We start from the raw sequence: 144,179 nt of genomic DNA on the forward strand, positions 1-144,179 counted from the left end.
TTGTTAATCGAATTTATTTTACAAAAAAAATTCAGTTTAGTTGATGCTATTTGAAAATCTTATAAGAAATATAATAATTCGGATCCTTTCTCATTTTCGTAATGCATGGCGTCGCAATTTTCTATTAGAGTTTTATTTTTATCAGTATTATTTCATCATTCATTGTGAATCGCTTTAAAATGGTTTTGTAGTTATGCCTTATTTTAGGATAAGCCAGTGTTGTGTAGTTGTAAAATACAGGTGTCCCCCTTAGAAGTTGAAGATTCCCTTTAACATTGTTGTAAAAGATTAAAATAAATAACTAAAATTTGATTGTTGTACATTTAAGAGAATTACTTTGCAATTAAAACCTAAAGACATAAAAATAATTTAATGCAAATTAAAAATAATATATTAACAGCATAGTAGTAGAAAGAAATTGGTGTTAATTGTTTTTGTTTGGTATTAAAGTATGGAGTTTATGAAATTATTTTATTTTCAGGGTATTGAGCAGTTGAAGAAAGAACAAGCAAGATGGGTTCGTAAATCTAGATGGATGAGCATTCAGGCTGTTTTTGGACGATTTTCAATTCTATGGTTTTCACCATTCACTCAACCTTCGGTCAAGACGAAACTAGAAAGTTACTTATACAGTGTGTAAAGCTTGATAAAACGCAAGTAAATTCACTTAATATATAACCGTGGGTTTCTGAGACCAAAATGTCTGTATAAAACATGTCATCTCTATGATAATTATTGACAAAACAGAGATTACAATGTTTTCCAGAGATTTTGGTCTTAGAAACCCACGGTTAATGTTTTAATTTTATGAAAGTAGTGATGCGTGGATCTCTCACTATTATTATCAAACTAAAGCAATATTTACTCCGTTTTTTAAATGTTAGAAGTCGTGTTTAACGTTATTATAATTAATATACCAAATGTATGCATTTATTCGCAATTTCTCTATTTGTGTTCCGATCGATACATAGAAATAATGTTGTTTAATAATTAGTATATATAAATATATATATATTTATATTTAACAAACATTTGAATTGGGTTTATGTTATTTTTCTAATTACAATAGTGCCTTATTATAAAAAAGAAATAGTACAATCAATATTTTTATTAAAATTTTCCATTATGTGAGAGTATGTTTCATCATCATCAGCTCACTATACGTCCCCACTGAGGGGCTTGGAGCCTACCCCAAGTTAAGGGTGACAAGGCCATAGTCAACAACGCTGGCCAAGTACGGTTTGACTTCACACATATCATATAAAATTAAATTAACAAATCACAATTTTATCAAATTATTCTAACGTTATAACAAATTGACTTTAAATAATAAAATTACTGTTCAATCGCGTTTTGAATAAAGAAAACATTTTTTTTTGTTTAATGATAAAAAAATGACAGAAAAAATCACATAATTGTATATAACTGTTTATTGATATAAAAATTTATACATAATAATGATTATTGGAACATAAATAGAGAAAATATAGTAGTTCACTTCAATATTTAGTTAAATGTTGCTAATATTTATTGTTATACGTTCATACATGCTTATACAAATTGCTTGTAGTGGGTTGTTCCCTATTTTAGTATTAGAAATAGAATAAGAAATGAAAACTGATGAACAATTCCATAATAAATTATTCCAACTATAGTATACACAAACGTATTGGGGCACAAATAATGTAAACGGCTTCAAGGATTATTACAATCGGATTCCGTTGTCATGGTTTTTTATATTGTTGTCTTTGTTTAATCAAAGAAAATGAAAGAGATAACAATATAATACAAAACAGTGGAATTCTACTGTTAGGAAAGCATTGGAAAGTTAGTTTATATGGTTATTTAGTACTGATGTTTAGTGTTGGGGCTTAGTGAATTGCCTTGATTACTACTAGAGACAAATTTACTTATGTTTTATGTTTTTGCTAATAGCTTTTGCTATAATTAATACGAAGTGCAATAGTTAAATAAAGGAAACATTTCGTTAGTACTAATATTTCTAATTGTTAAATATTTACTTATAAAAATTAAAAACTTTACAGTTTTATGTTTGCTATATTCAACAATTTGTTGGTGACATGTCATAAATGTCTCAGCTGAATAACAATAATCAGTTTAAATTACTTTGTATTTTGTAGGAATAAAGAAATTTGGATCGGTTCAATTTAAAAGTGAATTAATTAAAATGCTATGTTACATTAAGAGAAATAGGTTGAGATTATTTATAGGGTGTGACCGTAAATATTGGTTGTGGTAGATATGGATTATTATAATAATTTTAAACTTTAAAATTCAATGCTTAAACGAAGTACTTTCTGACTAAAATAAGTTTAAACAAACTTGTGCAATATTATGTATTATCTTTAAAGAAATTAATATGACAAGTTTCGTATTGTTGTTTTTTCAATGGAAACTCAGTTTTATGTACTTTTTTTGTCATAGAACAAATTCGATTTATTCCGATCAATTTATCATACGATGGAGTTTAGCAAATAATGCAACTATTATTATTTGATTTATTAGTGCGCTGTTTTTAATTATTTTTAAGTTATTCGTTTCGTATTTTAGTATGTATATATAATTGTGAGTGTGTGTGTACATAAATTGTATAAATTTATGTATAATTCGAAAAAAAAATCCATTTGTATATATATTTTATCGACGTAGACATTGAAAAAGTATTATCAATTTTCATTTAAATTTAATTTATTTATTTACTATTTTTTTAAATCAAAATCCGACTTTTTTCATTTTTCTTAGTTTAAAAAAATATTTATTATTTATTTGTTATATGTTTTTCTCATGTTTGATTTTAAAATGAAATAATTGTGTTGTAGAATCGTTGATCAATTGATTTACTTTTGTTGTTTAAAAAAAATGAACTGATTGAAATTTTCTAGGATGAAATTTTATAGTCTATACTATATATATAACTGCCTATTTTTTAATTTCTCATAAAACATAGTCATTCCTTTCTTTCTTCTTCAAATAGAAAGAGATAAAATATACATCAGAGAATCAGAAAATTGACAGATTTCATTCATAATTAATATATTTACTTGAATTTAATGTTATTTTTAGACAAAATTTAATCTTAACGACAAATTTTGATGGTAAATCTATAAGTAAACATGACAATTTTTTGAAAAAAGAATGCTTGAGCAATTGTAATATTGAAAATATGTTTTTTTATCAAAAACTTATTGAACATTTTCGACATTTCAAGGTCAAATGAAATTAATGACATTGGCTTATTTTATTGGGCTTATTTATGTCATATTAACGTGGATTTCCATAGCAGAATTAAATCATAACAAATACCTTTATGTTATTCGCAGCGATTCTCTGCGAATTAAATAAAATGGTTTTGTAAGCATGTTTCCGCAGTGGAAACCCAAGTACGAGTATATAATTGAAGTAAATATATTTATTTATTATATTTTTAATGAATTGGTGCATCAATAGGTAATTTGAGCAAAATGTTATAGTGCAAAGTTTTATATATACTATGCGTTCACTGTAACATGAGATCCAAATCCAAACTATCATCGTAAGAGTTATTCAGCGTAATGTCGTTATATCGAAATATACCGGTCTAATAACCGAAATGTGGTAATAAACGTCTTCGATATACACCTTTGATGGAAAACGTTTTATGACGTCATCGAAAGGATCTCTCATGTTATTATATTCATGTTGTATCAAATTTAAATAATGCTTTTTATGTATATTAATGTAATTTACTAAAAAAATATATATATTTTAAATGAAATTAATCAATAATAATAAGTTTAATATTATATGTAACTCGTGTAATATTATTGTGCAAATTTTTAAATGTTAGTAACTCTTGATATTATTTAATTTTCCTATATAGATATGTATAATATTATTATTTTTTAATTTACAATGTGACCATTGGTTTACGATCTCTATTAGTGATTCTACTCTTTTTTTTATTTATAAAGACACCAAGGCATTTTACATTTAAAGCCATTTAAAAGTTGTTTAGTAAATAAATAGTACAAAAAGAGTCTTAGACAACTAAGTGTAGTTTAGGCTACAGGCTAAGACTCGGTGAATACGTTGTTTTAATCTTTGCTAATGTCTTATATGAGGGTTCATTGATCATATACATATATATATATATAATAATTCAATATTATAAGAGAGTAGATAAAAATTATATTTGTAATTATATATCTGTAACTCGTGTTTGAGATTCATTAGATATAGCTTGTTTATTAGCGTACTAGCGTTATTTATATTAAGCATTAATAATATAATGAACCGTTTAGTATATAACAGACGCTTTATTTATAACAATATATAAGTAATTTTATAACATAAAAATCATTGCTATGCGCAGTTAAATACATAACCTAGTGCCTATATGTTATTCTAAAGCAGTTGCAATAGACATCAAGTTAGTCAAATGAAATATCTATTTAACGTTGGTTTATGAAACCATAATCTCTGTATGAAACATGTCGTGTTTTACATGGATTTTGGTTTCGTAAACCCACGGTTAGTAACACAGTGCCTAATAATTAATGTTTATAAATTATATTTTTATGAATAACTTAGTAACATTGTGCAACATATTAATCAATATATAAAATAGTTTTACTTATTTGTTTAAAATAGTCAAAATGGTGAATATATTAAAAAATAAAATAATTCGATTTCATTATATTTTTGATATGATAATCAGTAGTTGAATTTTGACGAAGTTGGATATTTAATGTAAAAAATAGTACAAATAAGTGTTCTCTGTAACCACTTGGTATACAATATGAATGTTAAATATGACGTTAAAAATACAATGCCCATAAAATACATTTATACACGAAATTATATATGTCTATGATATAAAAAATCGCATCAAAAATGCATTGTTAAAGTTATAAGAATTTGTTCAGATAAAAATCAATAGATCGTTATGGACTGTGGTATTCGTCGTGATATTTGGCTGTATTATAATTTAAAATAGTATAAAGGTACGCGTCCATTAGACCGCGCCGGACGCGCCGCACGCACGGTACGCAACGGATTTTAGTTTGCTTTGTATGATTTTACATAGCTGCGTCCAGCATCCGCGCCTCCCGCGTCGAAAGACAAAGTAAAATCGCTTAATCCGTGCATGCGGTGCGTCCGGCGCTGACCAATGGAAGCGTACCTTAATACAATTTAGTCGTCAGTGGAAATTCATTAATTTTGAACTATGCCTAGTTCATTACACTCGAAAAAGTTAAATATCCAACATCATTAAAATAAAATAGAAAAAATTATTCGTACAATAATGGCTTGGTATACAACTAGTGAATGAAATAAAACATCGTTATATAATAAATATTTTATCGGTACTATTTTAGAATAATATGGCCTTTATTTAATAGATGTAAAAATGTTTTTTTTTTTAAAGTAGATTGTTTAGATTTGCATCTATAAATTAAGATAAAAGGTTGTCATGAAATTAAAATTAAAATGAAACGATGTACCTTATACATTCTTATAATTGAGTATGTTAGTTAAATAACAATCTGATTAGTGGTTTGTGCTAAGTTCACACAGTGCCCCTTAATATTAATGTTGTCATTCGTTATAATACAAATAGTTATACGCTTGCGTAGAAATATAATAAATGTGTTCACATCGCTTATAAAATATAGTACGAATTTTTCTGTATTTCACGTCACTTACACGAACGATATATAGATAATATTTGTTAAAGTTTAGCATAATAGATGTTTGTATATATGCGTTAATTGTATTTGTTTTATAAGGTTGCGTTCATACCAATGTCAAGATGTACAAATTAGACCGTAGTTTTTCCACTTTATGCACTGAACTGTACTTGTTTGAAACTTTTACTTAATGAATCCTTCAAGCATAATTCACATGCTTTTATATTTGTGTGAAGGTGCCTTTAGTCACTGTGATGAGGTCAATATAAGGGTTAATATCATTTATTGGTGTGAACGCGACCTTAGCAAATGTATAGACAACATATAAGACATGCATCCGATGAACGTCTTCGAAACAACACTATGCAATGTTAATGTCACCGTAAAATTGCAAACTTCAAAAGTTTATAATGGAACTAGAGTTTATAAATTGTCACTTTTTGAATTGAACTTATCATTTTTTATTTATTTTTTATACTTTGGAACTTTCATCACATGGTTAAGCAACATAAAGAAAACAAACGAACATTTATTTTTTATCTTCATAATTCTTTGCTTAGTTATTATGTTTTGTTCAAGACTCGTCAGAATATAAATAATTCGTTCACAATTTTACGGTGACTCGTGCAATATAAGAACATAGTTTGTTCAAGTTTTAAATGCATATAATTTTAATAGATATTTGAAATAGAAATCTAATAATTGTTATCGTCATTAAATCAAGTTGTATTATTGGGCATTGTTGAAAATACACCATATGTCTTAAATAATGAATGGCTTAAACTATCAAGGTCCGGGATACTTCGAACCAAAACCTAATTAATCAGTTTTTGTCATTGCATCCTCATAAAAAAAACATTAAGTAGAAAGTTAGATTTTTAAGCTAAAGCTAATAATTTTGTATAGGTGTTACTTTAAAAAAAATCTTTTGTTTCTCTACAGACAAAAATAACTAACAATAAGAAAGAAAAACAAACCCATGTTTATAAATTTTAATTTAAAACGTAATATATGTGCTGTAAATTACTTTAAATTAATGTATCTCGAGGCTTTGCTTTCTAAGATTTTTTTTTATTTGATCGTACTGAAAAAAAAACAATGATATTATTTTAAGGAATAACTTTGTCATATAAATGCATATACACACATAATTCATACAATAATTGTAAACTGTAGAACCTTTTCTATAATATATGTAATAAATTTAAGTATTTTTGCGGGAATTTATTAAAGATGATCTATGGAAATTATATTGCTCTTTCATTTTTTTTCCCAAATTTAATTACCTAAAACTGAATTAGGAATAAGCCTTTTTAACTAAGATCTAAAGTCTGAACCCGAGTAAGTATGTGTTCATGCTCTGTTTAACTGAGAAAATAGTCAGGTATTTTCATAGAAAACGTCGTCAAAGATGGACTTTATTAAATAATAAAGGGCAGTATTAAAAGTCTGGTCTATGTACATTCTTCTCAGCTAAAGCCGTGAGTTGTGTTGTTTAAAGCAAGTATAAGCAACAAATTAGTTTATTAGTTATAACACTTTGTGTCATTTCCGTATACGACTCCTTTACAAACTATAGTGTCAACAAGAATGTCGTAAGTAAAACAATTGCATATTTTTTTGTAGTTTCATAACAATTGTATATTTATATAATTTCGTGCGTGAATAGTGAAATAGGTAAATGGAAAGTATTACACAAGACACGCTCGGTGTTGAGTCGGTTCCACCATGGTCTGGCTATCGTCAAGGCAAACCACTGCCGGGCGCTCGCAGCGCCGCCCGCTCCTACCCGCTACGTTGTCACATTCTTTTACGCAACCATCATTCAGCCACGCTACACCTCACTAAATTTGCATCTGTTACTGCCATTGTACGTTACCAAAACCACATTTTAATTCATTATTCACAAACAAATATCTAACGACGATTCTGTTTCAGATGCGCTGTTTAATCGTTGTACTTTTCATAGCGACGCTGACGCCATCTATGTGTCGGCCGTACGATCCTGAAGATGATGAATTGAAGAGCGTATTATCGACTAATGGTAATTTCGAAGCGTTTTATCCACGACAAGCACATGGCATCCCCAACGGGTCTTCACGGCCGGCTCATGGACATGGAAGTTTTTACAAACACCGCAATCCGGCGCTAGTGGACGTTAAAAATGCTGCAGCTTACGGATTCAGATTCGATGGAATGAGAAGATTTAATTTTGACGATGACGAGTAATTTAATGTAATAAATTTTTATGTTAATTATAATTGTTTACCACAAATAAAGCTTTCTTCAAATTAAATGCACCTTTTATTATGCCTTTAAGAAGTAATAGATTTTTTTGTTTCAAATTTATTCAACGATTTCTTCCCCGAATTTCTTATTCTTCCTATTAAACCAATATAAATACTCACGTCCAAAAACACATTATTTAAGTTAAGATATATCTTAGGATTACTTATTTTCAAACAAAAAACAATAGGCCTTGTACATTTTATTTGTTTGATTTAAAAACACGCCCACTCAATCAGAATATCCGAGTAGAGCTATCCGATACGTATATCCCGCAGCCATTTATTAATACCTCAGTATCGTATATTGATTGAGTGAACTTTTAATCGTTTTTCTATGTTAATTAAATAATAACTGGCTTGTAGGTTGAACCTTTCTCCGACTATTTGGCTTGTAATTACGCTTACAAATGCCTCTATAAGCGATGGGATACGGTGCCCGCTCTAATGGGTACATTCTTTCGGCTCATTCGGGCGGACCATCTCATCCATTACATTTGATAGTAGCAATCGGTGTTTAATGTTTCTCTCTCGGTTTCTTATCGGCGAGAACCGTTCATTGATAGACTGTTATACCGTTGGATTATACAAAGAAATGTACTGTCTACATGAAAACAAATATTAGTTTTATTCAAATTAATCATTAGATTAATTTAATTTATAAATTGTTTCTATTTATTATAATAAAGATTCTTACTATCTTCAGCTTATATAAATGTCTACTGTCAGATTTCCACTGTAGATATAAGTAATACAAACGAAAGACCGTGGAATACAATCCTGATAAATCGCTCTGAGCTTATTTTTAAAACATGTCATCAATACCACGTTAAGATGATTTACGAGTTTTACGATATTAGAAGCTTTATCAAAACATTTAACGTATATAATTCAACATAATAGCTGCCATACACGGACTACTTTAACTTTTATACTGACTGTTTCGCTTGGAAAGATTGCGCTTTTCCTTGTTTTTTTGTTATATATCAAAAGGTGGCAAACGAGCGAGCGGCCACTTGAAATAGCCAAGGGACCGCTGCCCATAGACACACGCAATTGCAGATGCGTTGCCTACCTTCAATTGACGGCGGAGAGGATGTACAGAAAGAAAACATCCTCCTTTCCATGCATCCTCTCATCCGGAAAGTCCACATCCACTTCCCATCCTTTCCTTATAAAGAAAAGGATAGGAAGGGAAAGAGGACTAAATTAGACCTCCGGGACGCACACTCATCAGACGAAACGCGGAATGGTTTCCACTTCACGCCTGTCTTCTGTGTGGTCGTGGTATTTCACCACAATTCGTGTGAACATGTTTAAATTGTTAGGCTATCAGCAAATTATCGTAGTGCATTCGATGATGACGACGCTGCGGGTCTTATCATTCGATTGAATACAGTTAATGCTTAAAGCTCGCTGTGTATGGCCGCCCAAGATTTCTATAGGAGTCATGCCACGTTTTAGCTGATTAAAAATATTTTATCGTAATAAAACAGACTAAATATTATTGGAATTTTTATCTTTTATTGTAACTTTTTTTATCATAATAAGGTATATTTTTATTCGCTATCATATCCTGTACTTGAGTTTTTCATTATATTGTCCGACCCTAATGGTTTCTCACGCTCAAAGTCGTCTTGCAACGATTAACTTAATTTCAGACAAATTTTTATAAGAAAGGCCGTACCTTCGACGATATCAATCACCGGTAATTAGGCCGTCATGGTTCCGTATCAGCTTTTCGAGTTTCCATTGTAAATGTTCACTTGCTTCTATTTAGGATTTTACGCACTGGGAAGCATGTCGAGTCATGGATCCTGTTCGGAAGTTCTAATAGATATGTATTGATTCGATCCGACTGTTTGATACATCCTTCGTTACTGTCTGCTCAGCAACAGCCGTACTCTGCTACAAAAACTGCCTAAACACTCAGGTAAGGATAAAAAGTGTGAAATTATCTTAAGTGGCCAGTGTCTACGAAACTCCCCTTTTAAAGTCAAACGTAACAGTACCTTCTAAGTAAAGATGGAGTGTAGATAAGTTAATAAGATTATTATAAGTTCATGCTGGGGTCGTAGACCGGCTTTTAGGGACGGAATGTTTCTTAAAGCGTGTATAAAAAACGAAGGCTCCCCCGGGAGCGGTCATTCCGCGGTCGGAGTGGGTGAGCGCGTCTTCTCTTACCTTTTTGTGTGGAAGCCTTATTAGTCCTCTCTCAGATTACCAGCGGCTATTGGGGAAACTACGTGATATCTAATCGTTTAAGTTTAAAGCAAGTGCGATGAAGTCGTGTAGAAATCGAACGGTGAGTTATAATTTCATACTTTGGCGACCATCATTTTTATTATATTTTAATTTGTGAACTTTATAATTAATTATCGTAATTTTAATTAAGATTAATCTAAACAATTAATAAGGATATGACAATTCGTTAAAAATTAATCATTAATCGCGTATTAAATAAAAATTAATATAAAATTAAATAATACAAATGCTAAATTATTTGAGCAGTTTTTTTATTTTTCCTGTGACGGAAATATATTCAAAGACCATTGTCAGTGTTTGCCTTTCGTTAATTGTCCATTGATTCTTTCAATTTCTATTGACGGCGAAGCATAAAGGGGCCGTCGGTAGTAAGTCAATCTCGCAAGTCATTACATCCATAGAACCTACAGCTACATATATGGCGCCTTTATTTTGACAGCTGCATTGTAAGGAATCAAATCGATTGATTATAGAAACATGTTTATCACTCGCAATTGAGTTATTTATTCAGTGTGGGAATTTTTATAACATATAGTTGACATTTTTAGTTATACACGTAATTGGAAATTACTTTTTGGTATTAACACATTCACTGCTTAAGATATAATATAGAATAATTAACCAGGAACCAAATTTTTTAAGGCGTATTTTGATTATGTATATATGTATGTTTAAATGTATGGATGAAAGTACATTGTTATTATTATTTTAATAAAAAAATACAACTACAAAATGCACGGGCTGTTCACCGCTATTATGCCCCCTCCCCGCTCGGATCCGAGTGGTGAGCACTAAACGTGCTTATTGAATTTTTTATGTAATTAATTTTCATATTTCTGATATAAATTTATATGACTTGTGATTGTTTTATTATCGGAAAATATTATTATATTATATATTAATATTTAAACGATTTGAAAATTATAAGTAACAAGTAACATAAGCAGTTTTTGGTATGAAATTAAATTGAATTAAAGATAATTTAGGTTATATTACTTTTGTTTTATTTAGTTTAAGAGGAATAATTATTTTAGTCAGCGGATGTAAGAAATCAACTGTAGACCCAAAACTCATGAGCTGTTAAATCAATTCGCCACGGACCGACACAAATTATTTTATAATGTGACTTTGTCTATCGAAACATTGACTCTTCGTGTAGAGGTCAAGCTTTGAAAAGTTGTTGGAAAATAAAAAGAATTACAACATAACATTTAATATAATAAAATTGAAAAGAACATTTTTTATATTTTTAAAATTAAATAAAGCTTCTAATTTTATACCGTAAATTGTTTTTTGTAGGTTTATATAAACAATATAAAACACCATAGTGTAGAAGAGAAAGGAAAATGTTATTATATATACTTATTTTTAAATTTTATTGTTGCGAATGCTTCTTTAACTTATTGCCTTGCGAATGTTTTCAGGTTTTTATTATACAAACATTTTAGCTAAAATAAAAATAAGTAACTCTATAAATTGTCAACAGCGATAACATGAACGTGAATTTACCAACTTTATCATCATTTTAAGTGTTTTTCTACAATTATCGAGAATTATCGTGGGATATTTTTAATATTTTATGTACTTTTTTACATTAATTAAGTTGCTTTTTCCAAGGTAGTCTTCGATGAATCTATGTTGGGTTGGGGCACTTTGTTTTTGACTTCCAAATATATCTATCATTCGTCAGGTCACTTTAGTCATCACCATCTTCATAATGATGTCAACTTTTAGTATTATTTGAATATGACATGGGTTTCTGAGATCAATCACTCTGTACAAAACACATCGTCATTATCTTTGACAAAACAGAGATAACAATATGTATTAAATGGAGATTTCGGTCTCAGAAACCCACGGTACTTAAGTTTATTATTATTGTTTATAAATGCTACTACTATTATTTAAATATGTGCTTATTTTCAGATGTGTGTGCTGTTCAGTTTGGTGTTGTTAGCGTCATCTGAAGCCTTCTTCTTAAAGTGGGGCTCCGATTCAACGTACGTATAAAAATTATAAATAATTCTAATGTCCTTATGTATTATGATGCGTATGATTGCCATTATGTATATTATATTTTTTGTTATATACAATGCATTGCGAAAGAATGATTTCTTTGAATGTTACGCTTTAAGCGAATTATGTATAAATTTATGTACATTTTAATAAATAATTTCCGTAATAATTGTACAACATCTGTTACATTACCTACGCTGTTGCGTTTTATTCCTGAAATAATAAAGAATTTTAAGCATTCTTACGATTTGAATGTGTCAAAGTTCTACCAAAACTGTTATTGTATTGGATTAACAATCATACGTCTTCATACTGTTTTAATAAACATAGCATTAAAGATATTAATGACAGTTCGTTTGTTGCAGACCGCAGTCATCTCAGAAAACTTGGGTACAACCGCTCGGACCGAACATGACGCCAGTGCAGTACCGATACCAGTACTCGTACCCGTATGAATCCCGTAAAGTGTACCAAGTACAAGGACAACAGTACCAACAGCCTGAGATATCGGTACAGCAGAGCATGGCTCCGATACCGATTAGCGTACCAGCAGGTGCCAGTTTGACTCCTGTGTCCCTGCAACATGTACAATTAGTACCCTGCATGTGTCCCGTGGCTCCTGAAGAGGCTGAGAAGCTCCAAGAACAAGTTGGTCCCGGACCATACTTAGCGCAATCGTATTCCCAAAACTCTTATCCTCCCCCGCAACAGATGACCTCAAGTGAGACAAAAACTACTTCAAAACAGTGATTTTTCATTGTTATTTTAGGGCAGCTTTTATTAATATCATTTATTAAATCGCCAATGAGTTTGTACTCTGTAATATGTTTCGTTTATTTATAAGACTGATAGTGTTAAGTTGATCGTATTCAAAATAAATTATTATTAATTGATGCTTTTAATTTTATTTTCCCCATATCATAGACTACTAATCTTCTCCAGGGAATCCTTGCCATATAAATTAAGCTACTTCTACATTCCAGCTACTTGCATCCAAAAATTTGGATAAACATTATTTTTTACAATCTCAATGAAAACGCGTTAAAGTACGTGCGTTCATGTAATTGTTTCACATGCAATGTTTGTGTTTGCATCCTTTTGTTGTTCTGATATCTCTACACGAAAATACCCCTGCACATACGATCGGAAGTACAGGTAAGCATTGCGCAAGCACTTTCATTGTTTCCAACGTAATATCACCGAGATTCTTCTATTCAATGAATGGAAACGTATTTTCTCCATGAGCGAGTTTTCACTTACGTTTATGCGATTAGAGTTATTTTAGTACAATGAGAGCAGAATAACATGGGACTTGTTACTAGCTACCAAACAATAATAAGGAATCGTATAATAAAAATATAATTTCGCATACGCTTCTGTACTTGAAATTGTGACGTCATCCTTATATATATTAAGTTACATCTGAAGTAAAAAATCTTAAGTATAGTCAAACAAGGATATCTGGCCTGATGAGAGAGTTGAGGTTGACGTTACTACTATCAGATTTTTTGTCAAACCATCATGGATATAGAAAATGGGAGAAAAGGAAATACATAACATGACAGCTGCAGAACAAAAAGAGGACATTTTTTTGACATTAACAGGAGGGCGTTAGTGAGCTATTATAAGGTCAGGTAATGTCTTTAAAGCTATGACAATTTTTGGATACGATATCATGGCCTCCCTAAAGGCTTCCTTTTCATTCTTCTCCTTTGAGTTTATAAGATACTTGTGTAGTATCAAGTATTAAGATAAAAGTGTAATAAGCTTGTAACAGTGGGATTCGATTGACTTGTCTTTGTTATGGTTGTATTCAAATGTGTCGGCAGTGGAAACCGAACGTTATGTAGGTGTGAGAAATTTCTGCACCCTAAGTGCGAATGATTCTGTCTGTCGATCATCGTTCAGGCTAAACGCGGGGAATTGTTACCAAGGACCGGATGATAATGTTTGACCCACTCAGCGGGCGTTGACTCTTATCAGAGATGCAATTTTGTGCATACAAAGCTTTAACCGTTGGTTTCTGAGACCCAATCCCTACCATTATTGTTGGCAAACCAGAAATAACCAAATGTTTTAAAGTAGGATTTTGGTCTCTGAAACCCACGATGAGTTGTCATAGCTATGAAAATAAGGAATAGAACAAATAATTCATGCGGTTTAAACCAATGTCTTATATTAGTACTACATTAAAACATAGACAACAATGGGACGAAACTAGAGTTGTGTTCTTTATTCCAACTTTTTTTGGAATTTGGATCTTATTAATGCTTTCATTGTCTATTCTGCGTTCTGCGAAACTGTCCGAAAGCTATGTCAAATTGATGTTACGTAATTAAATTGACATTTCAAGTAAAAGTAATATATGGTACATGTAAAAGTAATGTTTCCAAAAAGAAAGCGAAACTCTCTAGAGGGTGTAATCTTAGATGAGAAAATAAATCAGCTTGGTCAATATTACATGCCAATGGATCTCAATCCACTGTTTAAAAGTCATAAAGTAAAAGCTATAAAGAGAACAAGATATATTTTGTTACATGCCTCAAGATCTAGTTTACAGAATTCCAATTTTCATGAAATACTACGTTGCTCGTTAACTTTAGTATATTATTTTGCTATGAGATTGAAAATTAGGAGACAAAATAGAAGATGCTGGAACTGGTACGGTCGAAGGCTGTTTAAACGAGCTGAGCAATTGTTCCACAAAGCTATGGCAAGTTTGCAACCAGAACGTAGCGAGGACTCTATAAAAGTAACACTCAATTTCTTTACCGAAGTATCTCTATGGCCGTACGAAAGTTTTGTTCAACAAATACTTGAAATTGTTTTATACTATAATCGTGGTAAATCTACATTATTTTATTTAATGCTATCTGATATACATTGCATTTTATTTACCGACGTGATATCAGCAAGACATCGTATGAGAGTCCTTTACGAATTACTACAAAGTGAAAATTGGATTATTGATAAGCAAAAACTACTTCCTTTTATTATAAGATTCTTGAATTTCTTCGCTTATAGTATCGATAAAGGAGAAGATAAAGTACCAGCTTACAGATATCTTAAGAAAGGTTTTGAAGTATGTCTAAGAAGAATATTTGAGAGAGCTGAAAATCGTCACAGATTGACTATCATTGCAACTATGTTAAATTGGTTTTACATTGTTAATATGACTGACGATGATATTTTTGAATTTTCATCTTTATTAGATTATGCAGCGCAATTGTATCACGTCAAAATGTACAGTGAAAGCTTTTGTGAAGGTCTGTTTGATCATGTATTGAAAAATTTGATTGGTTCTCCGAATACTCTTCATAGTCTTGTCGGTATTCGGTTGCTGATAAGATTCCTCGATCGACAATGTAACGCTCAATATCTTGTTGTACCAACAATATATTACAGTTTTTCACAGGTAATAATTAAATTTTATCATAGCTAAACTAGTTAGCTGGTTACGGTTAAAATGTTGGTACTAAATATAGAAAATGTTTGGATGTATGCATGTTAGAAGGTATATCCAGAATTTGGCATAGATGCTAAACCTAGAACGTACCCTGGAATAACACATAGGCTACTAATTCAGTCCTTTTCATTATACGCGAATTAAGTTTTGGGCGACAGCTAGTTTACATTTGATATTATTGAAGGATTATGTTTATTTCAGGTGAATTTAAAAATTGGCGTATACGATAGTGGCGATAAAGCATTCATACGTCAGTATCGAGAGAAATTTCATAACTACTTCCTTAAAGCTGTGAAACAACATTACTACAGTGCTGTTAATTTAAAAACACTGTTTACTGCAATTAGTTGTATTGTGCTTGAAGTTCCTTGCGGGTTAACAGCTGCTGCAGCAGCTTGTATGGTCATGGTTATACAAGATTTTGCGATCAATGCTGAAGATATACCAGTTAGATGTAGATATTGGATGCATGCTATAGTTGTATCAGTGATGTCGTTAGTATGCTGGGTGCATAAAGCGCCAGATCTTTACAGATATGTAAATCAAATAATATCCAGAAGAGCGAAGGAAGCACCACAATTAAATCCTCCGTTAACGAAAATCTACAATATCGAGAATAAACATATTATGTGGAATAAACCGACGTTGTTTTTTGAGGATTGGGAATTACGTTACGGCCTTTGGAAACATTTTCAAGGTACCCCTGTAAGTGATGTTGAACTTTTCTTTTGTTACAGACCAATGAGTACCCAAATTACTTTCTTAGTAGTACTAGTAGTAATGTTAGAGGCTACTGTTTACGCACCAAAGAACCTTAGCAACCTCTTTAAAAGTTCTTTCATACAGATCTTTTCTTTGCTTTAATTTTTTATTGGAATCACAATAGCAGCAATTTTAATAATGATTTATCACAATTTACCTTTATAAAATTTATGCGATGTTGTATTTGGTACTTATTTGTTTTTTTTTGTCCGATTGACAGAGCAGAAGACATCAGAGTATATCCAAATTGAAAACGCCGTACATCAATATTAAAGTGTGAATTTCAATTATATTATAATTAAGTTATATATATTTATATTTATACTTAAGTTCAAATAAAGTGCAAGTTATTAAATTTGTTTTTTTTTACCTTATCTTCAATACGATAATTGAAATCTACCAAAACAATCCAATCTGGATGGATGCATATATGGATGTTTCTAACAAGGTATCTTCAAAACGTCTTAACGGATCACGAAGAAATGAGACATAGATGTAGGGCTTGGTCTGAAAGAACGCATAGGTTACTACTAATTAAGATATTATTAATTCCGCGCGAGCGAAGTCGCGGGCGACAGCTAATATTAGCATAAAGTAATTGTTAACTATGGATTATCATCACCATATAAACTTATCATCTATCTGCGTGAACTGTCAATCGTAAAGCCTTTCAGATCTAATTAAATAAGTATTACTATCATGTTTATACTTCGCGTTTTAATATGCGATTTATCTTTTTAAATAACATAACTAAACGCAGCATTTATGTAGGTGTTGTGATACGTTCGTTTGGTTACGTATTCTTGGTACGTAATGTTCGGAAGTGCAAGGAAACACGCGTTAAATAAGGCAATTAGATAGCACTAACTAGAACAATTAAAATAATTCCGTATAGAGATATTAGAATCAAAGAAAATAATCTTAATTGTTTGGTACAAATTCACAAATAAGAATCCTCTATACCTTTTTTATTAGATTAGGCTTCTCTCAAACGAAGTCTAATATATGTATGATTTTAATCATATTAGTTTGCGCGTATGTGCGTTTTAGTGTAGTGATTTACTGACGAAACACACAAAAATGTATTCAGTTATTTCTCATATTTTGCCTGAAAAGTCTGAACGAGCAATATCTTTTATCATGATTGACTAGGCAGTGAAAACTCACGTCAATAGGTTACTGACAACATCGCTTTTTGTTTTTTACGGGAAGTTAATCTATCACAAAACAAAACACCGGCGACAAGATTTCCGCTTCATTCCTTAATGTGTTAATGATAGGGAAGTTAGTCTTTTTGTAACATTCGCTGAGAGATAAAGACATCAAAGTAATATTTGGTGTAAGAAATCTATTACACAATAAATTAGCGTGATAAAGTCAAAATAGAGTTACTCACCGCTGATTTCTGAGACCTAAATCCCCGTTTAAAACATATTGTTATTTGTTTTGTGAAACAGGAATGACGAGATTTTATAGAGATTTCGGTCTCAGAAACCAACAGTTAGTGCGTTTACATTGTGATAACAGTTATCCATTCTTCTTTTCATTCGTTTATTGTTTATATTTTTCTAAACCACTGGATATATATTGAACGTTTTGTATCGTGCTCTTAGAACGTCAGAAAAAGTTGTTTCCTAAAAATTAAAAATCTTTGCTAACATTATTATTTTGACTTTCGATAATTGGCATTGCAACGCATGTCGGGTCCCGTATAAACATTATTTCTATGACATTGTAAATCTACATAACAAAGCAAATAATGCACAAACCAATTACAGATTGAAAGTCGGCTCCCGTCATTGTTATTGGAATTCACATAAATTATGTATACGTTCATTCTGATCGTTTTATCATCATAATATCAATATGTGTTAAATGAATATAACATAAGTAAGAAAATATGGAATTATTCTGTGAGAGAGGATACAAAAGTATGGAGGAGGACATACTGTGCCGACCCTCCGTTATAGAGCAGGATGACGGCGACGCGGCTCGTCCCCGTCACGTTCCGTATCAACGAAGGGTGACAAGTAGACTGGAAGTTCGTTTGATCATCGCCAAATGGAAGTCTGTCTACCCCTCTGAGTTACATTAATAAATTTTAATGTCATTTCTTTAAATTCACTAATGGTTTATTACTTTACATTTTTTATATTAGTTTGTTAAATTGGCAGTGTTCATAAATTAGATCGGCCAAATGGGAATTCCTATTGCGATGATAGATCACTGGGCTAAACGGCCCAACGGGAAAAACCTGACAGATGGTACACGTTAGCTACGTAAATTATTATTTACCCTGATCTGGAAGCCATTCATCTACTCTTGAAGTCGTGTATTGTTTGGAATTGTTTGTTATTTTCAGTCATACAATTATTCTGTTAGTGTTTTTAGGTCGTGTGATTTCTAACTACAATTGTCGGAGGCTTGATATCAATCCGCTCCCAGGGGCAAAGACCGGATGGAGTAGCAACGATTCAATCTATTCAGGCAGGTCAGGAACGGCTGTGGCTCCATCTAGTGATGAGCTTGGTTGATTTTTTATCGTGAAAACATATCTTTTAATTGATTTATATTATCAATTTTTGCTTGATTTACATAACGAAATGTGTCATACGACATTTAAAGTTAAAAAACAATCCGAGAAACTAAAAAGTAAACAAAAAAGACCGGAATATTAAAAGCCTTATTTCCAGATTTTATTATTTAAGTTTATTAAATATTTCTACAAAGTTATCAGAGCGAAACTTATTTCATCATGACAAATATGGCAAAAACCATGGACCAATTAGATAATCGGTTTTATAAGTTACAAAACGATAGGCCTAATCCGGATTACGATTATATAAGTATACATAAGTTGCAGTTTAAGTAAATAACAGAAGAAAGTTACACTTCAATTGTTTTTTTGCGAAAAGTGATTTACAGGATTTACAAAGGCTTTATAATCTCAGATGAAATTGTCTTTCCTATTGTACTCTTAGCAAATTTTCAACATGTATTGGGCGTAGTGAAAACAACAGCATGTCTTATTGCAGCTACATGATTTATAAGGGATGAAAACTTACACCTACTATTTTTATAAATTATAGAAGAATTAAGTTATTCATTGAATAATTTTGTTATCTGTTCTGTATTGATTCTAAATATGAGCCAATTTTTACGTATTAAGTAGTGAACGGAGTGGTACTATTTAACAGAGACCCAAGAGGGATGGTGGATTGTCAAACTTAACTGACTTACATCTTTGAGTGTGATACCATGGTTCAGAGAATAAGTAAGGATGCTTGCCATGTAGACCTCTTTTAGGAGACCTGCTTCTTTGCTAGCATTATATAAAAATAAAAACGATTTTTTTCATCGACTACAAAAGTTCGATATCACTACCTACGACCCTAGCCAAGGCAATTTGCAACTATTATAGCATTTAAGTATTTTATTTTCTATTAAAATATCCTGTGATTTGTGACCCAAATAAAACAATCCTAGGTGATAGAGATAGTTAAATGCAATTTTTTGCAATCTGAAAGAGAGGAACGATTCGTAATTCTGGATCGCGTGCAAATCATGTGTGGTATATAAGTATTTGTTTTATGCTCCAACTATCATTGTCAGTCTGTGCGTAGAATCGGTCGGTGCTGAAGCTGAAGCTATTCTCACGCATCTAAAGTGCTTTTTGTCAACGTTCAACGAGTTGTGCTTTCGCCTGCATTGTTGTCATGGATTGCCGAACTGTGGTAAATTTTTTTAGTATAAATTTTTGACACGTTGCTTTCGTTTTCAGTTGCTTTGTGATATTTATATTTCTTTTTATTAATTTTAATTGTACGTTAATTTTATATTTATTGTTTTTATCAGCGAATAATAGGGCGTATGTTTGAAATGTTCAGAATCTGGTTCGAATCCGCGACTTTGTTTCGATAGAATTTGCTCTGCGATAAATTAATTTGTATTCTAGAAACCTTTAAACATGTTACCCGTTTTCATTTTCAAATAATAACGAAGCTTAAAATCTATGTAAATATATCTATTTAAAATGTACTCAGGTTTTGTAGTTGTACGAGTATTTATTTACGTCTTCGCTGAGGGATGTATTTTTATGTTTCAGCTGTTTTTAGCTGCGATCTTATTCATGCTGGCTGCGAACATTGAAGGGTATGTATAAAATTGGATTTAAAAATATCTTTATAATGGTCTAAAACGACGACCCTACTTTTGGGTTCATGGGTTCGATTCCCAGATCGTGCAAATGAGTTTTGCGAACATCATTTACCATCTCAGTCTTCTTGTTGGTATTTAAAACTATATTTAAGACGTGCTAAAAGTGATAGCATTTTTTAACACAAAACGTATCATGCGTTGCTATCTTAAAATTGAAGAAAGTGACTATATTAAGTTTGTCATTTTGTTGTCACCATACGGGAAAACTTTACAGATAAATAACAGATAGAGTGATGTTACGGCTTTTCGCATATCTAGAGTTAGAGTTTTATTGACTACACATACAGAATTGATTTTCCGTATAGATTCTTTTTGTAAATAAAATATTGGAAAATATTGTTTTGCTATCCTGAAAAAGTCTTTTAAAAAAGTTTCGTGTGTATTCACGCAATTTCTAAGAGACAAGAAATAAAGGCGTGTTCGAGGTGTCACGGTGTCTGATCATGTTACGATTTTTTAATAATTTAACTTTCCACTCAGAGTCTTTTGTGGGTACTAAGGAGTTGCCTTAGTGCAGAAGTAGTATGAAATATCTATACTAAGATGTTAATGCAACCATTAAACGATTTGAAAACATGACCATAAAGAATTTCTCTATTTAATAAACGATAAAAAAAATATCTCATTGTAATTTTCAACTTTCGATAAATACGAACACAGTTTTTTTTCCAAACAGAAAGATGATGCCAAAATCATCGTACAGGCGTTACGATTGTAAAGTTCCTAATTGGTTACCTACAAGACGTCGCTCATACAGTTGACCTATACTTATCATTATAGCGTTTTTCAATGTGTACGGAACCGTGAAAGTATCTTAGCTAACAAAGCATTACTAGCCCCAACTACAGGAAACATATTCGTGAGACGCACTCGCGCGTAGCAAACAAGAAATTACGGTAATATGACGGAAACTAGCGCTTTACATAAAGCGCACATGTTTGTTTTTATTCGATGAAATTTAGCTTATACTTTTCTAGAACACATGGTAGGGGGGGAATTAATTTGGGAATATCCTAAAAACTACACCATAAAAGTGGACTTAGGTTGTACTCGTATAATTAGCCCTTACAACACTAATGGTTTTAGCTTTATAATCTTTTTCTGGCCAGATTTCTACCGCACCCTTATCATGGCTTTGGAAGATTAACAATGTTTTGTGAACTGGTGTAATTCGCAGAAATGTGCCCCTTTCTATCCAGCGTCCTGGGCGGTCGCTTAATCGCGCCCTACCTTAACGCCGGTACTGCCTATATATCATATAACAAACAATATAGAAGAAAGTAGGCCCGGTGGACCTATATCTATATGTAGTCTAGAGGTCCTGGTTTCATTCAATACGTTTACTAGGCCAACGTGGTCAGCTAAGATCTTGGCACTACTAACATATGGTAGGCTCGATCACTTCAAAGAGCCCTATATGAGTAGAAATAATAAATAATAAAATAAAATTATTATTACATATTGAGGTAAAAGTTCTTTGTTTTTACAGGCGCACTAAGAAGGTTGTGATACATGTTCCTGTGAAGACAAACAAATTGAAGCACACACACACCGTATACAGAACGGTGCATCATCATCACACCCACCATAATTTGCCCGACCACGGTCCCTTCCCTGTCGAAGAGCATGAGCATTTCCATCACTACGACCCACCTGAACCTGAGCCCGCGTTATCTCACAATGAACCTCTCAATACTATCGGATTGGACGGGTTTCTACCCGATGCACCACTTGATGTTCATGATTTTATTAATCTAGATAACAAACCGCTCAAGATTCCATTCAACCCACGATATGTACACCGAGGAGTTCCTTACCGACCGGGTTTTGTAAGTATAAATAACATTATTCCTTCCAAAAAAACTTAATAATAAAAAATATACTTCAAGAGAAGACGACGAATCTAATGACACTTAAGGGCCCATTCAGACTATTTTACCGTTCCAAATGTTATTTACCCTTGCTCTTAATAAAAAAGAGTCTCGACAGACAGACAGACGGACAACAAAGTGATCATATAAGTGTTCCGTTTGTTCCTTTCGAGGTACGGAACCCTAATAAGGACATGCGAAATAAAGTTAAACCTCTCGTGAAGCATATAAAACACGTAATTAGTTAGCTGCTGTCCGCCCCGATCTGTATGTACTGGAACTAAAAGATTCAGTTACTAAGCTATTAGAGGTCGAAATGAAGTTGAACTGCATGCAAGTCCACATTTAGAAAATATTTATCTGGTCATTAGTCATCCTAAAATGAAAAAAGTAGATGTAAGAAGACTGCGTTTAACAATATTTTAAGACGCCAAAAGCACACATAAATAACTCATTTTAACATTGTTCCAGCTTATGGAGATGAATTAAGAATACCGCTGTCGACCATCTTAGATTACCACCTTGAAGTGTTCACGAATCCCACAGCTCAAGTATTCTTGACTCAAAGAATACGTAAAGAAGACACTGCCATGTTGAAGACATTAAGTCGAATTTCCACTGTCGTATTATGTTTGCCAGCAATATTGCTATCTCTTTTAATCTATTTGACTAAAAACAGAGATAGCAATAATGTTCGAATACATGTTATGACAGTTGAAATTCTCCATTAAATTAATTAAGACGAATAATTTTAATTTTAAGATTTTTACTCTTTCACATATTGATACTCTGTTCGATATAGCCTAGCGATAGTTTTAAAATGTTGCTAAAATTATATTTTATTTGTTATAACAGTGCTACCACTACCGAAACAAGTGGATAAAACATATTGTTATCCCTTTCGTTGCCTTTGAAACTATCGAGATGGCAATAATTTGTTCCCGTGTTTCGGCAGTGGATGGTTCAATAACGCTCACTTGTGTTGTTTTACGTTATTTAAATTAATAGTATATAAGTAAAAGTTGTATTATTAATACGTACAAATATAATAAATAATTTAATGAAAACTTTAAATTGCCAAATTCTATGCCAAAGATTAATATTTTTTTTTCAAAATTTCATTTCAAATTCTTTAAATTTAATTTGATGTAGTTTACCATCGGCTATATATTATTTATAATATTAGAAAGTAAGATTTTAAAAATATTGTTAAAATTAAGTGTAAAACCAAATAAACAGAAAATTTTAAACATTATAAAACGAAAATTTCAACAATTGAATTGTAATTAAAGCATTTTGGGGGTGATTAAAAAAAAAACTGTCACTGTTTAAAATATGAGTTAAAAAAGATTTGCTGTGCGCTGAAAGTTTTATACTTTAGTAATATATAACTAAATATTTCTTTGTTCTTTTTTTATTTGTTTGATACATAATATATTTAATGCTGGCATTTTATTGTTAAGAAATAATTAGATATTGTGTAATCATTATAATTTTTAATTAAACTCATTGTACTCCATTTTTTTATTTTATTTAAAAAAATAAGATTTAAAATATTAATTTTATATCCTTTATAGAGCGAATGTTTTCCTTGTCTTATTCGTATGTGTTCCGAGCTTTCCAGTAAGCACATATTGATCCTGCCTCAATTGATGAAGCGTTATTAAAGCAATTGAAACCCTTTTTAATCGAAAAAAGTATTCGAAACATTTTTGATTGTAATCGCATAAAGCATTAACCGTTGGTTTCTGAGACCAAAGTCCCCGTTTAAAATATTGTTAACTCTGTTTTGTCAAAGATAATGACTGTCATTATTGATAACGATATGTTAAATACAGAGATTTTGTCAATCAGCTAACAGTAGAATTCCACTGTTACGATACTTGTAGTAATACATAGTCTCTGTTTTATCAAAGATAATGGAAGAGAGGGAAATTTCTATCAGTACAAGTGCCACGGCAGTGGAATTCTATAATTACGCTAACGCTCTTAATGTACTTTCACTGCAACAAAATCATAGGTTTATAAACAAGGAAAACAGTCGGTTTCTACCTCGAACTATTATAAAAGCTTTGAAAGATATCCTGATTCTACCATTGAACCAACGCAAACACGTTTTATAGATTAAGGAGATATTTATGAATCAGTTCTCTTCCAAGCCAAATTCATTTCCCCTCCCCATCCTTTCTAAATAGAGTTACCTTGGAAAGTGAAAAAAACATCGATACATAGTACTTTATTAAATGAAACATGGAAAAACTTCTTACTAACTTATAAGAGTTTTCACTGATGGAACTACATTGTTAGACAACCAATGATGCTGATGCTGGCATGGAGAGCTGCTCGACGCATCCTTAAAGGCATATCAAGATGAGCCCGACCTACAGTAATGAAGTATGCGAAGAAGAAGAAGATTTTCATTCTATTGTCAATATGTCAAGAATATATTTAATGGATTTCTTGTTTTACCTACTGAGATTTATTCTTTAGGGTTACTGACTTAAGTACATTTTTCTACAGAATTAAGAAGTAAATAAGTAAATTATAAGTTGGAATAAATGTGTAGGTAATAATAAATCTAGATAAAGTACTATGATTAAGTAATAGCGGTGTCGGATTTGTTTTGGGTTTGTTTACGAGCGCTCACAACTTTGGGATATTTATTATAGGATCGTGTGCATTCCGATGGTGAAATAAAATACTTTTATACACATTTTGATGTTACGAGGTTAATCACCTACATGCCATGATGTTCGTTTACTTAAAATTCCTGTTAACATTTTCATTTATGAGGGACTTTGAAAAACCAAAGAAGAATTATTTATAGAATATGTTTATTAGTTGTCGTAATTTATAAAATTCCTAAGTTACTCCCGCATCAGCTACCTTCCACTAAAAGTACCATGCAACCATTTTGGAGATGGACAGACAGACAAAAATATAAAAAATTGGTTTTTCACTCTTAATATCGTAAACAAAATAATATATTGCAGACTTTAAATAGCAAATCAAGTACCTGCTGTACAATGAGGCTATGGGTACAAGTTCACACGCGTAAAGATGCTTCAATAAACTTACTACTTCCAAAGTTAAGGTATCATAAGTGGATAGATTTATTTCTGTCTCAATTAGATACTATTAACCTATAAGCAAATGGTTAATAAGTAAGTAATATTATAAACTGTAGAAGGCTATATAGATAGAGGAAAAACAAAAAAAAACACTTTATGGATTAAAGAGCATAAGTAGGAATTCATATATGACGGCTGACAGAGATGTATGGAATAGTACATAATATGCCCACCCTCTTCAAGAACAAGAGCGGTTTGATGAGTTTACCTATAAGTAAATTTGAAAGTAAAAGATTCAATTTTGATAAACAATCCATTGTTTAGTTTAACGGAACTGTTCTAAATGTAGTGCAATAACACTATTATGTCATCAACCCTAATCGAATACGTTGTTTTGGTGCGACCACGTAACGATTTCAAGCATCGCGAAAAACGTATTTATCTATTCAGACGGACACAGGAAAACCAACTTTATTTATAACACATTTAGGTTCAGTTTTAAAGTATACAAAAGTAACAAGTATGTCGTCGCATGGTCCACTGATAATATCTATTGTCGTTTCTTTGTTGACGTTACAGACTTATTTAAGTAAAATTGGATAAATGGTCATCTCACTATTTTCTTACGTTCAAACCGTCTTGGTTCGGCCACTGTGCGGTTCTTAGTTCGCGATGTTCGACGGGCGGTCGGTGATCTAATAAAAAAGGAAAAACCGGGAAGCAATGAAAGTATAAGTTGTGCAAAACAAAATGTGAAGGCGTCTTGGACGTTTTGTGCTGGCTCTGTTGATATTGTATCGCAGCAAGTGTCGGACCATTGAGGTGTTAGCACGTCTTTAGGAATGGATCTATCCAAGTACTTGGCTATTGTTATTGTGCTATTTGTCGACAGTGGCGAAACTGGCGGTCATGGAGGAAAGCACCAGTAAGTTTTATAAGATTCCATATAACGTAATTAATGCTTGCAAATATTATTTTTTAGGCTTTTGCGAACTGGTATATGTACTAATTATATTGAAATATTTTATTACAGGTTTTTTAAAATTATAATCAATTTCAATAAATTAGGCTGAAATTTTTACGTCGCAATTAACCATAAATATTGCTACTAACCATAACTATAACTATATGCTAACGCGAAATGTTATATTTATTTAGTTAAAATAAGTTTAAGAATTTTCTTACTAAATATTACTTAGTTAATTTTTATTAACGATACTTTTTTTTTCGCAGTGACCATGTCAAACTCCATATGCCAGAGTTTATTCATCACGATCATCATACAAAAGTGATTACAATCCACCATCACCATCACAAACCGAAGAAAGAACATCATCATCATCACCATCATCATCACCAACCGAAGCCGCACATCCCCCATCATCATTATAATCACCATCATCATAAAACAACTCTTAAAACAACTACAGTATCGAAAGGTCACAAGCAAGCTGGTCACGGTCATTCCGGTCACCATGGTCACCACAGCCATCATGGTGGTAGCCACGGTAGCCACGGTGGTCACTATGGTCATCATGGGTCATCACATCATGATACGCCATCATTTAATCACAACATACCATCGGTTAGTCACGACCCAGGTCACGTTTCATTTGAAGATGATTTTAAATCTTTTACTCCATCAATACCAGTTAACATTCCCAATAATCCACACGTTCATGGAGTTGTACATACAGTTAAACAAGTCAAAGTGTTCGATTCGTTACCCGGGTCGATAAAAAGTAACTCAGGTTCTGGATCCAATGGTTACGAAGTAACTGAAGAAGGTGAAGAGGGTGATGAAGATGCGTTTACTTCTATTAATACAATTCCTCAAACATACCAAGGTACATACGGTTTTGTAAGAAATGCTGCACAAGCCGAAAATTACCCTGGAGTAGCACTTCAAAGTGCTGTGCAATTGAATCACGATCCATTCTCAGCGGCGCCTGGACCGAGTGCGTTTTCTGGATTAGAGAACTTCTCCAGTGATGGTCAAGATTCATTCCCGAGTTCGTTTGCTAATCAGGGTACCAATGGGCACACTCTACCTGAATTCTCAGGACAGACTGAGCAGATATCTGGTTTTGATGATCCCGAAAATAGTTTCGTTGGTAATGACATAAGTGGTACTTCGTTACTTTCTGCAGAAGCCAATGATGATATACCGGTGACTTATTCAAGAGAGGCGGGCATACAACAATCAGTTAAAACGGGAGGTCTCCAAACTGTTGTATACTAATACCTATCTTATTCATTATTAAATTAATGTTGTTTTTATTATTAACGTACTTTACTTTACTGTTTTGTATTTTAACTTTGTTATTTTATGTGTAAGATTTTATAATTTTTAAAGCACCAAATACTCATTGTACTGACGATAGGATAGTTCCAAATATAAGTTATTTTACTTTATTATTTAGCTGAATTAATTATATTTAAAATAAGTACAAAACATAAAGCATAGATTAAGTTGTTGTTTGTTAAAGTTTTATCTTAATAAAAAAATTGAAGATAATTTGTCTTTGATTACTTATCCTATATTTAGATATGTGGACGCATCATTTTTACTTACAGCCGTTGTAGATGTAACGTAGACTTTATTCGTACGTATTACATGTTTTTGTAATAATCTTTCATTAAACAACGATTCAACGACAACAATACCAATTGAAATTGAAAGTAAGTAGAGAGTATAGAAAACGGCAACTACAATGAAAAACATTTGACGTGTGATAAGTACGCATTGTCATATAGTAGTTTGTATTCTTAGCGAACCGTAGAACGGGTAATTTTATTGCATACAATAAAAGAATAGAACAAAATCGAACACAATTGGATATGCCCTAGATTTTCGGTTGCGCAATGAAAAAAATAAACTGTTACCAAGTCGACGTAACCACTGCATAATAATCAAAAAGAAATCAAAAGTAAGACATCAATTGCCCAACAGTTGCATTTATTACAACTATTGCTAATTTGAAAATGGAATCATATTTTTTTTTACGTCTTTACTTACCATGGGTTTCTAAAAATCTCCGTTTGAAATATATTCTTACCTCTGTTTCTGTCAAAGATAATGACATCGTTGATAATATGTTTGAGATACAGACATTTGGGTCCCAGAAACCGACGGTTACTACCGAAATTTTAAATCCATTTCGAACGTTTAAAGATCGCAATACCAATTGAAAAATTCCTTACAAAGGTATTATAGTATATTTCGAATCGAATATTGATTTCAGCGGATAATATACGATGAAAGGAAAAAACAAAATGACACCGGAAGGAAAGGGGGCAATGTCGTTTGCGGATATTATTATGTTCTTGCATCATAATGACAGTACAGTTAGATAGTTCTTTGCTTGCCGTTGCTTTTACAACTTGAAGAGCAGTTGCTTATTAATTGTAATCACAAGTCGACATGCAACAAAAGCAAAGCAAATTGCGGGTTTCCACTTCACAGAGACATGTTATAAAACATTGCAGTTGTCACTGTTTAGTGAATGAGTATGAAAGGGATGACAATATGTATTAACTAGCTGTCGCGGGCGACAGCTAGTTAATACATCCCGGACGCCGAATTTAGTCCACTTTCCCTCCTACCCTTTTTCTCATAAGAAACGGATGGGAAGTGGAAGTGGATTTTCCGGATTAGAGGATGCATGGAAAGGGAAAATATTTTTTCTTTCTGTGCATCCTCTCCTCCGTCGATTAAAGGTAGGTAACGCATATGCAATTGCGTATGTCTATGGGCAACGGTCACTTCGCTATTTCAGCGATTTCAGGTGACCGATCGCTCGTTTGCCACCTTATGATATAAAAAAAAACCCTAAGTTCCTTGACGAATGTATTAACGTAACAAAACGAAGTCTAATTGGAAAGTGTTGTTACATTTAGCTATTTACATTATTGCACAATGTTATTCGTTAAACAATTGATTCGCAATCGTAATAAATAAATATTCATATTATTTTTTTAGATGGAACAAGGAAGAAGAATAAATTATTACTCAACGTATATATGATGCTGAAAAGAAAAGTTGTGAAATTATTTTTATTTTTCTCGAAAATATACGCTACTTATAATAACTAATCTAATAATCAATAACGTTTTTATTACTATTATTTAAGTAAATTTTATGTCATTTTATATCAGTAAATTTACTTATAAATTAATTTTTTCATTTATATTATTATTCTCAAAGTTAAAGTTCACGAATTTCGTCTCAAAAACAAAGGAATTTAATCACATGTTAAGCTCAAAGTGATAGAAACTTCCCTAGCAACGCGTAAAAGTTGGCACAGTTGCTATGGCAACCATCATCGGACGGCCCAAACGCGCTATCGTACATGATATACGAGGCATTCTGTTTTAATATTGATGAACTTTTGAAGGATTATTTTTTGCATTAACTCGTTAAATTTGAGTAGACTTTACTTAAATTATAATATTGATATTCCTGGATAAGAGAGTGAAGAGACTCGATCTTCCTTATAAGTTAACTTTAAAATTTTCACAAAAATCTTGTTGTATACTATTTTAGAAGAGTAAAGTTTTAGCCACCTTCTCTTCTCCTCTTCTGTAAAATTTCTATAAAAAACTTCAGACAACAATATGAAATTTCTGAAGTACTTTGGTGAGATAAAACATTTGGATGGATGTTTGTTAGAAAGTATCTCCAGAACAGCTTCAATAATCTCGCCGAATTTTGGCATGTATGTAGAACATCATATAGAAGAATACATAGGTTACTAATTAAGCGTATTTTATCTCCGCGAGGACGAAGTCGAAGGCGACATCTAGTTAATGTATATTTCAGAGTAAAATGAGGTAAAAATAAAAATAAAACTCAAATAACTACAAACAAAACAATAACTTTATTTTTAAAAATATCCAATTTTTCTTGGAATCACACATCACACCAACACAAAACAAACCTCATAAAATATACAACATTATTTCTCTTCTTAAAACATAACAAATACTTAATAGAAATATTAATTATTTATAGGGAATCTAAATCCGGTAAAACACCTTTAGCTTTAACATCACGGTTATAACTGAATAATCGAACAATTCGTTTAATTTTAAAACTTGCGTACACATACCAAACAGAAAACTACAGTTTAACTGTTCCAATGTCCCTAAGCAGTTCGACTGTTCAGTTGAAACTGTACAGTTAAAACTAAACGTGTATAGCTGGCTTTATATTGTTGATACTTATAAAAGCTTGTTAACATAAATAATGATCAAAATGCAATCAGAATATAAATTGTACAAATAAAATATACAAATTGCTTCAACTTTAGTGATTTATAAGTATTAAAAAGTTAGATACTGTCTATAGATAAATTTTAAGTCAGGTAGAGTTTAAATCAAATCAAGCAAAAGTAAACTTAAACCCATTGGAACACAGTGCATAATGTTTTGATTAAAATGTAATATGTATTAGTTACTTTTGAGTTTTTGGTATATAATATCAGCGATGTTATTAGAGGAGAAATTGTTCCTTTACTTGTTGTACATTTATGTTTGTTCTTTATAACAAATAAAGATAATTTGTTTGCATATAAATAATTTCTTCAATTTGCACACACACACACACACACAAGCAAATACAGTCATAGACACGCGACAACATACAAAATCTAGACAGGCTCAATTAAAAGAGCAGGCAGTTGAAAAATATATTTCTTAACAGTAATTAAAGCAGTAACTAATAAAGTCTTTTCTATAGATACTGTATTGTTTACTAATAATCTGTTCTAGAACTTTCTTACAGATAGACAGAACAGTTTTTACTACTTTCACACAACTCTATCAGCCGTCATATATGAATTAACATATCTTTCACACAATACATCCATACTTTCATCTGTTTTCCGAATATATTAACGTATTTGCTTAATATTGTTCTGGCAAGAAGACGGTTATATAAAGAAGTATAATTTAATGCTATTTGTGTATATATTTATGGATATTGTTTAATATCCGTGGCCTGTGTCGTCGCCTGATAGGCCGTAGCTACCGTGGTCTCCACCTTCGAAGCTGACAGGGGAATCCTCATGCCCGTGACCTTCGTCTGCAGCACCCCAACCGTGGCCTGGAAAATTTCAAATAGTACATTTTAACTATACTTTACCACGAGAATTCTTAAAATCGACTAAAAAATAATAAGGTTAAGAACTTTTTTTTCCGATAGGTATATTTGAATCTAAAAATTTACCAAAAAAATTCTGAATGGAAATCGTAATCAGTGTCTACTTTACTGACATCCCATAAAATCAGTATTTATAATAAAACAAGGAAATAAAGTTTTAGCCTCCTGAGCATATATTTGCTAATTAGCTGTCGCAAGCGACTCTGTTAGCGCGGAATTAAAAAAAAAAATAGTAGCGTGTGTGTTCTTCCAGACTATGTTCTACATCTATGCCAAATTTCAGCGATATACATGCAACTGTTCTGGAGATACCTTCTCACAAATGTCACATTTATAATATTAGTAATATTAAATAACATAAAAATAAACTTACCACCGCCGAAATGTGGTGCAGCTTTAGGTTCACCATAAGTATATCCTAGAACCTCGTAATGATCATCACCACCGCCACCACCGCTCTTGTGGTGTACATGTTTCACGATGGTGTGCTTGTGGTGATGATGCTTCACGAACAATGGCACGTGGATGACCACCTTCTTGTGACCACCGCCGTGACCGTCCGCAGCTATCAATGACGCCAACTCGGCAACGCAAACGAGGACCAACTGCAATAAAAAATAAATGTTATGAGATAATTTAATTATAGAGAAACATGATAAAAAAGGACATCATCATCATCATCAGCTCACTATACGTCCCCATGGAGGGTCTCGGAGCCTACCCTAAACTAGGGTGATTAGACCATAGTCAACCATGCTGGCCAAGTGAGCGTTGTTTGACTTCACACATATCTTTTAATTTCTACTCAGATATGTGCAGGTTGCATCACGATGTTTTCATTCACCGTAATAACGTCGGAAAAATGTACATATATAAATCGGAAATCGAAAAACACATTGGTACATGGCGGGATTCGAACCCTGCAGATTGCAAGTCAAGAGCTTGACCCTTGAGCCACAGACGCTCTTAAAAAAGGACACGTGTTTAATATTGCTTTGATTAAAAAGTTATGATTATGCATTAACATTTGCCCGTTATTATAGCTTAAAAATAATGAGTATGTCAAACTACAAAACTCGTTTATGTTTAAAACTAAATTTTCTGACTTAAATCTATAAATTTGCAGTAATAAAGCTAACAAACTACAGTTTAAATGCTTTATCAAGTCATTTTATAATTTCAATTAAAATATTCGCAATGCATATAATACGATAATTTGTAAATAAAATTCACAATAAAATTCGCAGATCAGCATAGAACAAATTAAAAAAAGGAATAGTTCTACTTAAATATCTTGAAGTTAGGTATCGAAAGTTTCATTGTAAACTGCCCCTTATACATCGTAGTTATTTACCGTGTCCAAATTAATAGTTTTGTAACAGCTTACTTTCATGTAAAAAGAAATAAACATCACTTGATATAATCATGTTTTGCCTCTCACTATCCCATTTTATTTGTATTATTTGTTAGAAAAGTGGACGCGGCATTCGCTTCTCGGTTTGCGGGATTGTGTTCAATAAACGCGAGTTTCCACTGCCGAAACAATCTAACATAAATTATTTGGTTTTATAAGGTTTTATTAAAAAAGGGATGACAATATATACTTTCTGTCAGAAGATACGAAAAGCAAAACTTCGAAAGCTATTTGTAAGACTTAAAATATTCAGAAAAACTGAAATCTTAATTATATTTTTAGGTATTTAAGTGTGTTATAAATACTAAATATATTTAAAAAAATCATTAAAGATATAATTAAAAAATATATATTATATCACAGTCAATAAAAATATCTGCAATTTTTAAATAACTTAATTACAATTCCATAACATTATATTAAACACATGCTAACTATGAATATATAAAAATCAATTTTTTTTATACTTTAGCGTAACGAAACACCAATTATTATATTGTTACTGTAAAAAAAGATATCAATTTGCTCTCTAATTTCAAAATAGTAACCACTGAAAGTACATGAAAAAATATATCTGAAGGTCGCTTCAAAAATTTACAACATCGATTGATAAATGCGTACTCACCAAAAAACGTGCTGCCATGTTGGATATTGGAACGTTGGAAGGTTGGTCTAGACGCGATTGCAGTTGGATGTTGTGTGATAAAGAAATTTAAACAAAACTTCCTTTTATATCGCAACGTGATCGTTTCGCGACACTGCCTCTCGGAGGCTTAATGTAATTGCATTTGCCAAATCATATTGAACCTTAACATAAGGATTCAAAGCTCAAAGTAATTATTTAATTTATACTGTTGTGTTCACATAATGCTGAAGAAATTTAAAATCTATTGTAAGTTGGTAAAGCTCATAGTAATTATATGAAAGATTGGTTTGGTACATTGATAATTTGTTTATGGAGGTGCTTCTGAATCAAGTAGGGGGATGATAATTTTTTTTAAATTGTCTATTGATAAGTGGTCACTGATATAAGATTTTTACATAAGTCAGATTTCTGTAGTAGCAATTTTATATTTTCAGAAGGAATTAAGTGAATCCTAACTAGTGGTCTTTACATACATATATGTATTTATTCGTATTATTCTTTTTAATCGAAAAAAATATCTTTAGAAAACTAAAAATATAAATATTTTTAATCTTTAAAAAAGTTTAAAATCTTTAAAAAAAAATTATATATCATACATGGTGTTATTATAAAACGGAGTAATAAGTTTGAACGCCATTAATTTACATCAGAACAGTTATAATAGAATTATCAATAAAGATGGATGGATGGGTGGTATTCCACAACGGTGCGATTCTCGCGCAATTTCTTGCCTCGCACAGCCGCGTTTGGAACGGTCTGTCCTCAGTGGTATTTCCAAACCAATACGACTTAGGGACCTTTAAGAAGCGAGCATACCATTACCTTAAAGGTCGGAAACGCATCTGCAGTTCCTTTTGTGTTGCAGATGTCCACGGGTGTCGTTGATCACTTCGGTGTTCTCGCCGCTCCTTTGCCCCTTTGCCCCTTTCTCTTATAAAAAAAAATAAAGATCAAGATAAATCCAATGGTTATTTCCATATGTATTATACAATATTGTATTGCTTTCAGAACGAAAATGTTCTAAATTTCAGATCAATGTGTCCCAAAAGTAAGAATTTACATATCTACATTCAAACCAAATAAACAAAGTCAAATAAAACTTTTTACTAAAAATACTAATCTCGTCTACATATTTAAAATGTGCGAACGGTATTACATGATGTAAAAAAACATAATCTCTTTTGCAGCATTGCTTTGCGTTACGAACTACATATACGACATAGTCGTTGTATGTTAAATTATTACGACACTAGCTTTCGCCCGCGACTCCGTCCGCGTGGATATATATAAAAACTTAATTAGTGTAGCCCACCCATCCAACCATCAACAACACATCGATCTAAACATTCGCATTTATAATATTAGTAAGTTAAATAAAAGCAACTCTTCAAGGCATAAATTCGAAAAAAATAAATAAAAAAAATGAATAAATAGTACCCAATGTCCGTCTCCTGGCTCTAAGTTACCTCCTCACCAATTTTCAGCCATATCGGTAAAGTCGTTCTTGAGTTATAAATAGTGTAACTCACACAACTTTCTTTTATATATAGATTACTTACCAGTAACGACAATGTATATTGCTTTTAAAATCAAAATAACGATACAATGAAATGTTTCTATGTCTCTATGGTGGTACCTTGTCTCAGAAATAGGAAGAGCTTTTATTTCTACCATGTAGTTCATTCAATTGATTAGTGCGTCATCAAAAGAACAAATGATATGTCAGAAGTTAAGGTAAGGGAGAAGAAAGTTACAACTACGACTATTCCCAAGTTCAAACTAAGAGAAAGCTATATAGTGTAATAAAAAACATGAATAGCCAAATTAGCTGATTTTCTGAGATGCCACTTGACTGGTCGTACTAATGTATAATAAGACGACATAAATGTCCGATATTAATCTGTACTGTTTACACTTGTCCGGTATTTACATAGCAGGTGACACGAAAGTAATTATCATGTCGGAATAAATGTTACAATTGAAGACTCAGTTCCTACAGAGTCATTCAATGTGTACTTTGTACCGTGTGTACATTCAGCTGCATTAATATTGAAGCATTTTCAAACCTTAAGAAACTTATGTACGCCTTTGGTTTTAAAAATATATATGCACTTATCCTTTATGCCGTCAACTATGAATACTTATTGGTGAAGAAACAATTACGTATTTTTGTAACCAAGGTGTTAATAGGAGTCTGATATTTTGTAAATGTTCACATATTTTTGCCACTGACTGTACAGTATTGTAGTCTAATCGTACCTTGCTGCCCTGCTTATAAGATTTTCAATAAAATCAGCCAAACCATTTCGGCTACATGAGATCAGAATTTCAAATATACATCCGCGGATATTTCCTATCCACGAGATAATCAAAACGGGAATAGAGATGCATTAAGTGTTATGCATGTTTTAGAATAGATGAATACAATGTGGTGTCCACAAAAGATATCGTCAGTTGCTTGCATCTGTCCAGTAAAGCGACAGTGAGCGGAAGACTCTCACTTTTGCCGCTATTAGCGCGAGAATGAGACCGATGCGTCTATAATTATGGGCACAGTGCTGCAACTCTTGGTGATAAGCAACTTTGTTGGTAAAGATTTATCTTATATATGCAACTTATATAAAAATACCATACATTGTATTTACAAAGAAATACGTTAAAGTCTTAAAATTGTATGTTTAAGTTACAAAATATATATGTTAAGCTTTAGTTTTGTAAACAATAGTTCAAAGTTGAAACGATGACTAATGCAATCAGAGACGTATAATGAATCATAAAATTAATATGCATAAAACGTCATCATCGTCATCATCATCAGCTCACTATACGTCCCCACTGAGGGGCTCGGAGCCTACCTAAAGCCATGGGTGACTTGGCTATAGTCAACCATGCTGGCCCAGTGCGGGTTGGTTGACTTGATCATTGAATTTCTTCTATGTCATGTGCAGGTTGCATAACGATGTTTTCCTTCACCGTAAGAACGTCAACACACATTGGTACATGGCGGGATTCGAACCCAGGACCTGCAGATTGCAAGTCAAGTGCTTGACCCCTGAGCTACCGACGCATAAAAAGTACAATGTGATAACACCCTAATTTGCCTAAAAGTGTGTATAATTAAATTAAATTATCCAAAAGTCATTATAAATCTTTTAATAAAAAAAAATATACCCAGTATTACAAATATTAAGAACAATTGAACATTAATCAATATTTTTTTTTGTTTGAGTTCTATTATTATTTTACTGTAGCTCCGATAACTGGCACTTCTACCTCATTCTCCCTACGTTCGCGCCGCACCCTCGGCTTTTATCCGCTGCCGGTTGTCATGGCAACGAACCCGACAAATACAAACATGTTTTTGCCGCCGCGTTGCTAAGGACATTTTCATAGTAAAGAGATATGAACTAAGGGAATGGTACCAGTTATTGCCAATTTGTAAATATTGGTTAAAATTAATGAAATAACATTTATTATTAGTATGAAAACTAATAAATTTTTAGACATTGTTGTTGCGTTAGAAACAAACTCTTTACTGGTTTATCTAACACTCGTTATTATTGTTGTAAGTATATTTAATCAATCTGATAAGTAGTTTTCAATTACTTGTCTTAATATTATTTTTTAAATGTTGTTTTCATTGTTTAAATTATTTTAAGAGCCAAACCTAGGTTAAGTAAATATTTTTCCTCAAATTTCTTAATAACGGCGAATTTGTCTTGTATTTTTACATGTTATTAAATATTCTTTCTTTCTATTTAATGGGAAGGTATTCCGTGTATATATTTTCAATGAAATTTTTGTAATTAATCTGTGTATTCTGGAGAATAAATCCTGTTGTAGGCGTATTAGTTTTCTATAAACTAAACTTTCTAGTGGTAGAAACTGAAACAACATCTTTTGACGCCGAATGTGCCAACTCAAAAAGACAGGTGTGTCGCAGACCATTTAGCTTATTGAATAATGAGTGAGGTGTTAGAAGTCTTGTTCTAGTCATCCTTCCTCTTGCCCGCCTTTTCCAGGATGTGAAAGAAGAGAATGGATAGAAGAAGGAAAATATATTTTCTTCTTATCTCTAACTCAAATAACGATGTTGTCAAACATCTAAAACGATTTTTCTTATAGATTGCTAATGACATTGGTCATTTTAGTGATTGTCAATTAACTCGTTTGCCACCTTTTGTTACAAAAAAAATTGTTATGCCGTAATGTGACGTGCCTCAATAGTAATTACCTTTATGAAAGACTTACAACAGATTCATAAATATATTAGCTCATGTTTACACGGAAGTCATGTAATTGATTTTCTTGTAATGTTATGATTTGCATCAACTTCATATGCAAATAAGATAAAAAATGCAAGATTTATTTAATTTAAAAAATTAATCGGATTCTTTTTCGAACGTCGAGTTTTTTCGGTCGGTGGCTAAGGGTCAAGCACTTGCAAGCTGCAGGTCCTGGGCTCGAATCCCGTCATGTACCCATGTGTTTTTCGATTTACATATGTACATTTATCCGACGATTTTAAGGTGAAGGAACATCGTGATGAAACTTGATCATATCTGCGAAGAAATTCAAAGATATATATGAAGTCAACCAACCCGCACTAGGGTCAGCGTGGTTGGCTATGGCCCAGTCACCCGTGATTTTGTGTAGGCTCCGAGGCCAACAATGGGGACGTATAGTGAGCTGATAATTCTTTTTCGAAAGCACTGATATAACTTAATTAAGCGAAAGAAAAAAATTGATAAAAATATTTTAGTATTCATGAAATCGTGAATAATAAGTGTAGGCTATTAACATCGCTTAACACCTCAGTGCACGTGAAACTGCAAGATGTAAGTAGTTTGTTAATAAAGTCTTATAATTTTTAGAATTTCATGTACAACAAAAAGTAATAATTTTCATAAATTTCAACCGATTCAGTTTTGCTTTAAATGAAACCGATTGAGTAAACTAACGTGCAATTTTACATTCTTTCATCGTATATGTATATGTAAATAGCTAGCTATTAAAAGGTGGAACTAATTGCCTAAATGGACTCCTTTTAATAATATATTTTAGTTAATTATTCCTTTATAATATTTTATTTAATTTCATAGATTTAAAACGTATGCAATTATTTTATTACGATACATAATGTCATATGTTATATTGTATGCGGTTTGTAAATGAAATGATTTCTTATCATCTATACTATTATAAAGCGGAATAGTTTGTTTAAACGTGTTAATCTCCGGAACTACGGGTCCGATTTGAAAAAATCTTTTTTTGTTGAATAGTCCATTTATAGGCGAAGGCTTTACGCTATATAACACTACGCTGCGACCAATAGGAGCGAAGCTTCAGTGAGAAATGTTGTAAAAACGGGGAAAATTTATCGTTAGTCTCTCTAAAACTCGAGATTGGCTGAACGATTTTATCTAATTTTTTTTAAATGCTCGTGTAGTTTTAAAAGGTGAGAAAAATTCGAATAATTGTCGGGAACTAATTATGTTTTTTTTTCATTTCACGCGGACGGAGTCGCTGGCGACATCTAGTAATTTATATGTGAAATATAACATAGCAAAATATTTAAATAGCTATAAGATTACATATGATAAGTTCTATTATTATATTCTTCAATCGTTTCACGTATTAATAAGAACAAAGAATCTTCAACTCTCCCTGTGCCAAAGGTAAGAAACATTATAGTTCTAATTACGTTACCTTACGAAACTCCAATTCAAATGAAAGGTAAAAAAAAACCTAAATGAAATGCGCGGACGTACATATAATTGTTCCATCTCAGTATAACGATCAAGGAAGTGTGCGTACCGGACATTGGATAGAAAAAAAAAGAAGAGTATTCTCGTTCTGATCGTTTGTATTATATAAGTGTACAGAAGAACTTTCACGTGTAAACTGTGATGATGCGGTAATATATACCTTAAAAGTATATATACATCTTACTAATATTATAAACGCGAATGTTTAAATGGATGTTTGTTAGAAGATAACTCGGGAATAGTGATATAGATGTCGCTGAAATTTGGCATAGATGTAGAACATTATCTGGAAGAACACATAGGCTATTCTTTAATTATTTTTTTTCGACAGCGACAGCTATTATTTTTATAAATTAGTATTTTGAAGTTTTCGAAAAACCTTTTGTCTTTTGTTTCTAATCATTGTACAAGTTTTGAAGGACAACAAGAAGATTAATATAAATATCATAATATAATTCAAATCTGAATAGATTCAGAGTGAAGCAAGTCGACGAATACGAGTAGTATATACGAGTAGTCAGTGTGAAAAATAAATTACATTATAGCGTGCGACCGCAGCGATTTGGGGTCGATTTTTTATATTATTTAGTTTTATTTTTAGTTTGGTTTAGTTTTAGTATATAGTTTATATTATTATTTTGGTAGTTTAATTAATTAGTCATTTAATTACTTATTTTAATCTAAAGTTCAATGCTCAGATGTATTCTAGGTTTATAATAAATTTAATATTAAATTTAAAAACATTTTAAAAATTACATTATTCACAAGTGGAACGCCGGCAGAGTAACAATATGCCGTAACTAATTGCTATCAAACAATATAGACCTAGTTCAGATCAATTTATTGTTACGTGAAATTTATAAACTGATTGATTTTGAACAGTTGATACATCGTGTTTAGTAATTTGACACTATTATGACGAAATCTAGTTTTAATATTAATATTGATAGTATTAAGTATTCTGAGAAACAAATGAAGCATGTAGGAATAAAAACATTAAATTTTTTAAGACTATAATAAACAATTAAAGCTCTATAAGTTTATATTTACTATGAGTTATTCTAATTTTACTACATAAATTATTTTTTCCATATTTAACAAAACACAGTTTTATCGAAATACGAGTAGAAGTTTCGAATTAGTTATGTTCATATTATAATAATGACTTGCTTTAAAGTATTAGTTATATTCGTTTTAAATAACTATTCCAGTTAGCAACATAACCGCTAAATATCTCGTACAATTATATAATTTTAATCTACAACAAACATCGGATTGTATTACGGAAGATTATTTCCTAAAAGATAAATCAATTATTCCACTTTGTGATTTCTACGGTATGAATATAATCGCCTTTCTGTTAATAAGCGGTAATTACTGATAAAGTTTGTAAATGAAATTATTATTTTAATATAAGACTAAAGAGAAAGTTAGTATCACGTATTCAAGGTAAGCGAGCTTATCCCAAGCCGTATCATGTACATCGAAGGAGGATTAATATCCAAGCATGACATCAATTACGCGTGACTGAACAACGCATCACTAAAAATAAATATAAAATATGTGTGCACGTTATAAAATAAATGGACTATGTCTTCAGGGGGCACGTATTCGACATGTTTCTTTATTAAGGTGTGTTTTCACTGCACGAAAATTAGTAAAAAAATGTTCTTATCTATATGTTTGCAAAGAAGTTATCGGATCAGCTTCTCTAAGGAAGGCAACGCATTTGCGGTTCCTCTGGTATTGTAAATGTTGATGCGCGTCGATGAACACCTCGGTGTTCTCGTTGCTCTTTTGCACGCTTATCTTATAAAAAAGTGAATAAATCGGATAACAATATGTTTTGTAGTCGTGTTTCGGCAGTGTAAACTCACAGTCAGAAATCATGAAGGAATGAATATGTAAGTCGAAAACCTGTGTGAACAATGATTTTTTTTTTCAAAATTCGAACCTAAATGTATTACAAATCTGATGTACCTAAATAAATAGGGCAGTATTATAACCTGTCCATAGATTTGATCGTGATGGGTGGCACATAGTGGTAATACTGAGTTCCCGACCCCCCGCGAGCCTACAAATGGCAGTTTATTTTAAAAATATCACGTTCCATCTCCGACTATTCTAATTAATTAAACCTCGGTTCTTCTTTCCCTTTGACGGTAGCCATTCGTGGGATACTTGTTGTTAATAATATTCATAATACCATGAAGGGATTAATGCTTAGAAATCATAATAACTATTCGTTATTAAATATTTTACATTATAATGTTTTCATTGAATACTTACGTTATATTTCTAGATCCCTCAATTTATTTTTTAAATATGGAATTAGATTATGGGATTACCTTTTCAGTTCATTGTCCCCAATACCAAACTAGTCACATTTCTAAAAGGTTTTTATAAAGTTCTGTAATATGTAAAGAGTTTAAAAACAATAATAATTTTAACGAAGTTAGCATCAATAATAATAATAACTTTTAACCCAAGTTAACTTTGGCTAAATAAGGAAGAACATTTTGCAACTATTTGTTTCGATTGAAGCTAAGGAAATGTTAGAACTAAAGAAAAACAGCACCATCTATAGGGGAAAGTTGCACATAATACGTTGACGTCTTTTCAACGAAACGCTATCACCTTAAGTATTTATCTTGAATTTGCAAGTTGCGTTTGTTAGATGGCGTAGCAAAAATATTTCTGACCAATACATAAATAAGGTACAAATTTTACAAAGAAAAGTTATAAAAAGTGATAAAAATAACTTCTGATAGTTCACATATCTTTATCTGTAACAGATTTATTATAATGTTATTTAGTTTAGAAAAAAAAAACAAATTATTTTAATTTCCCATCTTCATTTCAACATTCACAGTATCACGTGTTAAATATCAAAACGATACCCTTATTACGGACACGTAACTAGATACAAAATTATCAGGAGTACCGTAATAGGGACGTCGTGAGTGTTTAAGGCAGTGGCTACCTCCAGGCGACTTTCCTCCACTCCTCAGATGTAAGGCAAAGATTTACCGTAACACAAAAAAATGTTCAGATAAGCCGACTTTCTAATAAACCCCACTAGACCGTCGAACCTTCTTCCTTGTATATAATAAATCTTAAAAAGTCCTCTGTTTTATACAGCGGTGCTCAAACTGTTCGAACAAATTAATTTTTAGCTTTAGTAAAAGTAATTATTATTGTGTCAGATACTGTAAGAAAATAAATATTATATTTTTGTTATTTATATTTATGTTATTTTACATTAATTAAATATTAATTTTTTACAAAGATTTGCGACGATTTACATTTCCAATGACTATAATCCAGAAGTAAGTTTAAATTGTTTTTTTTATAACTTCATAAAAACTTGATGTCAACGAAAATAAAAAAGATCGTTAAAATTACTTAAAAATTTCTTTATAACGTGTTAATCATTTAATAGAATTTTCAGAAATTATATAATCTGTGGCTTTCCTTTATACAAAGTTTGACATTCGCTGACTGACATTTTAATGTGGCCTAATAATCAGGATGGAAATAAAAAAAGGGTGAAGTGTACCGGTGGCCTTTAGCATGGCTTTAGATTGATGCCCCTCTTGTTGGTGCCGTTGGTCAGCTCACTCTTATCGAGACTCCTTTTTTCTTATTTTTATCTTTACTTTGAATATTGCCCCTCGTAATAAGGGTCTCCGACCGTTATAGTTGGGCCACGAAGTTTAGTTTGTAATTGTAAATTTAAATCATTTTATATAAATTATTTTGTAATGATGTTGTAATTAAATGAAATGTATTAAAATATAATAGTTTAACTGTAGATTCTAGTTATATGTTTACGAGTGTTGGACTATTTAGATATCATAATGATAATAATTCTGATTTTGGAATTTTATATCTTTTAGGTAACATAGTGACAAATATATCTTTAACCCTTATTGTGGCAAGATTTTATTTTGAAGAAAAGCAAAAAATACGCAAAAGCAAAAATAAGTTTAATAAAACTAAGTTAAAAATTATTTTATAGTGATCGTATATTTCTATAGAGTTGTGTGTATAGTATATTATATTATACAAAATGATCGTAATGGTTACCTTTTGTACAATTTTTGTCCACGATTACAATATTTCTACTAAATTAAAAGCGGTTTATAAATCTCTATAGCAGTATAAATGTAAAAAAAATTAAAATAAGTTGATGTTGTTTACACCTTAGTTTCGTGGCCTCAATTTATGGTGCGGCGAATGCTCGACCAGTGAATGAACTCCCACATGCCCGCTTCGATGATGGGTCCGCTTTTTAAACATTTATTTGTTTGTTATACTCACACTACCTTTCACCCGCGGCTCCGTTTGTAACCAATATTGTTCATAACATAATTGATTCTGTTACCCTATGAATTGCTTTGAGCTGCCCAATAATGTATACGAATGTTCTTACAAACTGTTTATTACAATCATGATGGCATCATTCATATAAATGGATTTTAATTTTCACAGCCAGTACTCTTTAGTCTGTGTTATAGTTTAAAAAAAATAAAGCGGAATATATAGATTAATTGAGCGTCGGTGGCTCAGGGGTTTCTTGACTTGTAATCTACAAGTCCTGGGTTCAAACCCCGCCATGTACCAATGTGTTTTTCAATTTCCGATTTACATATATACATTTATCCAACGTTCTTACGGTCAAGGAAAAGATCGTGTATGTCAAACGACCCGCACTGGGCCAGCGTCGTTGACTAAGTCCAAGTCACCTTTGTCTTAGGGTAGATGCCGAGCCCCTCAGTGGAGACGTATAGTGAGCTGATAGATTAATATTAGTAGATTTGATTAGCCTTAGTAGGTTGGTGAAGGAATTTTTAGTTGTTTTAGAGAGAAGATAAAAGTAGACATTCACAAATCAATAATCGATTTTAGGTCAAACTAAAATGCTCTTCGAAGATCTTTTCCGACTTTTTTTGCAACCTTTAGATATGCTTTTGAATCAAATATACGACAAATGTTTTAATTAAATATACTGATGATAAGCAATATATTTTTTCTTCTGCCATTCATCAAAAATACTAAATTAAATTGCTGTGATTTAGTATGGAATTTATTCGAATCAAATTTAAGTCAAATTAAGTATGAATAATAGCGAGCATAGTTGATGTAAGTAATTAGACATGACTTCATTATTTATATCGCGTACATACTCACCCACTTCTAATTTACACCTACCAAGTATACATTATTATAATCTAAACCTATGTATACACTATAAAAATACGCGAATTATTTATTTTAAACGAAGGTCTGGAATTAATGTAAATAAAATCGATTCAACGAATTGACAAATATGGTTCTACTTATTACTAATATTATATATGCGAAAGTTTAGATGTATGGATGGATGTTAGAAGGTATCTCCGGAACGGATTTTAATGATATTGGCATATATGTAGAACATAGTCTGGAAGAACACATAGGTTACTCATCATGTTTTCTTTTAATTCTCCGCGAACGGAGTCGACATCTAATATTGCAATAATTTAGTAAGGTTTTCCATTTACAAACAGACAAAAACATAGTCATCCCTTTCACTCATTTTAAAAATAACGGTGATAACACAATTTTTTTGCACTGACATTTTAATAATGAAAACCCGCGGTAATTGTCAATTTACTTTTAATTCTGCAGTGTATTCATGCCTTTATTTTAGGTGTCAAGGAGTTGCGTGATCGCGACTATCATTTCCTGCACTTACGCCAGCGGCGGTGAAACTCATGAAAATGCGCCGATGTTCAGGGAAATGATATAGCGAAAGTGATTTATTTAATCATCTAAAAATATATTCTATGTCAAGAAAAGGTGTTAATAATAATTGTTTTTTTTTTAAATACAAGTAGCTGAGAGTTACCAATGAATTTATTTTTAATGATTGTAACATTCATAAAGCTTTAATGGAAGTATGTATTTAATAAATAACGATTTAAAATTAAAATTAATTTATTTGACTGTATTTATTTGGTCAAATTTTGCCTCCAATAATTTAGGCCTTAGTCAACTATACCCACCTTTGACTACATGCACCATTGAATTACGTCAAACATAGAGATGAGAAACGTATGAGAGTTTACAGTAAAACTATTGCGTCAGCATCATTATTCCCTAATCTGAAATTAAAAACAATAATAATAAAACTTTATTGTATATTTAACAAATCTGGTTCATTATAACCTTGATTTCTTAACTAGGTTTCCCTGTATTAAAGGAGCCAATGACTTCCTATAAGTTAAATTATGTTCAATTTCGTGATCTGATAGAAAAAGTAAATTATTTCAATACATAAGCCGTTTTAACTCGATAATATAAATGAAATAGTAAGTAGTAACTGTTTCAACTTCGAAATTGAAATACGATACGAGCGTTTTAAGGCATCAAAAGCCCCTGATCTACTATATTTTAAGTTGACGCAGCGTTGTGGTCGGTGTATAAAAACTACGTCGTCGGTCCGTCTTCAATGTCCGGGACTTTGTAATGTGACCAAGTTTATATATTTTTTCAATACATGAATATGTTTTTTTTTCATGCATTTGTTATAATAAAGGATGGGAAAATAATTAGATGAATTTGATCTTGAAACACGAATAGCCTAATTCTTGAGGCAATTTAATAGTCGTGTGTTCGGATCTTGAAACTTATTTGGGGTAGTTAGTAATATTAGTAAGGTTCTATAATCTGCTATCATTTATATAAAAATTGCTAATATTTTACTGATTTCTGATCGACTGATTTATCTAAAATAGTTTAGCGGTAGCAGAGGCCGTCAGAGAAGAGTACATACAGAAAAAGGATATTTACCCTTTCTCAACGTCTCCTCCTCCGCTAAATTCTTCTTCTTCTAATGCCTCTCCTTTGCTGGAGGTTGTCCGTCAACTCAGCTAACCTTTTCCTGTCCTGTGCCAAGCGAAAAAGTTGTTCAACGCTAGCAATATTGGTCCATTCCCGGATTTTTCTCAGCCACGACTTTCTCCTCCGCTAAATTAGAAGAAGAAAAAATATTCTTAATGTTTAAATCAAAGTTTTATCCCATGTTAAATGTCAGCATTGTCACCGGGATTTTCATCGAAGCGTGGCACCTCTCCCTGCCGGGTTCAGATAACGATTTAATAGTTGCATGGGTAATAAAAAGGTTCAGAAATTGGTCACAATTACATTGGTTACAGGCTCGTAACATTTTAATAGCGCCCTCACATTCCGTGTGGGAAACAAAACTATCTTCGAGACGTGGGACGGGACGGTACACGAGTAATTTTAAACCTTCATAGATAAAAATCTTGTCCTAAAGTAACGGTAAGACTTTGGTTTATTTCAAATACATTTTTTTAAAGATGCACAATATACTTCAACACTGAATGGTCTATGTCAGTATTTAGCTTCGTTTATTTTTTTAAAACAATTGCATAAAGTACTATTGATAATTATTTAAGCACATTATTTAGATGTCCTTCTAATTCTTCCTTCAATAACTACTTCAGTAACTACCAAGATATTTATCAAATCAAAATATTAAGAACAAGGCAATACAGTCTTCTGCGCTTATTCATCTTTAATTTTGTAAGATTTTACAAACAAAAAGTAGTGTCCAAGAAATCGTACAATATATGGGAGGCAACTGATACGAACAATATTTCATAAAGTTAATTAAAAAAGTACTATAGACAAATATAAACAAGAGCGACGTAAGACCGGAAATTAAAAAGAGTTTTTATAGCTGCTACAGATAATAGTCGGACGATGCACCGGATTTCTAGAAAGCGGCAAAGCGTGCCTTACGCAACTCCTTTGAGCGTATTAGTTTATAATGCGCTTTCGTAGTTTATTAAACTTTCTTTCTCAATTGCAACCATTACGCGAACACATCAATCTTTACGCCTTTGTTCTAACTTGAACAAATTGGATATATCACCGGCCGATTGCGATCTACATGTTTATAGTACCAAAGCAACTAACTTTTCAAAGATATACTAAAAAATCCGCTACGACTTAGGGTCCTTCAAGAAGCGAGCTTATCACCACCTAAAAGGCCGGCAACGCATCTGCGGTTCCTTTGGTATTGCTGATGTCCATGGGCGTCGTTGAACACCTCGGTGTTCCCGCTGCTCGTTTGTCCCCTGCTACTTGGGATTACAAATAACAGCAAGACAACCAGACGGAGACAAATTAACGAAGCAAATAAAACGGATATATTTTTCACGTATGTCTTATTGTATCGAGGCGTTTTCCTCTATTTGGTAATGTGAGCACGCAAGTGCAAGGCTCTTCGCTCACGGTCATGCACAGCTGATGAGACTAATTGACCGAGCGATGTAATCACTTTCTGCGTCCGTTTCATATCCATACACTTACGTTTTTCACACGTTACAACATTTAAATTGTTGCACAATACATAAGTGTAAACATATGTTGGCTCTATTATTTTAAAGAAAATGTGAGAGATTGGAAAAATATTTGAAAAAGTGGAGTATTATTAGCTTACTTCCCCACTGAGTGACTCGGAGCTTACCCTAAGTTGGGATGATTAGACCATATTCCACCATGATGGCCAAGTGTGGGTTGACTTCACACATATCTTTTAATTTCATCGCAGATATGTGCAGGTTGCATCACGATGTTTTCCTTCACTGTAAGAACATCGCATAAATAGACATATGAAAATCAAAATACACATTGGTACATGGCGGGATTCGAACCCAGGACGTACAAAGTCAAGTGCTTTAACCCCTGAGCCAACGGCGCAACAAGACGACGCAAAGTGTAGTAATTATTTTAATTTCCATAGTGAATAATATACAGGGCGTTCATTGCTTTCGTTTGAAACGCCCTCTATTCAAAGCCTTGACTACTTGCTATAATAGTCTCACCTTATTGCAAGTTATGAAAACACGAGATTAAGAAAAAATATTATCATTGATACAGTTAGCACAGAATGTATCTTATAAACAAGCAAGTGTAATCGATGTAGTCTGCCTTCGTTCGTAGCGCGCCCTCGGCCATTCGCCGCTCCGTTGCCATGGTAACCGACGGAAAAAGTTAAATTATTGTTATTATTATTGCGGTACGAATTGCATTTTTGAAATAAATAAATTGTTAAAAAAATGACCGATTAGTTGGCATAATTTCAGACACATTATTACTAAAGAACACGGTAAAATTAATATTTTTATTTCGTTAATTAAAAAAGTTATTTTTTTAATGTAAAAACCCACTCAGATTAATATTATACATATTATTATACATTTCTTGTAGAATTAGATAATATAAGCCAGGATTTGCCAACTATTTTTAAGACCACACGTCTTATACCTCGTTTTCTGCCGGTTGCCATGGCAACAGCGCAGCATTTACACTGATTTTACCAGATTTGAAGAAATTTTAAGTTTCTAAACCACTTCATGCGGTACACAATGTTTAGAGGGATAAATATTTATGTTTTATATTTAATATTTAAAAAAATATTTGAAATTCTGAGAAATTACGCGCGGAACATCTTTTAAAGTACATAATTCACTCTGGCACTGCGGAGGGACGTTAGTTCCCTCTGCATTTTCTACCGCATATACCACGGGGAGTGCTCTGAAGAATTGTTTGGAACGATTCCTGCCGCCGAGTTCCGTCATCGGACGACACGACAGACCGCCAGGTTCCATCCACACCATCTCGATGGCTGGCAATCCACAACCGTGCGGTTTGCGCGAAACTTCCTGCCTCGCACAGCAGCGTTGTGGAATGGTCTGTCCTCGGCGGTATTTCCAAACCGCTACGACTTAGGGTCCTTCAAGAAGCGAGCTTATCACCACCTCAAAGGCCGGCAACGCATCTGCGGTTCCTCTGGTATTGCTGATGTCCATGGGCGTCGTTGAACACCTCGGTGTTCCCGCTGCTCGTTTGCCCCCTTCTGTTATAAAAAAAAAAACATAATTCAAAGGGAAAAGGGACGAAAAAGCTTAATTTATGATAATAATTATTAAAAACGTTGTTGAAATTCATTTACCAAACAGACAAATCTTATTATTATGTTTAACCTCTATTTGTAGACCTTTTGATGCGTCGGTTGCCATGGCAACGGAAGGAATATATCGTCTATTTTATACCAGCGTGTTACTGAAGAAAATATTCTTGGTATATTATCATTACTAGATAATCTATATATATATATAAGAAAGTCGTATTAGTTACACTATTTATAACTCAAGAACTGCTTTACCGATATGGTTGAAAATTGGTGAGGAGGTAGCTTAGAGCCCGGAGACGGACATACGGTATTATAAATCTTTTTATTTTTATTTTTTCGAGTTTATGCCTTGAAAAGCTTTTATTTAACTTCCTAATATTATAAATGCGAATGTTTAGATGGATGTGAAGTGGATGAATGGATAGGTGTTTGAAGATATCTCTAGAACGGCTGAACGGATCTCGATTAAATTTGGCATACGTATACAACATAGTCTGAAAAAACACATAGGCTACACTAATTAAGTTTTTTTTATATATCCAGGCGGACGGAGTCTCGCGCGACAGTTAGTACCTTCTAAAACAAATCTAAGGCTTTGTCCCTATCTATACATAGCAGGTTCCAGGTTCTCCCATGGAATACAGATGGTGATCTGTGATTTCCAAACTGTCCCAAATGGACACTCGGAGATCAACAGGAGATACTTAGATGTACAATGGGTCATAAATATGAATTTAGGGCACTTAGTAGAAGTTTAAAACTAGTAAAACATTGAAAGGGCTCTACTGTAAAAAGAATGGGGATGTTTGGACGAAAGAAGGTGAGAGAAGGTTTATTTAGTCATGTTTAGTCATGTGATGTAGTACATATTTACTGGTATATACTGTATTTACACACATGCGTAGACTTTTATCAATGTTAGTATATCTTGGCGTAGTATATAAGTGCATTGTGAATGCATTTTTACGCTGCACACACGGACTGATCGCTGTATTCTTTCAGGCGTAAAAATGAATGTTATAAATGAACAAGCGCATCACCGACGATTACCATACGAACCTCAAATCCAGTGAAGTTTTGACTGGTGTTATTATAAAAAAAATTGTGTTAACTCTGTCTTCGCCACAGTAAAGGCTGACGGCCATGGATTGGTGGAAATTGGTCGGTATTTTTTTTAAACGAGATTTTTTATCTGTGGTATTTGTGATGGTGTGCTAGTGATTTTTCTTGTGTAAATAGTGGTTATCGATATAATTATAGGACTGTGGTAAAGGTAACATTAAAAGGAATATTAAAAGATATGTTTTTAATTTATGATAACTTATCATGAATAATTTTGTTAATAACTATGATTGCATGCAATTTTATAGAAGTTAGTAACATAATTAGTAATAAATAAATTAAATAATTGAAATTAAAGAAATATTCATGATAAAAATTACTTCATATATTTTAAAAACAGATTTTAAACGTTTCAAAGCATTGTGAAGAGCTTTATAATTCGTTTTTTTGATTCATACGATTAAGTACAAAGGTGTTTTTCTTTAACTCTAAGTTTTAGTTCTAAGATTTTACTTATGATTTTTTTTATTATTGTTATTGAAACTTTGCAAGTTATTATACTTTTTTTCTCTTAGGATTATTACAATTTGGTTCCGCTTAAACTTCGATGTATTAAAACGTTAAAACATTTTCCAATTTTAACGTTTTAATACATCGAAGAAATCACAGCCAAATATCCTTAGCATTTACATGTATTTAAAATATCGATGGGACGGCAATTACTTTTTGTATACACGGTGAAAATTCATGACAATTAACAGTGATATTTTAATTTATATGCAAGTATTCACGTTTTAAAAGTAAACAAACAAGAACTTTATAATGAAAGTAAAGTGTATTTCATGGGGATGGAAGAATGGAATGTTTGATGAATTTGAGCCGATATTTTGCTTGGTGTCGGTGTGAGGAAGATTGTGATTACTGAAAACATGAAGTGGCTGCTAATAAGATGTTTGATAAAGTGATAAGAGTCTTGAAAGATGAATATGTCCTCATCTAAGGTGTAAACTAATAGTGAATTTCCACTGTCGGAATGTTGTACAAAACTCAATATTCTTAACTTAACTTTTTTTTCCAAATATAATCTGGGCAATGAAAATACTTTTATACAAGTAATTCGAGACTGAAAATTTACTGTGATATCACCAAAATGGGGGATGTCACCGAAGATTAACCGTGGGATTCTGAGACCAAAATTACTTATTTAAAACATATTTTTTTCTTAATTTTGTCAAATATAATGACAGTGATGACGATATATTTATACAGAGATTTTGTTATCATGCTCAAAAACTTATTAGGCTCTTCGTACACATGTATATATTCGAAACCTATTCTAGTAGCTAAGCAACTAAGGTAATACCACCTTAAAGCCCCATACGCCGGCAAGCGTGATCGACATTTCTGTCATCGCCAAAGCCAGATTTAGCAACCAATTTGTCTAGATAGTCGTGAGAGTTTTGTCTGTAATTTTGAAGATGGCGGAGCAAATCTATGCAGTTGACATTTTATAAAAACACATCAGCCGTGTACTCGTAATGCCAACGATTAGTAGTTGTGTGTACAGTGCGCACGAAACGAGATACTCGCGACGCAAGTATTCAATGTTAGTTTCCAAGATTTACGTCGTCTTATGTACGATTGGCCTTACTATCTACTTTAGGGATTATAATGTATAAAATGTTACATTCATTTAAATGTTTTGTTACAGTTGGCTCTTCTTGTTGCTGCCGCTTCCGTTCAAGTTCAGGCTGATGGGTCTAAGTAAGTATTGTTATATTTAAATTCTTCTAATACAAATATTAAAATCATAAGCGAAAATTAGCTGGCGTTAATTTAAACGTAATTCGACAATCTTATTAATTGTTAAGGTAAAGGCGAAATAATGTTAAAGCGAAGCGATATTAACCTCCAATAGTTTGCTAGCGAATGAATTTCCGTGCACTAACTTAAGAGCTTAGTTACGCTAAAATAAATCAGTTAATCAACTGCAACATAACGCACTCAATAGAAAGCGTTAGTCAATTCTTCCTAATATGATGCTTTGTATTGAAAAAAAATAAACAAACGCCTTCTCTAGGAATTTTGATATAAGTCATGAATCAAACGATATTTATTAATTATTCGAGGTGGAGAAAGCAACTACCGCGTCACGCGTTGTGCCAATGACTTTATACGGAACCGCATAAAAAGTAAACAACGAGCTTGCGTGCGATTAGCTACTACCTATCGCAACACACCTCCTCATTTCGCTGAAATTAACTCATTAACATTTAACCTGTTCTACAAATCACGCAAAAACTCATTAACTAGTTTACGATATAAACTTAAGTCAGTAAAGTCCCTTTGTTACAGGAAGAAAATTCGCATACATCTTCCGCAAACGGTGAAGCACATACATCACCACAAGAAGATATACATAACAAATCACCCTGCATCCTCACAGTATGCGCCGGCGTTTATGCCCAACGCAGAGGGTGCGGTTGCTGTGCCCACCAACATTGCGCTGCCGACTGTGGCCAATATCGTGCCGCTGAACTCAGTAGACATACTCGAAGACTCAGTAAGAACACCAGGTCTGACTGCATCCTCTTCCAAGCTTATACCACTTTATCATGCCCGCGGTTACTATGGACCCACACACGCGGAGATAGACGAACAAGAATTCGATTTAGCGTCTATCCCAGAACCTGCTGATAGCTATGTTGTTCCGTCATCTATAATAGCATCTCCACCAGACACAAATCATCATACATCTAAGCGAATCAAGGTAGTAAAGGTCAGTGAACCTCCGCGGAAAAAGATCATCAGAAAAGCCAAACCCAAGAGAATCCCAGTTCGTAAGCCGGTTACTTCGGTACAGCAAGAAAATGAACTTCCCGTGTCAATGTTCCATGAACAGTTTTATTCGGACGTGCAAGATGCAGGTACTATTAGAAAATTCAAAAAACCACCGCGTTTTGAAAAAATCGTAGATGGCAATACCGAGCATATTCATACTTATAGCGAAGAACATATACACAAAGTGGTGTTCGATGAGGAACCAAAATATACTGGGGTTGTCGGTTTAGAACAAATAAGTAGCATACCGGCTTACACCCATTCTTTAATTCCTCTTAAACAAGGTCAAATACTCGCTATGCCTTCGGATCCCTATAGAACTGTAGCCATACCCGGCTCTATGGGAACGCCGGCTCAGTATGAATATGCCGCATACAATCCCCGCGAAGTCACACATGACCACTTCTTTCATGACCATGGTGAAATACCTGAGGAAGTAGACATGTCAAGAGATATTTATAATATCCCTCCAAAAGTGACCTACAATAGTCAAGGTATTCGAATCGATTCTGGTTTACCAAAAAGACTTAAAAACAAGTACACACATAGACCAACGAAAACTTCTTCCGGAGATTATACTTATTATGAAAATATGTATTCATCTAGTCGTGTTAAGCCAACTAAAGCGGTAGCCCCCGCGCCATTGTATGTATCACAAAACGACAATGGAAATCAATTTAAGCCCGTATCAACATATAGATACAAAGACGGCGTAAGTAATAAAGCACGTAACAAAATACCCACATACTTTGGTAAACCAACCCCAGATTATCGTATAAAGAAACCTTCTAATGTCCCATTTTCGGTGTCATCGAAAATTGTGCATGACTATAAACCAACACCACAAACATACTCTGGTACTGCACCAGGTTCAAATGGCTTATTAGCTTATGAAGATCAATTTGCAAATTTTAAAGACAGTTTTGTAAATAACTATGAATACGACAATTACGCCTCTTCATCAAATATACATCAAGCTGAAGATAAAAATCACCATAATACGTACGGTCATCATGTAAGGAAAGGCAAAAAGAAGTCAATTTCAACGCAAAATATCAGATTTGGAAATCAAAATGTAAAATATTCAGAAAATTTAGCAAATGAAAATATTTTTACTGGTGATAATGATGGTGCTCCATCCGCTCTTGATGGTGAAAGTTATGATGAATCAGTTATCTATGACAGCGCGACATCATCAGTGACTGGAAAGGAATCGTCCCCATATCAATATTACACAGTAATGGCAGTAAAAGCGTTAGCTGATGATCAACTAACACTGCCGGAAGCATCGAATAATAATTATCAATACGCGGAAGCACCAACGCCTGCTATTACACCAAATCCGACAATTACAACCACTACCACTTCAACTCCAGAATACCAAACTAACGAGAATACTTTTGAATTAACAACACGACCAAATGAAATCATTCAAGAATACAGATATAGTAAAAAATATCCAGAGAACAACGCAATTACGGTCACTAACGCACCACCACTCGAAAGACATCGAGGTTTGAAAGAAATGAAAAATAGTGATAACTTTCATAAGATCAGGTTACGTTCAAGCGAAAAGTACACAAACAATGTAATATCTAGAACAACGACAGAAAGAAGTCAAGTAAAGTATGGTGATAAAATTTAGTTGAGTGAAAGACTATTTATCGTAGGTATAAGAATCTAGTGTACATATTGGTGATCTTAGTTCTATGTTCGTTACTATGGAGAACCAGTAAGAATGTTTTTTTTATTATCTTACTGTTTTCAAAGAAATATTTATTTGATTTTGAATTGTACGTGTATAAACTTAACGCGAATATAAGTGGACCGAAACGACATAAAAGCATTTTTTTACGAATAAATTTAATTTATCAAAATAGAGAAATTAATTAAAAATGTATTTAACACAATTAAATTATTTTCGTTTAAAGTTATCATCACGAATAAGACTTCATTTAATAACATTTTAATTTTAAGTTTATTAATCCACAGCGCCTATTAAATTAAAATAGCATTAGTGCAAGGAAAAAATTAAAAGTATGAAACAACTGAAGGAGAGATTTAACACAGAAATTATTTTAATTTTGTGTATAAATAAATCACAACATCGCAATCGCCGCAAATTTGTGCACATTGTGTTCGTTTATTTTATATTTTTTTAAAATAACACTTCTTGAAATTATTATCAGACGGTCCATGGTATTTGCCTACCCCTCTTTGTTACCGGCGTGAGTTATGTCATTGTTGTTGTTCAACATATTATCTATAACAATTTAATATTAACTTTTTATTTTTTGTAAATAAACATAGGAAGTACTTAATTTATTTTAAAATTATTAAATCCATCAAAAAATTGGTAGAAATTGAATGTCAACATAACAAAAAAATAAGGAAATGTATAATAATAATAAAAGAAGTTAATAAAAAATGAATTTTTATATTAATTTATAGAAAAATAAAATATAAGTAATATAAAAATAATTCGCACTTTCTTTTGTACTATACTATTGAAGTAGTTATTTTACTTTTGTATATCGAAAATTAGAAATTTTGAAGGTTAATTTTAAAAGAATCTTTGAATAATAGCAACATGCAAATAAAATGCTTCGGAACCTTGCCAACTGGATACATTGTGTTTTACGATCAACCGCATAAATACTAAATTAAGTGTATGTTAGAGATAGAAATTGATTAAAGGAAGCAATTTTCCTTGTCCGATGTTCGTACGTTAGTGAATGGAGCTTTCAAGGTGTGTCAAGATTTACGTAATGATAGTTAAAAGCCCTCTCGTAACTCTACAACTTAACTATAAGATTCTCATATTCTATTACGTAACTTAAAAAGGAGAGCACTCTTTATAGATTACGACATACCTAACTATTTGAATACCTTAATATTTCTCTTTTATAGCAAAATGTGGCAAAAAATCAAGCGGCCAGTTGAAGCCATCATTGTAATTGTAAACATGTTTCCTACCTATAATCGACAGAGCAGGATATTTCCCCTTTCTATTCGTCCCCTCGTCTGACAAGATAAGGGTGCAAAGAGAAAGAGGGTTAAAATTAGGCGTCTGGCATGCACACTCGTCAGACGAAATGCGGAATTGCTTCCACGTCAAAACTCGGTTGTCTTGTTTTGGTAAAATTTTAAGATTATTTAAGGATTACTTTGTTGTTTAAAATTGTAAATGTTTTGTTTGTTTAAAATTACATTCTGCTAATCATCAGTATTTAGTTAAGTAAAGGTAATCTCAGAAAGAAGTGACTAATATGTTTTTGAGTAAAATTACAAGTGTTAAATATTTACCCGATACTCAAATGATAACATATCATATAAGATAATATGTATTCTTATTTATATTATAAACGCTAAAGTTTAGATGAATGGATGTTTGTTATTGTATCTCTAGCACGTCAGTATGGATCACTATAAATTATGGTATAGAACACAATCTAGAAGAACACAATGGCCACCTATAATATTGGAAATGTGTACAGTACCCGTGTCATACGTTTGATTTTCATATTTACACAATAACTCCGTAACCATTCAACGCATCTTATTGAAATTTGTTAAAGACATAGAACATGGCGTCGAGTAACAAATGACATACGTTTCGTACTTTTTCACTTCTGCGCAGATGAAAGGGCGGGCACAAGCTAGTATAAGTATATATACTACGTACTTATATGTATACAAACAGTCGGGTGAACTGTTTTACCGACGCGACCCAAAATCAATACTACACCAGTGAGCGACTCGTCGCTTCTTCGGTGCGCGCTCTATCAGTGAACGAGTAAATAATACAGTTGACGCCGTTCATTCAATCAGCACCCTATAAAGCCGGCGACGCGACGAGATTTACGGCAGGCGAACAACTTGTGTGCGCCGCTGAGGACGTACACAAGTTCTTTGCCTTCATATAATACTATAAAGGGTACATAATATTATGTACTAAAAAAATTACTTCAAGTAATTTTTTTTTTAAGAATAGGTAAATGTTATATATTATTTTACACTTTTGACATTTTATAATTTTTTTTTATATTTTTTTTTCTTTTTTTTTTACTTTTTCTAGTTTTTTTTTATTTTTTATCCAGTGTAAACGTATATGGTGGTATCATCAGTCTATAAAGTGGTGTTTCCCAGTCAGTGACTATCATCAATACAGTACTCAAACCAATGTGGGTATGAATTTTGTCAGTTTGTCTGTGCGTTTGTGGCTGCTCATCTCAGAAACGGCTCAACTGTTTCAGTTATAAATTTCACTGATGTAATTTAGTTAGCTCCATTTAATATTTGGTGTTAATTGAACTTGAAAAAGTCATAAAAAATGATGTTCGATTTAGACAGTTTCAGAGATTTTTATTTCCAATTTAATTATAACAGTGAGATCTATTTTATCAAATAGATGTAAGTTCATTTTGATTTTTTTTTGTATTTTGTGGCAATATTTCGATGGGTATACCTTGAAGGCGCGAGAGAAGCTGTGCGCGAACGCATACTTCGCTTTCGCCTTCATCCGCCTCTCGCTGTCACTAATATTTATTATTTGTATTCAAACTCATCTGCCTTATAAATGTCTGCTAAATACTAATAATTGTAATCTGACTATGAATTGATTGATTATTATTTTTTGTATAACGCGAGACATCATCATGATCATATCAGCCACATATCGCCCATTACTAAGCATAGGCCTCCCCCGATGATCTGCGCGTCGATTTGTTCTCGGTTGCCCTTATTTATTATACTCCCGCAATCTTGAACATGTTATTTAAGAACCACTTATTCGAATGCTACATTGAACCCGTCCGTCAATTGAACGTGGCTCCGTCATCCACAGGCGTTGTTAAATTGGTTCAAGGCCTAACTAATATTGTCCAGACTGACGTCCGAGATATCCCCTTTGTAGTGTCAATATTACTATGTTTTTGTTAAATTTTATTTTATTATTTATATATATTTATTTATTAATTTAGGAATACCAACAAAATATGTTACATACAATTTTACTTAGTACATAGATTACATGATAAAGAGTAAGCTAAAACATATTTAAATTACAGGCAAACACAACATTCGTGTAAATAAAGAAAGTACTAGAGAAAAAAAAACAAACCACCATCATATGTAAATCGGCATATGTAGTGCTTTATGCTCTTCGAAACCTGTCTATTTAGAAGCACATACTCATTCCGCATTATTGAAGAGGGTAGCGTCGTGTTGCACGTTTACCCCATGAACCGAAGAGTGTAGTCTGAGAGTTCCTTACAGCTTCTACCTATCCTCGCTGAGCTGGATGCAGTTAAACAACGATCATAAAAATTAGAAAGAAGACGAATCGAATGATATCTCACTAAAAAAATTCGGTAAAGTTGTTTAGGCTCTAGGCCGCCGCAAAAGAACTTACACACGTAAATCATCATACATAAAATAAATTTACATACGGGCATAAAACTTTTGTCAGTTGGGTAATAAGATGACCCGTATACGCTTAAGACGTAAGAGCTCGTGAAGTTAATGGAAAATTTGCTTGTTTTAATTAAAGGTTGTATGAGTGCTGTTACATAATCAGTTCCGCCCTCAGTGAACAACTTTCAAAGCCAAGAGTTATATAAAAACTATTAACTCTTATACGATATTAATATTATAAGCGGCTTTATGAATTTGTACTTTATGAAATATTATAAAGAACTTTATATCTGTATATTTTTTTTACAATCCCAATAAATGTGACCAATTTTCATAAATTAAATCGATATATAGCTGGTTATATTTGTTTTTCTTTTGTTTTCCTTTTTTTGTTTCTCCTACTTTCTTTCTGTGGGAATAAATGAATAACGAAATTCTTTATTCAGAAGCATGTATTAATGCATTGTGTTATCTCTATTTTATCAAAGATAATGAAAAGGACAACAGATAATAATACCAGTGTCACGCCAGTGGTGTTCTACGGTAAGATAATCATTATAATGAGAGGTCAAGTAGCCTATCTAATTGGCCCTGACCACCAATCTTGTGTGGCATCAGGGACGTGAGAAACAAAGCCTTTAAATAAACTGCAGTCACAATGAAAAGGATACTCTGTCACTTTAAGGTTAAATACACACGGTACGTTTTCTTACCGTGACCGGATGCGGCCGCAGGGACCTAATTTCCAAAACGCGACGGGTGATTTGTCGAATCTACGACTACGGTTCTTACACGCAAGCAGAAAGTCATATGTAATTATGTACTTATTAAGCATCAATGGAAAGTTTGTTTTGCTCTTAACAGAAGCTTTCAATACTCTGTGTTGCCTCTTATGGACAACACAGAGTATTGAGTAAGATTGACATTATAATCACAATGTCTGTTGTGTGTTCTGACACATAGGGATAGACGTGTGATCCTATGGCCATCAAAGAATATATGTCAAATACTGTTTAGCATCTAAGATTTTTTATTAAATAATAATCACACTTCTGTTAGGTTACATATAAAGAAAATGTGGTAGCGCGTTGTGACGACTTTTACTCTATTTTGGCTAATTTTGATTGATCATAAAGCTACACGACGTTAAATATATGGGCGACACTGGATATATACTTTAAGACATTATTAGTTAGAATCCTTTGGCGCGAATGGCTCGCGTTCATTACCAAGTCAAGTGAAAGAAATGATTAGTGAGGGGACATACACGTCGACATTTTAGTAAGGCTAGTTTTGCGCCAGTACACCGGCACAGTGTCGGATTTTTTTCTAACAATACCTATAACAATTATGATCTTATTCGCTACAGTACATCAGATTTTAACATTGTCAATGTAAATAATTAGCGATATTCCCAAGAGCCAGATACATGGATTAGTATTAAATAATACTTATTTATGTATTTCAAAATTGTGTATATTAATAGAACATGTTTAATGTTATTAAAGTTTTAAAAATTAAATGTTAGTAAAGTTTAGGATAGGCTTCTTTTCTCGTCTATATATGCACATATTTGTCCTCCAGTGAATTGGTGACTAATCATAGTAGAGAACATAAATAATAATACTTGTTTAAATGCACAGTTTTTAAAAGCATTCGCTCAGTAGATCATATAAATTTAAGAAAATAGCTTTAAAAATGTAAGTAAAAACTTGTATTACTAAAATAAAACGCATATTTTTTAAATTAAATAATATTTTACTACAAAACAACATAACAATAACTTAAACTAACCTATGTACAAACAAGAATATAGTACAAATGTAATACTGGATTAATATATAACATCGTTGTATATGCATGCACATCAGAATCTATGACTTAGTTGATTTTATTTTTAACAGTGTAGGCAACATGTGTATTTATTTCCGTTTGTGGTAAGGACCACCGCCATGACCTGCGCCAAGGGCATTTGTGTAACTGTCGCCACCAAATTCATCGCCACCGTGACCACCTCCATGGCCACCAATATCTGTTAAACTTATATCAGCAATGCCGTGGCCACCGCCTGACCCGTGACCATGTCCTAAACTGTAACTGTCACCACCGTGACTACCGCCAAAACTATGGCCACCACTACTGTAACTACCTCCGCCATGACCACCGTGGCCGCCACTGCCAAATGAATCGTAACTGCTGGTTAATGAGTAGCTGTCATGACCGCCTCCTCCACCATGTCCGCCGATGCTATAAGAGTCATGGCCACCTCCGAAATCGCCAAGGCCTCCTGATCCATGACTACTATGTCCGCCAAACGAAAATCCACCTCCACCGCCGCCTCCACTGTAACTATCATGGCCACCAGATGAAAATCCACCGCTTAATCCTCCTGATATTCCACCTCCGCTATGATGATCATGTCCTCCGTGGCCGCCTCCAAATCCACCGCCAAAATCATGACCACCGATATGGCTGCCTCCAAATCCGCCTCCTAAGCCTCCACCTAAATCACCTCCATGCCCGCTTCCATATCCACTGCCGATTCCGCCACTTCCATGTCCATCGCTAATTCCGTGGCCGCCATCATGTCCACCTCCTAAATCGTATCCACCATGCCCACCTCCGATGTCTAGGCCACCCCCATGACCACCTCCAAAGTCATGACTGCCAAAATCACTACCACCATGGCCACCGCCTAAGTCATGTCCCCCAGAACCACCGCCGATTCCGTGGCCACCTCCAAATCCGCTATCTCCATGTCCTCCTCCGTATCCACCACCTTCGTGACCACCGCCAAATCCACCTCCGAATCCACCTCCGTGACCACCTCCGAAATCATGTCCTCCGTGGCCCCCGCCTCCAATGCTGCCACCGATATCATGACTTTCGTATCCACCACCTCCGTGGCCACCTCCAAGTCCTATGTCCCCGTGACCGCCAAAGTCATGTCCACCACCACCGCCGTATCCTCCTCCGATGGAACCACCGTGACCACCGCCGAACCCGCCTCCATAGCCTCCGTGATCTCCGTGATCATGGCCTTTCAAATGGTCTATGAAGCCTCCGTGTAGGTGATCTGCGAAACTGCCGCTGTGGCCACCTCCGTATCCCCCTCCCCCGCCGCCGCCGCCGTGGCCGTGGTCATGATGCTCATGCACTACAACCTCTTTGGACGAGTGATGTTGTTCCGGTATGTGAATTCGTATATGAACGCTGCAACAAGACAATTAATACAATCGTAAACTAAATCAACCAGATATTTTAATATGTTCGCTTGCAAATTCTGTTTAAACAATAAATTGTTTACAATCAAAGAAAAGAATAACGAGAAATCATAGATCGCATCGCCAGCCTCTCAGATAAGGCATAAGTGAAAACTATGTACTATGTATGTATAGGTAAATGAAAACACAATGGCTCGATTTTCACCATTTACCGCACTGAATAGATAGTACGTGAGAAACAGAGATCAAGACAAAATTACTGCATTTTTTGTTACCTCTTGTATTTACGCTAATGCACATAAAAATATTAAGGGAAGCTACAAACGCAAAAAACATAAATATACTAACTGTTCATGGCCAAAAGTCGCGGAGCAGATGCCAACGCTAGCCAGTAGGACACAGGTCAGCTGGAACAACAATCAAAATAAAATCAAATTTCATGAAGAACACTTAAAAAAAATGTAAAAGATCCAACTTTTACCATAATTTACATTAATTAACAATCATTCCGAACGTGCAATCAACATCATAATATAAATGGGCGGAATATAATCGAGTGGGCAACGTAAATTATGTTCCGAGTCCCATAAAACGGTCAATTGCCCGTACGAAATGGAAAGCGGACACTGTAACTTGTCTGATGCTATCACCACTGCAGCCCAATTGTTTTACATTACGTAATCAAAGTATGACAAACACGTGTAACGACTAAACGGATTTGCTACACAGACTCATTATGTTCCTAAGGAGTCCCTTACAGCTTTAAGTGACCATAACAAGACTCTGGAAGCAGTTAAACTGTGAATCTTGCGAAACCGACTGCGGTAGTAATCGTAGCATAATTACTATGTATGTAAATACACTTTTTTTTTATTGTCATCTTTTTGTCATCATCTTTAAAGGAGATGATTTTCGTAATATAAAGTTTTGATTATTCTAAAATTGCTAAGATCAAGGTGCACTTAATAGCAAATAAGTCAAAGTTTGTTAGTTCTAAATTATTAAGCTTTTAGAAATCAATGAAAAAATCTAAGGATAAATTACAAATAGAATCTATAAGGCAAAGTAAATATTTAATACGGCCTATACAAATCACTAATAGCTACGGACTACTAATATAGTTTAGTGGGTTTAATTTTCCGCGAGATTTTCTTGAACTATCCTATCACAAGCTTCGAGCTTTCTTGCTAACAAGAAATACTAGTACTAAAATAAATAAAAATCTTGGTTCTAATATATAAAAAAATCCTCAAAAGTACAATCGTGTGAACTTTCGTTAAGTTCAGACGCGTCTGTCTCACATATTCCGGAACTAATTTACAATCACGTAACATTACTCACAGCCAAGCGAGAAGCCATTATGTGTGGCTGCGACCGGCTCCAAAGAAACACAACCACTGATGAGAACGCAAGTGCTTTGACGACGACGCTGACTTGCTCTTTTATATATCAGTGAATGTAACAACCCCTACTCGACGCGCTAAACCAACCGAAAAATGTAAATTCGTGTAATTAAATAGAATATTCAATACGAGAAGATTCAATCTTTAACGTAACACCTATTTACATTTTTAACTTTAAAAATCTAATATTAACTGCGACTAAAAAGACACTTTAATGTTGATTTAATAAGACATTTACACTAAGGGACTTGATAATATCGCAAGAATCATAAGCAAACTTACAGATAATAGTTAACTTCATTAAAAATTAAAAAAAAAAAAATATTATGTGTGTTTTAGGGACTGAGACGACCTTAGTAAAATAACAAGGTTATAACTGACTAGTAAACACAATTATTCGAAATTAGTAAACATTAACATTTATATTATTTAGTTTTATTTTTAGTTTGGTTTAGTTATAGTATATAGTTTATTTGATATTATGCGGTTCGTATCGGTGCATAATATATTCCATGTTTTTTTAGTTTCGTGGGTAATTGAAAATAATATTCTATTACCTACAACATTTCCTTTTAGGCCGTAGGATAGTTTTTCTCTTTAAGGAGGACATTTAAATTATATTATTTTTAATTTTGTATTTATTTTTACAAAGTACATTGCCATGAACTACAAGTTCAAATTTGTACAATGGCTATTGTCAAAGGTTTAAACAATAATAAAACGCAATCACTAGAGTATTAAGATTTCCGTAACACAATCCTCTTTACAGATAATTATTTGTTCATGGACAGCCCTGACATTTTTAATTACGAACATCTAAGTATATAAAAATTATAGATTAATGTAGTAGTAAATAAGGTTTATATATTTATAATAGTGCTATATTATAAGTAATTTCAGATGTTATTAAATTACCTTCTTAGTAGTAGGCTTATAATTTTTTTTTAATTTTTAAAAAATTAAAGTTCTTGGCATGAAAAAGCAGGCAGCTTTATACCTATAGAACATATTAAATTTTATTCAGAACCTCATATTTTTATCTAGTTTTCATCCAAGCTATTATATTTAAGCTATTTTCATTGTAAATTACTTTTTTTTCTAATGCTAAAGTAAGCCAAGCAATTTTATAATGTTACTAATCTTTTATTTAAACTATAGCACTAAGACGAAAGAGTCCTGGCTCCTATAATACGGGTCTAGAACCTAGTTTAGGAATCAGGCGTACTATTTACTTTGTAATTAAATCATATTTTTGTTACCTAAATAAACGATTTATTATTATTATCTTATATATAAAATTCTCGTGTCACAATTTTCGTTCCCATACTCCTCCGAAACGGCTTGACCGATTCTCATGAAATTTTGTGAGCATATTGAGTAGGTCTGAGAATCGGCCAACATCTATTTTTAATCCCACGCGGACGGAGTCGCGGGCGACAGCTAGTATAATAATATTTAATTACATTACAATTTTACATTATGTATGTTTGTATAGAAAGTCAGTTTAGCAAGTTGTCTTACTCTAGTATTGTTTTAGTAATCAAATAATATCCTTAGTTGTATAAAAATCATGGTGACTCGTAAATTCTTATAAGCACGGACCGTCGTCCGAGGCTCAGTGTACTAGCGATAAACGAAAGCTTCTGAATGGGTGTACATTGTGCGAAGTGTACTTCCTGTTGTACGATACATAGTCGTGTTATGCCTTTGCATAACTGTCGTTTACAGGTCGCGTATGTTTTGATAATAACTTCCCAGGTTGAGATTATTACGGACTTCGTAAGTATTACGCTGTCCATTATGCGCTTATAAAGTTTGTTAAGATGATATTAACTTAAGTCTTCATCGCCTTGTCATTATCTTTGATAAAACAGATATATGTACCAAACGTAGATTTTAGTCTCGGAAATCCACGGTTAATGTAGGAATTTGATCGTAGTCACAAAATATCTTTATATGGCCTTATAAGTTGTTTTCTAAATAAAATCTGAATCATTCTCAGTTCTCGGAGTCCAAAAAATTAGATAAAACAAACTTTTGCAAGAGGAATGGTCCCTTAAAGTTGATCCAAGTCATCTGTAATTTTGTCAATTTTCATAGAATTGGCTAGCGTTTCTAACTACATTAAGTTATATAATTGCTTATTTGCTTGCCAAATACTACATATATTTCCATTCTGAAAAAAACCCTGCAGTACTTGTTCTTTGCGCTAACCCACCAAGGGTGGGCCCTATCTGTTTTCACCTTTCACCATTCTTGTTAATTACGTAAGGTCTTAATCTCTGACGCGGAAGTCCTGGTACTATGATGTATAAGCTCCGTGTTTCATATAATGCTATTAGAGATATGAAATTATATGTTCTCAGGGAGAAGTTCCGTAAACATCGACTACTTTAACCACTGCTTATATACGGCAATATTCTATTCATACATATTATCATCATTTTCATTCTTTTTAACAAAATAGAAACTATAATACGTAAGTTCAAGGGTCGCGGCAGTGGAATTGTACGGTTAATATTAACTATACGATAACAAGGAAAAATTATAAAAATACTTGTTTAATAGAGAGAATCTGTACGCATTGTGCTACGTGATTTGGAACGAAAGATAATTTTAATTATAATTTGAGTTATATAATATACAGTTGTCACCATCAATAAAGGTAGTCCGCGTGTTTGTTATTTGACTAGACAAACTATCGTGCTACATTTAAATTATATTTCGGTATTTTGTAGTTGTGAAACTTTATTAGTTGTCATTTTCTGTACCACCAATGAGACGCACTGGTCCGCGCAAATAGTATATAAGAACAATTAATGAAATGTTACTAGGCGAATTACAAATTGGCGGCATACACAATTTGCCGGTGACAGTTATATTCACGCCTTCACTATATTTTACACGGTTCGGTTTTAGAGATTCACAAGTCAGATTTTAATGTCAAAGCCTAATTATTTTACATAACATGTAAACGGAGATGTTACGTAGTGTGATTCAATGCAATTGATTTTTTTACCATTTTAAGCATCGATGTCAAGTGGTTAAAGTTCGTGTATAGGCCGATAAAGGTATGTGACCCGGTGGGCATAAGTCACGCTAAATTTATTATCGCTCATCTATCTATATCAATATGAAATTAAAAAAATGTCACAATACTCTTGTCATACTGTAGTTGTCTTTTGTCATTTTCTATACCTACGTAATTTTTATATATTTAGTGACAGAAATAATCGCAATAGCAGCGCCTCTCACCGGGTCTGATAAGCTCGTCGGACTATACCGTCATAAGTGACATAAAATCATTTCTTATGTAAGTTATAATCCTAAAGCAACGTATCGGTTAGCCTTAATATTTGTATTATTTAACAAACATAAAAAAGGGGAAAGTTTTATTGCTGAACGATTTGATGTGATTTAGAGGTATTTAAACATTTGCACTATGTCCGGTCTGTGAGTTCTATGCTTTATCCATACTAAACAGTTCTTCGTGAGTCTACTCTAACCACTGATTTTTATAGATGAATAAGTTATGGCCTGGAAATGAAATCTTCCTTCTTTTTAGTTTGAATCCTCACCACCGTTATACAATGCTGCCGTCAGCGACAAAATGTCCAAAATTAAACAGGCACAAATTACCATGGCTTATAGCCGGTCCATGTATAGAAGTCAGTGACTCTAGCCATTTTCCTCTGTAAGCAACGCTACTATAGTTCTTTTAACTTTTGAACGTGGAGCGTTTTGATGGTCATTAAGAGAGACGCTATTAGTCTACTTAAATTATCAATAAACTAACCTAAGTTCGACAGTAAAACTACAGTTATCGTTAATTGTTGGAATTGAACCTCTGCCATTTCGTATACGCTTAGCAACTGAGCTATAACGGTGTTAATGTTTAATATCCGGCCATTTATTCAAATCACAATAAAAATTTCCCAGACGTTAGACGTTTTTATCTAAGCATCGCCAACTTAATTCATATTCATGAAAACTTAGGAAGTTACATCAATATTAGATAACATATTCGACCAAGATTATCAACTATTGTTTGATTTAATAGATTTTCCGTAGACCTACTTAAGTTACTTAAGTTTTAAGAATTAACTTTCTTTACAACTAATTAACAACTTACTTAATGTTGTACCATTTTTGTATTGTGTACTTTGTCATCATCATCATCATCAACCTGCCCTTATCCCTATCGAGGGTCAGCACAGTATGTACTACTCCTCCATATATCTCTATCAGCCTTCATATAGTGTACTTTCTATTCTACATATATTTTCGGACAAAAAGTGACCTTTGGTAGTGTGTTACTATCAAAATATGTCAAATAGCAGTCGACCGCAAGTCCGTCCGCGCGGCAATAAAAAAAAATTAATAAGTAGCTTTCTTCCAGACTATATCCGTGCCAAATTTCATCAAGATTCGTTGAGCGGTTCTCAAGATACATATACATATATCCATCCAACCTGTTTTTAAATCCCTTTATAATATTAATGAGATTGACTGTCAGTTTTCACTACCGAGACGCTTGTTCATAAAGATATTGCAATGAGTATTTAGTTAAAAATGACATCTTTTTCTTTTTAGTTAAGGACATAAAAATAACAGATGTTATCGAAGTGTAAACTCATGCTTATTGTAACACACAATCTGACAGAACGATAACTTTTTATATTTATGTGTAACTTACAGAAGGTACGAGTCAGAGCGTAAAATCTTTAACACAAATATTTTGTATATAACAAAGTTCATTTTATCTTTAAACTAGCAGAATAAAACTTGATGAGCGTGACCCGTCATCGCAACACTAAATGTGCAAGCAACTTTCGATCTAACGGTCAAATCATTGTTGATGAATATCATTCATCTTCCGAAAATCATAACGGCGAAAATTCCTTGCGTCAAGTGTAAATATCATGGCATTTATTACGTGTTACGCTTTTACATACGTTCACTTTTATTTTTAGAGAGGATGCTAGTAATAAGTTACGTAATAAAACCCTTGGACATTATGTATCGTCCTCATAGATTGTATAAGAAACTATTCTGATGCACTAAGCATGATACTAAGAGTTAAATTAATCAAATCAATAAATATTTTATTTATTACCTTGTTATTTCTATCGCTGCCAAAAACAATACATTAATTTTTGAAATTAATTACTAATTAAAATCGAAACTAAAAACAAAACCTTTTTTTAAATGTCACAAATTAATCTGATACAACTGAAAGTGAAAAAATAAAATGTTATATAAATTGTTTACATTCGTAACAATTATTGCATAAGATTACTCTACAAAATAAATAAAAAAAAACAAGGTTACTGCTCATTTAAATACTAATTAAAATAAATATTTAGACCACCATTTTTAATTAGCAAAGAAAATTCAAAGTCAAATATTACGTAGGTGAAAAAAGTAATACACAATTTACAGTTTCAATTGCATACTTTTCGAGTTCATTAACATATCCTGAATTACCATTAAAACTTAAGCGAAACTAATGTTCCCACGAATCCCTTTCCAAGTTCCTAGTTATTGGAATTTAAAGCTTGCGAGATTCGTTCAAAGTTATTCGCTGCTCGAAATATTGTAGAATAATAACGCGCTTTCGTAGAAAGCGGCATACCTGGGACAGGAAGCACGAAAGAACATAAAACCTGTTTTGACCTACCCATTGCAACTGGTCTCATACTTTAGACGCTTACGGAAGTTCTGTATTTATGTATTTACAGTACATAAAGTTACCAAAGGTATATAATACCTGTAACAATAAGTTTTACCTGTTTTTAAGTTATTTGCGTGTACCGATGAACGTGATATCTTACTAATATTTTAAATGAGAATGTTTGGATGTATAAATGTTTGTTTAGAAGGCCAGAACAGCTGCATGGATCTCGTTAAAATTTGCTACATATGTAAAAAATAGCTTGGAAGAACATTTAGGCTTTTTTTTAAATCAGTCAAGTTTAACATAATGTTACTGAGGAGAAAAAGTGCATAAAGGATAGGTACATAATTAAAAATATTAATCTAAATTTTAAAAAAATGTTTTAAACGAATTTTTGTCGAATTACGAACAATGGACGACTATTAGTAGTCAATACAGAAACATACTCATTCAATAGGCTATTTAAAAAAGGCATTAAATTAATTTTTTGTGGATGAAATACCGAAACATATTTCCAAGTGTTAGCGCAACAGATTCTCATAGGAATTAAAACAAGATGACATTCAATATACGTATATTATATTCAAGATATACACATAATAATGTTATATTTAATACAACCGAACGCAATATCATCGATTGGCAAATTTTAATTTCGACAATAAAATAAATGCAAATTACACAGCATTGTATAAAATAATTAAAAATACATAAAAATTAAATTATATTTTATTTAGCCTAAGTCGAGTCTAATCATTTAATTATGCGACAGTCTTACATACACTAGTTTCAAAACTAGTTATTGGTAACTAAACTTTACAAAAAAAAAACATTTCAACAAGATTTTATATACAAAAAAATTGACTAACAGAGTTGCGACGTACAAGGATATATCCTGTACATCTCAATGTTAATAAAATCATAAAATACTGACAATTTTATACCTACAATTAAAGGATACATTGTCAGTCTTTATGTAGGAGACATGATTATGTTAAAAAGAGACAAAGACAGTAAAGTAAAGAGAAACATAAAAAAACACAAGATGGGAAAATTCTTTTGCGTATAATAAAACCTTTAAGTAACTGCTGTGGCATCTAAGTAGTATTTAAGTCTCTTTTCCACCAGAGCGACTACATCCACTCGTCGGCTGTAGTCGAACTGTAATGATTAGTATATTACTCACAAACCAGCAAACAGGAGTTTCCCTGCTTGAGGTTTTTATTTTGTGACGCTTAGGTTCATACAATAATAGCTACCGCTTTCTTGCCACGAGTATTTGATTGTAATAAAATTTGTTTTAAGATAAGGAGAAAAAATTATGTTAATAATTTCATATTTGAAACCCATGGTAAGACATTATTACGAGTTTACATTGAATTTGATTCCCAAGGCCATATTTTGTATAGCAACATCAAATTCATATTATTATTGGCAAAATTATGGATGGAGATTTTCAATTATTATATGTCTAATTACTAAAAATACTTACAATACACAATGGAAAATAGTATAAAGTAGGAACAAGCTTATCTTAAATGGAATTATTGTGTTAATTAAAATTTTTTGTATTAAAGTTGTCGCCTTTTGTGCTTTTAACTTTTCACCATAGAAAAGTCCTCATGATTTAACTTTGACAATTTTGGTGTACACATTGTACACAATATTGCCACAGTTTACTGAATTTGAAAATTCACATTACACAGAATTGTAATAAATTAATATTCACAATTTATAAATGCGTATAATGCGATGCAAAAAAATGTTAAATTTAATAAAAAAAAAAGCAAATAAACATTACGAAATAATTAATTTAAATGCCACAAATCAATGTCCCACATCTTATAATTCAAACAACTTGCTTCACTATTGACTACTGAGTAATATTTCGTTCGGTTAACGCGACACACTGATATTTCAATTGATTGTTTCCAATAATTATTCATACTACATAGAATTAAAATTGTTTTCCTCTATAGACACCAAGATATTCTTAAATTCGGTATACACAACATCCAGATTTTCAAAAAAACTATTTCTTACTAAGATTAATTGATTATTTTTCTATTAATCGGCATACATTGTTCATTATTAATTTTACTAATAAACTTGTAGCCAGATTTTCTACATAGACATCGATACACGGAATTGCAAAGCTATTTCTATATTGAGACATCTTGACTGTTCAAAAACATTCTACTACACATAATTGCAATACTTCCATTTTCCATCAAGACAATTGCGTAATATCATTTTTATTCAGATATATGATTAATTAAATTGATATTAACAATTACACAGAATTGCAACATGATATGAACATTGAAATTTTGTGTAAAAGTATATTACACAGAAATGTAATATTTTACTGTCGACATCTATACATCTGTTAGGAAAGGAAGTATGCACATAAAATATAATTGAAACAGATCAATGACCTATAAAGAAAACTACACGCTAATCTGAAACTGTATTCAATAATTGCAAATCCATTAAATGTGTAATCGGAATTACACAGAATTGCCATATTTTTAATCACACAAATTGATACTTTTCAAATGTTACACTAAAATTGCAACATAATGTACTAATAAAACTATATACTAATTATATTTCACTGTCCATAGTAATATTGCATTATAACGCAAGAAAATTAATAATTATTATCAAATTATTTCAATATTTAAATCTTTACAACCAAAAACAATTTGATATGCACTTTAATATTTCTTAAAACAATCTGCTATAAAAAAAAACAATTTTTTTAATAAAAATAAATATAACAACCGATCTTGTCTTGTCAAAATATTTTACCTAAAATTGTAAAAGGTAAAAAATAAAAATATTTTTTTTTAGCTAAAATAAAAATTACTATGAGATTTTTTATCAATTTACGCCCTAAAGTCTCATCATGATTGGGCATTTTTTTTTTACAATATAAATTTAAAATAATTCGGCTTCATCTTTTAAATATGACAGAAGACGTAAAACTACAGATATTCATCGAAAAGTTCAGATACCTTTATTTCATTGGTATAATTCTCACTTTTTTTATATTTATTTTTATATAATGCGTAACTTTGGACGTCTAGAATTAACTTGTATGTATGGGCAACGGATGTGCCTCAGAATTGATGACATATTTATTTAAATCTATGAGATATCTATCCTCACTAAAGAGTAAATACAGATATTTAAGCGTTTCCGAGAGAAAGAATGACTCCATCATATCCCTGTGGGCGGGCTTGTCAGTTTTCACGCTGGCCAAAGATGAATAGCCGTAAGTAACTCGCGCATACTTCTCGAAACCCTGAAAAGTAAAGAATTTTCATTAATTAAATTAATCGTAAATAGTAATAAAAGTTAAAATTATAGTTTCATTCGTTCTATTAAAATTTTGTACAGCGCCATCTCGTAGAAACGTCAGATAAGTTTGCCAGCATCAATTTTAGATATATCCTAATAGATGGCGATTCTTCATCTAATTTTTAACAAAAATAATCTTCCAACTTGTTTTTTACACATATTTAATATAATCTCAGAATTAAATCAATAAACCACTAAACCAATCATGATGAAATTCCTAAATGCGATCTTTAGTGCACATTTAGCAACTTAGACTGAAGGATTGCTTAATTCATTATTACCTGATATATCTGCCAGCCCCAATCTTGATAAGTGGTGTTGCCAGTCAATTGATACATATACCACAGACTTTCCACAAACTCGGGACGCAGGAGACTGTGTGCATCAGCTGATTTCGTGTACATATCAGCAGATGCACTTGCCTGTGAAATATGTGAATATTTCAATCCTAACGTCAAAATGAAGTAAACGACAGAACGTCAATCCATACATATAGTGTGTATATTTAAGATAGATTAGTTTGACAACTGACGCCTATTAAATATCGAATTAATTTTGTATGACGGTTAATATTGTACTTATTAGACGGTTGTCATAGTTTCGGACTGTACACGTATTGCGAACTATAAACTATCGAGAATCGGGGTCCTAATAATATTAATTAATATAAATAAATAATATAACGTATGCATTTTATTACTTTTTGAATTTACTACAGATATTTAGCTATGTCTGGCGCAATAAACTAAAAAAGCATTAAAAACAGTTTAACTATCTTAAATAGACACACTATAGCAGCAATGATTTCTCTTCTTTTCAGTATTTCATGAAGTATTATTGTAAAATATATATAAGTGTAAATAATAAGAAATATGTTATAATAGTTGTGTATCAAACTTGACGTTTTTGTCTTTACTTAATTTAGTCATATTATTACTTACCATATTAAAATGTGTGATTTCTGGTGCTAAGAATGTAGGATGAGCAGCATATGTCAGATAGCATGTATATAGAAGATCTTCGGCCATAGACATGTGCCAATCTGGCAGACCATTAGCATGTCCTAGCGCCAATGTTCCCGGCAAGAAACACGTTAAATGATCCATCTTTGGATTGAAGGACTGAAAAAAAACATCAGGGGTAAAAATTTCTTCTATTCATTTCTCATATTTAATCAAAAAATAGATATATATATATACACACATATGTTTTTACCTCTGATCCGGCTGATAGTTCTCCGATAAACAATCGCCTATTCGGTGTTGAATGTCTCGCTAAGAATTGACGAATACCCTCTATAGCTGTCATATAGTCATCCAGTAAACTGAAAAAAATAAAAAATTAGTCAATATCTTTAAGAGGAATATAATTTTTGTTTATTTTTAAACCTAATCACGGTTTCATTTCTGTTTTTTATATCTAATATAAAACAAGGCATCGGTGGCTCAGGTGTCAAGCACTTGACTTGCAATCTGCAGGTCCTGGGTTCGAATCCCGCCATGTACTAATGTGTTTTTCGATTTCCGATTTACATATGCACATTTATCCGACGTTCTTACGGTGAAGGAAAACATCGTGATGCAACCTGCACATATCTGAGAAGTAATTCAAAGATATATGTGAAGTCAAACCGCACTTGGCCAGCATGGTTAACTATGACCTAGTCACCCTTAACTTAGGGAAGGCTCCGAACTCCTCGGTGGGGACGTATAGTGAACTGACGATGATGATGAATATAAAACAATAATTTTGTATAATAACATAACTATTTTGTATTATTTATCTGATCAGGTTGGCTTAAGTCAAACTAAATATTAAAAGCTCACTAACGCCCCCCTGTCAGTGTCAAAAATAACAAAATTCTTCTCTCTTAACACTTAACGACTCCATTAAAGTAGGTAGATAAAAATACTTACTAGTTAATAGTCTTGCCAGTCTGCAACCATTGTTTTAGTAGATATTCATAGTAACTATCGCCTCTAGCACCCAGAGTTATTGTAGCGTGAGGTAAGAAGTGGCCGGTATTCGGATTTATAAAGATCGGGACAAGACCGTGTTTCTTCGGCAATAGATGAATCTTCTCAGATACAGCCGATACAGCGTCCTGTAAGCGCTCATTTTTTAAGAAAACAACTCAATTTGTATACATCAAAACTTATAAAAAAATTGCAAGAAAAAACATTTTTTTACGCAGGGTCAAATGTTATAGACTAAATTTTCCTAACTAAATAAGCTTCAGTTATTTAATAATTAATAATTCGCGATGGCTATCGCTAGCAAAAGGTCAAAATTACAAAAAATATATTAAACATTCGTAAGGCAGCAGAGAAATCTATGCGTTATCGTGCGCCGACATTTATAAATAGAGTTACGTTATTTATAGTTTATTTGAAGTTAACGATGTTATTGAAACAATAAAATATCGCTTCCGATAAAATACTTCGCATTGTTAATGTTCGTTTCCACTAGAACACGAAAACATTTTATCATCTCTCTTATTATTTTTATACATCAGTTATATTTTTTTGTGCAGATGCGACTAGTGGAAACTCAGTTAAATTTTAATATTATAAATAAATTGCTTTGCCGTTTTATTCTAAGATCATTGTCACTAAACTCATTTTACATCGCAAATATATTTCTTATCTCATTTAAAATTTAGAGATTATTCACTTAGAAATATAGATTTCGTAATCAGCTTAGATAAATATATAACCAAATAGGTTATATATCTGTTAATTGAAAGCAATAAAATATCAAACATTTTAAAGTATGCGCGACAATATGTTTTCAATATTAACAGCTTTATTTTTACATTGTAAACTATAATATTCATACCTCGTAAGCAGGATTATTGGTGGCTCTAGAAAGTTCTCTGAACTCCAACTGCACAGTGGTTACTTCTGCGGTAGTACTATAATGAGACCATTCCGGAGCATGAGCCGTCCTTGTGCCCAGGTTCACATCGGAATAAGGTATGCCAGAGGGTGACGAGAAAGCTGACATCAGACGATCACCTAAGTCTTTCTGTAAAGGTATAAGATATTTTTGATTAATTATAAATATCAAAATAGTGTCACCCCGGAACTGCACTACAGTGACATTTTTGTGATACAATTTGTCATCCCTTTCATTTTCTCTAAAAATACAGAGACAAGAATAGATATAGAATAAGAAGTTATACTGACAATTGAAATAAACTGTTGGTATAATTATAATTAAAAAAAAAAACTATGATCTTGTCTTTTATGGCTTATTTATTATAGCGCGCAGACAAATCTTTTATCTTTTTATAGCTAAGTTATATCGCCTAATAGAATACCAAATTTAGTCCATAGCACATGACAATTTCTAGTTATAGTTTTAAAAAGTCAACTACAGAGTAAAAAGGGTTAGTCTATGATATGGTATAAATTGTTTATGGTTTTAAGAGTATAGATGTTTTAAAATACTGACCGCTTTATCAAGGAACATTTCATCTTGAGAGAAATGATAATTGGTCAGCAAAGCGCCAAGCACACGTATTGTGACTTCGAAGAAATTAACATCCTTGTTCTTTGTGAATATTAATTCAGTCTTTATCCAGTTCTTGCCTTCTTCATACTCTGAAATAATTATAAATATTAACCACTGAAACCTTATGAAAGAAAATGTAATTCAAATCCAAAGATATTCATTTAATTCAGTTATAGAACGGACATTGGAATTATTGTCAAATTAGACTTGCTACCTAGTTATAATAAGTTTAAAATTAGGTTAAAAATGTCCTGTCTAATTAATATTAAAGAAGGAACAAAAATTATTTATTTCTATAAAATTATTTGCTTTTTAAACTATACCATCAGTCAGTCCCATTATGAATGCAGTATCCAATCCATCGACAATAGTAAGGCCCAGTGAGAACCAGTCGTAAGCCATTCCAGTCACAGGTTTCAAGTTGTCATGACCCCAAGCACGCTCCTTGTATCCTTTCCAAGCATGCTTGAAGCTCTCCACCACTGCATACTGTCGGGCATTAGCTGGGCCTGGAATAATTATTATTCAAGATTAACAATTTTAAAAATGAATATAAATCAAAATAGTAAAGATTATGAAATAAATCAAAATATACTTATTAAAAAAAAACAACCAACTGACAGTACTCCAAAGAAATCATAACAAAATAGAAATTACTGTAAAAAATTACAAATACAAAATTATGGCTGCATAGATCTAGTTAAAATTTGGCACAGATGTAGAACACATAGGCTACTATTTTTTTTTCAATTTCGCGAGGACGGAGTCGCAGGCAACAGCTAGTTTATTTATAAATGATACCATCAAACTAAAGACAATTTAAAAACTTTACTTTTGTAATAAAAAATAATTATGTTGTATATGGAGTCTGTACCTGTAAAAGTGGGACGTTCCATAGTATCAATGGCAGACTTATGATGAATTTGCAATATTCCCGATGCATTGACTAGAGTCGCATTTTGATCCTAAAACAAGTAAATATAATTAATAAAAATCCAATATTAAATATAAATCCCATATTATTCATATCTCGTTATCTTCTTGTAAAGTGATAAGAAACAAATTGCTCAAGAATAAATTTTACCCGTCCAAAAACATATTGTCATCACTCTAGTTCTCTTTGAAATTAAAAGAGATAGATATTATCTAACATGTTTAAAGTAATTTGACAGAACTAATATATTTAAAGGCTCACATATCTGTCTGTTGTCACAGCAACTAGTTTCGAGCCTATTGTCGTCCCTTCATCCGGGTGACTGTCATTACTTCACTTCAATCCAGTGAGAGACGGGCCGTAAGCGCAAAATAATATCAGTCCCAATCACCCTGATCAAGGGTCCCCATTAGGTTCAAAACTAATTGGTGTCACCATCAAACAAAGTGGATGAAAGTTTAAATAATTTAATATATGTTATCTGTACAATTTTAGCAACTGTAAGAGCCATGTTTTATCATTATGAAATTTAGTATTGGATGTAAATAAAATAGGGAAATTCAATACTAATAGTGCAGATAAGGTTATCTATAATGTTCAATTCATTAACAACACGAATGGTGAATGTGATTGCTCGTTATCAGGCAAAATGCTACTGTCCCGTTACTTCTGACTACAATTAACATAATTATTTATATACCATTTCTTGTGAACTTAGATTATTGCATTTGAAATTCTAATTATAATAACTAAATAAAAATGTACTTACCAGTATTAGATTTACATTATCATTCTCCGTATTCCTCATTTTTGATGCAATGTATACAACTATTAATGTTATAAGCAACACTAGTATGACGTATACAATAGATCTTTGCAGTCGTGAGAGACGATTCCATCGCTGTAAGGAATTGTGCAAATTATTCAATGATCGTTGCATACTGGCTGTATATTGGCTTACTGTTTTATTGAGTTAATGAAAGTATAAAAGAGCAAAAAAAACTACTTAATATGTTTGATGACAGTGTTGTTCTGTTATATAAAATGATATCGCCCAGTGAAGTTGACAGTAAGCCTACAATAAGTTTGTGATGCATAATTATAAATATGTATATTATTGCTGAATCATGTATTATAGTTAAAGCTCAAAATGTACTAACAACTAGATAACCACTAAATCTTTTGCGCCTCAATCTTTTACTTACTAGGGTTGACAAAAATGCCAAGTATTTAGTTTGCAATAATATACTCAATTTATTATTGGATGAAGTAAGTTCTTATAAACAAAATGTGGACTCAGCTTGGTAGGGTGTAAAACTATGTGGCCACAATATAAAGAATCTCAAAGTAATTTAAAATATAACACACAAGATTGGGCAACAAAAGTTGCTATACCACTAACCATGGGTTTCTAAGATCAATATCCCTGTTTAAAACATATTGTCATCTCTATTTTGTCAAAGATAATGACAGGGATCACAATATGTTAGATACCGAGACTTTTATCTTAGGAGTGAAAGGTAAGTCAGTGGACAAACATATTGAGGTTATATATTTATATTTTTACTTGTTTACGGACTGGGACAAAAAGCGTAGGTCACTTCTGTTTTGTGCTTTTTGATATTATTAAACAGCATCAACAGATATATCTTGTAACCCAATTATAATATGAAAAATTGATGAAACCACAGGCCATGCAGATTACAAGTTCAACAATGGTATAATCCAAATATGAATGGATAATCAATATAATGCACACTGAAACTGATTATCGAATTTGATCTATGAAAAAGGTGAATGTAATATTGAGATAATCTTACTCTTTTAATTTTTCTATGGGATAAAGCCGGATCAATGAAGTCTAGAGTATTCCATGTATCAACAGTTGTAATGTGAGGAGCTGTGGTTAGAAGACCCTCTTCGAAATATATATGCGTGTCTACAGGTAGGCCTTTCATTGTGAATTCTTTTAATTCCCAATTTTCAAATTAAAATGCTTTCATTTTAAATCTGCAAAGGATTTATCGCTGAATTTGTAAGAAATATTTAAAAGCGAAAAAACTTAGGTTATAACTTACAGACACAGTATTATTTTGACTGGCATAAATATTGTATAGATTACACTTATACAGTTGATATAGTCGCCATGTTTTCTTAATTTATTTATTAAAAATAATAGTTTCCAAAAATGGATTGAACATAAGACAGAATGTTACCCTATTGTCTATGATAGTTCACGCCATTTATGGTACAAGAGTTCACAACAGAACGGACATACTATCATTAGTACCAACTGATAAACAAAATCATATCTCTAACAAATAGCGATAAAGTATAAAACTATTTAACAATAGATGAAAGGTTCAATCACAGCTTGCAGTGTCAAACTAGATAACTGAAACTGATTTGGTGATACATTTTGAGTATAAGGTTTTGTTCTCATGTTTCGTCTATTTGTGTAGATGTAAAATGTCTGCTCCCAACCTATTAGAAAAATACCGATATGGTAGAATCATGCTAATTTTACAACAAATTATGTTAATTACATTCTTCTTTACCATTAGATTCATGCTAAAGCTTGTGTTAGATGTCTAATGACAGTTACCATTAATAATACAACTTTTTACTCAATCCATATATCATGGGTTGCTCCCCAATAATTTGAACTTTGTATCTTATAAACGCATTTTCTTTGAAGATTCAACTCATGAATCTAATGAAAGTTGACTTCAATCTTCCATTAAATCTATTTCCTTTTTATTTCTGTTCCTCAATCTTTTATTATAGTATGCACATAACTATTGTATTTTGAACTACCCACTCTTTCCCAAAACAAAGAAATTTCTGTATGAACCTTTTTTGTTGATGTCAAGTTACAAGTATTTTTTTATCTCAATTATTTAACCTATGTATTTTCCTCACTGTAGAATATATTACCCATAAATTTTGTATATCTTTTAAAATATGGATTTTATATTGTTTCATACACATATCGGTTTAATGTAATAACTCTATAAATTAAGAATACTTTTTAAATATACTTACATTCGGTTCATCAATGTGAAGATTAGGATTGGGCATTTTATAAATGGACAACTGTTTTTCAATTTAAACGTTCAAATTAATCAAAATTTTATAATTTTATACTAAAACAGAATAAGTAATTGCACAATGTAGACTTTTAGATAAAATTAACTTATAATACACTTTGGTTCAGTGAAAAATCGTTATTTAACGAAGACGTATGAACAGTACGAAGTATTGACGTACAAATGTCATGTCACGCACCTCCGAGGATACCGGGCGGGCCGGGGCTCGGCAAAGCTCGACCTCGCCAGCTCGCCAGTATTGAACGCGATTATTATTTACACAGGTAACACACACAGATGCCAGCAACACTACAACTTTGAAAATTTAGGTCAACTAGGAGCCCGGCCAGACCTGGAATATTCTACCTGTAAGAACATCCTTATTGCACTCAACATAAAGGTGAGAAGGATTAATCGTTAAAACTATGACGCACTACCCTGTATAGCTCAAAGTGTAAAAATAAAAAGGAATTAGATGTTACTAGCATAAAAAAAGAGTATAAGAAATTAAATTGGAACAAGTAAAATTATAAATATCAATCTCTCCTTATGGATCTACAAATTTACCTGTACCTATGGGCATAAATCAAACTATCGTGCAACAAGCTTATTTTAAAAGTAAAACATACTTAATTTGACATAAGAAAAGACACGACAAATTCACCGGTACCCGAAAAGACGTGTATAATGAAACAATTATATCTGAGACGGTGAGAGAGGCGCTACAATCGCGGTTGATTCTGCCAAAATACATATAAAACCTAAATAAAGATAGAAAATGACATAAAAGAAAGACAGCTCACGTCATGACAGCTGTAAAGAAGATCTTGAGACATTTTTTTGACAGGAGGGCGCTTGTGAGCTATCTTTTAATATGACATTTGACAACTTATCCGAATTCATCAACCTTGTAACGGCGGACGTAAAAAAAAATTCTTTCTCTGAAGAACTGCTTACCTTTAATCAAATTTTCAATACATATTTATCATAATAATGTCAATCGCCTGTCGTTAAAATGTTGCTTCGGTATACTCTTTTTCTTTATCATACTTATGATTTTACAAAAAATTCGAACCAAGAACATGGTTTTTTCATAACCACCGAATTCGATTCACATATATGTAATGTCCATATCGATTCATTTACTTTAATCGATGTTTTTAAGGAACTTAGCCTAGTAAGGTTTATCTACTTAAAAGCATGCATAGTGATGGAACTAAAATTGATGGAATGTGTTTTATTAAATTGGCCTACCTATTTTAATTGCAACGGGCGCGGGCGGCTTTTGACTAGTCCATTTCTCTATAGTCAAAATACCAATTTTGTAGTTTCACTTTTTCCCACTGGGGTCAGGTGTGTTGTTGTATGTTTTGTAACAAAAAAAATTGTTGCAACTGGCCGACTTCAAAATTTATTGTTATACTGTCAACAGCTTACTATAAAATATTTTTTTGAGTAAAATATTTTCTGTCATTGCAATTTGTTACTATACTTTTTAATTTAATATTTGTATGCCTATTTCGTTTAAAATATTTAATTATTATATTTCGTGGCATTTGAATATCTTGCACCAAATTCATGCCTCAATCGGAATATTGGCCTTTGGCTAAAGTTAAACCAGAAGATGTTCAGGGCTGTGGTGAATCGTCAATATTAGTATGTGTAAATTTATTACAACAATCTTATAAAAAAACATTCATGTTAACTTCGATACGATAATAATTTCTTACGTTGTATCATAACTTTTATATTAGTTCTGTTGATTTCTATAATCCGATACCAACAATTCGTACGTCGACAAAACGTATCTATAGCACTGGCGATTTGTATTTATCGGCAACTCTGCCAATGTGTAGATGAGAAATGATATATATACCTGACAGGTCCTATACTGTAATTTGAACCATTAAATAAAATTAATCGTCATATTAAAGCTTTGAATTTTTTTAAACATCTTACCGAATTTTCCCGCAGACCTAGAGTAACCAATTCATCATAAGTAATTTAGATTACTAGAATTAAAAGTTAGCCTACTTTCATTTGTTAGCCACGTGCAATCATTTATTGAAAAAAGCAATAATGTTTCTCGCATATCTTTATTCAACTTTCCCTCTGGATTTTCAGCAAAAGCAGCTTGGGGCGATGGAGGGGGAGGTCAAAGAAATACAAATGGAATTGGCGGCCATCAAACGAGACAGATTAGATCTGCATAATACGAAGCGTCAGCCTATCTATGAAGTAAACATCTACGTGTACATTAAATACACTTTTTAAGCATACTTAGATAGTTAATTCGTAGCGTTAATCTGTCTTACATCGTCGTATTAGTGGAAACGTGGTCTAAAAGCTTGCAACGGAATGCCTTCAATGTGTGTCATTATATGGATATCGTTGCATTAGAAATTTTGCCAATAGACTTTTAAATCCCTTTTCCACTTGGGCGACTAGTTTAGAGACAACGTTCCTGAGTTCTACTGGGGGAAGTCTTTGTCCAGCGGTGAATTGGTACAGCAATATTGTGGTAAAATATTTATGAAATCTGATATGAATTTTATTACTTTCAAGGGATCTGAACACGTTATTGAAGATACTCTTTACATGAACAAAGTTCAAGACAATGATTTTATGAAGTACACGGAGGTACATAACGATTATCTTGTATTTTACATTAAAAGTTACAATTTTTTTTGATTTTTATAAAAAAAAAACTATACATTTTATAGATGTCTAAATTACGTGAAGACCTCATTAGAGCGAAGAATGCTGCTGATGAAGAAAGATTCAAACGACAAAAATATGAGTCGAAACTAAAAGATTTAGAATTGAAACTTAATAATATTTGTACGACCGCTTTAGTTACTACTAAAAAGGTATACATCATATCTAAATAAGTAATAAAAGTATGTCGCTTATTCATCATCAGCTCACTATACGTCCCCACTGAGGGGCTCGGAGCCTACCCTAAGTTAGCATTGACACTGGCTAAGTGCGGGTTGACTTCACACATCTTTGAATTTCTTCGCCCATAAGTGCAGGTTGCATCACGATGTTTTTCTTCACCGTAAGAATTCTCATAGGAATTTAACTTAAATTGTCGCTTACTACGGATTCTTCGTTGAAAATATTTCCAGTGTTCCTTGCCAAATACGTATTATATTACCACTTATTCACTATCCTTCTACGTTTCCTTTATATTCAGGAAAGGGAACCTCGGAAAGTTACCGATGAAGAAATATCATGTCTTAAGACGCAGATAAGAGACGCTAAAGACGAGATTGAAGAGATGAGGATAACACTCTCCGAAAAGACTGAACAATTACAAGATTATAGGTTAAAGGTACGAACTAAAATGAATAGAACTGCAAAAAATATCGCAAAACTTAAATTATACCTTCACACTTAATCAATATTTCATTCCAAAATATATATTTTGTTAACATATACGAGCAAGTTCACTGTCCAATCCCCTAAAAGTTACGGACATGTTGTGTAATTCTTTTACAAAGAAAAAAGATAGAAAATAGAGGCTATAAAATCAATTAAATTCCTTGGAGAGCTCATAGTTATAAAGGAGCATTAAATGCTTTTGCAATATCACATTAAGCTCTAGAATCTCCTTATCAAAAGAGACGAGGCATGGATCGTAATAATGCCCGTACACCCCTTGAAAACGTAGTCATCTAGTTTTTGATACATTACATAAACAATGTATTTCAGTATCTCCAAGCACAACAACAAGTTGAAGAACTAAAGAGACAATTAGATTTATACGAATTTGACAATAAACAAGTTTCTGATCAAATTCAAATTGAAATACAAAAAATGAAGGTAATTTTCTTCGTTAAAATAATGATAGATTGTCTAACAGCTTCATGCTTTTACTTTCCAAAGAATCTTATTTAAATAGTTAAATAATATTGATAATTGACTGATAGGAAATGATTTTAAAATTTATTACAGATGCAGTTTCAGGAAAAATTACAAGAACTTGCGCCTTTGCCTGATCTGCTGAAAGGTTCACAAATGCAATTGCAAGAGGCAAAGCAGATGCAGAGATTGGCTGAGGACAGTACACAACAATTATCTAGCGAACTAAACAGAGTGAAAGAAAAGGTACGTCATAAACTCTAAAACTTTTAAAGCAGTTGAAAAACGAATGAATGAAGTACCATTGACTTTAACCTTAAAGGTTAACACGCATTTGAAAAAGTGTGTGTTAACCTCAAATATAGAAAAGAGAAGAAATGGAAAGAATTGTATTTAAATTAGAACTTTATAGCAAAGATGGTAAATTAAACTACACTTAGGGACAAAAATTGGATTTTTAGAATTTAAAATTTTCAACGTATGTACATATATATGTGAATTTTAAATGTGTTTCAGTTGGTTATAGCTGTCAATAATTTTAATCAAGAAAAAGCTGAAAAATATAAAATATTAGAAGAAAATACGGCAATGAGATTATCAATTGAGGAGAAACAAAAGGAAATTTGTGATTTGACGCGACAAGTTGATGAATTAAAGTAAATGCTATAAGATAACAAAGTCGTTTTAAACATATTGGGCGCTCTGGTGATTGTACCAGTGTGGTGCCTGAAAAAGTCTTTCTAATGGTGCCCAGGTGCTCCAACACCTGATGCCCTGCTTCCCTGATGCCCTGCTTCCCTGATGAATTGCCTCTGCATAAGAATATACTTTTAGATATTATTAGTTAGAGTTCTTTGTCGTGAATGGCGCGCTTTCATTTCAAAGGGAAACGTCAGAATGATTAGTGAGGGGACATAATTGACATTTTAGTAAGGCTGGTGTTGTGCCAGTACACCGGCACTCTGTCGGATTTTCTTTCTAACAATATTGTCAGAGTAAGATAAATTAAAGTAAAAACAGTATACTTTCCAAATAGAAAAAATGTTGTTTGTTATTTTAATGTTTTTTTCTAGATGCAATGTACTAAGACTTGAGGAGAAATTACTTCAAGAAGAAAGTATGTATGATGAGAAATTAACGGAATGTGCAAAGTTACAAAAGGAGATTGAAGAAATGAAGGAAGAAAATAATAGATCCTTAACACGCAGTAAAGAACGTTCTGAATCTATGAGGCGATATATGCAGACACAGATATCTGAATTAGAACGTCAATTGGTGCAGAGTAGGGCACAAACTAGAGCCAGTCAGAAGGAACGTGACGAGGTAAAGTATTTCTGTTTAATTTTGTTTATTTTTTGGTTCCAACTGAACGCTAATCGCAGTTAAGACAATATCATAGCGGGGTTATATGTTTGTGGTGTTTATTTATTTTATATACTTAAGTTATTAAATACAGCAAGCCACAGGCCAAGGATGGCAATCCTTAACCTATCAAAGTGCCATTTTTTAAAAGTTTTATAAGATGCTATCAAATGATTTTGCCTTTGTGATTATTAAACATTATGTTATTATACATTATGTTATTTACTCAATGGGTTTGGAATCATTTGCGTATGCCCGTCCTATTATACCTACTTTATACGTATTCTTATAACAATGTTTCTTTTGGTGACGTATCCAAAAAACGTGTAAATGGCACTTGTACCATTAGTTCGCCATCTTTGCCGTAAGTTGTATAACGCGCCTGATTTTTTATAATAGCAATAGTGTATTTCATTATATTTGCAGTTTTCTTCATAAAAAATATATTATCAATTCGCTTCTCTTTCTATAGTTCCATAGAAATAACGTCCCTGCTAGTGATGGATATAACAAAAATATTTATTTTTCACCCTGTATGTTATTTAGATTCGCCAGCGTATGCAGGTGCAAATAAACAATCTTCACGAGAGTTTTGAACTGGTTGAGATTCGACTTCGAGCCCTGCAGTCACAAGTGACGTCACTGAAGAATAGTTACACCGTTATACTTTCCGAGGAGGACGATGTTTCCGAACTCAACAGGATTACCACTTGATTTTATTGATACCATAACAAGCGTTGCAATTTTTCTTTTAAAAATAAATTTTAAGGTATATTTTTTATTTTTTTTCTAAGAAAGTTATAGTTTAAAGAAAGAAATTATAAAGCAAATTTCCATATTTTTAATTTTAATTTACACAATTTAAATCGAAGAGCTATTTTCGATACTGATAATTTGCTATTTTTATTCCAAAGGGGGGTTATAAATAAGGTTTTTCGTATGCATGTTTATTTTTAAAACATGGTAATTGCAATGCAGATATTATTTCCTATTTTATATAACCTTATATTTCAACATGCATTACAAGCTAATAATAATTAAACAATTTTAAATATACTTCGCGAATAGTATCGTAGCGTTTGTTCATTTTTTGTGAATATAATTAAAGATGTTATAAAGAAACTACGTAGATACATTTTTAACCACAAAATTACAACTATAGTACGTAGTAAGTGGGAATGGGTAACTCTAAATCTCTCGAAATACCAAAGACAAGGGAAAAAGACTAGAAATGGTGGTCCAATGGTCTTGTAAAGACAGCAATTAAGTTAAGATTGTGAAAGTACTACAAAATACATTTTATTATATTGGAGGAAGGTTAAGAACGTTAATTATATTTGTAATAACTAAATTAACTAAATATTTGGTAAATTTTATATTACATAATAAATTCATCATATAAAGATTGACTTTTTCAAAGTTTACTTGGTCGTAACATTCTTTCATCATCAGCTTACTATACGTCTCCATTGAGGAACTCGGAGCCTATCCTAGGGGTGACTAGGCAGTAGTCAAACTTGCTGACAAAGTGCGAGTTGGTTGACTTCACACATTCTTGTTAGTCGTATTATAAATAAATATGACATTATATTAGCCAGCTAAATTTATGTCAAATAAAACGTATTTCTCGTGAAATATACATCAATAATTGTCAGTGGTATGCCCTTCTATTTAAATGACTCAACATAAAATACACAACTTTGGATTACTTTACGTTAAATGGTTAAGATTTAAAGATAAAGTCCAAGGTCGGGTTATGCACAAAGCAGTGTTAATCTTTGTTTAATATTAGTAAAGACGAATTCGCAAATTAAATAATCGTTATTAATTATTTTGTAATTGTTATCATTTTATCGGGGTTATTTCGTAAATAACAAGGTCCCGGGTATTTCCTCGCTCGCACTTTTCGAACTATCTACAGATTGATAAATATTTTTTAATATGATTTAAAATACATCTTTTATCATATAACTTTGTTTATAGAAATAATAATTTGCCGTATCTGAATTTAAGTTAAATTAATCTCTATTTATAGTTTCATAGAGATAAATTTGCATTGTTGTAATGTTATGTAGTAAGTTGCGTGTTACATTCAGATATTACGTGTAGGTGCGTACGTAATGAGAGGTTGGCGGTTGCTGCGACCCGTCTTTGTCTGCAACTCATTTGCCCTTGCTCATGTTGAGGCCATACCTCTCTCGCCTCCTTTAATGTCAACGCATAAGCGTGACCTTTTTTTTTCTTAAACACACTTTATTTTCAACAAACGTTTCATTCGGTGGAACTATTGCTGGCATTATTTTGAATTTCGAACTCGTTTTATATCCAACTCTCTGAGCTCTTAATACTTGATCTCAGTAATATAAATAATCAGGAAGCTTAAGTCAACTCAGTGTCGACTCCAATACCTTCAATAACGAGATATTGAATTAAATTGCTTCAGGTTTTCTTTTTGAATACCGTATTTGTTATTAATTTCCTAGCTATATATTTAAAATTATTAAGGTATATTTTATGGTTGAAAATTTCACTGTCATTTACGATATATACCTAGTTTTTATATTTATTTCTAGTACTTGTAAATAACGGATGTTTGTGAATTTAAAACGTTAAGAATGTTAGTATGTGAATATTTAACTCGGGGAGTGGCAAATTTTAACTTTTTTGAAATGCATATTAGTTCACAATTCGTCCGGTTTCAACGATTGCTTTTAATTATCATTTAGTTTCGATCTAAATCTTAGCATTTTTTTTTTGGAATTCATACTCTTATATACCTATAATCATTTTTATATAACGATGGATTAGTTTGTATGAGAATAATGCAAAATTTGTACATACTTATGTGTACCTTCTAAGGTTGCAAAGTGAAATTTTCTATTGGATTGTAACTAAAGCACACAGAACAAGTACCTTGATATGTTAGGCACTTCTATTATTTTCTACAATCGACATTATTAGAAAATGTAGTATTCTAGACAGTGTATCTACTTAAGTTCTTTTTCTTACTGTATTTGGATTCTACTATTGGATTCAGAATGAAATTATTTTTCTTTAAATCTAAGTATGAAAGCTTTAACTTCTATATCTATAGTTGTCGTACAATTTGTTTGTTAGTTAAACAAATAAATAAAACTGGATTTGTTTGATCAACACTAGCTGTAGTAACAACTGAGTTGACGAGGTGAAGCAGGAAATAAAAAACCGGATTCCACTTAAACACATATATTTTTCTGTTTCATTTTTTTTTTTACTTTTTGGTGCTCCGTTTTTTATTAATTATGTGTGTTTCTTATTAAATTATCATTTAATACTAATACTATTAAGGACTCGTGAAGTTCAGGTGTACACCCTTAAATGGGCAATCAGGTGGCACCCGCCTTCAGAGACCCGGGCAATGAGCTCGGCATAATAAATAATAAGGTACAAAAGGATTCGATGAAGTACCATACGATGGTTCGACACTCGCTCTCTCGACATTCACGCTCCACGCATTCCGCAGTCTTAACTACAATATCACTAGCTATACATTGTGGCGTCACCACTTGCACTGTACTATTGATTTGTGTTAGTGTGTAGGTGCTTTATTCAAAGTGCAGGCCCTTCAGCTTCTTGACGGCATTGGTAAGGTGCAGCATCTCCGTGTTCAGCTGCCAGATGAGGGTCTCCAGTTTGTCAACGGAGTCCAAAACCTCGACGCGTTCGGTGTGCGGGTTGAAGCGCACCTCGAAAGGTCGTGACATTGTTGACACCCAGCGTCTATAGAACAAATATCAGACATGCTTATCTTGTTTCATTACGTAAGGGAATGAAAGAATGTGTCTTTGTTTTGAATAGGTTGAATTAAATGTAGATAAATTATAATTCAAAATTAATGTTAATGAATTTTAAACTGTAATAGCATCAGTATGCAAGTTGATCAAATATGAAAGTAATAAAGTACCTGAATTTTTCTTTGGCATCTTCGAAGCTCTCAGCTACGTAGTAGATGGGCTGATATTCTTGATCTTGGTAAGGCTGTACAGAGGTGGAAGCTGGCTCGAAGGCCCTAAGTTCAGGTTTGTCACTGAGGGCGTGCAGCAGTTCTCCAATCGAGGATAGGAGAGCGGCACCGTAAGCCTTCAGTTGCTGATTCTCCTTGCACAAGCCGAATTCAACGGTGAACCAGTACACCTGTTAAAAAATATCGAATGTTATAAATCGAACATAAAAATAAAAAAACAATCCATTATACTGCGTAAGAGATCGAACCAGTTTACATTGACTGGATCATATGGTTGATGTGAAACTTACCGTTGAGAGCTTCTCGATTTCTGAATCTGAGGCGCCAAGAGATGCAAGACCAATTTCTTGAGAGAATTGAGCGAAGCTTGGGTCTGCCAGAAGTGGGATGTGACCAAGTAATTCGTGGATGCAATCACTGTTGACAAAAATTGTTTGATTAATTAAGTGCTCAAACATTTCACAGACTATAAAGTTAAAGTTGAATAAATAAATGATGAAACTATTGACCTTTATAGTGCAAAATTATTTCTACTAACTTTGACATTAATTCAATTGAAGTACAACTTTCTCTACATATAGCTTATGCACTAAAGAGCCATTAGTACGAGTTAATTGGTTTATCAAACTGTCCCGCAACTTTCGTCACTATACTACTGCAGTAAAATTTGCCTTTGACTTCTTAAACTTTTATATGTAGAATAGATATTAATTGAATCGATCGAGCGGCCTTTGATAAGATTAAAAGTCCATCAGGATACTCTGCTTTTAACAATGACTAAGATCGATGATGTAGATTCATTACGCCGATGTAAATGGAACTTGAAGTGGATTACTCTCGTATGCCTTTTAACGTAAAATACTTTGTAATTTAAGTAAGAAGTTTAAAAATGTTATTCAACAAGATTTATTAAAAGGTAGGGTTAATAATCCGGTCTACATACGGTTACATTTAACAAAACAACTACAAGGACTGGTTGCGTAGTATTTCCGTATGTTACTAGTCAAGGTAATTTTAATATAAGACTACGTTAAATATAATTGTTATTTTTTTATATTAAATTACGTGTTCCGCGCTAATTTTTAATTCAGTTATAATACTCAAGGTTATTTTAAATAATTGTTTGGTCTATACGCACTATTAATTACATTAATTGAACGAACTGGTACATATTATATCTCAAATGTTGCATACAAAGCTAAAATGCATCAATCGTGTATTGAATTGAAGTACTCTCTGAATTTTCACTTAACGAGGCAGGTCGAGTACCTACTTCCCATTGGACGCTATTACCCAGATATATTTGGACCAAATGAAGCATTGTTTTAAGGTCATTTTAAATTTCACTCATCATAATCTATATAAGAAACTAATGATTTACTTTGATTCTAGTATATAATAGTACGTAAATACTTACGGTTCGGGTGTGTGGAAGGGCGAGTTGGCGTGACGCACGTACTGTGTGGACTGGAAGACACGGAAGGCGAGGGAAGCGAGGAAATCGCGGGCGGTGAGAAGCCCAGCTGCAGGGCGCAGCGTGAAACCGGTGTGCTTCCTCAGGAAGTTGCTTACATCCTCCAGTTGAGGAATGCGGTGAGGCACGAAGATGTCTGCTGCTTGCAGCTTGCCGAACGCAGCCTTGTACTCACGGCAGGCGTGCTTGGGCATCAAGTCCAGCACAGTGTTGAACACTCGCTGCCAGGTAGCATTCTCGGACTCGGTGTAGGTGATGGACGGGATCGGGTCTCCGTATTTGTACGCGAACGCGATTTCGGCGATCTGCTTTCTGCGCTCCCTGTAGTCCTTGTCCGCGAAACCGGGATGGTTCATGTCGAGTTCCGGTTCATATTTGGTCATGAGGTGGTTGCAGTTGTCTAGGTCGGAAGCGTGGCGAGGGAACCATGGGGTCTTTGAGGAGATGTTGTTGTCGGACATCAGATCGACGCCCGCGAACGATGTTGACTGTCGAAGAGATCGGATGAGCTGGAGCAAGTTGATGCGAGACATGCTCACTTTGACGAGAGCATCGAACTGTACGCCGGGGGCTTGCGAGGGGCGGGTCTCGAGGTGTTCGACGCATCCTTTGTAGTTGTCGATGGTCTTCAGAATGCGGGCGAGGGTGCCCATGCCGTCACGCATTCTTAGCAGCAACGCGGCTTGTTGGATAGCTTGCTCCGCTTCGGGGCTTTCGCTTGCCGCATTTTGCAGAATAACTTCCTCTTCAGTTAGAGTATAGTCTGCAAAAAACAGTTTTCGTAAGCAACTTTGTAAAATTAAGATTGTCTTGAATAATTAAAATTGATAAAAGCTACTGTACGCTTACCTTCATCTGCGTTGGCAGCATCGTCACCGATATCTGCATCTGCTATAAAGCAAAAGAAAAAACGAAAAAAATAAGTAAACGAAAAAAAAATAAGTTATGACCTCGAAGTTTGAGGACATATATTACGCAAATTAACATGAGGAAAATTAAACTATAAAAGAAAAGGACAATTACCAAGGTGACCGTTCTTGGTTTCGTCTTGCTGAGTGCCATCTTCGACGGTCGGGGTGTTGTCATCGTTGCCAATGTGCGTGGCGTCTTGGATGAATTCCGAGTCCAAGCCAGAGTCTATTTTTTAAAATAATAAAAAGAAAAAATAAGCAAAAGAAAATAAACAAAATAAAATCAAAAAACAAAAGCTATAAAGGAAGCATCTAGGTAGCTGCGTCAGGAACCACTAATTAAAAACTGCCGACACTTACCATTGGCACGAGCACGAGCCTCTTCGAGCACACTTTGTTTGGTCTGTTTGACAACCAGCGTTTCGAAGCGAGCGTCGTCCACGAGGGAACGGCGTCGGGATGGGTAGCCGTTCTATAACAAAAATAGAAAAAGTTATTAAAAAATGTTTAACATCCAAATGCTCATATGAAAGAAGAAATATGGAAATTCATGATGATTTCTAAATGATATTCTCCATACTGCATTTTCATTGTAAGTGTTTTTCTTAGTATGGAACCTTTGTATCAAAGTAATAAGCATATTGAATATGCAACTATTTTAAGTGGTTAATTATATGTTTATAAGAAATCGTTGGTATGCAACTGTTCTATAAAGGACTTGGACATGGTCAACAAGACAGCGGAGTTAATAGACAAGAATGTGATACTGTTGTTAAGAATTGATATGCCTTGATTACCTAATAAACTTGGATTAATTTGATATAAAGTTTTCATGTTGTTTTACGATGAATTTATCATGGTAAGTGTTATAGTGATACATGCAAAGAATCAAAGTGAATCGCTTCAATTGAATACTAGAATAAAAGCGGTGTAAAAGCATGAAAGAATTGTAAGTGCGAAACCTGTTCAACCGGGACAAAGGACAATGAAATACGCTGATCTTCTAAATCCTTATAAAGAGGTCGCATCACATTATATTTCATGTGCGAGTATGAATTGCTTTTACGAAGTTCCTAAGCTTATTTCCTGAGTGTACCGGGGCGTAAAGTGCCTCCATTATACTCCCGTCCCTCGTCTCCCCCCTACATCGCCGGATACGACATCTCTAGATTCTACAAAGGAATTTCTGGACGGTCGCTTTTCAATGGAGCCAATTACCATCGCCATCTCAACAATCGTCTTCATTCGAGTATAGTTAAAGCCTTTTAAGTATTTACAATGATTTCGTGATCCGTCATCGTATTTCTAAGATTTAAATTCTGCGACAACTTAATTGCCTAAAGCGCAACTAAATTTGCTTTGTACATTTTGATTAACGTTTAAATGAGGCCCATTTTATTTGTTGCATGCGGATATAAGTTGTTTTCACTTCATTACCTTTTGCTTTATTCTGATAATTAATAGAAAATATAATTTTGAGCTTCATATCCAACTATCTGAACATTTTAATCGCGAAGTAAATAGCTCAAGAAGTAGAAAAATATTCAATCAGAATGATATAAATGTTTCTGGCAAAAATAAATAGCGATAGATTCAAACGCTTATAGATTGACTAAGACAATCTTGGAGGAGGGAAACCTTGGTCGGGGTATTTTGTTTTATCCTTTAACGTTTTTCCTCTATCCCACGTACTGTCATTACTTATTAAGGAAAATGTTGATGATCGTCACAACATTATGCAATTTACTAGCATTGAACTAACGCGTCTCGGTCAAGGATCGGTTGATAGTTTTGCGTAATTATATCGTAATAATTGATGATGAAAAAAGCCTTTGTCAACGGTGATGATAGGGGGGTATTGCTAGAATTATGTGAAAAAAACTGTGGTTATTCTGTTAAGTAATGCAATCTTCAAGCGTGATTAGACAGAGTTGTCGAATACATCTCGTCGTAGCTGTAGTGTGTAACAAGGCTTAGCATTTTCCACTAGAGTGACTGCTGACTTATGTGTGTCAAGGGTTGCTAATCACTCAGCGTGCTACCTACACTCCTGAAACGCGTCTTACAAAGATTAAACACCTTTGCGTTCTCTAATTATATTTTTTAAAAGTACTTAACACTTTTGATTCATAAATTTAATGTCAGTAATTATGTACTTTATTTCAATTTTCATGTTAAGATTTTGTACGCATAATAACATTTATTATCAGTCAAAAATGGTAAAAATAATGTTTAAAATTATCTGTTGTGGAATTGAATGTTTGACTTTAATGACGCGGTATATAACTTATGTTTATTTTTTGATTTTAAATACGCGATTAACAATTTTATTGCTTTTTTGAACATTCAATCGTACGATTGCTTCGATATTACGAATAAAATACTAATAATCGTTAATTTTATGTATACGGAAATAGAAATACAAGTCGCGTACATGATGAAGTTAAAAGTCCGCCTAACTGGAGCGGGCTGGACTCGGAATCCGGTTGTTTTAGCCTTGGTCACCCAGTGACCGTCTACTTTGCCGTTCAAAACGACCGGACTTAATTCACTCAAGTCACTATCGACCTGTCACCCCTCAAATCGATTGCAATCGCATATATCACGTAAAATTTAAGTAACTGACACGTAATCTTACACATTTGCTTGCATTATTTGCAAGGATTGCTTGATTAATACGTCTTTTTACTAGCTTTGTTAACGAGAAGTTTAATTATGTAGTTTTCAATTGTTCTGTGTTGACCGACATTAGATAGTTATAATGGATATTATGTCAGTTTAAATGGTAATTTATTAAACATTAATATTGATAAATAAATGTCGCAATGAAATGGATATGCACTGTTGCATTTCTCGGTAACATCTAAGTTAATTGTAGACTTTTTACGCGAATAATTTGACCGCGACGAATGACCTCGATTGGTCAAGGTCATACCTATGTAGCCTCGATATGCTTGCGAACAATTACTTTGTTTTATTTTGCGTGACTATGATCAGTTAATTGAGATATATACTAACAAACAATATATAGATTGATTTGAGTCGTTTTAAGTACAAAGTACTTCTGCAGGACTTTTAACTGGACCATGTCATTTGATTTTTTTTTAAATAACCCGTTTGCGTTGGTGAGCGTCGCAACGCCTCGCATGCCGACCTTCGATGGTCAAGGAAATACAATCATTGAGAAGTCAATTATAATATGTGCGTAAATGATAAACACGTTACTCCTATTTTTCGCATAGCGTTCACACACAATTAGCGTTTTAAACAATAAGCTTTGGCATCGCATCGCAATTCAAAATAAACTATTTTTGGTTTTGATAAAATCATCAATGGTATTACTTTGGTAATTAATCTTTCTGGCATGCATAATCACATCCTAATAAACCGAGCCTCCAAACAATTCGCATCAGTCGCGCAAGCTTACCTCCTTTTCAATCTTTACGTAAATTTTGTCTAAAAACAGACGTAAATTACCTCTGATTATATATTATTAAATAATACTAAGTAAATGATTAAATATTAACAATGGGAATCATCTCTTTAATGACTTTGATAATTACAATTAAATACGTGTGATTTTCCCTTCTGCGGTGTTTTTTTGTATCGTAACGAGGTCTGATTGTCGCGCATTGACCTAACTACATGTTCGGTTACCTTTCAAAAGTATTTTCTTTTTTTTATACAAATAAGTTTGTTGCATTGTTTAATTTCGGTTAAAGTGTGTTACGTGATCTGTCGGTCATTGAGCGGGTGTTGTGGGAAAATGGCTTATTGTTTTGGACAAAGAACTAAAGTGGGTCCCCGTCAGTGGATAATTAACCCAAATATTAAAGGTTTTTTTTATTAAAAAAGACTGGATTCATGTATTCGCCGTCGCTTTCACACGATTTCTTCGGCTTATTCACTTTCTCGTAAGTTTTTGTTTATATGTTCAGGAAGAAGACTTAAGTGTTGAATTTAAATGTAATTAGCGGTACATTGTACAATTTGTAGCAGTTTTTGTTTACAAGACAAGGCTAGTGAGTGATTTTATACGATGTATGTGTGTGTGTTTGTAGTGGCTAGAGCTGATGACGTGCAGCTAACAATGGAAGTCAATTAGATGAATGTGCCCATTTTTTTTCTTTTAATGCAGAAACATTTTATGAATGATATTTATATAATGAGATTACTTAATCGGAACTGAAATTTTTAAACTTTCCGTTTTTTGCGGTTTTTTGAGGATTTTTTTAAGCAATTATAGTATGCAAATGCAATGAAAAAATTTAGGCCAATCCATTGTTTGACAACAAAAGATATTTGCAAACATAATATGAATGTAGCAAGCATGTGCGAATGATGAATAATATTGAGTGTAAAAAAAACAAAATATTGGTATCAAAGCTATTAAATCATAAAATAAGCAATATGTAATTTGAAAGAGTTTATAGAAGGTAGAAAATGAGCAGATGCAGTTTAAAACTACTAGATGGAGCTAGTGTGGTAAGCAAAATATAAAGTCCTCACCTCAATGCTGTAGGATTTCTTGATGGCGAACATTTCGCGGTTCTTCTGGGCAGCTGCTACGGCCATTTCTTCTAAGGACACTCCACTGGTAACGGTAGGGCCTGAACGTGAGTTCACTGCGCGTTTAGCTAGCGTATGTCTGCGAGAGCTTTCCTGTCTCGACCACTGGCTGTTGCCTGTCTGTCTACGACTCGAGCTGCCGTATTACAGTAGCTAACTAAACTTTGGATTGCAATCAGACCAATGCATGATGACCGTACGCAAGAACAGTTTAAATAGTGTTAGGCGCGCGCCTCCCACCCCGCAGCGCCTTTTCTCGCGCGTGCGTCAGCGCCCTGCCCCCCCGCTCCGTCGCCTCGCCGTATCGTTACCTCCCGCGCCCCAACACCGCTGACAGACCAGTAATTCCCGATGGCACTTATCACCCCCGGGCTTACCACAATTATGAGTATGACATAATACCAAAATTAATTATTTTAATTTGGAAAGGAATCAAAGAAAATATTCCACATTTAAAATTATAAAATAACCGATAAATGAATATCTAAAGCATTTTATAATTTTTAGTAACAAAATTCTTTCACTGATATATTTTTATTTGAGTTTTTAATTTTTTTCTAATATTCCGAATACATTTTGATGTTAATTGTTTGTCTTAATTATATTTTAAGCAATATTTTTAGATTAAATTAATTGCATTAAAAGTGTACAATGTTCATCCGTTTCCATTTGATGTTTGTTGCAGTCGTGGCCTCTCGACCGTCGGAAACAAAGTTCGAATCCGGTACATGTTAAAATCAAAACTATGTGCGGATATTTACAACTTGAATCAACACAATACTTATTTAAATATTATCTACTATAAAGTATAAATAAGCGACATATTGAGATACTTAATATTTAATTATTTTATCTTGAAATTGGGTTATAAATCTAGTAACAATAAAGGGTGAACAGACAACAGTTAACAAACATAAATTAAGTACCTGAGTAACATTTTCATGACAATTTTAATTCTGTCTATCAACCTGAGCAAAGCTAGGGTAAGTTGATAGTGAATAAAACAAATTTTATTAGGAAATCGTATTAAAGAATGCGAGGTTCGTAAAAGTAGAAGATTTTACATAGTACATGAAACTATTAAACTAAAATCAATGTAAGTTGATGTGTTAGTAACATTTAAACAATTATTGCTTTGAAAATCTTATATACAAACGTTTAGATGGATGAATGGATGGATGTTTTTTGCAAGGTATCTCCAACCCACTCAAAAGATCTCGATAAAATTTGTCATAGATGTAGAGCATAGTCTGGAAGAACACGTAGGCTACTAATTAAGTTTTTTTATTTCGCGCCGACGGATTGCCATTTGGTGCCAACTTGGCACACCTCTGTTACAAATATTTTATCGCCTTATGTACTAGTAATATGGAGAACAGATCGCCAACGTTCGGCATCTCAAGAAGAAATACTAGTCATTGTCCCCAGTCTGTTTGAGGTTTTTCTTGGCTGTTCAGAGGAATGTTTTTAGGGAGTTTTTGTATGTATGTGCATAACATTGTAGTTGTTATATAGGAAAGAAAATTCTTAACTGATTGGAAAGAATTAAAGTGAGAGATCATAGCGCCTTATTATTTTTTTAAATTTAATTAACAGTTTAATATTAACATGTCTTGTGAGATTTAATATTTTACTGGCGTAGTTTTTGTTACCAGCGGAAAGAAATAATGATTAAGAATAACCTCGTTACAATAAAGCAGCTGTTTGATAAAAAACCAAGTCTTTAATGTCGTCAGTCTGGTGTATCCCAGTGGGGCAAAGGCCTTCCTGACCTTATGCCACTCTCGAGTGCTCATATCATCTTTATAAAATTAAACATAATACGACTATACATTCCCAATGATAGGTGAGAATTGTTTTCGATTTATTATCTTTCATTACTGAACTGTATGTGTACGTGGACGTACTGATCAGTGTTAAAGTGCGTTTCCACGGTGCGTGCGAATGTGCTTTGCGGTAACAGTGAATACGGTTCTTTAGTATGTCGATATGAGTTATAGAATTTCGTCTTTCAAAAGGTAAAATTTAGGTTTGAATTTTCACTGCCCAAAACATATATAAAGAAATTATTTTTGTACGTACTTATGATTTTTCTCTGTATTATTAATTAATTATATATCTATGAAATTATAACATTTATGTAAAACAGAACATTATACGTCGTTTAATTCGATAGAATGAATTTAACAATATAAAAGACAATTTCTTGCTAAGTCGTTCTAAATTGTAGTAATCCGTAGGGACATTTTAATCCGAGGAACCGTGCTAGGATTCGATTGTAGTATAAGAATAGGACGTAGTTACGGTCTCTTCTCCTGGTCCGTCCTGTTTCATCGTTATTAGGAAAGTGTGGATTCCGTCACCTGGGCACGTGATATTGACGCAAGTGAATTCAAGATATGGTACTCACGAGTAGTAAATATTATCTAATTACCCGCAAAGAATCATTCTATTTTCCTTACGGTTTTTACAAATTCATTTTACACCAACAAGGAAGCAAACCTAACACTTCCTGTATTATTTCAAAATAAAAAATACCAGTTCTGAATAAATTTCGAATTTAAAATTCAATTTTGATTAGCTTTGGTGTTCAAGTATTTTGAGTTTATGATATTTAAAAAACGCTTTAAATAAAACCTTCGTAACACTTGACACAAACCAGTTCTCTGACATGAAATTTTTTTTTAGCTAACATCAAATTTTTGATGTGTATTTGTATTTGAAATAATCAAAATAATTTATATAAAACCGGAAGATTTTTGTGATATATTTTAATAAATTCAACGGTTCCAGTCGTTTACAAAATGGTAATTTTTTTTTTAATAAATTATTATAAGCTAGCAAAAAAACAGTGTCTTAGGAGGGCTCGCGAAAATTTTCATCTAATCATAAATTGTTCAATTAAAAAAAAATCTTTATATTTCAAAATTACTAATGAGATATAAGTATCTTATTAGTTTCATAATTAACTAACAGATGGCGTTTTAAATGAAATAAAATTATAATGATACCATATCTTTTATTTTTATTAGTATAAAAAACTTTTTATGATTACACATATAGAAATAAATTCAAATTACTGTGCCAAAGTTCGCTGTTTTTTTAACTGTATTTTTAAGATTAATACTTAAATATTTAAACGTGTTATAATTTATGTCTTTTAGAATATCCTCGAAAAATAACAAACTTTAGGAGTTTCAAGTAACTTTTTGTCAGCTATGTACCGAGAGGCTCAGAGCATACCCAAATTAGGATGACTAAGCCATAGTCAAGTAGTATTCAATCTACTAATTATAGTTTAATGATTCTATTTAATATATGAAATCGATAACATTTGTGTAAGTAACTAATAAATAAAGAGAATCTAAGCAAACGTTAAATCAAAGCTATTAACGCGTAATGTTTACGGTGTGTTACTCAAAGATTCAAAGTTTTACTGCGACACGTAATTAAAGACCGCAAAGTGGTAAGTTTTACTTTGGAATTCTTCCGCAGAAACACCTATGTAAAAATATAGTCGTCCCTCTCATTGACTTTGAAAACAAACAGAGATAACAATATGTTTTTGAACGTATGTTTCCGCAGTGGAAACCACTATGATAATGTCAATTGTCTACATAAACTTCCCGTTCTTCCGTATATTCTCGGAGGTCTTTTATAACGTAATTGAAAGAAGGTAATACCCTCGCATTGCGTCAACAACGCGGGGTTTACCGATAGCGCTGTAACAAAGCTGTGTCACTTTTTTTGGGTCAACAAACAGGTTTTTAATTTATTTTATCGCTCGACAGTTAAACGAATAAATACTGAATTATTTGATACTGCCCGGACAAAGATCAAGCTAAGTTCTTTGATATGTAATTGTTATGTCATTGTGTTTATTTCGCACAAATTCATTCCGCTGCTAAAAATTGGAATAGCTTTTGTTTGTATGTCGCATCGATGTTTATCTCTTAATGAAAGTCTGGGAAAATTTTAGAAAGCGATAAAATTAAAATAATAAGCAAATGATGACTGCATTTTGTGCAAACAAAAGGAATAATACCTGGAATAAATGTTAAATGTATTGTAAATTATATCGTGTCCCTTTTCTCATACATTTCTTGTAATAAGTTTAAAGTAGCGGTTACAAAAGATTTTGTCAGCGCAGAATTAAAAAAATAAAGTAGCCTATAGCATGCCTGCGTGCATCAACTATCTTCTCGTCAAAGTCTCGTCAAAATCCGTCCAGCCGTTCCTTTGATTACAAGGAACAATCAAAGTCTTGCGGAAAAACAGAAAATTTTAATAATTGATTTTTCGTTATCGGCAACGCATATACATCACGGATACGAAATGTGACACTATAAACCTGATTTATTACGTCACAATTAAGGTACAGCTAAAAACTATGCTAATTGTGTTTCGACTGTCGTGACACTTGTATCGAGACATATTCTCGTGTCTATTTTTTCAATGAAACTGTGAAGGATGACATTCATCTCATGAACAACATGAATTTAATCTGTTGGGAAATGATTCCACGGTATTTGATAAAACTAATTTGAGCTTATTCTTTGAGACATAAGGTCGAAGATCAGACAATCAGTGCGTAACAATTTTTCGCGTGTTTATAAATATTATTGCATATTACGTTATCTCGTGAAAACCGGGAGCTGTTTAAAATATGATAATTGTCGGTATTTACGCCTGTTGCCATATGTCGACGCACGTTGATAGCTTACGTTATTAATATAATCTCAACATGCTCCAACATACGTACATGAAACCCTGGATTTTCACTGCCGAAATAAATATACAAAAACACATTTTATCTCTGTCTTTTCAAGGACAATAGTTTTGGAACAATTGTTTTTGGCCGTGGAAACTTACTGTAATAAACACATTACTAATATTGATATTGTATGTAATTTCATGATCGGTTCTGCGAATTAGTTTTGTCGTAAGTTTTGATGGATTTTGTCAAATTAATAGAAAATAAACATTAGCGAGATCAGACGACGGGGGATTCCCATTCTGCAGGTGGCAATAAAGAGTTGCTTGTGGGAAAACGAACTCTCCAATACATGAATGCGTCATTAGCAACTAATAGGGTTGTCACTAGCAGGTAAATTGTTACAGAATATAAAATTATATTCGAATAGAAATTATTAACTTTTTATTTTACATTCCAACATATAATAGCACAATAGTATTCTTAATTGTACACTTTATTGTCAAATAAAACCTTTTAAATTATACACATAACTTATTTGAATTTGAAGCACCAATTTTTCAGTAGTATCCGGTACTAACATTGAACAATAAAGTTGTGGGTTCGTATCCACTAAAATAATTATGATCAAAAATTTACGAAATAATTTGAGCAAAATGTTATTTTTGACAACCATAAATAAACAAGTTTAAACACAGCCGTTCTTGCAAATGCAGATTTTTTGTGATATTTCTTGCAAATATTTATCCCCATATGTCTTAGAATATTCAAAACGGACTTTTATTAGCATTGTAATTAGTAAGCAGTCATCAAATTGTTTACGTATGAGTTTCTTCGTATAGCAATTTATGACGTCACATAACGGTAGATAACGACAGTGTTGGAGTTTTTAACAAAACTTGTTATATTCCAAGCTAATCGTTAATCAATGATTACGTAACAATAATAAACTATTCTTCTATTTATAGTCGATTTCAATTTAAGACTTAATCATCAACCTACCCTTATCCCTATCTCCATAAGGCGGCACACTATGTACTATTCATCCATACATATCTATCAGCCGTCATATCTGAATCTACCCCTTCCTACGCATATACTCTTTTACACAATCCATCCATACTTTTTTGGTCTTCCTCTACCTTTGTAGCCATCCACATTCAATCTCATTACTTTGTTTATATCGTCATCCATCCGCATAAAATGTATTAACCAACAAATTTATTTAAATAAAGGGTTTATAAAGTCAACTTTAACGCTGAATAACATAAATTCTAATAATATGTGGAACCCAAAATTAGAAGTTTTTTCTTAAGCATTTTATATAATAATTTTGCAACGCTTACAAAACAAAATATGAAACACGTTTAAGGAAATGTATATAAATAACACTTGATAAATAAAGCGACCGGAGACTACCTGTTTAAAGGATTACAATATCAAAATCTTTTTCAATGTTTCATTCTTTTTTTAATTCGTTAAGGACTTTAACCCCTTTTATTTATACTCGGGTTTATGAACCAAAGTGTGTGAAGTTATTGATGTTTGTACGATTTTTATAGGTTAAAATACTATCAAAAACCTAAGCTACTAACCCTGGGCTTCTGACACAAAATCTCTATTTAAAACATTTTAGTTATTTCTGTTTTGCTAAAGATAATGGCGGAGATCATGATATGTTTTGTACTCAGATTTTGGTCTCCGAAACCCACGGTAATGGATATAAAATACGAACAATACCCAGTAATGTGAGATAAAATGAAATTATTAGGGATATTAAGAAATAGGTAATTTCTGGCAATATTGTAGTATATATGTAGTTTAGAGGAAATAATAGGTGTGAATATTTTCTTTACGATGTGCAAATGTTGGCCTTAAGTGATGTGTATTCAGATTGAATAATAAACTTCTCGTGATACTACGGATGTCATTTTCAGATGCTAAAGTTCACACAGTATTTGAAACATTTCCTTGTGGAAAGTCTTGGCCATTATTTCTATAATACTAGAAATTATATGAACCTTCTAATCTTCCGTCATATTAAGGCGCATCAAAATACTAGGAAGTTGCTATCTAAGCATTGCAATTGCTTTCACCGTATACACAAGATTAGAAACGCTTTTGAATATAAGTATACAATATTTTTTTTATTTTAATCTATTTTATATTGGTAAATAGTAAAAGGTATTCGTTTTTTGAGTCCAAAATCTTACTATTGATTAGGTTATGTTAACTGTTTTTACGAGTATGACTATCAAACTCTAGAAGCTTCAGGAGGTTTGGGGGTATAGCAAGGATATTCGTAAGAAGATTATAGTAACATAATCGATAAAATTTATACTACAAATTGTATTAGGCGTATACTAATTCACATATACATTTTATCAATGACGTTACGAAAACGTTCTCATAACTGTCACGCAAATATTCGTGATAGGTCCATTAAATGTGTAAAATGCTTTGTTGTAATTTTGGTAAAAAATTTCACCTATTTTTTAATGGCAATTTTAATTATATTAATTTATATTATATTTTATTTTTAATTAATTTAGAATAAGTATGTAGTATATTTAACATAATTCCTCGATTATAAATCGAATAATATAATGTTAATGTTCTTTTTAACTATGTTAGGTATGCGTCTTATATTGTTATGAAATCAATTATTTAACGTATTATGAAGAATAAAGTTCTAGACCGTTTAGATTTTTTTACGACCAGTGTCAATAAAATGACAACCATGTGATTGTCCCTTTAATTCTCTTTGAGATACACAGAGAGGTAAATGTTTACTTGTACTAAATCTCATTGCGTATTTTGCAAAACAGTTGCTTAATCTTACTAATATTATAAATGCAAATATTTAGATGGATGGATGGATGTTTGTGTGAAAGTATCTCCAGAACCGCTGAACGGTTCTTAATGAAATTCTGCATATATATAGAACATAGTCTGAAAGAACACGCAGGATACTTGCTTGTAATGTTTTTTTAATTCCGAGTGGACTGCGCTGCGGGTGACTGTTAGTAATATTTACGTTGGCATGATAAATAGGACACCATCTACATATTTCCGTGTCTATTGGATATACCCACATTGTAATTTAAACGAAAGTGTGTCTAGAAAATTATTATTTTTCATTACAAATGTAGTAAACACAATGATGTAGTTTTTAAATTCAATATTTATATTAAAAAAAATATTCGTCGTATTGGACATTTCATTCATTTTCAATACTTACGTTTTTAAAGTATGCATTCATGATATTTACTATAATACGAATTCCTTGCTTTTTATGGTATTACGCTTTTAACTGTGTTTAATAGGTCAATTACAGAATATGTTGAAATCTACATTGAGTTGAAAATATTTCATTAATTTACCAATTAAATCAATAATGTTTCGTAATGCGTTTTTATCAGACGAATACGCGAAACATATGTAACATTAACGCATAAAGAACGCGAATTAACTACCTAAGAGACCGGTTTAAGGACAACATTGAATCGGTAAAATAACAAAGGGCTAATGTTCATTGACTAAGATTAGATTAGACGTTTGAGTTCGGTATATTTAGCTTTTAAAGTTCCTTGTCGCTTTCGAATTATAACTCCTAATAAGGATTTTTTTCTTTTATATCAAATATTAGCAGATTTTTTTGTTAATTTACTAATATTTCTTTTAACATTCCAACATAGTTCTAATCTTGTGCTAGGATATGGTTTACGATAGTCCAACGGCGGGATTCGAACCCCCGACCTCGTAATCGGAAATCCGTACCCTTAACCTTTTGGTTATTGACGCTTATTGTTAATATTTTTTCCTGCATGATTCATTAATGCATGGTATAAACAGAAATATCACGTGATTAGATGTTTTAAATGCACGTTTTTGCAGAAAGGAAAAGTCATTGCTATATCCGAACATCATAAAAAATGTTCTGATATGTTTTTGTACAGGGAATCCCGTGCCGTCGGATCGCAAGACTGATTCTCAGATAACGGAATTTTTTTTATCGCAATTAAGTGACGAAGGAATACATATTACCTCGGAATTTTACCATCTGTAAAAATTACGGGGAAATATAAAATAATAAATTGGTACAGTTCATATACAACTTCTCTCCCAATAAGTTTCAATATTACGAGATTCCTACCCACCACATCTTGGATTTGATGGAATACCCCCCATTTAGCGATACATGGGACAGCTGATTAGGCCAATAATTTATGGCTATAGAAGAACAATTATAGCGTGAAAGAATAACCTTCTTTTGGTAAGCTAAGCCGAGCATAATAATACATATTGGGGATATAAAAGACCTGAGGAAATTTAAAGATGTGTAAAATTAAGTAAATCGCACTAGACAAAGGCCTAGTTACCCTTAACATTGGGCGGGATCCAAGTGTCCTCGTTGGGACGTATAGCAACATCAATGTTTATAAGTAATATTATAAATTACTTTATAATCTTATAGTAGATTAGTACATGCAGTACTGTGATCATGAATTATTGATAAATGTCCTGCAATGTGTCGACCTTGACAAGTATTGCCGTGTTCATATTGTTGTTTATTTTAAGATATGTAAAACTTTACACTTGTAATAAATAAAAACAGATAAGGATTACGATAACAACTATATCCTACTTCATATGTCACTGTTAGACGCTTTAGTCTTCCTATTTTACCGTTGGTATACACTGTCGAAACAATCGCAAAAACATATGTTTTGTTTAAGTATTTTTGCAGTAGAAACCAACGGTAAGATAATCTCAATCCTTTACACAAATAGGTCAATAACCTCAAACATGGCAGCTCAATATACGATGCGCATTCAATAACCGAAAACGTGAGCAACTTCGCAAATCTGCAGCCATTGACTTTCACTACGTAACCTGTTCCAAGGAGATCTGACCCGTTTCGTAAAAGAATCCTTTGCTGACATGTTTTGAAATATTTTGTTAATAAAAAAACGTATACTATATTTTAAATTTATTGAAAAGCTAGCTGTCGCCTTCGACTCCGTCCGCACGGAATTAAAAAAACTTAATTAGTAACATATGTTCTACATCTATGCCAAATTTCAGCAGGATCCGTTCAGTCATTCTGGAGTTACCTTCAAACAAACATTCATCCAAACATTCGCATTTATGATATTATTATAGTAAGATACATTTAGTCTAGTTACTAAATATCTAATTTATAGTACACAAAGGGATGTACAAAATAAATGTTTAATTTATAATATGCATAGGAAGATACAGTCAATTTAGCTATGTCAATATATTTTTATATATACGTCAAAATGTCTTGCAAATGGAAGGTAAAAATGAGTAGAATGTAACGTAACTGAATCGAAGTAGTCTAAAACTATTATCCCAATTGAAGTTCTATCAATGGAACGCCCTTGTCTGTTTTGCCAAAGCCTACACGACCTTCCGGCAAAGAGTTTAAACTTATCGATTGTTTGCCTTTTAGCGTTTAATTCACCTTCTCTTGCATGTTTCAATGTCATGTGTGTTAAAATTGTGTAACATGGCTCTTATTTAACATCGCTGCAAATGGCGGTCGAGGCGATAAGCCTTGTGAATTGTTACATGAACTGCGACCATTTTAACATAGTAACAGATTCTTTTAATACTACAAAACATTCCAGCAATCAAGCTGTTTGGTAATTATAATAAAAACTAGCGGACCCGACAGACGTTGTCCTGTCTACACGTCTTTAATTTGAATAAATTAATATGAAGTTAATATTTGATGAAAATTGTGAATCTAAACCATTCCCAGATCCCCTTGAACGCACATAAAAAATTTCATCAAATTCGGCCCCGTCGTTGGAGAGAAGTTCAGTGACATACACACTCACAGAAGAATTATATATATAAAGATATTATAATATTCAAAAGAAGAATAAGAATCTTACGACAACTCATTAAAGTAATACATATTTACTTTTCAAGATAATTATGATCTTAAAACGTTTGATTTTTTTAAATAAAATTACTCGTTCGAAGGTAAACAACATCTTATTAAAATGTTATATCAAATGTAGGAAGACTGGACGTTATTTAGTTCTTTTTCGTTTTTACAATAAACATATTTTAGGTATTTTATATTTACTTTAAATTAACTTTTCCGTGTATAAAACATTTTGAATATTTTTACGCCGAACATTTCGCCGAACTTCTTTTATCCCGAATATTCCGCAGTAATTCAGTTTATTAACGTAAATATTGAGGTTATGTCGACTTTCGTAGTATCAAAAAGATTAGAGAATTTATATCTAAACATCAATAATCTAAATTAGCCTTAATAAGCAACTCAAACTAACGATTCGTCTGTTATAATTACCTTGCAAATTACTAATTTTTAGAAAAGCAAACGCGTTCATTATAGGAATAAAAAGTGCCAACGATTTCTCTTATCTAGTGTCAAGAAAACCAAGACATTTTCATAGCCTTCAATTAATTCTCAGGCGAGGATAATTTAAAACGTTTTTAAATATAAATATTTATCATTTTCGTGATTATTGCGACATTCAGAATGACTTTGCGTGATGAAACAATAGGTTGGTCTCGTTAATCTTAAAATTAGCTTTTTAATAATATTACCAAGAATATAATCACTAGTCACAAGGTTATTTAAGTAGATCACAGTTTAACATAATATGGAAAATATTTTGGACAAGTAATTGTTAATTGAAAAAGGAAATACTCATCTGTGGACGAAAACGAACCTAATTGACAACCTAACCTCTTCATCGACACGAACGATCTTTTCTTACATGGTCGCCGGTTTCGAGGGTTCTTAAAACCTCTATTTACCAATTTAGTCGGTATAAATCCGCATAAGTCAACCCTTAACAAATTATATGTGAAATTAACTGGCACCACCAGATAAGGCTTTGAGTTACATTTTTTTAAATTTAATTTAGAACAGCATCACGCTTTTCGCGAGTTCAATTTCTTGAAATTTAAGATATCTCAACTAATTTAATGAACCGTCACGATCCTGGTAAGAATTACTGAAGCTCGACATGTTTTTGTCTATCAACAAAACCTCAATCATTCCAAGTTTATTTTGGTAAATCACCGCAATGCATTGTTCTAGAACATTTTCTGTCTATTTGAAGCAGATCCGGTTAAATACCACGATTATTTGAACGTTGTTTTATTTTTGTTGCCTCAATCTTAGACAATGTTTAGATGGATGGATGGATGTTTGAAGGTATCTCCGGTACGGCTCAACGGATCTCTATTCAACTTGGCATAGATGTAGAACATAGTCTGGAAGAAAACATAGGCTACGTATCTTGTTTTTTTATTCCGCGCAACGGAGTCGCGGGCGACAATTAGTCTATCTTTATATTGTTTTAATTATTATTTATTAACGCTCTCGTGTAAAAAATAATATTTGTGTATATTACGATCCTAAGAGCTATTTTAAAGCAATAACTTATTAGAGGACAAAAGATAAAATGACGATGAAAAAGGACGATAATAAAGTTTTTGCAAAGGTAATTTGTCACTGGACACTCACGGAAAATCAACCTCTCTGGGTTTTCGCTACCAACGATTGTGTTTTAACTTTTGTGGTTTAGAACCAAATCAATTTGAAACCCGTTATGTTTATTATTATTATCGAATTGAAGCAGTATACAGATTTCTAAGTATACGTCGTAATTTTTTTATAAACCAATTATTCCTAGCTTTTAGTTTTAACAAAAAATATTGTTCCAATTAGCCATGGCGACAGAAGGCCACAAGGAAGTTGTCTGGAAAATTTCTTCCACCGCTGATTCATACTAATGTTCCGGCAACTGAGTTGTTTTAGTTTTCCTATTTGCGGTTCAATAATTAAAAATGTATTTAAAGGTGGGTTTTCATTGCCGAAACACTTGTTTTATTTTATAGTACAAGGTGACAAACAAGCGATTGGTGCTGCCCTATTACATCCCAACCAAATTGTTTTGTGTAGCCTACTTTAAATGGACAGAGGAGGGACAAGACAGAAGAGAGGTCGAATAAAAGTGGGTATTTCCCGTTCCTATAAATGTAAACTATTTCCCCTTGTTTAAAAGATCTTTTGAATTAAACATCTGCAAAGATTTGAAATGGATGAAAATGCCTTTTTTTTCTAAAAAATGGCGATAAATTTGCAAATAAAAAACTGATAACCTCGGATAGAATAAAAACATTTTATGATCTACAGAGACATCTTCAGGCAACTTACCGGATGATGATTGTCTTTTTGTACATTTGTTCTAACAAACTGTAATGTTCATTCGTCTTATTAATGATTGAATCATTAAATTAATAACGGTTATTACAGACAATTTCTGGAATTATTCTAGTAACGTTTTTGTTTTTGTTCAGTCTAACCTCAAAAGACAAGTCAATGAGATGATGACATAAGCTTGTCTGTCACTCTAAGTACCTCTCCAGCAATGGAGGTTGGTCATCAGCTCAGCGAACTTTGCCAGTCTCATGCCAAGCTAAATAGATGTTCAGGTTGCCAATATTCGTAAACTCTTTATATTTTTTGGAACCACTAAAACTATTATTTAACAAAATCAGAGAACATCTCTTCAGTATGAATCTAACATTAACTTTAGAAAAACTTTGATAAAAAATATCAGAAGTCTTGGGGTCATGAGTAAATTTTTTATTAGTATAAGGTGACAAATCAAGCCAAATGATATTGACCAAAGTCACATCTACAAGTCGAAAGTCTTAAATAGAAAGAGATGTCGTACATAAACAGTCCCTTATTAAATTAATTTCCCCTCCATATCCCTTTAAGAAAAGGTTCTTTGTTTCAAAGATATTGTTATCAACGTATCACGTAGTAAGTTTGTTCTATTATCAACAATGACATTTCATAGTAAATACCCACCGATAAATTCATTGTAGCGCGACGTCCGGGTTTCGTTCCGGGTGTTGATCCGTCAGCTCCAGATTTAAAAGCAGATCACGCAACTACCTAGTGATCGTAACTCGCAGTCCTTAAATAAATAAATAGAATAACCTATAAAAAATACAATAAACATTGCAACTGTCACGCCAAGGTCTTAAAAAATGGGCTATAAGTGTAGATGCATTTCCTAATTGTTTATACGATCAAGAATGTTTATTTCCGATTCATTTCCTTGATTTAATGTTGTTTGGCACTCATATAGCTCGATATCTAAGCACATGTAGCGAGAATTAAGACTGTTTTACGTATATAAAAGCATAATTTTGTCTCTGTTTTCTCCAAAGAAAATGGAAAGGTCGTCAATATGTTTTATAAAAATTTAACAGTTGAAACTCATCGTTACGTACTCCTTTTGAATTATAAGATGATTGTTTATGTATATTATTTGTTAATACCATAATGACGGATCAACAAAGTCATTGTAAGAAACCACAGATAAACAAATGAAAACCACAAAGTCATAAAAAGTCGACCACAACAGACTATAGTTTCCATGTCAATAAATTGCACATTTTAATGAAGTGTACGACATTTGACATTACCTCACGTTTATCAAAATACTAGCTGTCGCCCGCGACTACTTCTATGCGGAAGAAAAACTTAACTAGTAACCTATGTGCTCTTTCAGACTATAACCTACATCTATACCAAATTTCATCTAAATCTGTTGACCCATTCTGGAGATACCTTTTAACAAACATTTCCATCTGTACATCGAAACATTCGCATTTACAATATTAGTAAGATTGAAAACACGTCATTCGATTATTCAATCGTCATTATTAATTAGATTGGGGAAGACTTGTTACGAACATAGCAAATATTATTTAATATAACGTCATTGATATCGTATTAATGACTTTTTAATTTGGTTTTACCAGTTGCCGCTTATTTTGTTATGACATCACGACAATCTACGAGTATTTCCGGTACATACCCTTGACCGACGAGAACATTAAATAAAGATAACATATTACGTATACTTTTTAAAAGTTTCCAAATCGCGGTGGTTTTTTCTATTGAATAAACTGATATTTCACAAAATTCCCAATATCTAGTATGATAATGTGACCTAATATTCCAAAGTGATTTAAGTCATTAACAGAAAGGTGTAGGCAGAGTTGGGTAAAATCGATTCCCAGTTCTCTCCCGCAATTGGTCTTCTGTATTCAGAGAGCGCCGAAGAAAGAGCATCGGTGGCTCAGGGGCAAGCACTTGACTTGCAATCTGCAGGTCCTGGGTTCGAATCCCACCATGAACCTATGTGTTTTTCGCTTTGCGGTTTACATATGTACAAAACATCGTGATGCAACCTGCACATATCTGAGAAGAAATTCAAAGATATGTGTGAAGTCAACCAATCCGCACTTGGCCAGCGCGGTTGACTATGGCCTAATCACCCATAACACAGGGTAGGCTTCGATCTCCTCGGTGGGAACGTATAGTGAGCTGATGATGATGATTCAAAGACCTCCTTACAAATAATTCTGTTTATTTATTCTTAGACAGCTTTCATTTAGTGACCTATCCCTAGAATCATTATTATAGATTTTAACACACTAAGACCAAAATGTATGCCGTAAAGACTACTTAAAAATATATATATGTATACAGTTTACTTGATTGCTTAAACGAATAAATACTACGAACTGTTCTATAAATTACAACTTAATTCCAAATCGCCTTTGTGTCGAACGGAATTAATAAAATAGTTGCTGAGCTAAAAAAAAAACCTTGAACTTGTGTGGTGTCAAACAGCTGACTTGTGTTTGCTATTAAAAAAATTAAGGGCCTATAAGTACGACTGTTTACAAGATATTTCTATTCCGTATTAACATTACTTAGTACTTCGAACTTTTTTCAATATTTGGGTAAAAAAGATTTTACTATTTGTCGGTCAAAATATAGATACTTATGTGAAATTAGTATTTTATGTATCTATATGTATAAAAGAAAGTCGTGTTAGTTACACTATTTATAACTCAAGAACGGCTTTACCGATATGGCTGAAAATTGGTGACGAGGTAGCTTAGAGACATAGGATACTATTTATTCATTTTTTTTGCATTTATGCCTTGAAGAGCTGCTTTTTATTTAACTTATCTATATATTAAGTTCTTTTATATAGCCACGCGGACGGAGTCAGAGGCGACAGCTAGTATTATAATAAAAAATAAACATAGATCTGATTGTATTTCTTAAGCCGAACATCTCTCGTTTGTAATGATTGGAAAATTCATTCATAAAGTTTTCAAGATCTCCTTTAAGGTGATACTAGGATATATTGATAGTAAAAATTAACGTAAAGTTGTAAAATTCCAATAATTTTATAATGTCATTTAATCGAGAACTTACCTGATTAAAAGCAATGTACCTTTTACAATAGTACAAGTTCGTACTAAGATTAGGGTTGCTAATTTTGTTTTAAATAAAAGTTGAATAAATCAGGACTATAGTTGTTTAATTTTTTAATTAAAAAGGTCAATCAATCAAAGGTTGAACCTGGCCATCCAACGGGAATTGCCACCAGCCTCTTGGGAACCCTACCGTGCGAGTGCAGCGATTTGGGCTCGATTTTTTGATACTATTTCGTTTTATTTTTAGTTTGGTTTAGTTTTAGTATAAAGTTTATAGTATTATTTTAGTAGATTAATTAATTAGTCACTTAATAACTAATATAGAGTTAAGTAATTCAATAGTCTAATACCATTTTATATTACTATTTTTTAATTATTTTTTATTTATTTTTTATCTCTGTATCATTTTAGGGGATGCTGAAAAATAACATTATGTTTTTCTACAGGTATATTGGCTGTGGAAACCCAGTGTTTTCAAAATCAACGAAATTATTTTTTATTATTGTTATTAATTATATAAAATAAAAAGTTTTAATTACCCAAAAATATATTTTTTCATCCACTTAGTTACAAATAAATTCTAAGTTTAAATTTTGTAACAAAAAAATGCTTAATTTTACGTTGGACTACTTAGGTGTTGACTTTTTTTAATTTTTTTATTTAATGGTTTAAAATAAAATATCTGTGGGGAAAACCTAAAGAAGTAGGAGCTGACAGCCCTTGCCTTGATCGTATATCGGCCGATATAAGTGAACGTGAATTATTAGCACTGGCCATTTTTCTTCTCTTATAGACACGGTTGCACTCACTTCCTGAAACCTATTAACAAAACAACCTTAAAAGAATTCTAAGCTCTATAAAATAAGACTGAATATCATTTGAATTATTGTTATTAAAGATTCTATTTTATATTTAGACTACTTTTTTTTACAAAATAAGTAATAAAAGATAAATGCGAGTAATAACTTAGAAATATTATTTTGTATAAAGGAAGTGTTATTCAACGCTGTTAAGTTCTATTTACAAAGACTAATTAACTTAAATTTAATTAAATATAAAAATAAATTTTCCGTTTAAACTATTGATAAATAATTTTAACTTAGAATAACTTATCATTGCAATTGGTGTTTATCTTATTAATATTAAAAATGATATAATAATATTTGGATGGATGGATGGACAAGGTATCTCCAGAGCGGCTGCATGAATCTCGCTGGCATATGAGTAGAACATAGTCTGGAAAAACACATGGGATAAAAATTAAAATTTTTTCTAAAGCCGTACGAACGGAGTAACAGGCGACAGCTAGGTAAAACAATCATTGAAATTGGTTGGGTTACATTAGTGAAGAGTTACAAATCTAGAAAGCCCCATCCTATAATATCTATCGAAGACTTTGGTCTACTCTCTTTGCATTGTCTCAGAATATAACTTTTTTGAACAATGCTGGCATATTTCTTATGTTGCTTTGTTCCTTTTAAATTACTTGTAATCATTACTTTTTGCCAGATACTTATAACGACGATATATTTAGTAAAGACACAATGTAAATATGATAGTTTGATTTTAGATAGATAATTACAGGTTTTTTTTTAACCCAATTACGACTTTCAACATTTTATTAGTTTTCATACTAGTAATAAATCTTATTTCATTAATTTTAACTAATATTTACAAATTGGCAATAACTGGTACTATTACCTTAGTTCATATCTCTTTACTATGAAAATGTCCTTAGCAACGCAGCGGCAAAAACATGTTTGTATTTGTCGGGTTCGTTGCCATGACAACCGGCAGCGGACAAAGGCCGAGGGTGCGCTGCGAACGTAGGGAGAATAAGGTAGATCGGGACTGCGGTAATATAATAATCGAACTTAATTAAAACAAATATTCGTTGCTTTTAAATTGCATTTTATATCATATAATTTAAGTAGTTTCATTGATTTTCTGTTAAAATAAATGATATTAACCAGCCGTTTAGGCTAAGTTTAGTTGCGGGCGACATTTATAATTTTATATAAACAGGTTAAGAATAATGTAGGCTTACTTATAACGGAACTATTAAAAAGATACATTAATTATAAAGTTTAACCATTACAAATTATTCCACTTTATAGCATTAACCTTAGCAAAACCCACATGCTTTTGTGTCGTGTTAATTTTCTTGTCGGTAGCAATCACGTATTTGTCGGTAATTGCTACCGACAACAGTATTTCCATATATGTTAAAATCTTACATAATTTAAATAATAAATGAAAGCACTAGCACTATAATAATATGCATAAGTTGATAACGCATAAAACGTCCTTAAATCAATAGTTGTTTACATAACTCTAGTATATTTTAATCGTCCTACAAAGTTTTACTTGAATAATGAGTACTGTTGTTTGGTTATAGGCCGACAAACATAATCTACATGTATATGGCCGCTGAGACAGCGTTGCTAGCGCAAATTTTCTATCAAGCATTAGTTGACAATCAGTTTATTTTAGCTTTTTAATTAACATATAGTGTTGTCTTGAAAGCGTCGATGGTGCAGTTGTTAAGCGCTTGACCGAACCGGACCGATACCTACTATCCAGGTTTGATTCCCATCCCGTACCAATCATTTTCGATTTTTGAAAGCCGACAAGTCAACCATGTGCAGTGAACCCATACTGAGTTAGTGACTAAGGCCTAGTTACCCCAACTTTGATTCAGGCTTCATGTTGGGGACATCTATCAGCTCTATATTTCATCGTGACGTCATTTTGACTTTGGAATTGCAGCACAAGGCGAATTCAGCTTCGATTATAAAACACTTTGACCAAGGAGAGAAGTGACGTAGTACTCGTAAAACAAAATTCAATTCAAGCGCGTCCTAATATCCAAAGCGGGTTGAATAAATGGAAGTGAGTGCCAAAACCTTTGACTTTTAAATCACTGGACCTTTCAATCGCGCAAAATAAGTCATTTCGCTTGCTTATGTGCTTGTTTTATGCTTGTAATTTTTTCAATCAATATACCTTCATAAATACGTAAGTGTAGCTAAGAATATGCATTATAGAGAGAATATGAAAAATGGTAGAATTTATTTAATACGATGGCAGTTCGCCTAGCCCAGTTCCGTATAGTCAATGGACGAAGCCGATAGAGGTGGCGAAATGTCATTATTTCCGAGTTCCGCCGGCCCGGTCCATTGAACAGCTGCGAGCCCTCGCCACTTAAACATAAATCAATCTACAGAGCCGGATCTAAGTACATCTATATCAATTTTGCATAAAATACAATGAATCTGTCTATTAAATTGTAATACTGCGGATATATAAGGCAGTAATAGCGTTCGCAGGTTGGGTACAACTTAATTTGGAAACTGACATAGTAGATCGCATATAAGCATAACCGTGAGTTAACACTGCTATCGTATAAAATAACATTGCTATTTCTGTGTAATCAAACAGAGTGAGTGGTTTGGTATTATGTAAGGTAAGAAATATTTAGACATTTTTATGTAATTAAACATACTTAAATGATTATTTTATCGATAAAGGTCCAAATTAAGTAATTCTATAGTGCTTGATATTAACAAAACATATTTCTTGTTTGGACCGTATTTGACCTTATAAGGTGAACATACGAGAAATGTTATTCACAATAAATAAATAAAAAATTGTATAATTCTACACATAACAACATCAAAAGTTTGCAGAATTCAATAAAGGAAATTATTTAAAACTTTACTTATTTTGTGTAGTTTTTTTTTGTTTAAAATGTACGGAAATGCGTGTGAAATAGATGTATCCTAAGGCTAGTGTTAATCAAATTAACATCTGCGTGACTTCACAATCACTCGATTGAGATGCAAAAACCTCAATGTCGATTGAAAAACAATTGTAAACTAAAGCTTCCTATATTGCATTATTGTATCGTCAATTTGAATTATATTTTTTGTGACATTCAAGTAATAATTGTCATTTTATTACGCCTTTACATCTTGAAGATAATTATTCACCTTATATTCAACTCTTCGATATCTTATTTATCTTAAAAATATGGTTGATATTAATTACTATCTAAGCTAACCTAACCATAAATTACAAAACAAAATATTCAACTATCTGAGTATATAAATAATATAGCGTTTGTAGCAAAATAAAAAAAAATGTATTTTAAATGAACAATTTCAAGTCTATATATATATTTCACTTGTTTTATTATTTCTTCTTATAAAAAAAAACCCTCCCTCCTCCCCTATCCTCTTCCTTATTATAAAATGTAAAATGCCTTGTATTAATTTAATATTAAAAAGAAAAAAATCTTATCTGTCTTCTCTTTTGTCTTATGAATGTTGGTTGGATGGATGGATGTTAGTTTGAAGGTATCTCCGCAACGGCTGAACAGAACGGAAGTCTGGAAGAACACATAACCTACTATTTTTTCTTTAATTTCGCGCCGAAAAAGTTGCGGGCGACCGCTAGTTTATACATCATACGACTTTTAAATTATCTCGGACATAACAAAACCGACAATTATGTATGTCGCAACAAACTGCTACACTGAATTCAATAATAGACTAAACATAAGGTTTTGTTTATACCCTAATAATAGATAGTATTTAGAAGGTAAGTCAATAGTCTATTGATAAGGTCCCAGTTGGCAATAGCCGTCACGTAATAGTCACGGCCTGAACGACTAGCTGGACCTTGGATTGCAATAATGACACAGACACTTTACTGAAGGATTTGTAGTGAACAAAGAAGTAAAGGTGACTGCACTCATGCTCATTAAAACCAGCCGATCATGGCTAAAAAAAATTGCTTTTCTTATTGTCATTTTCGAAAACATTAACAAGCTGTCTCTCGCAACTCCATCCGCACGAAATTAAAGACAAACTTAATTAGTAGCCTATGTGTTATTTCAGACTATGTTCTACATTTGTGCCAAATTTCAGCGAGATCCATTCAGTCGTTCTGGAGATACCTTCAAACAATCCATCTAAACAATCGCATTTATGATATTAGTAAGATTTCGTGACTGCAGAACTCAACTAAAATTAAAGGTCGCTTAGTGCAGATTTGCCATACTAAGACTCCTAGAAAAAAAAAGGTAATAATCGAACATTTTAATAGTCGATTTTTACTTTTAAAATTAAATTCAGGATCAAATTAGGACTTTGGGTTTCAATAATTACAGTCCTAACAATCGACATTTTGGATATTGATTGTTAATGCTTAAATTAAAAATTATATGCGCAATTAAGTAACAAAATTTGTATAATTTTGTAAACTCGTATTAAAAATATAAACAAACACATTGTAATCGCGGAACTGGTCACACGTTTTTGTTTTTAAATAAAATTGAATATGGCAGCCATTTACTGTCTCCGACTACCTTATTCGTATAATATTGGTACATGAAAGGTCGAGGAAAGTTGTAGACAGCGTTAACAATAATATTGTTGTAAAATATACACTGACCTTGAAGATAATCGCGGGTGTAAGTTTACTCAAAATCGAATCATGTTCTATTAACGTATTCTAATTAAAGTTCGCGTAGAAGTTGAATTAAACACGCAAGTCTATTTTATATATATGACCCATGACCTATGTAGTGTTCTTATTAAGATAACATTTACTATTATATATACTTTTGGAGATGTAACGTAACGTGTAACGTAGACATTACCTCTTATTTATTATATTATTGACAAAGATTACATTATTATATTATTCGTACATATATAATATTATATTATAAACTTGGCCGAATATAATTTTGAAAAAAAAAGATATAATTTTTTTTTGCGTCGTACGGAATTTTAACTCAAAATTTCGAGGTGAACAACTAAACCAGCCCGGTTTAGTGGCTTTTATTAAATATCTTTCATTGCAAATTGTATCAAATCAAATCGGACCGACCCACATCTTATCAGGGTTAGCAAATCAATGTTCTATGCACGCCTACGTGTTCAAGTTAACATACATAAGTACACATGTGTACACTTGGACTTAAAAGACAGGACCTGTCAAGCACACACATTCCTCTATCTATACATATTAATAACATTAGAGAGTCTGTTTGTAATATCGAGAAAGAATCAAATTTTGAGGTCATGATGTATTTTCTACTGTCTGTCCACAAGACCGCGTTGGTACAGGTAATCTCCGGAACGGCTCGACCTATTTTAATGGGACTTTGACAGAAAGGCTACTTTTCAATATTCTGTGCTGACAAAGTGGCAGGCGATTGCTTGTATCAAATAAAAGCGAGCACACTCGTAAGTTTCGTGTTCTCGTATTAATATAAGCTCGTTTTGTGCTCCCACGAAAAGAGTAATGATATATTCATTACAATTACAGGCCTTTGCCTAGTCCACTTTTCTATATAGTCAAAGTGTGTAGGTACACGACTTAGTTCATGTAGTTACCTACCGATGGTCACGAGTATCGGATCATTTTTTGCAATCGCAGACAAACGAAGGACCAGTCTCGTTACGCTATTGTAATTAGTTATTATTAATTCAAAAGCTAATTAAATTAATTATTTTTTATCTTTCTGCGGATGTCAGAAGAAGAGACAAAAACTATTGAATAGTTGAAGCGTTGACGGTAATGTTTGTTGCTTCCCTTATTTATTATTATTAGTAATTTCCACATTTAACAACCCATATTTATACATTTCCTCCTTAGTTCTGAAGACAACTGCCAATAATAACAGTGAAAAATAAATTTCATTTTCTGTTGCTTTTCAATACTTTCGTAAATTTTAAAAATAAACAACGTTTCGTGTGGCCTCCATGTCAAAGTGACTGCAGTGACAACCATCGGATGCTAAAGCACTTTACCATCAGTACCGTCTGCTTGTATGACAAAAACTGATCTGAAAAGACTCTTACGAGGCGTTATATTTTAATACCAATAACTGAACCCTCTTATTGGACATATTAAAAAGAACGAATCATATTAAAGACCGTTACAAAAGTTTGAAAATTGTCGGCAATGAAATTGTTCGTATAAATATACCAAAAGTATCTTTGGCTAGTATTATAGATTCTTCATATTGGTACAAATCAGCAAATTAACCCTTAATGCTTTCAAAAGAAAGACATTTTAAATCTTACTAACATTTTAAATGCGAATATTTTGATGGATGGATTGATGTTTGCCTTGAAGTTATCTCCAAAACGGCTACGCGGATCTTGATGAAAATTGGCATAGATTTAGAACATAGTCCGATAGAACCCATGGGCTACTAATTAAGTATTTTTAATTCCGCGCGGATAGAATCGCGGGCGACAGCTAGTTACTTATGCTTGACACTCACCCTGGGTGACCGTTAGTGCATAGATGTCACTATCTCACCAGACACAATTACAATGTAAAGCAATCAGTGCTAAGTCTAAAGGGTAAGGAATAAATTATAGGTTAAGGCTACCATTCTATTTCATTGACCTACTAAAATACCATCCAATGTGTTGTCAAGTACAGCACACTTAAATGTAACGTGTCTCATGTAAATGGCGAGTTCTAAAGTAAACTTAGACGTATAAATAAAAATTTAGATCACTTTAAATACCTTAACATTTATTGTAACGTCATATAAAGCCAAAATAAAAAACCTTAATTTTATACTTTCAGTCTGACATACTAATTATAGTGCTAGGATAAAGTTTCACTAAACCTGTAAAAGAGGGCATGAAACAAGTCCGAACTAACTGTATGTTCTTACATGGACTGTATATTCGAATACAGGGCCTTAAATTGAATAAAACGCTTCTATTAAAAAGGTACAAGAAAAGTATCTGCGGTAGGGTGATGCGTACTGTGAAGACCGTCTGAAGAAGGGCTAGCTGGCTCAGAGATTGAGCGGGGCGGCGAGCGAGGTCTAAAAGGATCGCCTTGTTCCCTAGTCTGCGATGCAGTTGTACTGAACCTAATCTATCCACATATGAATAAGTGCAACACATATATATATATATATACAAATGTATTTTTAATCTGTTATAAGTTTTATTTTCTAAAATTAATTTTCATAAACTTATTAAGTTAATCTTACTAATGTTATAAATGAGAATGTTTAGATGCATGGATGGTTGTTTGTTTGAAGGTATCTCCAGAACAGCTAAACGAATCGAAAAACCGATGAAATTAGGTATACATATAGAACATAGTCTGGAAGAACACCGTAGGCTACTAATTATGTTTTTCTTTAATTTCTCGCGGACGGAGTCGCAGGCGACCCCAGCAGTCCGTTTACTTATAATATTTTAATGGAATGTATAACCATACGCATATTTTTAAGTAATAACCTCTAGTAACATATGAGGTTAAGGCCACAACGTCCGTACCCGGGGGCGAACAATTCGTGTTTTTCGAAAAAAAAAATATGTCGCAACACAAAAAAACTACTACTAAGGCTTACTATTGAAACTGTCAATGTTGAATTTAACAGTAACGAGCGACTGGTTTTGGCGACGAAAGAACGAAATGTCGGCGACACTGGCCTATGTACGAACGTCTATGACATTGTATTGCGCAAGTCGCTTAGAAACGAAAGTCGCCAATTCGAAGATTTACGTACACAAAGTGTGTTTAAAGAATCTAATAATGTTAGGTTAGGTGATCCGACGCTCATCCGTAACACAAGGGAACTGCTGTGTGGCCCTGGCCCTTTAGGAAAAAGCTCTATTCCCGAAGGATATTTAAGGACAAATCATATTGTATATATAAAAAATAATAAATCTGTTTCAGAGGATTTTTGTTCGCTCTTAGATATAGATCAATCTTGATTTAATTAAGAAGTCGTGACTATTTAAACTAGACGTGTTATTTTGTAATGTTCTTATGAATAATCGCAGTCTAAATTAGCTTTTGTAAGTGACAAAGCGTATTGCCCAACGGACATTACGCTTAAAGCCGGCTGCACACCTGCAGTTTAAACTGTAGAGTCCTAACAAATCTGTCGGACTGCTTATTAAAAAGTAATTGTGTAAGCAAAATTGTATCTATTCAACTGTATGGTTAGTTTTCCCTTCATTCGTAATTTTTTTAGGGAACACTCCGACTATTAATTTAAAACTAAACGTGTGTAGGTAGCTTAAGTTGCATAATTGCTAAGTGAAGTCAAGTTTAACAAATTGAAGTTGTAATGATTGAACGGATTTTATATCTAATACTTAAATGTAAAATACCTATACTTGTTTGAACTACGGCAGTAAAGTTACCAAGTAACTACTAATTTAATTTACTTTGATTTGAGTATAAAAATAATCAATAAATTGTTGGTTACTAGGCGACAATAAATAGAAGTAGTAGAGCAATAGAAAGAGTTAAACGTTTTGTAAATATTATCAAAATTTACACAGATACCAAGAGATATTTGACTACAAGATAACTGATTATGACATAACTCATTTAACATCTATTGCACAAATTGGCCAGATTGTGCAATACCAGGACCACACAGAAGACAGGCGTCAAGTGTAAGTCATTCCGCGTTTCGTGTGAGATCCAATTTTAATCCTCTTTTCTTCTCAACCATTCTTTATAAGGAAAGTATCGAAAGGTGAAATCTAATTGATGGAGGAGACTTATAGGATAGTTTGAACATTTTGTGCGTCCTCCGTCGATTAAACAGGCAATATTTAGAGGCAGCAGTCGCTTCGCTATTTTGGTACCAGCTTGCTGGTTTGTCACCTTATATTAAAAAAAATTAATATGTTACTTAAAGTGGATGACAACTCATCTACAATTCATAGTAAAATCTATGTAATCATGCAAAAGTATATAGAAATAGGTCTCAGTATGAGTGATAATATATGACCATGTAAAACTAGCTTAAGGTGGACAACTGACCAGGGTTACGTAATGGAACAAAAGGGGGACATATATTCCAAATTGCTAACTGCAAGGTTAGTAATCGACCTCCCGACCGAGAGTCGTTGGGACATGATTTATTACAATTTATTGATCTAGTATTTCTATGACTTTAAACCGGACTTGAGGAGCATTTGACAATCATAAGTGCTCTAGTTTACGACCGAACTTTTGTTAGGAAAATTGTATTTAGGAAAATACACCCATAAACCCAATGAATTTTAGTGATGAGTTGACTACTCAACTCCGTCTGCGTCGAATTATTAAAAAAAACATTATATATTACGTGTTCTTCCATACTATGTTATATATGAAAGTCAAATTTAAGCGAGATACATCATCCATATACCCATCCAAACATTCGCATTTATAATATTAGTAAGAAGTAAGGTGGTAGTTATATTCTTACGTTAAATCGCTTTTATAAAATTGATTTATAATAAGCAATATTTTTTCTGCTGGATAGAACTTTTTAATTCAGGACAGTCTTAAGAAATGATGAAATTAAAATGAAAGCTTTTTCACCTTGAAAGGAGCTTTAAAAGAAATATCGTCAATTGAAATGGAAGTTCTTTATTCTACAAAGGAATAAATTGAAAAGCAATAAATTTTAACAAAGAAAATTGACCTTATAACTGTTACTTTATCTAAATGTCAAAGGCATATAAAAGGTGTTTAATAAAATTTTATACGTATCAATTTAATTACAGCAGTTGACACACAAATGTGACACATTTATGCGTCGACCAAATAATTGAACTCGTTAAAAACGAACCCAAAAAACAATCTTAAGTTTCTTATCTATCGTTTCTTGAGATCGTAATTTTTTTATAACTAACTTTCTTAATTTAATAAATCATTGACGATATAAATGCGAACGTTTGGATGGATGGATGTCTGTTGGCAGGTATCTCAAGAACGGATGCACGGATCGCTGAAATTTGATATATATGTAGTCTGCTGTAGTCACAGTCTGAAAGAACACGTAAGCTACTAATTATGTTTTTCTAATGCCTCGCTGACAGAGTCGCTGCTGACAACTAGTGTTTTATTTCAAGTGTCAAATGATGTCTTTATATTAAATCGTCAAATTGTGAACTGCTATTTAATTATAATATATTAAAATGTATGATATTTTATTATGAATAAGCGAGTGACCACGATACAACTTAATGTTAAGTGACGATGTGGTCGGACGACGATACGCATTTAATAAATGCTTATTCATGGACTCTTGTAAGTACCTACGTCATAATAAAAATGACAAAAAAGTCTGACTAACTCCAATAAAAACTATTTGAGTAGTTATTTAATAGTGATTAACTAAGTTATTTGATTTACTTTTTATGGCGATAATCCTTGGTTGGGTTAACTCGTGGTTAATAAGCGTTCAGTCGGTGTCTAAACGCATTAAATTTGTTGCCATATCGCCACTCAACAGCTTTATTTGGACATTATTATAGCAATTTTTTATTATAATTATACTAGTTATAAAAGACAGGTTGTATTAGGTTACACGCGAACCATATTAGTTCTCGTTGGAACAATTCCTAAGCGTCAATATTAATGTATTATAAAAAAGACGCAGGTTTGAATTTTCCATAAATACTGATGTATTCGACTAACGCGACATATGTATTGACACATATTTTTGTCCTTATTAACAAAGAGAAGGTAAGTGATGTCTATACAACCGGCACAACTTGAATGTACATATAGCTATTTTCATAATTGTCTGCTAGATAGTTGAAGAAATATAGAGTATTTAAATCACAGAGAAGACAATAGTAGAAGAATGAATGTGGTAAGTCTGTGCCAGTCTATAGTCTATGTCAAACGCTCTGGGTCAAGGTCACAATTGCTTTTTATCTGTATTTGTGACATTGAATAAGATTATTCAATAAAATTCTTATATTACATCAGATTCAAATTAGTGTTATAACATTACTTCATACATTTTATAGAATTTCTTAAGAATTAAGTGAACACTTTTTTATGATTTATATTCTCTTTTTATTAGACCATATTAATTAGGACACAAAGAATTGCAGTTTAAGTTAAAGATTATAGTGTCGGCTGGATTTAAACTTTATTTCAGCTAAGAGGTTAAAAATGCGGCCATTCCTATGTGTATATGTCCCGAGTGGCCTGTTTCCACTTTAGCGTAATCCTTAACCAATCGATTAGAGAAAAAAGCACTTGCTCGTGTCTATGCATTTCTTTCATTTTCTGTAGGCTGACCGTAAATAATTCTTAATTTCTTTGATTTTTTTTATTAAATACTAGCGGTTGCCCGCGACATCAATTAAAAAATAGCTTAAAACATGGCCGCGTGTATCAGCTATTTTCCCATCCAAGTTCCATTAAAAACGATCTACTCATTCCTCTGATTAACAGCCAGATACATATACAAAAATTTAAAAAAAATGTTTTTTTTTGTTTTCATCTTCGAAAACACACGATGACACTCTAATTTTGTATATAGATGTGTAGATATAGAGATGTTATATTTTTAGCTTTTGTAAGATTATTTTAGCTTGCATAAACAAATACCTAGGGAGGGTGCAGTTAGTAGTATGAATATGATTGTAAAAGGCAACAAGCCTAAGAAGTGAAAGCCATCTGACTCATTTATAACTATTTTAGCCTTCCAACACGGAACACATTTTTGTTATTGTTTTTAATGAATCCAATGAATACGTTGTATGCACTATTTATGATTATTTATATTTAAATGCATCTATTGAAACGTAATAGTGAAATGTTATGACGTATATACTATAGAATTATTAAAAAAATTATATGTTTTAACATAATATTATATTATTTAATTTTAATTTAATATTTTATACGATAATATTTTCATTATTAGATATTTTTATTTGCTACGATAACTGACTAATTATTGATATATTAAACCGTGTTCCTTTTTTAAAATATAGGAAACCTATAAAATTATTGTTTTTATTTAATTACTAGCTGTCGCCCGGGACTCTGTTCGCGCGGAATTAAAAACAAACTTAATAAACAGCCTGTGTGTTATTCCAGACTATGACCTATGTCCTAATTTTCATGGAAATCCGTTGAGCCGTTCCGGAGATACCTTCAAACAAACATCCATGTAAACATTCGGATATGTAATATTAGTAGGATTTTTTTATATTTCGACATCGGCTTCAATGTAGTAAACTCAAGTGCGTATTTGACGTCAATTATTTCTATAAAGAAATGAATGTTTTTTTGCATAACAAAATAAAAACATGCTTTTTCTTTTCCATATTTTCATCCGGGTGTAGCCGGTTTTTAGTGTCCATATAATGCAAAAAAAAACTTGCAAACGTAATGGTTATAAAAAATATCATTAACCAATCAATACATGACAAACAATAAATATCGCAGGTGACCTCGTAAGTTCAGCGTTGATAGCTACTGATACCGGGGTTTCCGATCTAAATCAATAACTTTTTTATTATCTTTTTTTGTTTGTGCGTCAAAACTTGTTTTATATTACTTATCGGCCCACATTTGTCATTATTGACGCCTTATTAGTCTTATTGCCAGTTCTATTTATATTTTTTAACCGAATGACTCTGGTAGGTTATGTTTTTTTTTAATATATTCCACTATCTGTCGCCCGCGACTCCAACTTCGCGGCAAAAATAAACAATAATTAGTAGGCTATGTGTTATCACACTCAGGATAAGATTCTCCAAATTAATGCATAAATTTTCAAAACACTTCAATCATAGCATTCATTTACGGTAACCTACAAACAGGAATTATGCCCCCATAACCTAAAAAAAACTGGAAGAATACATCGAATTGTAAGTGTTGGGGAAATAAACATTTTAACATTAAAATTGTGATTAAAATTTTTTTAGTAAGGTAATATTAATAAAATTAGATCATACTATAGGTACTGAACCGGATCCGGAACAGATTTGAAACCCGTTTGTCGCAAGGCGTGGATTGTACCGCACTCAGATCCTTATTCCGCGATATTACTTCGCCCTTCGGTCTTGTTAATTCTTTTACTTTGTTCACGTCAATGTCATGTTATCAATAGCAATTATAACAAGTTAAAACTGACTAAAACCTGTCTGACTGTAATATTACATTATTTGGATATTTTTTTTAGAAGTTTTTGGCAAATGGATATTCACATCAATTTGGTAGTTGCAAACGCTTACCTTGAAGGAACATAGGATGAGACGTACAGAAAAAGGATATCGCATCCTAAATCAATATCCTCTTCCCTTTTCTCTATTCTCTATATTCTTCTATTGAATGATTCATTCACTGAACAGTTCCTGGAAATACTGCTACAAATACTTACTCACTCCGCTGGCGCATCGACCCAAAGTGGGTCTTGGCCTCCGACACAAGAGATCGCCAAAGTCGCCTGTCTTGCGCCTTCTCCTGCCAGTCCATCGCTTGTAGCTCCCGTAGATACTGGTTAAGTATTTTTTTCATACCAGTGTACATAGTGAGTGTACTAACAAAGAATATTTATATGCACGATACAGGCATTGCCTAGTGTGGGCATCACTAGATTACCCAAATTAACCATTAATGGTAACTTAAGTTTAATTTAATTTCTCAGTTATGTGCAATTTTTATGTAAGTTATTGTTTTTGGCTTAATCTTTATTATCTATAATAAAACTTGTCTTTCTTTCTATTACGTATTGTTCTTTATGTTAGCTATCGCCCGAGACTCCGTCCGCGCGGAATTACTAAAAACCATAATTAGTAGCCTATGTGTTCTTCCAGATTTAGTTCTATATGTATGCCTATCTTTTTATTCCGCGCAGACGGAGTCGTGTGCCATAGCTAGTCTTTCAACATGTTCCCTAACTACAATAAAGGAATTTTACCAAGTCAATATACATTAAAATAAAATCTATACATGGCCTACTAAGGCATAACTTATTATAAACATTTATGTCGTAAAGTATTGTAGTTGATTACATATAAAGTGTACAATTGTAACTATGAAATGTGCATTCCAGTTGTTTTTGTGTTGAAAAACCGCGGAAGATTACAAGCTTACCTTTATCTAGTATACTTGTCAAGAACAAAGATATGCAATTATTGTTTTATTGTAAACAAACCTTTAAATTACACGTAATTTCGAAAAAATCGTAAAAAATATGACAAAACCAAATCCCAGTATGCAATAACAATCGTAAACGGACTATTAAACAATGCTTATAATCGACTTAGCGTCATTAGCCTAATAGTGGAGTGTGAAACATTGTGAGTTCCAATTTGCTAACTATTGTCACACTAGCTTTGCGAAGGGATGTCAGGTACCTTTGCATCTTGGTTCTTCTAGCGTTGCGGATGTCCATGGGTGTCGGATCAAATAATTTTAGGCGATTCGTTGCTCGTTTGCCTTCTTCTCCTATAAAAAAACAAACCAAGTCATAACACTATACAATTTGGAAGTATTAAGAAACCGTAATAAAATATTTACGTAATAAAATGTCACGTATGATTCATATGGCATTTATTATTGTCGTTTAAAAATACCTTTACAAGTATTATTTATGTTTCCAGATAGACAAGTAAATGTGGTGTATCCGCTTATTTACCAGAACAATAAAATTGCGCCGTATCTGTAGGTCAATCAAGACGAGACAATAAGGTCTATCAAAATATGATTGCATAAGACTTAAAATGACAACGAATTACTACATCATCATCATCATCATCAGCTCACTATACGTCCCCACCGAGGGGCTCGGAGCCTACCCTAAGTTTAAGGATGATTAAGTCATACTCAACCACGCTGGCCAAGTGCGGGTTGGTTGACTTCACACATATCTTTGAATTACTTCTCAGATATGTGCAGGTTGCATCACGATGTTTTCCTTCACCGTAAGAACGACGGATAAATGTACATATGTAAATCGGAAATCGAAAAACACATTGGTACATGGCGGGATTCGAACCCAGGACCTGCAGAATGCAAGTCAAGTGCTTGACCACTGAGCCACCGACGCTCCACATCGCATACACTTAGAGTAAATTAGAACCTTAGTGCCTCTGATATCTCTTACTAAATTTATACTTAAGAACTCCTTTAGTAACAATTAAACAATTCTGTGGTAGTAAAATACATAACTCCAAATAGTATTATAACTGCTATGTAATTCAATACATAGATGCATTTGTTTAATATTAAGAAGTCTTTACATAGTGATGTCTAGTAGCTTGCATTAAAATTGTTTACACTGTGAATTGCTCAATTTGTAAATAACTGAACGAATAAAGCTAGGCGCGCACTTGCGGTTTTTCACCGCGCTGCATAAAATTCTTTGTTTTTAACACAGGGATTCATTTTTAACTTAAATGTCAACTCTTAAAACAAGCAATAAAACACTTAATTATACTGCGACTGTTTATACTTTGTATGAGATTATATAGTATGGCAGAAGGCGGTTTTTCACAAATCTTAAGTCCTTTCACTATACGGGAAAAAGTCGCAAGCACCAAGCCTTAGTGTCCATGCTCAAGTCTTAATCAAAAGTGTCTAGAGTCAGGCACAAGACAGTGTTGTCCTGCTTTCCGAGACAAGTGCCTGTCATACGTAAATACGTTGGAAGTGATGCAGATATTTCGACATAGGCAATATTTATCTAACCACAAACAAGTATCGAGGTTTTCAAATATCTTGCCGGCTCGAAACATCATACGAATCGCTGCATAGAACACAATTTGAGGTGTAGGGGTGCATTAAGACATCGGGAGGGCACTGCGCTTCACTCAGAAAACCACGAGCTGCTAAGGTATTTGAAAAGGAGTATATATCTCCACTAAAGTGAACCAGAATCGAAGGGAAGCATAACAGTTAGTGAACCTTATACAAGATGTACTTATGTCAAGAGGCATAACTGCAAAGCGGTTCACCGAAACGAGCTAGATAAGTCTATATGAGCATCACAATTCAAAATTCTCTTCGTGTCCAGTCCGCTTCCTCGGCTACAGGTGACACAGGATGCTTGATAATTTTGTATTGCTTAAAATTGTTTCTCTTCTTGCTAGGCAAATTGTTGATTTCACAATATCAAAGGCAGATAGCAAACGTGTATTGCAAATATTGAGTCGTGGTGTACAGCAAGGACATACAACTTCCGGTCACGATATAGATACGGCAACGTTGAGCTTTGGCGGAAACTTTAAAACACATTATTACACGGAAGCTTTAGCAATGATGTTTCACACGAAGGCAGAACAATGAAGCAGAGCATTAGACCACGTAATATATCCGATGTAGGCACCAACTAGTTTTGACCGGATAAATTACCTGAATCGTTAGCTTTAGTTTATAAGAATGTCTCACTGAAGTTTAGACAATTTATAGTACATCAGTGGAACCTTCACCTTTATTAAAACAAAAAAATATGCACAATCTACTGCTCTGTCTCGATAAACTGTCCTCGTGTGAAGATGTCAACGTTGATTCTTATTAAATACTAATCAACTTTTATTATCCTTTGAATATTTGTTGACTTACACTGTGTTTGAAATTTGAATTTTACAAGTTAATGGTGTCATATTATATTACAATAGTGTTATAATAGCGCCATTATTGTGTCATAATTGTGTATCACTGTCAATCCTACGTGACTTATTAAACCTAATATTCTCCTTAGAATCAACTGTTGTCCTTACGGTTGCTTTGTAAACGAGCCTAGTTGAACGATAAACAAAGAGCAAAACACAGTTTTTTATAGATCTTCAAGGAGCAAGCGTAGCATCTCCGAAAGCCAGAAACGCCACTGCATTTACTCTGATGTTGCGAATGTCCAGGTGTCGATAAGCTCGTCCGTGTTGCCGCTGTTAGTTTGCCTTTTTATCTTATAAAAAACTAGCTGTCGCCCCCGACACCGTCTGCGTGGATATATAAAAAACTAAATTAGTGTAGCCCACCCATCCATCCATCTACATCACATCCATCTAAACTTTTGCGTTTATAAGTAAGTTAAATAAAAAGCAGCGCATTTTTTGGTTAGAAAACTGCATTGAAATTTGGATTTAAATGTGGTTGCTGCGATATTTTTATTATATTCTTTGTTATAAAAATCGAATGATATAAATTGCAGTGATTTAACAATAAAGTTGAGCGTGGCTTCCCTTGACCTGCGCTATAGGCCGAGAGACGTGAGCGTTCATTGTACAGTCAGCTGCATAAATATGTAAAAATTAATAAAGTTTAGAAACTTGTATATGGCTTTGGTTTCACAAATACATATTGATGTATTCATTATTAGCATGTATTTGGTAAGCATATGGAGGGATACGATCTAAAAATTTCTGAAACCGAAGGCGTATCCAAGTTTCTGAAGCATTGTATACATATTTATGCAGCTGAGTGTACACAGTCGCCACGTTGACTCACTCATACCTCGTGCCTTTAATTGAAAAAAATAAATAATTATAAAACTATCAAACTTAGTACACTTTTAATAGTATTCTTTAAACATCAATAAGTTTGAAAACAGCATGTTTTTTAACATTAATAAAAAGCGTACACGCCTGATGATGTGTCGTGTTCCATGTCATGTTCATTATATCATCTTCATGTTGGAATTAATTTAAAAATAATATTACATTGGGTGCAATGGACCGAACAAGTATCATCACACTTCAAACCGGTATTAGTTCAAGAACCTCATTAATTCCCTAGAAGTCCTACAACCTTTAGTATTATTCGACAGAGAGCAATAGCCGTCAAGCGCAGTGGTAATACAAAGGCTCTTAAGAGGATATATGCGAACCCTTGAATAAATTGCTAAGTATTACATATACACCGTCTTTTCATTTCCCAATAAATAAAAGGCGATATTCTAATTTTAAAATTTGCAACTTATAGATCGACACAGAGGATCTGACTACATAGGAAATAAGTAAAATTAAATTTTAATATGACAAACAAGTTAAACTTTACAGTTTATGCGTGTCAGAGAAAAGTATTTTGAAAAAATTGGCGATTATATTACAGTGCACTATGAATAATTCAAAATGGCCGCCGTCACAAAATGGCGGATGACATATTTTTGTTCAACCCCGTCCCCCAGCATTTAATGAAATTCAGTACAAAATAGACAACGAGCCAGTTTTCCTATCCCATTAGGTATCACACGATAGCATTTGGCTAATAGAATAAAGTCGTAAACCAATTCAAAACATTTCCTTAACATTTAAAAAGAATTGCTAAAAATTGGTATTGACAAAAAAAAAACGTTTTTTAATATATTTTTGGTAAACTTGAGCATATTGTAGTTTGTATTGTCTTGTAATTATTTCTTTATCTACCTATATACATCTTTGTTTCTGCATGAAGGAGTACAGTGATTTCCTTTATGTGTAATATAGTAGGCCGTCCAAATAGATTAAGAAATACGCTAAAGATCATTGTATTACGTACCGTGGAATACCGATCGAGTTAAAAAAAACAATTATGAGGATATCAAATGTCATTATAAGTGCATACGGTAGCAAATAATTGTTATATTAAAACTAATTTATAGAATTGACTTTAAATATAAATCTTACTAATATTATAAACGCGAATGTTTAGATGGATGGATCGATGTTTCTTTGAATGTATCTCCAGAACGGCCGAATAGATCTCGATAAAATGTAGCATAGATGTAGAACATAGTCTGAAAGAACACATAGGCTACTAATTATGTTTCTTTAGTTTTTTTAATGACGCGCGGACGCAGTCGCCGGCGGACCGCTAGTGTAATTTATAAATTTGAAAAGCCCAACTACAAACTAAAAAAAAATTGCAAGCGAATTTAACTAATAATACGTTATTAAATCAGGAAAGGAAATTGCATTGAAGTATTAATAAATTTTAAGTGTACTTATTAATCTGTTAAGCAAGAAAATTTTATGTGAGACAAAAATAATTGCTTGCCGCTTGTATTTAGTCTGTATTATTTTATTCTATTTGCAATTGGCGTTAATGACAGCCTGCTATAAATTCATCTCACATTCATTTATTTCAAACACTTAGAAACCGTTTTGGCTGTACCGATTTCATTCAATTTAATCGGTACTGACGACCAAAATAATGGAATTAACTAGAGTAAAATATATTGATAATACAATGTTTGTAAAATAACATCAAATGCGGTGATGTACTGGTGAGCTTAACTCTTTTTAGAGAACTCTATCGAGTTCTCTTTTAGCTGACCATACCATAGAGTGAGGATATTTAGTGGGTTATAATTATAAGTGTGTTGTTAATTATTTCTAAATAATTTTAAAACATAAGACATACATGTCTTGGTATTTAAGGTATAATGATAGAGCTACCTATAGAATTGTATTGATACATATTGTCGTCTCTGTTGACTTCAAAGAGAATGAGAGGGATGGTAATATTGTCTTATAGAATAGTATATTCGAAAGCAAGGGTTACTATGGAAACGTTTGCCATTTGTTTTGCCATTTAAAAGCTGCGTTATCACTGAGTAGCATAGACTATATATAGTTTAGTAAACATGAATAAACAGTGTATTTCTGAACCCTATAATTTTGCCCTTTTTTGGCTTATCCATGTTAAATCGTTTAAGTTATACAGAATGATTTATGAGATAATTGTTAATCATAAAAAACACTATAGTCAGCTATGGCATATCTCTTTTACCGTTTTCTTGCAATAGCGACTTTGCTTTAGAACAAGCAAAAATTCGCATGTTATTTCATACATTTTTTAGTGTTGGTTATCTTGAATATTTGATTTAAATTACCTCAAACAGTATATATCTCACAAGTAAGTTAGAATTACAAACGTAACCGAAGTTTCAGATCGTTAGCCGTACGTGGCATTATTTAAAAGATTTTTACTACTTAATAAACGGGAGATCAACACGCGTAATGTAATGCCAACCGGGCAAAGCTGGGACGGATCGCTAGTATTAAAATAAGTGTTAAATTATATTAACTAAATCTCTAATAATAAACTAGTTTTATTTAAATTAAACAAGTTTTAAATGCCCTATATACTGTATACAATATAAGCGGTTTGTTTTTTTTTATTTTTGAAAAAAAATACACAAGTTTCTGGCCTTCCTGTTTTAAATGATTTGCGCAACAAATTTAAATCAAGGTTTTACTTAAAAGTAACAGATTTTTATGTTATAATAATAAAATTATAATAACACAATTCTAAGTATGAATACATCAAGTAAATATATGATCCTTGATAATTTGTCGCTTAATTTGTTTATAAATTTTCTCCGTACGTGGAAGAATTTTAACTGCTAATTTAATCGCTGAGGTCAATTTTCGATCAAAGTAATCGATATGAATTATTTTTAATGTCACAGAATACAAAAATTTGTTTATTCACTCTCTAACTCATGTGAACAAGACGATACCTAAAAATATTAATTAAAAATATATAGATAGAATATCGATTTCGGCTGTTATCTTGTGTTATTTTTGTTTCGTGGTTGGCACTACGACGAGGGTTAAAGTCAAGGTCGCCACGTAACGTCCCGAATCACGTCCGCAAGCCGCCGTCCACTCACCAATGCCGAAGGTGAAAGTCAAGGCGTCGCGTCGCTCATATACACCATGCATTATGTAATTCCAATATTGCGTAAACAATGTTTGGTCTGGTAAACACGGTCTTCATGTTAAGAATTCGTCCAAGTGTTATTGTTACTCAGGGCCGGTTTTAGCGTTTCCGGCGCCCATGGCGATTTTTAAGGCGCCCCCTTTTTGTAGATAGGATATTTCAAGGGCAACTGCAGGCAACCCCTAATGCCCGGCACCCTGGGCGGCCTCCCCTTTGGCCCTAGGCCAATGCCGCTACTGAGTGTAATCGTAATAATACTGCAATATAATGCATTTGTAAGGAATGTTGGCAAGTACATATTCTTTTTAGTTATGTATACGTGCGACGTGAGAAAAGATTCAATAAAACCAACGTACAGTAGATTATCCACATCCTTTGACAGGGTAACAATAGAAGAGTGTATTTAATGTACATGGATAGAAAGAGGAAAGACTTTTTCTCATGTTTTATCTCTGTGTCTATCAAAGATAAGCAATGCATCTGAATTTCCTAACTGCAATGTTTGTTCATAAACATGGGAGTCTCTTGTTAATTTTAATTTAAAAAAAAACACTTGTATCTTACATATTGCATCATATTACATGTGAAACTTTTAGCATATATATTATGATATTTTATATTCCCACGGTCAAAATAAGGAAATGATATGAATTTTTCAAAATATATGACGTATACATAAAGTGTTTTAATAACACATTTAAATAAAAAACGAATCGATTTTTTTTAATATTTTGAATATGAAATTGGACAATAATTAAGCAAATATTTATTACAAAAATCGGTAGTATAAAATTAATATATTATTTTCAACTTTAATTTTTAATTACCCAATAAATGAAATTGACACAAAATATTGAACCGCATTGTAAATCTAGAAATTGTCATTATCTAAAAACTAAACGACTTTAAAACAAGAAAATGTAATGAAACTTTATTTTTATTTATTTATTTTGAATATTTAAGACAAAATGATCGTCATCCGTGTCTTTATCTTTGCTAAAACTGAGATTTTTGTCTCAGAAAACCACAATTAGATGAGTTAACACCGGCTTGTTAGTAAAGGACCTTGTATTGTCTAGTTTTAAAAAAATAACAACGATGTGTTCTTTTAAAATAATGAGTGTCAGGAAATAAAAAAAATCCAAACAAGTAAGGCACCGGTTTCTCAAAATAAATATTGTCAAACGATGCTTCTACGAAATGTTTAAATTTTTTAAATATTGAATAACATTATTGGTCTCCATAAAAACTACGAATTTAATGAATTTTTTAATACTATATTGGCCAAGGTTAACTTTCGGGTTTTTCGTACTAAGAAATGAAATTAAAAAATACCGCGTAACAGATATAAAATCTAATACATATAAGATCGGGTTTTTCTTTGATATATAGAAAATTCTAAGTAAAGTGAACAGGATAAAACACCATCAATATTGTTTATACATACTTTAGGCCTAATTTACTTTTTAATACCGTATATAAGGAAGAAGTTAGTAGATTTATGTATTTACAGGAAAATATTAAACTTGGGTGATTTGAATGTATGAAAAAATACCGGCTTAACGTAATGGAAAATTATGTTTGTGGTAAGTTATAACTTTGGTTAAAGTCACACTTTAGTCACCCTCAGTGATTGATTTGTTCATTGGAAACTTCATAGAAATGAATAATATAAAAATTACGTTTATATGAAAACATTATTTAAACCGTCACATACTTCGGTTTTTCCATCACGACAACTTCAAACAGAATTGTCAATGACATTCCAAATTCAAGCTAGTCATTTTTTTTTATAAAAATATAAACTTAAGTTAATATTCTAACTCAAAATAGTTTATTATTCTCTTAAGTACATACTAAGTGTTGATTTCTTTAATTAAATCTATCCTAACGGTCTCCCAGATTGTCTCAAACGAATCTAATTAGGACAGTATCACGAGGGAGACTTGTGATATATCAAATTTATTTTATGAAAAATTTAAATAGATAAGAATAGAATCAAAGTTATATAGGTTATTTTTAACCTCGTTGTAACGGTTTATAGTTATTTGTTTAACTTTCCTTGACAACGATAATTCAATACATAAATTTCGATGCTGTTAGACAGAGCGACGGCAAACATTGCATGAATCACTGACGGGGAAGTACCCAAGACAAAAAACCTGAAGTACAGTAGAAGAACTCTTACTTGTTTCATTTCAAAAGTTGGCGCTCATGCAATATTAAGAGCTGATCCTTTGTCTCATTGTCGTGTAAAAAGATTTGCAATTTATCTATTTGTTGTTGAGTTTAGTGTCTACATATGGCCATTTATTTATACGTTTTCCCATTTCGTTTCTGACAAAAGACTTCTTGAAAGCATAGAGATGGTAATATAGTCTCATAAATCCCCAAAGGTAAGTGTCCATTGGCCCGTGCCTAACACATAGCCCACATGGCCCGCATCGGATTGCTCGCCGTCTTTTGTGGTGGGCTGCGCTATTAATGGATGCAGTTCTATGTTAAACCATACAAAGCCAACTAAATTCCGTTTCGAGCCGTGCGTGTGGTGCATACGGCACGGGCCAATGGGAGCTTACCTCAAAACGATATACTTTAAGTGCAACTTCAGTGAAACAATTTTCTTTCATCTCAATTCCTTTATAATTAGGTATAAGAATAAGTAACCGCAATTTCCCAAGGCCAATCTACCGCCAAGCTTTTACGACTTCGTTCTTGTCTGTCTTTTACTTTAGTCCCAAGCAAAGACCTGTCATTAGTCAACTTCTACCCGTTGTAATTTCGTCATGCCAATCGTACCCAGCGTTCGAGAGCCGTTATCCCAATAAATTCGGATTAATAAATGACTATTTTTCAATTAATGTGTTTGAAAATATTTAAGACTTGTAATAGGTATGTAGTTTGTATTGGTAATCAACAAAGGTACTTACTTTTATTCATATTAGAAGGTTACGATAATTCTTTGAGCTTTTATTGGGGATATACTTTGAGATTCATAAAGGGGAGAATATTGTTGTTGGCTTAAGTAAGTGCCGAGGAAATGACACAAAGATCAAGTGTTTGCTTGGCTTCTATCATAAAGTGCCAATTAATGTACAGGAAAATAAAGGCAAAGCAAACGTTGCGTCCCGGAGGCCTAATTTAGTCCTCTTTCCCTTCCCACCCTTTTTCTCATAAGGAAAGGATGGGAAGTGGAAGTGGACTTTCCGGATGAGAGGACGCATGGGAATCGAAGATCTTTTCTCTCTGTGTATCCTCTCCTCCTTCGATTAACGGTAGGCAACGCATTAGCAATTGCGTATGTCTATGGTCACTTCGCTATTTCAGCGATTTCAGGTGGCCTCTCGCTCGTTTGACCCCTTATGATATATAAAAAAAACAGTCACCAAAAAGATAATATATCAAAGATGTCCTAATATGTAGAAGTATAGAAATTAAACATCCATGATAGAAATACATCTGTAAATTTGTAAGTAATTTAAATGGAATCGAATAGTTTTCTTTTGATTGAGCAGTGTCTTTATGATATCGTAATTATAAAAACATCTTATTAATTACACGGGCCGGTGTGAATAATTCAGATTGCAATCGTGCCCTGAAAAACGTAGCCTCGTTCTCTTTGAATCGAGTCAGGGCGAACGAATCAAGGCGTTTGCACTGTTTAGTATACGAACCCTCATCTGAATCAAGTTGCGATCTTTTTAGATTCATAAAGATTTTAAGGGAAAAAAAAAAGTAAAACAGAATTGTTGCGACACTGGAAACCTCAAACGTTGCCCATATGTTTAGTTTTGAGTATGTATTTGATATACGTTGCAAGAGGAAAACATAACAGAATGCCGCCCGCAAATTGCTGTGGTTTTTTAGCATGTACATTCAACCACAATATTATCCGCATGGTGATAAATGTATTGTACTATGATTAGTCAATATCATATCATTTGTCTTACGCTGATATCTCATTTTCCACAATCGTTTTTTTTAAAGGATATATGTAATAAGACGTAATTGTATGTACGAGTAGAAGTAAGGAAGGTGTGTCTGGATTGCGCCTAACAGAGGTCCACGGGAGTGAATGCCCTTGACTTGTAATCTGCAGCTCTTGGGTTCGAATCCCGATTTCCGATTCACATATGGACATTTATCCGACGTTCTTACGGTGAAGCAAAACATCGTGATGCAACTTGCACATATCTGAGAAGAAATTCAAAGATGTGTGAAGTCAACCAACCCGCATTTGGCCATGGTTGACTATGACCTAATCACCCTTAACTTTGGGCAGGCTCCGAGCCCCTCGGAGGGGACGTATAGTGAGCTGATGATGACGTTGTTATGTATAATAAGATTCATATAGTGCCAATACAAATAAACAATGTACTTTCGAAATGTCTACCAAACAATTATCAAAATAAGGATTGACTTGACCACTATATTTTCAACATAATTCCTTAAGAACATATATAATAACATCCAAACTTTATGGCGGCTCGAAATATCGCACGAGACGCTGCAGAACACAATTTTAAGTATCGACGGAACCTAAAGTGATGCGTGGAGCTGCATGCCCTTTCCTGCACACTCATTGGTCTTACCTGGAATTTACTCCTGGGAATTATGCGATCGCAGCTAATCACAAGCTTCTTTAAGATATGAAGAACATAGTTTTTGCAATATTAATATATTTCAAATAACTTGATTCTTGTTATTACTAATCAATTACTTTATAATGCATAAATAATGATCGTATATTATATCTACTATATAATTACGAAACAATTGTCGTATGGTGTGGTGTACATTTAAAGTTTTTATATAAAAAAATATTTTTAAAATGTTTCTGTCACGATCAACTTATTAATACAGTCTGTTATTAAAAGTCAAATAGTTGCTTTAGTTATTGTTAAATTTAGTTTATAATTAAAACCGAAAGCATTCGTGGAATTTAATCCTAAATTCTCACAGAGCTATGTACGGAAATATGATATGTACAGTACAAAAATATTTCAAGAACATTATTTTCACAGAGTATTCGTTACCGCATTCTTTATTCCATTGTCACTCTTAGTCTTTTTTTTATTTAATTTACGTAATCTAAACAAGGCTATAAGGTAATGGGACAAAGCAATTGATCGAATGAAATGATGCAGATGGGCTATTTAATTTTTTAATTAATTATCTTCATTGTTACTGGGCGTTGTCTTTACAAATGATTGTTGTTGGAATAATCAAGAAATCCACAGACACTTCATGGTTGTTCGCTGATTGACATTGATGCTGCATTGAGAATCATGCAATTATTATTGCAATGACTATACTATGGGAGTAAACGTAATTATTGTATAGTAAATTGTGTTATACGAAAACATGAAGGAATCTGTTTACTAATTAGTTTTGTGAAAATGATTAAGTCAGGTTCTATAATTTATTAATTAATTTATCTTTGGGTCTATAGGATTTTAGTGATCAGTAGAACGGGGTATATCCTTGTGTCCACTTTCCAACACCAGTAATGAACCCATCTGTCACGTACTTAAGCGTCTATGAAGTTTGAATCTTGTTATACTTACAAGCATAATGTTAGTGTCTCATTTTGCGATTAAAATTTTAAGAGCCATAAAAACCAATGCACGATATTTTTGATGTACTATTGACATAGTTCAATTGTTTTAAACATGCCTCGCGCCATACAGTCTCCAGTTTACAATAATATAAACATTTAGTACAAACGTAACCGGTCGATAAAATGTAAATTACATTTGATTTAATGATCGATAAGATAAAAGATAAATTCGCGTAGTCCTAGTCGAGTTTATCTTATTAATAAATGTAAAATTAATACAAGGGACATACTGTATAAAGGACCATTTTATTGAATTGCAATTTTAAAAATGTATCCATAAAAATCGATCTGACAAAAGAATTGTCTAATATTAGTAGTTTTAATTGACTTTATTTAGTAAATTGGTATAAAAACCTTTTCAACTTTACGACAGCGATTACTATTCAACATTATGAAGTTGTCGTATCACTGAAATATTAAATACACAATCAAAAATATTAGTTACATTTGAATACAGCCCATCCTTTCGATATTGTTGTAACACATTTTGACTTACTACGTGATACTTTGTGTTAAAACCTTAACTTTTATGTTTATATATTATTAATAAGGTAAAATTTCAAGGTATTTTATGAATAAAGTGTACAATCTTAATTGTTTTATTAATTATCTTTGTGGATTATGATCAATGGATGCGCCGTGCATGAACCTTCGGAAGCAACGTTCACTCGCACATAGAAAATACATTAAGCCAGTTATTGAACTAAATTATACATCCTGTATAATGCAATAGTGAACGTTATATATTTTATTATCTTGTAATTTGTATCCACGATAGTAAACATTAATCAGTTTGAAATCTGCAAAGATTTTTTCTTACATCAAACAGTTGATACGCGTAAATATCAGAAGTACAATGTGACTAGTAATTTTATTATATAACCTTCCAATAAATAGCTAGACTCTTTTCTTTTTCCCACAAATTCACTTCTCTATCCTATCATTTCTATACAAGGAATGGGCGGAATAATCAAAAGACTAGAAAAATCCTGAAGCTCACACACACGACACACTAAATTATGTTTTAAAATTAAGCGTAAGTACGTCGTAGTATAGAGAGTGGTATAGCAAGCACTTGACTTGCAATCTGCAGGTCCTGGGTTGGAATCCCGCCATGTACCAGTGTTTTTCGATTTCCGATTCACATATGTACATTTATTTGACGTTCTTAAGGTGATGGAAAATATCGTGATGTAGCCTGCACATATCTGAGAAATTCAAAGATATGTGTGAAGTCAACCAACCCACAGTGGACCAGCGTGGTTGACTTCGAGTCTCTCAGTGGGGACGTATAGTAAGCTGATGATTTAATAATGATGATCTGTATAAATATTTCAAATTAAAACAATTATCATCGAGATGTCATTAATTTTTGTAATAATACTCTGGGGAAAATCCCCTTGATAAGTCTTAATTGGTTGAGGAATATTTTAAGTTCTCGGAATGTGCCGGTCGGTGCTGCTGCGGAAAAAAATCAATCAAGACTGTTTCCATTTAATCCTCTGGCTTCTTCCTACAACGTTTATTAATTAAGAGTCATATTTAATTATATTACTGCTATGTTTGGCCCCTGAGATGTCGACTGACGGCTACTTACCAATTTCTGGAAACAGTTTTAGTGAAAATAGACTTTAATATTTTTTATTTACATGATTGGCGTGCGAATATTCGCTTAGTAAAAGAGTGTAAGTACATATCTTAGCCTAAATGTGTTTAAACCTAGAACAGTAGTCCTAGATGTCTAAACAAAGACTCTCCGTTGGGAAAAATTCAGGTCACTATAAATAATATGGATAAGGACTCTATTAAACATATCGTCTAACAGATTCTTGTTTCAAACCCGACTAAATCCAAATCAATCGATATGGACAAAGAAATCTTTTGATCATAACAATTTTGCAACATAACAATATCAAACATAGCTGTCGACCGCGACTCCGTCCGCGCGGAATTAATAACTCCATAAGTAGCCTATGTGTTCTTCCACACTATGTTCTACATGTATGGAAAATTTCAGCGATATTGAGCCGTTCCGGAGAAACCTTCAAACAACCAACCATCCATGTAAACATTTATAATATGAGTAAGATTCTATGTTTTCAGTTAAAGAACAAAGCAATAAAGTCAACACTCACGGCTTCTAGACAAAGCTATCAATGTTTTCCAATCAGATAAAAGAGAACAATGTACATAAATCACATTAATTACTTATAAAGACACGAAATTTTAAACAAATATAATTTCTATAATAATCCTTTGTCTCAAAAGATAAATACCGGATACCGGATACTACAATTATTGGTATTATTTTCGCCATGGTCGTAACATAAAACTTGGAGATACCAAATTTAGTGATATTTTGTTCGTTTTTTTTTATAACAGAAGGGGGCAAACGAGCAGCGGAAACACCGAGATGTTCAACGACGCCCATGGACATCAGCAATACCAGAGGAACCGCAGATGCGTTGCCGGCCTTTGAGGTGGTGATAAGCTCGCTTCTTGAAAGACCCTAAGTTTGGAAATACCGCCGAGCACATACCATTCCACAACGCTGCTGTGCGAGGCAGAAAGTTTTGCGCAAACGTTCTTTTGACAATAGAAGCATATAGCTAAGCAAGCCACAGTAGCCATTTTAACAGTGGTAGAGACAGCTTTAACATCTTCGCACGAATTGTCACTCGCAACGCACTCGCACTAGGCAACGCATATGCAATTGCGTATGTCTATGGGCAACAGTTACTTCGCTATTTCAGCGATTTCAGGTGGCTTATCACTTGTTTGCCACCTTATGATATAAAAAAGTAGGTAGAGCTGCAAATCGCGGTAGTCAAATGATAACTACAATCGCCATCTTTGCAGCACAAAAGGAAACTGTTTTTTATGTCTGTCTGGCAGTTGATCATGTTGCGACTAACATATTATTAGCCTTTTTATGCGTTTCGTTACTTATAATGTGGGATTGTAAAGTGTGTGTGTGCACTTAAAATAATCAAAATCTTATTTTTTGACTAATTTAATAATCATCTTTTCATAGTTATTACACTGTTACACAAATCGTAAACGCTGACAAAATTGCGTTGTAATTTAACCTTTTGAGTGCCGATGATTCATGCATAATTACATTTCAATTGTCATGATTTCTTGCATCGAAAGGGTTGATATACGTTTAATTTGAAAAGTAATTGAAACACTGTCTTAGGTTTTATTGTAAGACTATCTGTATTCTAGATCGAGGACAATCCTTTGGTTTACTTAAAATATTTACGTGAATGTTTTGAAGAATTGGGTTCAAATTCAATCAACATTATTTTCTTTTGTAAATAAAAACTTTGTCTCGGTCACGATAAGTCAATTTACACGCAAACTGCATCATTGAAAAGTTGATTAACCCCATTAATGGTAGGTGTTTTAGTAAAATTGTTTTTCCACATGGGGAGAACAGTTCAGTAGAGCAGTAGACCAGTACTACTATTGTTTGAACGCACACACCCGATACAGATTAGTGTTTTGATAATGAATAACTACCTTCGTGTAAAGTAGCTGTAATATTCATGTTTGCAATTTGACATAATAAATTCAAGACAAAGGATTTTTTTGCGCAATCCCAATAACTACTGGCCGTCTACAAAAAACTATAATCAACCAATTTCTTTTTTTTTTGAACACCCTACCACAGTATAAATAATGATCTATTATAAGGAACGTATATACAGGACGATACATTTTTAATTCATATAGTTTTACTTAGTTCGTTACGTTAAACAAGAATAACTATTTTAACTTAGACATGAAGGCAATTACGTTGAAAAGCCTTGAGCCGGCATGAATCATGATATAATTCTCTAGAACCGCTGCAAATTAAAATGTTATGGTTAATGCAATATTAATTACTATACAGCATGTACATATCTTATAGATATCAACTTTAGTGCTCATAATTTCGTGTAATAAAATATTATATTCACAAGAATACTAATTAAACGAAAATTTATTTAATTAAATTTGACCTCGTCGTTATATCATGAACTATAAAACACCTTACTCATAGTAACAAATATTAAAGATACACCCTGTACATATAATGCACTTGTAAATGTTTTCTCATTTTCAAACTGTCAAAGGAAACTTCGCTGTTCCCGACATAACCTTATTTCCAGCGTCACATATGCAATTTCCGATAGCTGCTTTGTGCAACTTACGTACCCAGGGATTGGACAGATAACTATTTCTAGCGTTAAAAGCGTAATAACACAGGCTAACCTATCTTTAAACTATAATCGGTAGGTTGAACTTAGCTATAGGTTGAGTTTGTTGAAGTTTTTTTTGTAGAATTTTAATATACAGAGAACGCGTTTATGTTTTTGACGATTAAGTGTGTTCTATTTCTGAGGTAAATATTGTTTGCTGCGTTTCATGCCATGGAAGCTTGAAATTCATTGTCTTTATCACCATTGGTAAAACAACTCCAGGACAAAGGTCTACTCCAAAGCATTTCGCAGAATATGCTTAGTATTAGTTCAGTTTTACTTTTAGTCGACAAAACATCGCATCTAAACAATTGAATTATACAAGGACATCAATATATCTAAAGTATTTATTTATAATCAACGATAACGATAAAACAGTAAACAATTATTTGCACCATAATTAGTTTTAAAATCGTTCATGACATGTATGTTATATGGATTAGAAATGTTTGAAAATTTTATC

The 144,179-nt window shown here is 32.7% G+C and overlaps 10 protein-coding genes across 13 annotated transcripts in view; 6 read left to right on the top strand and 4 right to left on the bottom strand.

The window, feature by feature from the left end:
• Positions 1–1,031, top strand: part of LOC106126475 (palmitoyltransferase ZDHHC3) — a 6,596-nt gene extending 5,565 nt beyond the window's left edge. The window contains exon 6 of the mRNA XM_013324162.1: positions 482–1,031. Coding sequence (XP_013179616.1) covers positions 482–640 — 159 coding nt within the window. The 3' untranslated portion in view covers positions 641–1,031. The remainder of the gene's footprint in view (positions 1–481) is intronic.
• Positions 1,032–10,145: 9,114 nt separating this feature from the next.
• LOC106126217 (uncharacterized) lies at positions 10,146–13,024 on the top strand. Its single transcript, XM_013323705.1, has 3 exons — positions 10,146–10,280; positions 12,167–12,240; positions 12,622–13,024. The coding sequence occupies exons 1-3, from the start codon at positions 10,257–10,259 to the stop codon at positions 13,004–13,006; spliced, it is 483 nt and encodes a 160-aa protein (XP_013179159.1). The 5' UTR covers positions 10,146–10,256; the 3' UTR covers positions 13,007–13,024.
• Positions 13,025–14,640: 1,616 nt separating this feature from the next.
• Positions 14,641–16,764, top strand: LOC106126094 (uncharacterized). Its single transcript, XM_013323559.1, has 3 exons — positions 14,641–15,671; positions 15,924–16,427; positions 16,705–16,764. The coding sequence occupies exons 1-3, from the start codon at positions 14,718–14,720 to the stop codon at positions 16,762–16,764; spliced, it is 1,518 nt and encodes a 505-aa protein (XP_013179013.1). The 5' UTR covers positions 14,641–14,717.
• Positions 16,765–26,461: 9,697 nt separating this feature from the next.
• On the top strand, positions 26,462–27,896 carry LOC106126216 (protein doublesex). Its single transcript, XM_013323704.1, has 2 exons — positions 26,462–26,569; positions 26,878–27,896. The coding sequence occupies exons 1-2, from the start codon at positions 26,487–26,489 to the stop codon at positions 27,884–27,886; spliced, it is 1,092 nt and encodes a 363-aa protein (XP_013179158.1). The 5' UTR covers positions 26,462–26,486; the 3' UTR covers positions 27,887–27,896.
• Positions 27,897–30,543: 2,647 nt separating this feature from the next.
• Positions 30,544–33,866, bottom strand: LOC106126215 (uncharacterized). Its single transcript, NM_001312332.1, is given in 3 exon segments — positions 30,544–31,750; positions 32,181–32,412; positions 33,847–33,866. Coding segments are annotated over 3 exon segments (369 nt in total). The 5' UTR covers positions 33,865–33,866; the 3' UTR covers positions 30,544–31,631.
• Positions 33,867–53,149: 19,283 nt separating this feature from the next.
• LOC106126095 (uncharacterized) lies at positions 53,150–55,174 on the top strand. The gene is made up of 2 exons (XM_013323560.1): positions 53,150–54,604; positions 54,740–55,174. Exons 1-2 carry the CDS (start codon positions 53,150–53,152, stop codon positions 55,172–55,174), a joined length of 1,890 nt encoding a protein of 629 aa, XP_013179014.1.
• A 5,514-nt stretch (positions 55,175–60,688) lies between these two features.
• Positions 60,689–63,542, bottom strand: LOC106126143 (glycine-rich cell wall structural protein-like). The gene is given in 3 exon segments (NM_001312037.1): positions 60,689–62,157; positions 62,517–62,575; positions 63,510–63,542. Coding segments are annotated over 3 exon segments (1,368 nt in total). The 5' UTR covers positions 63,528–63,542; the 3' UTR covers positions 60,689–60,866.
• An 8,552-nt stretch (positions 63,543–72,094) lies between these two features.
• On the bottom strand, positions 72,095–80,563 carry alpha-Man-Ib (alpha-Mannosidase class I b). 3 transcript variants are annotated; one of them, XM_013324142.1, is made up of 12 exons: positions 80,110–80,563; positions 78,885–79,074; positions 77,834–77,965; positions 77,005–77,095; positions 76,454–76,639; positions 76,071–76,219; positions 75,453–75,641; positions 74,531–74,718; positions 73,818–73,938; positions 73,556–73,735; positions 72,896–73,036; positions 72,095–72,558 (listed from the first exon to the last, which is right to left on the bottom strand). In XM_013324142.1, the coding sequence occupies exons 2-12, from the start codon at positions 79,020–79,022 to the stop codon at positions 72,343–72,345; spliced, it is 1,731 nt and encodes a 576-aa protein (XP_013179596.1). In that variant the 5' UTR covers positions 79,023–79,074; positions 80,110–80,563; the 3' UTR covers positions 72,095–72,342. The 3 variants fall into 3 exon arrangements, with proteins under 3 accessions (XP_013179596.1, XP_013179599.1, XP_013179597.1); XM_013324143.1 differs by having other exon boundaries at positions 72,097–72,558; positions 73,830–73,938; positions 80,110–80,561; XM_013324145.1 differs by lacking the exon at positions 78,885–79,074.
• Positions 80,564–81,627: 1,064 nt separating this feature from the next.
• LOC106126160 (outer dense fiber protein 2) lies at positions 81,628–86,156 on the top strand. Its single transcript, XM_013323648.1, has 10 exons — positions 81,628–81,809; positions 82,278–82,391; positions 82,719–82,793; positions 82,877–83,023; positions 83,353–83,490; positions 83,871–83,981; positions 84,114–84,266; positions 84,537–84,676; positions 85,094–85,343; positions 85,929–86,156. The coding sequence occupies exons 1-10, from the start codon at positions 81,732–81,734 to the stop codon at positions 86,094–86,096; spliced, it is 1,374 nt and encodes a 457-aa protein (XP_013179102.1). The 5' UTR covers positions 81,628–81,731; the 3' UTR covers positions 86,097–86,156.
• Positions 86,157–88,591: 2,435 nt separating this feature from the next.
• On the bottom strand, positions 88,592–96,543 carry ple (tyrosine hydroxylase ple). 2 transcript variants are annotated; one of them, XM_013323895.1, is made up of 8 exons: positions 96,280–96,543; positions 92,131–92,242; positions 91,883–91,996; positions 91,709–91,747; positions 90,803–91,622; positions 89,676–89,802; positions 89,326–89,555; positions 88,592–89,141 (listed from the first exon to the last, which is right to left on the bottom strand). In XM_013323895.1, the coding sequence occupies exons 1-8, from the start codon at positions 96,343–96,345 to the stop codon at positions 88,967–88,969; spliced, it is 1,683 nt and encodes a 560-aa protein (XP_013179349.1). In that variant the 5' UTR covers positions 96,346–96,543; the 3' UTR covers positions 88,592–88,966.
• Between the last annotated feature and the right edge of the window lie 47,636 nt (positions 96,544–144,179).

This window comes from Papilio xuthus, unplaced genomic scaffold, assembly GCF_000836235.2.
Source record: "Papilio xuthus unplaced genomic scaffold, Pxut_1.1 DF825017.1, whole genome shotgun sequence".
NCBI lineage: Eukaryota > Metazoa > Arthropoda > Insecta > Lepidoptera > Papilionidae > Papilio > Papilio xuthus.

Coding starts and splice junctions, on each gene's coding strand:
- LOC106126217 (XM_013323705.1), top strand. CDS start 10,257: ATGAAGTCGTGTAGAAATCGAACG. Junction 10,281..12,166: donor AGTCGTGTAGAAATCGAACG/GTGAGTTATAAT, acceptor GCTTATTTTCAG/ATGTGTGTGCTGTTCAGTTT. Junction 12,241..12,621: donor AAGTGGGGCTCCGATTCAAC/GTACGTATAAAA, acceptor CGTTTGTTGCAG/ACCGCAGTCATCTCAGAAAA.
- LOC106126094 (XM_013323559.1), top strand. CDS start 14,718: ATGCCAATGGATCTCAATCCACTGTTTAAAAGTCATAAAGTAAAAGCT. Junction 15,672..15,923: donor TATATTACAGTTTTTCACAG/GTAATAATTAAA, acceptor TGTTTATTTCAG/GTGAATTTAAAAATTGGCGT. Junction 16,428..16,704: donor AACATTTTCAAGGTACCCCT/GTAAGTGATGTT, acceptor TCCGATTGACAG/AGCAGAAGACATCAGAGTAT.
- LOC106126216 (XM_013323704.1), top strand. CDS start 26,487: ATGGATCTATCCAAGTACTTGGCTATTGTTATTGTGCTATTTGTCGAC. Junction 26,570..26,877: donor GGTCATGGAGGAAAGCACCA/GTAAGTTTTATA, acceptor TTTTTTTCGCAG/TGACCATGTCAAACTCCATA.
- LOC106126095 (XM_013323560.1), top strand. CDS start 53,150: ATGCCCAACGCAGAGGGTGCGGTTGCTGTGCCCACCAACATTGCGCTG. Junction 54,605..54,739: donor TCAGATTTGGAAATCAAAAT/GTAAAATATTCA, acceptor GTGACTGGAAAG/GAATCGTCCCCATATCAATA.
- alpha-Man-Ib (XM_013324142.1), bottom strand. CDS start 79,022: ATGAAAGGCCTACCTGTAGACACGCATATATATTTCGAAGAGGGTCTT. Junction 74,719..75,452: donor CCAATAATCCTGCTTACGAG/GTATGAATATTA, acceptor GAGCGCTTACAG/GACGCTGTATCGGCTGTATC. Junction 72,559..72,895: donor GGGGCTGGCAGATATATCAG/GTAATAATGAAT, acceptor TTTACTTTTCAG/GGTTTCGAGAAGTATGCGCG.
- LOC106126160 (XM_013323648.1), top strand. CDS start 81,732: ATGCCTCAATCGGAATATTGGCCTTTGGCTAAAGTTAAACCAGAAGAT. Junction 83,024..83,352: donor CTTTAGTTACTACTAAAAAG/GTATACATCATA, acceptor CTTTATATTCAG/GAAAGGGAACCTCGGAAAGT. Junction 84,267..84,536: donor TAAACAGAGTGAAAGAAAAG/GTACGTCATAAA, acceptor AATGTGTTTCAG/TTGGTTATAGCTGTCAATAA.
- ple (XM_013323895.1), bottom strand. CDS start 96,345: ATGGCCGTAGCAGCTGCCCAGAAGAACCGCGAAATGTTCGCCATCAAG. Junction 91,748..91,882: donor AACCAAGAACGGTCACCTTG/GTAATTGTCCTT, acceptor GCTTTATAGCAG/ATGCAGATATCGGTGACGAT. Junction 89,803..90,802: donor CCCTTCCACACACCCGAACC/GTAAGTATTTAC, acceptor TTTTGTCAACAG/TGATTGCATCCACGAATTAC.